Source organism: Leucoraja erinacea, chromosome 3, assembly GCF_028641065.1.
Source record: "Leucoraja erinacea ecotype New England chromosome 3, Leri_hhj_1, whole genome shotgun sequence".
NCBI classification, from domain to species: Eukaryota; Metazoa; Chordata; class Chondrichthyes; order Rajiformes; family Rajidae; genus Leucoraja; species Leucoraja erinaceus.
Genome location: NC_073379.1, coordinates 105,915,685 through 106,059,863, shown reverse-complemented (window position 1 = coordinate 106,059,863; position 144,179 = coordinate 105,915,685). Strand labels below are relative to the sequence as shown.

The following is a 144,179-nucleotide window of genomic DNA, read 5'->3' as shown; positions in this document are numbered from 1 at the left end:
TCTCTGGAGGTTTCCAGTGTCACTTTCAATTATGTTTTTTTTTTCCTTCCTGAGTATCTTTGCAAAGTTAGCAGACTTATTTTATGTGTGACATAGTAGCTAGTTTTCATTTGGATTTTAATAACTTGCTACAGATTCCGGCATCCACAGTCTCATGTGCCTCCTTCACAAGGGGGAATTGTGGCTCCCGGAAACTTGAGGAATCAATAGAGACACAGATACTGCCTGGCCTGCTGAGTTCCTCCAGCTGCTTTCCTGCTTTGGGAGAAATCAAAAGATGGAGAACAAAAAGCTTTGAGGACCCCACAGGGCTAAGACATAGAACACACAACAGTACAACAAAGGAACATGTATTTTGCCCCACAATATTTGTGTGGAACATGATGTCAGGTTAAACTGATCTCATCTGCCTGTACATAATCCACATCTTGGTTCTTCTTGGTTCTTGATTTCTTGGTCCTCCAAAATATTCCAAATGGAATTTAGACTGGAGGTGGTGGAGGGAAGACTTAAGCCAGAAAGGGTATTTTGGGAAGAAAGAGCTAACTTAACACCTCCGCTCAGTCCGCAAGAACCTGCCTGACCTCCCGGTGGCTCAGCACTTCAACTCCCCCTCCCATTCCCCGTCCGACCTCTCTGTCCTGGGTCTCCTCCATGGCCAGAGTGAGCAACACTGGAAATTGGAGGAACAGCACCTCATATTCCGCTTGGGGAGTCTGCATCCTGCGGGTATGAACATTGAATTCTCCCAATTTTGTTAGCCCTTGCTGTCTCCTCCCCTTCCTCAGCCCTCGGGTTGTCTCCTCCCATCCCTCAGCCCTCCGACTCCTCCTCCTCCTTTCTCCTTTCTTCTCCCCACCACCCCCTATCAGTCTGAGGAAGGGTTTTGGCCCGAAACGTTGCCTATTTCCTTCGCTCCATAAATGCTGCTGCACCCGCTGAGTTTCTCCAGCATTTTTGTGTACCTACCTTAAATTTAGTTGCATCTGGTTGGGTAACTATGGTAGGGTGGAGATTATCCCATGCTTTAATTGTGCGGGGGAAGGACGAATTGCTGTACACGTCTGTCTTGGTAGCTGGAATCACAAATTGGATCGAATGCCCTCGTCTGTTCCTAATTGGTTTGGGTTTGGCGTAAGTCTTGTAATCTATGTTGAGCTAACCATTTAACATTTTGTAAACACAGGTCCCTCTATTCCTTGCACTTTCCTATCTAAAAGCCTCTTAAACATCACTATCATAGTTGCCTCCACCACCAAACTTGGAAATGCGTTCCAGGCTATCACCACTTTCAGTGTAACATTACTTGCCCCACATATCTCCATTAAACTTTCACCTTCACACCTTATACCAATGCCCTCTGGTGTTGGACATTTCCACCCTGGGAAAAAGGTTCTGACTGTCATCCGTAAACTGTGCCTCTCATAACTTTATATACTTCCGTGAAGTCTCCCCTCATCCTCTGGTGTTCCAGAGAAAACAATCCAAGTTTGTCCAACCTCTCCTTGTAGCTGAAAGTCTCTAATCCTGGCAGCATTCTGATAAGAACTGAGGCATCAGGACTAATAGTGGCCTAGAGCTTGGATTGAACAGGATTTTGTGGTTTGCATTAGCTGTGTGTTTAGGCTGGGGCCATTTTGGGTGTCAGAGCCTGGTGTGGTGGGAAGGATGCGGTGACTGGGGGGAAGAGGGGTGTTGGGATTTTGGCCTGGCCTGATCCAAACTTTGGGATTTAGAATGATTCAAGAAGTGGGTCTAAAATGAATGGAGAGATTGTCCTGGGCAAATCAAGAATCAGAGCTGGGATAGTTGTTGGGCTAAGTCGTTGGGATAGTTTTGAAGTGAGCTGAATGATATAATACATCAGTAGGACTGAGTTCAAAGAGTTCCCTTTCTGGTGTTTCTCATTGAGAACAAAGAGAGACCAACAATAGACAATAATAGACAACAGACAATAGACAATAGGTACAGGAGTAGGCCATTCGGCCCTTCAAGTTAGCACCGGCATTTAATGTGATCATGGCTGATCATCCCCAATCAGTACCCCGTTCCTGCCTTCTTCCCATATCCCCTAACTCCGCTATTTTTAAGAGCCCTATCTAGCTCTCTCTTGAAAGCATCCAGATAACCTGCCTCCACCACTCTCTGAGGCAGAGAATTCCACAGACTCACAACTCTGTGAGAAAAAATGTTTCCTCGTCTCCGTTCTAAATGGCTTACTCCTTATTCATAAACTGTGGCCCCTGGTCTGGACTCCCCGAACATCGGGAACATGTTTCCTGCCTCTAGCGTGTCCAAGCCCTTAACAATCTTATATGTTTCAATGAGATCCTCTCTCATCCTTCTAAACTCCAGAGTGTACAAGCCCAGCTGCTCCATTCCCTCAGCATATGACAGTCCCGCCATCCCGGGAATTAACCTTGTAAACCAATGCTGCACTCCCTCAGCAAGAATGTCCTTCCTCAAATTAGGGGACCAAAACTGCACACAATACTCCAGGTGTGGTCTCACTAGGGCTCTGTACAACTGCAGAAGGACCTCTTACAATGGACAATGGAGTAAACTAGATTTCCTTGATGCACAGGTAACAATGTATTTTTAATTTTTTTAGTTTATTGATACAGCGCGGAAACAGTCCATTCGGCCAACCGAGTCCGCACCGACAAGCCATCCCCGTACATTAACACTATCCTACACACACTAGGGACAATTTTACATTTACACCAAGCCAGTTAACCTACAATCCTGTACATCTTTGGAGTGTGAGAGGAAACCGGAGATCTCAGAGAAAACCCACGCAGGTCGCAGGGGGAACATCATTCAGCCAGCACCGGTAGTCAGGATTGAACCTGGGTCTCTGGTGCTGTAAGGCAGTATCTCTACTGCTACGCCATCTTGTTCCTTTGCATAGCACTGAACTACATGATAACACATAATCACATTTCTAAGCCTGTATTTTTCCTACCAAAATGTATACCTTCATGTTTTTCTATATTGAAACTCAAAGTTAAATGCTCTGCTCCAGGTCACCTTTGAATCATATGCTGAACTGCATGGCAGGAATGGTCATATGCTGAAGTGCACGGCAGGAACACTCAAGATCTGTCCCAGAACTATCCTTAAGGGCCTGTCCCACCAGCATGCGATTGCATGCGTCTAGCGCGACCAAACGTGGTGGCTTGAGACATACGGCCTCGCGGGGCTGGTCTCACTTCCAACCGCGGAGGCGTGTGGAGTTGTGCGGGGCTGGTCCCGGCATCACGCTCCCCAATCAGCTGGGCAGGAAGCGGGCCGACTGAATTTGGACGTCGCACGGCTTCGGGCGGTGACGTCATCACGCAATGGCACGCCGGGCGGTGACATCATCGTGCTACGCCATCAAGACGCTGCATATGGCATCAAGACGCTGCGTACGACGTCGAGATGCTGCGTACGCCCGTCGAGGCGCTGCAAACGGCCTCAATGCGGCTGCGGGCCGACAGGCCGTTGTCGCGCGGGATTTTCGGACAGTGCAAGATTTTTGGAGCCCCACGTGATGTCGGGACCAGCCCCGCACAACTCCATTCGCCTCCGCCGATCAAAGTGGGACCGGCCCCGCGCGGCCATACGCCTCAAGCGACCACATTTGGTTGCGCTAGACGGATGCTATCGCATGCTGGTGGGACAGGCCCTTTATGGACCACAGCTATCATTCTTTGTTAGCCTATGTTTCTATTATTAATCCCCAGTTTCTTATGCTGTTCGTAGTCACATTGTTACCTGTCCTGCTGCTTCCCACCTTACTTCACATGCTCTGACCTTGAACAGAGACACAACTTACCTAATCAAATGCCCGTTAAAATTCCAAATAGATTATTTTATCCAAAAATACATGATGGTTAAAACATATTTTAAATTCTCTCCCCATGTAGAGGTGATTTGAAGAATGGTGACGGTAATTCTGCTCGGAAAATGTACACAATTTCTACTTCGACTTACGAGGGACAATATATAATTTGAATAGAAGTAGATTTACAGGGAGCAAATAAAAAAACAATTACCTGCGAATCAGCTTCTGCTTGCCTGGGGAAAAAATTCAAGCCCCAGTTGCATCAGAATACTTAACAATACTATTAGGAGCAAGAGGTGTCTCGAGGGACAGCAGCAAGTAGACTACTGGAAAAGAACCTGATGGCAGTCTTGTTTATGAGAGGCAGAATTTCCAGAGGGAGTATCACTCAGGAGGCTTGCTAATGAAGTGGCATGCTCGTTTTTGGTTTCCTATATGCAGTTTAACAGTGTTTGTAACATTGCACAGAATTTTGGCTCATAAATAAGGCAGACTTTTATTACGAGCTGCAACTCAACTGAGTTAAATTGCGCTGCTACAAAGAGCAAACCCAGTCACATTGATGCTATTCCATCCAGAATATGAAGCAGAAATCTCAACAAAAAAAAATTCTGTGACTGAAAGATGTGTTACTGCAAGTGGATCTGCCACAGGACAGCTGTACATCATTGAAAAGACACGCTGAAAGTTTTCTTTTTAATTTACTGAAAGATTTTTTGTAAATATGAATAGTTTTCTTTTAAATGAAGATTGGAAATTGCAAAAGCAATGTATATTAATGGGACTAAAGGCGAATAACATCATAATATGCTAAAACCCGTTCTAATTGACAGTTTTTAACAGCTTTTAACAGTTCCACGAACCAAATAAAAATATTTTTACAATTGCATTCAAGCATATAGCTTAATCATGCTGCAGACAGAAAATTGATATTATTTCATGCTCTTTTTAACCCCAGTGTTCTTATTTTTGCTGAAAGCCAAGAGCAATGGACAAGATGTGATCAATGGCTTCTAACATAACTATCTCTATTTATTGCTCATATTCTATGTCACTCTTCTAGGGAGATGCTAACTGCATTTCGTTGTCTCTGTACATAGAAACATAGAAACATAGAAATTAGGTGCAGGAGTAGGCCATTCGGCCCTTTGAGCCTGCACCGCCATTCAATATGATCATGGCTGATCATCCAACTCAGTATCCCGTACCTGCCTTCTCTCCATACCCTCTGATCCTCTTAGCCACAAGGGCCACATCTAACTCCCTCTTAAATATAGCCAACGAACTGGCCTCGACTACCGTCTGTGGCAGAGAGTTCCAGAGATTCACCACTCTCTGTGTGAAAAAAGTTCTTCTCATCTCGGTTTTAAAGGATTTCCCCCTTATCCTTAAGCTGTGACCCCTTGTCCTGTACACTGACAATGACAATAAAGTTGAATCTGAATCTGAATCTGAATCTGAATCTGAACCTGAACCTGAATCTGAATCTGATGTGTGATAACTATCTCTTGAATATTTGGAAATAAGGAACTGCAGATGCTGGTTTACAAAAAAAACACAGAAAGTTCTGTCTCGGTGGGTCAGGCAGCATTTGTGATGAGCAAGGATAGATGACATTTTGGGTAGGGACCCTACTTCAGAATGATGAAGGGTCTCAACTTGAAACGTCCATATCCATAACATAACCTATCCATGTTCTACAGAATTCTACCTGCCCAACCGAGTTACTCCAGCACTTTGTGTGGTTTTTTTCCTCAACTATGTCGGATAATTTTGCTATTTCATATCCAGATATTGGCTCAAATGGCAGCAATTGTTTTTTTATCTTGTCCCTAGCTTCTTTTCCAGCATCAATGGGCTTATCAATGAGAGTCCTCCAAACTGAGCTCTTTGGGACGATGGGCAAATCTTCCCTGGGAAACCCAGCTCCTACTGAAAGTTTAGAGATACAGCAGCGGAAACAGGCTCTTCCGCTCACTAAGTCCGCGCCGACCAAAAATAACACGTGCACTCATTCTATCCGATACACTAGGGACAATTTACAGAAGCAAATTAATCTACAAACCTGCATGGCTGTGGAGTTTGTGAGCAATCCGTAGCACCCAGAGAAAACAAACACGGTCAGAGAGAGAATGTACAAACCGACAGCACCAGTAGTGAGAATTCGATACCGGGTCTCTGGCACTGCAAGGCAGCAACTGTGCCACTGTACCATTGTGCTGCCCAATACATTTTTCTCCCTGCATTTAACTTTGAATCTCTGATGGCAATGACACTATATCAACATCCAGAGACTCAAGTTCAAATTATAACAAGACAACTGAGGAAGTCTCACAAATTAGGCAAGCACAAATGAAATACAAAAACATTGATCTCAGGCTGTATTTCCAGCATGAAATTAGTTTTATTATTTAATTGGCAAGAGCATGCCAGGTCTCATGTACTATACTGCTACAGTAGTGTTTGATTTGTACACAGGGATGTCACTATCATGAGTGTACATACATTTACCGTGTGTTCATCTGTATGAGATAAACCATGAGCATTTTTAGTCTCTAATAAACTACAATGCCTTGTTCTGAAACTCCTGTGTTTGTTTTTAATTTAATGTTGAGAATCTGAGTAATCTCTGGAAAGATGGAGACCGAATGCTGGAGTAACTCAACGGGTCATGCAGCATCTATGAAGAAAAGGAATAGGTGATGCAGAGAAGGTTCACCAGACTGATTCCTGGGATGTCAGGACTGTTTTATGAAGAAAGACTGGATAGACTTGGTTTATACTCTCTAGAAATTAGGAGATTGAGAGGGGATCTTATAGAAACTTACAAAATTCTTAAGGGGTTGGACAGGCTAGATGCAGGAAGATTGTTCCCGATGTTGGGGGAAGTCCAGGACAAGGGGTCACAGCTTAAGGATAAGGGGGAAATCCTTTAAAACCGAGATGAGAAGAACTTTTTTCACACAGAGAGTGGTGAATCTCTGGAACTCTCTGCCACAGAGGGTAGTTGAGGCCAGTTCATTGGCTATATTTAAGAGGGAGTTAGATGTGGCCCTTGTGGCTAAAGGGATCAGGGGGTATGGAGAGAAGGCAGGTACAGGATACTGAGTTGGATGATCAGCCATGATCATATTGAATGGCGGTGCAGGCTCGAAGGGCCGAATGGCCTACTCCTGCACCTAATTTCTATGTTTCTATGTTTCTATGTGATGTTTCAGGGCGGAAGAAAGCTTCCTACACAAAACATTACCTATTACTTTTCTCCAGAGTTGCTGCCTGACCCGTTGAGTTACTCCGACATTTTGTGTCTATCTTCGGTACAACCCAGCGTCTGCAGTTACTTCCTACACAGCATCTTTGGAAAGGCCAGGATTTATTACCCATCCTGAATTGCCCTTGAATTAGGTGGCTCAGTCGGACATTTCCGGTCAGATTTCCAAGGATGGCAGATTATCTGGGATTAAACAATAGACAATAGGTGCAGGAGTAGGCCATAAGGCCCTTCGAGCTAGCACCGCCATTCAATGTGATCATGGCTGATCATCCCCAATCAGTACCCCGTTCCTGCCTTCTCCCCATATCGCCTGACTCTGCTATCTTTAAGAGCCCTATCTAACTCTCTCTTGAAAGTATCCAGAGAATCGGCCTCCACCGCACACTGAGGCAGAGAATTCCACAGACTTACAACTCTCTGTGTGAAAAAGTGTTTCCTCATCTCTGTTCTAAATGGCTTACCCCTTATTATTAAACTTGTCCCCTGGTTCCTGGACTCTCCTAACATTGGGAACATGTTTCCTACATCTAGCATGTCCAAACTCTGAATAATCTTATATGTTTCAATAACATTTCCTCTCATCCTTCTAAATTCCAGAGTATACAAGACCAGCTGCCCATTCTCTCAGCCTATGACAGTCCCGCCATCCCGGGAATTTACCTTGTAAACCTACGCTGCACTCCCTCAATAGCAAGAATCAATCCAGTAGTTTTGGAGTCAATATTACTCATCTCAGATTGTTTCTAGTGCCAAATTATTAACTGAGTTTAAATTCCAAAGCTCCCATTGTGGGATTTGAAAACCAAGTTTGTTGGATTATTAGTCCAGATGAACATAGAGCATAGAATAGGTCACCACAGGATACACACAACCAGTCTGTGTGCTCTCTATCGTACACCTGTAGAAGTTCAACAGAATATTTGTCGACATATCGAATCATAAAATCATATCTTTTTGTTTTTTTGTTTATTTAGTTATGTAAAAGTGTGTTTTTTTGTGGTTTTTTGGTGATTTTATGTGGGGGAAGAGGGCACGGTGCGGGGGATACCGTCCTTCAGCCGCTTCCTGGTGAGGACGCGACTATTATTCGAGTCGCGTCCTCGCCCCCCCCCCCCTCCCCCCACAGCGGCCTACCTACCTGGATTGGCGCGGCCTTTCCTGCCGGGATCGACCGGAGCTCCAGCAGCGGCGGGACAGCGCTGGAACATCGCGGGGCTGGCGATGCCTTACTGGGGGTCGCCGTCTGGAGCCCGGAGTGCTGGACCTGCTGCACCAACATCATGGAGCTGCGGTTTGCTGAGCTCCCAACGCGGGCAGCGCTGATGGACAGCGCGGGGTCCTGTGACTCTGACCGGCTCGACCTGTGGACTCAGGAGCTGCAGACTCCGGCTGTGGGAGGCGGCTGATCAGGAGGTCCGGGCCGCTGAGGAGGAGGATGCTCACCGTCGGGGATCGGCGTTGGCGTTCCACCAGCCCGGCGTGAGGGCCTGAACATCGGGCCACCCGGAGCAGCGACTGCGGGTGCTTGGAAGGCCCCGACCACGGATGAACACGGAGGGGAGGCTGGCTGGACTATGGTGCCATCCTCACCTGGGTGCCATTTATGTTATGTTGTGTCGTGGACTTTCTGTGTGTGTTTTTTTTTTTTTTTTAATTCAATTTCAATTTTATTTTTAATATGTTTTATTATTTATTTATTCTTTTTTTTTATGATACTGCCTGTAAGGGAAATTCATTTTGTTGCCTCAAATTGAGACAATGACAATAAATTTGAATACAATACAATACAATACAATACAATACAATACAATCATAAGATCATAAGTGATAGGAGCAGATTTAGGCCATTCGGCCCATCAAGTCTACTCTGCCATTCAATAATGGCTGATCTACCTCCCTCCTGACCCCATTCTTCTGCCTTCTCCCCATAACCTCCAACACCAGAACTAATCAAGAATCTATCCATCTCTGCATTAGAAATATCCACTGGGACTTGGCCTTCACAGCCGTCTCTGGCAAAGAATTCCACAAATTCACCACCCTCTGACTGAAGAAATTCCTCCTCATCACCTTCCTAAAACAACGTCTAATTCTGAGGCTATGACCTCTAGTCCTAGACTCTCCCACTGGTGGAAACATCAATCTTCTGAGGACGAAGAGGCATTAATGAGCTTTCTTTGGGATTGCATTGATTTTCTGGGCCCAGAACAGATCTTCAGAGATATGCATGCCCAGGAACATGAAGTTGTTGACTTTCTCCAACACCTTCCCGCCAAATGAAATCAGGTTTGTTGACAGCCTTGAAGGTTTCCCTTCTGAAATGCAGTATAGTGATATACAGGCGTGGGAGTCCTTCAGTCCTTAACATTGATTCCAGACCACATTAAGTCCTACAGCATCAGGACAAACATAGCAAGGAATCCTCCTCTTAATGATCACCCACATTCCTCCCTCAGCTGATAAATCAGTGCTCGTCCATGGAGAACAACACATAGAGGAAACACTGAATGTGGGAAGGGCACAGAATATATTCTGAGTGCATATATATAGAACATAAAAAGGTACAGCCCAGGAACACAGGCCCTTCAGCCCACAATGCCTGTGCTGAATGTGATGCCAAGAGAAACTAATCTCATCGGCCTGTACCTCAGAGAGTCATAGTCGTAGAATCATGGCATGGAAACTGGTCCTTTGGCCCAACTTGTCCATGTTGACCAAGATGCCCCATTCATGCCCTTTGCTGACCAAGATTCATAGAAAATAGGTGCAGGAGTAGGCCATTCGGCCCTTCGAGCCTGCACCTAACAGAAGTTGGTTTCTTGCAATTGTAACTATGAAACAACTAGATTGTTATAAAAAAAAACATCTGGCTCACCAATGTTCTTCAGAGAAGGCAATCTGCCATCCTCATCCAGAGCAGGAGCTAACATTTAATTAAATTAAAGCACAAATTGCTGGAGGAACTTAGCGGGTTAGGCACTGTGGAGACACATTTCACATCAAGACCCTTCTTCACACTGAAGAAAGGTCACAACCCAAAATGTCATCTTTCCATTCATAGAAACATAGAAACATAGAAAATAGGTGCAGGAGTAGGCCATTCGGCCCTTCGAACCTGCACCGCCATTCAATATGATCATGGCTGATCATCCAACGCAGTATCCCGTACCTGCCTTCTCTCCTTACCCCCTGATCCCTTTTGCCACAAGGGCCACATCTAACTCCCTCTTAAATATAGCCAATGAACTGTGGCCTCAACTACCTTCTGTGGCAGAGAGTTCCAGAGATTCACCACTCTTAGAGAACCTGTGAAAACTCTGGAGTATCACTTGTTACACCATGCCAACCAGAAAATACTTCTATATTTTTACAATGTGTCCTGTTCACCAGCCAATCTTCTAACCACACCAAAATGTTACCTTCACCACTGTGAGCTTTTCTTTTCTGCAGTTCCTCACCATTTTGGCAAGAGTCAAGTCAAGAGTGTTTAATTGTCATCTATAACAAAGTGGAAACATGAAATTCTTACTTGCAGCAGCAGAAGTGGTCTGTAAATGCAGTACACAATAGATAACATAATACAAAAAAAAACAAAAAAATAAAATAGGAATTCAATAAATAAAGAGAACCACAAAATGAGTGCAAAACAAAACAAAAGCTCAAAGTCCCCAGTCCAACCAAGGCAGTTCATAGGTATACAAAAGTGCTGGATAAACTCAGCGGGTGCAGCAGCGTCTATGGAGCAAAGGAAATAGGCAACGATTCGGGCCGAAACCCTTCTTCAGACAATGCAGTTCATAATTCATTGTTTAATAGGTGTTGGGCTGAAGGGCTTGTTTCCACACTGTATCACTCTATGGGTCTATGAATCTTACCAACCACCCTATCCCTTTTATACTGGCTTTGTACTCTCAGTCCCAATTTAGGGTTTTGACTTAAAACACCAACAATCCCCCCTCCCCTATCGGCTCTGACCTTCCTTCCATTGAGGGGATTTATCGCAGTCGCTGCCTCAAAAAAGCTGGCAGTATCATCAAAGACCCACACCATCCTGGCCACACACTCATCTCCCTGCTACCTTCAGGTAGAAGGTACAGGAGCCTGAAGACTGCAACAACCAGGTTCAGGAATAGCTACTTCCCCACAGCCATCAGGCTATTAGACCTGGCTCAGACAAAACTCTGATTATTAATAACCCATTTTCTGTCATTTGCACTTTATCAGTTTATTTATTCATGTGTGTATATATTTATATCATGGTATATGGACACACTGATCTGTTTTGCCATAAATGCCTACTATGTTCTGTGTGTGCTGAAGCAAAGCAAGAATTTCATTGCCCTATACAGGGACACATGACAATAAACTCACGATAACAGATCCTCCCCCATCCCACATGCAGCTCTACCCTCTGTATTCCTACAACTATTTGTTTTTTGACTCAGGAAGGAAGGTGGCACATAGTCGTTCACAGAAACAACACTAAAGACCTTTCATTTGGAAAGAACTAGACTTGTCTTAATTGACAAACAAGAATTATTTGCTAGAATATGGTCTCCATTTATTGATTTTTTGAAAGGGTAAATTGATCCGGCACGGAAGTCAGACTGAAGCTTGAACCCAGGATTAGATGAATAGTAATGTTCTATAATTTACGGACCTATCTCCAATGTTGTATTATTGTATCCAATGTCCGGTGGGGGTGCTGTCCTGTACGGCTGCCTCTCCTGCAGCTGTCCGTCTTCTTCACTTCTTTTTTATTATTTTTAGTACGTTAAAGTGTGTAGTCGGGGGGTCTAATCATTTTATGTGTGGGGGGTGGTGGGGGAGGGAAGGGGGACTTTTCAAGTCCCTACCTGGTCGGTGAGGCTGCCTTCCTCCGAGCAGCACCTTCGACCTGTCCTCGCGGCCTACCAGCGGGTCCTGGAGCGACGTTTTCCGAGAGGACCTGGCCAGAACCTCGGCTTTGGCGGCGGCGCAGCGCTGGGGCGCTGTCGAGGAGCGGGCGGAGCGGGCGATGCCTTTCCTGGGTCGCCGCGCTGGAACTCCAGTATGCTGGGACCGCCGATAATAACATCGTGGAGCCGTGGTTCTGTGGAGCGGTCAGCTGCGGCGCTGAACTTTACACTCCAGAGCCTGGGATCTCTCACCGAGATCGCCAGTGTGTGAAGCTTCGTCCAGCGCGGTCTGTTAGCCTGGAGGCCGCGGTCTCCGGTAAGAGGGCGGCCGTTCCTGGCACCCCAAGCCGCTGAGGGTTCTACCGACGCCGGAGTAACGGCGACTGTGGAGGCCTCAATTGGCCCGACTCTGGGTGGACAAGAGGATGGGGACTGGACTTTGTGCCTTCCCCCACAGTGGGAATCTCTGTGGGGGGATGTTTTATGTTTTAATGTTAAACTTCTTGAATGCTATGTTGTATTTGTATTAGTGTGCTGCAAGGACATCTGAATTTCCCCTGAATAAGAGGATTAATAAAGTAATAATCTAATCTATTGGTAATTTAATCTATTCTTTTTTATCATTTGTTTTCTCCTTTCTTCCTATCTATAAAAATAAATAAACAAATAGAAGCAGTGATAATATACAATTGATAAATGCCAACCCCTACTACTTTGATAACTGGAATCCCATCTACTAACAATATGTAATTGATAAACAAAATGTGTTTTGATTATGATACGTATATGTTTCTAATAAAAATATTATTTTAAAAAACATTAATAATGGTCCATGGCGCATCTACTATTGTCCATTGTTAGTTTTTAGTGTTGGCTGGTTCCTGGGGACCATCAGATCCCAACAGAAGATGAGGGATTCTAAATTGTGCACTGGTCAAGAACAAAAATCATGGCGGTAAAAAGTGGAAAATAAATCCCAACAAGAAGATTTCAGCAGAGTTATTTAGATGGCAAGGATCTTTAAAATTAGTTTTTATTTCTTGATATGGAATCTAAATAATGTTGTTTGTCTATTCTGTTTTTGCCAGTGTCGGGATACCGTGTGGAATATAAGTAATTCATTAACTCGCTTTATTTATCTCACAGTCAAGACGCCGGCAGTGTACATCCAACCTTTTCTCCCCTGTGGAAGGACTGATCATTTCGCCACACAGATTGGCAGTTACAATGATAGCTTCCCATCACACATTACATATGTCCCCATCAGAAAAATGCTTGAAAAGAGGCAAGGAATTAATTCAGATATCTAGGTAAGATGGGTTTTCTGCAGGAGTACAGACTGGGAATTTGAGTGCAGAGGTTAGTACGCCCTATGCAATTTTCTGTTCATTAAAACAAATCAATGGAATCTCACTCTGCCCCCTGCAAGCACATTTGTGAATTATGCTTCAACTCGGCCTTTCATAAATTACATATATTTGCAATATCTATTTTTGTCATATTTGTGTGTAACTATTTTAGTTTTGCTGAATTATATGAATGAAATATCTAATGTCATGGTGTGTATTTAATTTTAATTGTTTCCATCCTTCTTATTTTTATATGAGGACAGCACAGACAATGCCTCATCCTTGCAAACTGACTGAGGGCATGAGTAAAATGAAGCTCCATCTGTTAAAGCCCTGTCCCACGTTACGAGTTCATTCCAAGAGCTCTCCCGAGTTTGCCCTGATTCAAACTCAGAGATTTACGGTAATGGCCACTCGTCGGTACTCGGGGCTCTCGTGGACATTTTCCAACATGTTGAAAAATCTTCACGAGTCTTCCCGTACTTACCTGCCATTAGCGAGTCTTCCCGAGTACCTGCCGTTAGCGTTACGAGCCGCTAAGAGACGTCCCCGAGCTCCAACGTACCCGCTACGTTCATTCTCCGTGCTTACCACGAGTTTGATTTTTTTTTTTAACTCGGGAGAGCTCTTGGAATGAACTCGTACTGTGGGATAGGGCTTTAAGAACCTTTTATAGTAACCCGTCAGGCACCAGAAAGCAAACCTGTTCTTTAACTTCACGTGTGATTATGCCTCTCCCTGGTTTGAGCTTCAGTGACCTTTAAATGTTATCCTGAAGCTACTCCACAGCTGTTTGAGTGTCCCCTGTAATCCCCACTACACCTGTTCTGTGCCACAATTCACCATGAGCTAGGTGCTGTACAGACCTCAATATTTTTCCCAGTTTAACTGTTTGTTTTGCGTTAGTGGCACCAAACATCAATCCAGTTTAGACTTTAGAGTGCAGATAGAAACATAAAAACATAGAAAATAGGTGCAGGAGTAGGCCATTCGGCCCTTCGAGCCTGCACCGCCATTCAATATGATCATGGCTGATCATCCAACTCAGTATCCCAGCCCTGCCTTCTCTCCATACCCCCTGATCCCTTTAGCCACAAGGGCCACATCTAACTCCCTCTCATATATAGCCAATGGCCTCAACTACCTTCTGTGGCAGAGAATTCCACAGATTCACCACTCTCTGTGTAAAAAATGATTTTCTCATCTCGGTCCTAAAAGACTTCCCTCTTATCCTTAAACTGTGACCCCTAGTTCTGGACTTCCCCAACATTGGGAACAATCTTCCTGCATCCAGCCTGTCCAACTCCTTCGGCCCACTAAGTCCGTGCCGACCAGCGATCACCCCTGTACACCTGCACTATCCTACACACTTGGGACAATTTACAATTTTTACCAAAGCCAATTAAGCTACAAACGTGTGTGTCTTTGCAGTGCGGGAAGAAACCAGAGAATCCATTGGAAACCCATGTGGTCATGGGGAGAATGTACAAACTCCCTACAGACAGCATCTGTAGTCAGGATTGAACCCGGGTCTCTGGCACTATAAGGCAGCAACTCTACCGCTGCACCACTGTGCCACCTCTGGTTCCTAAAATCTTTCTCATTAAGGCAATAGGATCAAAATCTCACTAAATTTGAACCCTTCCAATCCTTACCTTCCCTCCTCTACTGCTCAGCTTTTTATTTGACGTAACTTCCATGTTTGCTCCAATTAGACTCAACAGCAGCAATACACTTGCATCAGAAAAACTGGGAAACAAAACAAGAGGATGCAGGAAATGCTCAGCAGGTCAGGCAGCAACTTCAGGGACAAAGGTAGAGTTAACGTTTACCGGTGCAACATCATTGATTGCAGAAGGTTCGACCAGCCCCAACGAAGGGTCCGATCACTCACCGCAGAGGAGCTGAGATCCCCCCCCCAATGTGGGAGCTTGATCGCGCGGATGCTGAGGGTTCAACCGCCAGCTACAGGAGACAAGATCGTCTCGTCAATGGAAGTCTCGAGGCCTCTGACCATGGGAGGACAAAGAAGGGAAGAGATTGAACTTTCCTTTGCCTTCCATCACAGTGAGGAATGTGGGAGGGGTCGCTGTGGTGGATGTTCGTTCATGTTAAAAAAATATTTGGGTATCTTGTTCTTTATTGGTATGACTGGATGGCAAATCAAATTCCTCGTATGTTGCAAAACATACTTGGCTAATAAAGTAGAATAGTTTCTTTATTGTCATTGTAACATGGGCCATGTACAACGAAATTTAAAATGTCAGCCAGTCAGTGCAGCATTCAAACATTTCTAAAGTTAACGAAACATCCACGGTAAAATAATAAAGATAAGCAAATAAATAAATATCACAGACAAAGCACGCATACACACCCAACCCTCCATCCTTCTGTCGATTTCACCGTTACCACAGTCCCTTAGTCTGTATCGCCCCTGCGTTCCTTGGCGGCTACATTTAGTGCTTTTATAGCAGTGGGGTAAAAACTGTTTTTTAGTCTATTTGTCCTTGTCCTTGTAGATCTGTACCGTCTGCCTGACGGCAACAGTTCAAACAGGGAGTGTCCGGGGTGGGAGATGTCCTTTATTATATTCTGGGTTTTTTTGGTGCAGCGGGAACTGTGTAGGTCCTCCAAGGTAAGGAGAGGGCAGCCGACAATCCTCTGGGCGTTGTCAATGGCCCTCTGGAGCGCTTTCCTCTGAGCCACTACTATTATGATTATGATTATGATGAGCTGAAACAATAATTCTTTGTCTTTCTCCCCAGTTGCTGTTTCACCTTCTGAGTATTTCCATCATTCTCAGTTTTAATTTCAGATTTCCACCACGTGCTGTTTTAAAAAAAAAAAATGTTCTTGCCAAATCCCTTTCTCTTTTACCATCATTACCTCCTTCCTCCCCAAAGGCTTCGGTGGCTCGAAGCACTTTTGCACTTGTGTTTCACACTTTGCTTAAATTTATGCCTATTGCTATCAATGACCCCCGCACCTTTCCTTCAATGCAGCTTGTGGAACACAGTGCTATCGCTTTATTTCTCTCCTTGCCTGTAGCACTAAAGCAATATGAAGCGTTGTTCCTATGTAAACTGCACTTGAATTGATGTGAAAACTACCAGAGGGGAAACCCATAGGGTGTAGTAATTTACTTTTTTTTTAAATTAATTTAGCAATGTATGTAATTTAATGTATATACTTGATAGTTGTTGTCCTCCAAGGCAACAGAGGTTATGGAGCTTCTGGAGAATTATCTTGTATCATTTATTTATTCCAAGATAGATGACATTTTTATTGATCCCTGCAAGGGCCATGTATACTGACGGGTGCAGTCTGCAGACTTGAAGAAATAAAATAAACTTCCCAAAGTATAACACTTTATACGACTGTATGAACATTGCCCCTGAAGTCAGATAGGATCTACGATAAACTTTTTGTGAAGAAAAAGTGAGGGGCAGGTACATGGATCGGAAACGTTTAGAAGGATATGGGCCAAGGACAAGTTGGACTAGTGTAGATCTTGGTTCATGTGGATAGGTTGAGCCGAAAAGCCTGTTTCCATGTTGTATGACTCTTTGACTCGATTACCAAGAGAAAGTCCAACAGCCTTCTTCTTTAAAGAAAATGCATGGAAATTGGCCATAATTATAGGGTCAATTGCATTACTTGATTCTCAAACCCAGGTATGGGAGAAAAATAAAAAGTACATTTGCCATTCCAAATGACAATGGCGATGAAGATAAATAGAAGTCAGTCTAAGCTAGTGTGTAGGGAGTCACTGCATGGAGTTTAATGAAAAACCTGCTGGGTCTTGAGAAATATACCATTAAAAAAAAAGAAAAAATTGGTGGATTTGTTAAAGAATCCCATTAACTCAATGCCAGGTAGGATCATGCAAAAGTCGTTTGTATTTGTGGATGATAGTCTAGTTTTGGAAGCCTTGGGAGGCAAACATCCCAAGTACTATACTTCATTGCTATGATGGTACACTTGCTTTTAAACATAGGTCTATCTTTTCCAGTTTGCTGCTGTGAAATCTGGAAGAATTATTGAGCAGACTGAAAAAGGTAAGCCCTCATTTAATGACAAGTGTATCTTCTTGCCAAATGGATAACATCCATAAGTTATCTCGTAATACCTCATCCAATGAGTTCTTATGAGATAATGCATGGATGCTAAAGCAGTACATAGAACCCATGACTAATACTACTGTCCGAACTTATATGAATGAGCTGCTGGTGGAAGTAGAAACTAGATACTAGATACCATTACAACATCCAAAAAAACACTTGGACTGGTACACAGATAGGAAAGATTTGCAGAGATAATGGTCAGGCACAGGCAAATGAAACTATAGGGGGACAATCGAGAGCACATTAACCTACGGCATCACTTCCTGGTTCGGGAGCTGCAAGGCGTACGAACGGCACCAACTAGACAGGATTGTGAAGACCGCCAGCAGGATTATTGGTGCTCCACTCCCTTTCCTGCTGGACATATACAGGAAGAGATGTATCAGCAGAGCCATCTCCATCATCAAAGATCCCTACCACCCATCGCATCACATATTCTCCATCCTGCCATCTGGGAAGAGGTACAGGAGCATTAGCTGCAAAACCAGCAGGAAGCTCTTCAGCTTCTTCCCGCAGGCTATAAGACTGATAAACGGACTTTGCCCCATGCCAAAGTATCGCGCACCAACCACCAACCTGGACACACTGCAGCAGAGCCACTGTCGTGCCGCTGCCGATCGGAACGCCTGTTGATGTTTAGTAGAGTGTTAATTTGTTCATGATATATGTATTTTTATTTCTATTTATTTTTGATGCACACTGAATGGACACTGGTTGAGCAATGTTTTTTTGTTTCCTCTGGGTATGTGAATACTCAGGAAATGACAATAAAGATATACAATACAATACAAACTGTCTCAGTTAGGCAATCTGATCGGCATGGACAAGTTGGCCTGAAGGGCCTGGTCCTGTGCTGCATGTCTCGGTAACTCTAGCCAACTAAGCTGAAGGCATTACTGGCATTGTTGAATTAAAATATTAGCTTCTTGCAATACTATGAGCTCTATTGCACAAATCAATGCAAAAGATTGAAAATAGGAGTTGAAATTAAGTTAAAAAATAAAATTTGTTTCAATGTAATGAGTTGCTGCACATTGTTTATCATTGAACAGACCGGCCCCCTAGCAGAAGCGTCCATGTAGCAGGGCTGAAAACTGGAAGTATCCTGAGATACTTCTGCTACCTCCATCATCTATTGCAACAAGTGATGGCTCCCACTGATTGTCGCCGGAAGCTTGCGTCCATTTCTGGACAGATTTTTACAGCAATGTCAACATTTGAAACATGGCAGATGGACACGAAAGAAGAAGATTGAACAGACCAAGGGTTTGCCTTATTTTGTGACACTTGGCCATATAGTGTTTGTGTAGTGGCGACACAAGAAACTGCAGATGCTGGAATCTTTAGCAAACAACAAACAGCAAACAACACAGCATCTGTGGAGGGAACGGACAGATGTGCTTGTCCTGTTGCACAGAAAAGAGGTCCGACAAACCAATAGCAATGATGTCCAGATACTGATGGCAACAGGAATAGAAAATCTTAGACATAAGGAAATGCATTTTTCATGCAGCACTTGGGTTCATTTCATTTGTAATCAACAATTACACTGATCATTATCTCCTGATCTCACTATTCCATAAAATGAAGCCAGTGCCTCAAATGTTTTTTTCCCATAAGTTCAAAGAAGCTTTGGCATTGTTGCCACATCAATACATTATTATTTTCTAAAGTCAGAAAATAACATGGAAAGACAAATGTGTTGATCTTTATTGAGCATTATGTTGATAGATCACTCCAAGAGTATGTTTGAAGTCATGTTCTCTCAGCAGGCTTGAAATAAAATGAACTAACGAAAACACCAAAGACCACCTCTTAAACTTAAGTCCAGAATATCTACTCAGGTTTGGGGCATTTGGTAGAATTTCTGCCTCACAGCTCCAAAGATTTGGATTCGATCCTGACCTGGGAGTCTATTTGTGTGGAGTTTGCAGGTTCTCCATGTAACCGTATAGGTTTCTTTCAAGATCTCCAGTTTCCACCCACATCTCAGAGATGTGTGGGTTTCTACACTAAACAAAACTCTATAAATTGCCCCTTGTGTGTATGGAATGGATGCATTATTGGTAATCATAATGTCATAAGGGTATAAGTGACGGAAGCAGAATTAGGCCTTTCGGCCCATCAAGCCCACTTCACCATTTAATCATCGCTGATCTATCTCTCCCTCCAAACCCCATTCTCCTGCCTTCTCCCCATAACCCCTGACACCCGTACTCATCAAGAATCTATCTATCTCTGCCTTAACAATATCCATCGACTTAGCCTCCACAAGAATTTCACAGATTCACCAGCCTCTGACTAAAAATAATCCTCCTCATCTCCTTCCTAAAGGAACCTCCTTTAATTCTGAGGCTATGACCAAGCCTCTCCCACTAGTTGAAAAACATACTCTCCACATCCACTCTATCCAAGCCTTTCACTCTTCTGTAAGTTTCAATGGGGTACCCGCTCATCCTTCTAAACTCCAGTGAGTACAGGCCCAGTGCCATCATCATTTATTAACGCATTCCTGGGATCATTCTTGTAAACCTCCTCTGGACCCTCTCCAGAGCCAGTACATCCTTCCTCAGATATGATGCCCAAAAGTGTACTCATTGCTCCAAATGCGGCCTGACCAGTGCCTTTGTTGATCACTCAATACTTTTGGACAGATTGGAAAAATGTTTGGGGCTTTCAGGCACAGTCTTAAGTTGGTTCAGGTCATATCTACAAGATAGGAACTAGTTTGTTTCCATTGGCGACTTTGTATCGGAACCACCCAACGTGACGTGTGGATTCCCGCAAGGTTGGATCTTAGGGCCCTCTTTATTCAACATCTACATGCTCCCACTAGGGCAAATCATGCGGAATAATAATATTGACCACCACTGCTATGCCGTTGACACTCAAATATATGTAGTGCTATCACCAAATGACTATCGCCCCATAGATCTGCTGTGCCAGTGCAACAAATAGCTGGAATAAACTTTCTGAAGATTTAAGACTTGACTCAACTTTGACCACGTTTAAAACAAGACTGAAAACTTTTATGTTTACTTTAGTTTTCAGCTAAATCTTAACTACATTGCATTTTTAACTTTTGCACTTTTTATAATGCATTTTTAATTTTGCTTATCTTTTCTTTTAATTCTTCTATTTTATTTCATTTTATTATTTCATTTTATTGTATGACATGTTTTTCTGCCTCGTGTATGAAATGTGCTATATAAATAAAATTGCCTTGCCTTATCGAGCCTCAGCATTACATCTCTGTTTTTGTATTCTAGCCCTCTTGTAATTGCATGACATCAGTCTAGTTTAGGTTCTAGAGAAACTATGAGCCTAGATGTTTTGGTAATTGTTACAAAATAATCTGGTGTACTGAAATGCACTCTCTAGAATGACTAGCTGAAGTTCACTGCGTTCATTGTTTGCTGAAAAGACAAGATGGGACAAAAATATAAACTAGGACAAATCAGGCTACGAAGCAAGTCCTTTCCGATCACCCATCATCATCTCATGTCTTTTCCGATACTTCCATCCATTCAGGCAACTGTATTTAAATAGACAGCAATACATAAGAGAAAGCTGTGGATGATAATGCATGATGCAAAGTGACCTGAAGCCAAACTCATACATTGACACAAACTCCCAAGAAGAATAGAAGAGACAAAAACTGTTCACTCCTAAGTTCTCTAAATTATTTCAAGCTGTCATCGCGAGTATCATTCAGGTCTGTCAATGTTCAGAATATAGATATTAAAAGCAAGTGACAGGGAGCTTGTTTGCTGGAGAAAGCAATTTCATCTACTTCCCCATGGACAGCTAGCAGCAGAATGAGAAGGCTGTGAAATTTTACCAAACAGCAGAAATCCCAAAGGCTCAGGAGCTTAATATTGTGTTCTGTGAGCCTAATAGTCCAATACACTTTGCCACTGTCTACGTGAAATGCTTTATGAATGATCAACATGTCTGAGATATAAATCAGTTTCAATACAAACAGATTTTAACTGATTCATTGTCATGCATCGAAGTAACTTAAAGTTTGTGTCATAACTTCAGCGTATAACTGCAGCGGGTATCGAATATAGCAGTTCAATTTGATGAGTGTACGTAATTTATACCAATTTTCCAACCCCAAATTGATATTCCCTAAATTCCCACATGCTTTCCCTTTGACTTGATCCCGTTGGAGCAAAATGAATGCATTTACCTTGCACTAGAACCAGAGGTAACAGAGCTCTGTTTCCTGATTTTACACTTGGGAACCACATGCATTAAATTATATAGAGAAGGTGCAATGATTGTCAAGACCAATTGAAACTGGTAAAAATTGAGGAAAGTGTGCTCCTGAACAATGTGAACAGTTTCAATTCATAAATAGAAGCTCCCTTTTGCAGTAAGTTGATATTCAAACTATAAAACTGAATTTGCTTATATTTTTACAAGCTCCAGGTTACAAGAAATTTCACTCCAATTTAGTCAGCACCTCAAGCCCATTCAACAGGGAATTTCCCCCATCATTTATGGCAACACCAACAATGCATACCTTGTGTGCATTTATCCTGAACAGACAGGAGAAGGAAAAGGAGATATAGTACAAAGTGCACCCCAGAAAAAAAGGAGCATGTGCTCCGTCAGATATAATCTGTCACCAACCCGCCTTGTACCCAACAACCTTCCCTGTCCCTATAACATTTTCAGGCTTTGCAGAAAAATGAAGAGTGCATTTCGCCCCAGAAGAAACAAGGCTGCTTTGCCACCAATCGTATAATAATTCACAGCCAAGATTCACTCCCAATATAAATGCAAAGCAAAGTTGTAGCCACTTTCATCTTCAATGACAGACTTATTTCTATTATCATAGGTGCAGAAGGTCATGGTTTGTCAGCTTTCTGAAACATTACATCAGAAGGTGGATTAATTCATTACATTGAGCATCATGAGACAGTGGCAGTCAGACGGTGTCAACCAGAGAACATTAAATAACAGACTTTGGACACACAAGAACATGCAGAAGTTGTAATCTTGTGCAATAAACAAACTGCTGAAGGAACTTAGCGGGTCAGGCAACATTTGTAATGGGAAATGTCAGACGATGTTTCAGATGGGGATTCTGACTGATGGAGTAGAGGGAAGGCAGCTGGTGGAAAGAAATGAGATAAGGGGTAGAGCAAGTGCTGGCAAGTGTTAGGTTGATAGACACAAAATGTTGGAATAACTCAGCGGGTCAGGCAGCATCTCCAGAGAAAAGGAATATGCGACGTTTCAGGTTGAGACCATTGGACAATAGACAATAGACAATAAACAATAGGTGCAGGAGTAGACCATTTGGCCCTTTGAGCCAGCACCGCCATTCAATATGATCACGGCTGATCATCCACAATCAAGTACCCAGTTTCTGCCTTCTCCCCATATCCCCTGACTCTGCTATCTTTAAGAGCTCTATCTAACTCTTGAAAGCATCCAGAGAATTGGCCTCAGATTCACAACTCTCTGAGTGAAAAAGTTTGTCCTCAACTCCATTCTAAACCACTTATTCTTAAACTGTGGTCCCTGGATCTGGATTCCCATAACATTGGTAACATGTTTCCTGCCTCTAGCATGTCCAATCCCTCAATAATCTTATATGTTTCAATAAGAGACCCTCTCATCCTTCTGAAATCCAGAGTATACAAGCCCAGCCGCTCCATTCTATCTGTGACAGTCCCGCCATCCCAGGAATTAACCTTGTGAACCTACACTGCACTCCCTCAATAGCAGGAATGTCCTTCCTCAAAGTAGGAGACCAAAACTGCACATAATGCTCCAGGTGTGGTCTCACAAGTGCTCTGTACAACTGCAGAAGGACCTCTTTGCTCCTATACTCAACTCCTCTTGTTATGGCCAACATGCCATTTGCTTTTTTCACTGCCTGCTATACCTGCATGCTTACTTTCAGTGACTGATGCACAAGGACCCCCAGATCTCGTTGTACTTCTCCTTTTCCCAACTTGACACTATTCAGATAATAATCTGCCTTCCTGTTTTTGCCACCAAAGTGGATAACCTCACATTTATCCATATTAAACTGCATCTGCCATGCATCTGCCCACTCACCCAACCTGCCCAAGCTACCTTGCATCCTCATAGCATCCTCCTCAAAGTTTACACTGCCATCCAGCTTTGTGTCATCCGCAAATTTGTTAATGTTACTTTGAATCCCTTCATCTAAATCATTGTAAATATCTGCGGTCCCAGCATCGAGCCTTGCGATACCCCACTAGTCGCTGCCTGCCATTCTGAAAGGGACCCGTTAATCTCTACTCTTTGTTTCCTGTCTGCCAACACATTTTCTATCCATGTCAGCACTCTACCCCTATTACCATGTGCCCTAATTTTGCCCACTAATCTCCTATGTGGGACCTTATCAAATGCTCTCTGAAAGTCCAGGTACACTACATCCACTGGCTCTCCCTTTTCCTGGTAACATCCACAAAAAATTCCAGAAGATTAGTCAAGCATGAATTTTCCTTGGTAAATCCATGCTGACTCGGACCGATCCTGCTACTACTATCTAAATGTACCGCTGTTTCATCTATTATAATTGACTCCAGCATCTTACCCACCACCGATGTCAGGCTAACTGGTCTATAATTCCCTGTTTTCTCTCTCCCTCATTTCTTAAAAAGTGGGATAACATTAGCTATCCTCCAATCCACCGGAACTGATCCTGAATCTATAGAACATTGGAAAATGATCACCAATGCGTTCACGATTTTGAGCCACCACTGTAAGTACCCTGGGATGCAAATCATCAGGCCGAGAGGATTTATCATCCTTCAGTCCCACTAGTCTACCCTCTGGTGAAGGGTCTTCGTCAGACTCAGAGCCTGATGAAGGGTCTCAACCAAAACGTCACCTAAACGTGCATCAAAATGCACCATCCCTCCCCTCACCTCTTGCTACCAGCTAATTCCCCTCTACTCCATCAGTCTGAGAAGGGTCAAGACCTGCAACATCATCAGACCATTTCCCTTCACAAAGCTGAATGACCTGTTAAGTTGCACCAGAAGTCTGTGCTCAACAATATTTTATCTTCTTTTTGAAAGAAAACCTTCTTATTCTGCCTTGAGAATTCGAGATAAAATAATTCTGAGAAATAGTCCCATTAGGAGTGACAAGAAGAAGTCAAGATGAAGTACTGATGGGTAGTGTATGCAAAAATGTCCCCAAAGATTTCCCAGCCTCACAGTTAAGAAAAGATTGTCATTTCCAGTGTACTTTCAGGTTTCCATGTTTGCTATGAACTGTTTTGTATTTGTTTCTATTAACTGAGAAAACAAAATATTTATTTAATTCACCCACCATTTCCTCTTTCTCCTTTATAAGTTGCCCTATCCTTTGTCTGTATAGGACCCACATCTGCCCTTGCTATGTAACTACAGAAGTCCTTAGAGTCTGTTTTAATGCTTCTTGCTAATTTATCCTCTTATTCTCCTTTTATTTTCTCTATTCATTCCATGGCCCTCTGTTGTAACATTGTAATGCACTCTCATTGTTAGCCTCACTATGATCACACTTTCTAATGCAGTGCCCCAATCTGCCAACATGCCTCGCGTATCTTCATAGTTTCAATTCTTTAGACTGAAGATGTTAATTTCACTGAAGGTAGACAGAAAATGCTGGAGTAACTCAGTGGGTCAGGCAGCATCACTGGAGTAAAGGAATATGTGACGTTTTGGGTTGAAACCCTCCTTCAGACTGAGTCAGAGGTGTAGGGGTTCCGGTATCCCTTTACTCCACTTCGGGCCCCACTGCCCGAGTTATTCTCTCCCTTGTCGGAGGGTCAATCGACCACCACTCCACTCGAGCGGTTCACAAGAGAGAGAATACAACAAAAGGGATTCCCCTGGGTTCTAGACCTCGGAATTATGGTGGGATATGATAAAAGGTTGAATTGACCAGAGTGTGCTGATGAGGGAAAACAGAAACCAAGATGGACTCAAAGCAAGTCTAAAATTTACAGGCTTTATTAAACAATGAGAAATCGAATCTCACCAACACTACATAATACGTGGCTAAACTTATGCTTTAAACTAAGACTATGGAAGGAAAACTATCGGGCACGTCGTAAAACTTACTTTACACAATTTTACTTGCAAGTACACCCCCCTTTCCCCTTCTTCTCTCAACCTCTATCCTATTTCGGGAACTTCACCAGGTCACTGGGGTACTTACAGCTAGATTGATGCAGGGTCACGAGCCGTCCAGCAGAGCAGAAAGAGAGAGAGTTCTGGCTTGACTCCTGCTTTTTATACCTGAGTTTCTCCCTTGAAACCCCCCAGGTGGTCCTCTGGACAAAAGGGTCTTTTGATGATTCCCAGTTTCGATCTGGCATGAACAATAGGTTTCCGATGATAAGGGGTTTGCTGATGTCATGATCCCTCAGCCTGATCATTATCCCATCGCCTGGATGGGCTCCCATTGTCCCGATGGATGGGTCATCCAAGATAGTGATTGTTTTGCTGTTGGGCAATTTAACCCCCGTCTGCTGAGGCTTGGTTCCTTCCTTTGTGTTTCCAAGATAATCTCGTTATCTCCGTCTCAGCCTTTCCTGTCCACACCATTCGCACAGTGGTGTAATGCCCAGGCCCACAGACAGGTTTGAAACTGGTTCATCCTTTGTGGATTGGGGTTTCTTTCCCGTTAACGCCAGCAAATCTGTTTTTAAAAATATCAATGTCCTTATCCGAGTTCTTCCATAATTTTGGAGGATTTGCCCCAATAACTTACAGAGGGGGAATGAAACTAAAGGTACGAAAAGGTTCAGAGCCAGTACTGATGACCAATGAAAGGTAAGGCCCTCAATGGTCCATTGTAGTCTGTGGAAGATGCGAGAACAAAGGGACCCTTCTGTGATCCTCCATCCACATATTGATTTCACTCTAATGGAAAATTGTATCATATTATGGCCATTCTTTCCTAGGTGATCGCTAACAATAAGATGATGAATTATCCATTTTCACTGCATGATACCAGACATGAACTAACATATTCTCTCAACCGTTTTGTCAAAATTCTGATCTCGAAATTTAATCGCATATGTAATGCAGGATTTCATTCTCCAGGTAGTTAGCATAATTTGAACTGCCCAGTCCATATGTAGTTTGAAATCCTCCATGATTAGTGTATCGCCCTGTTGTAGCCACCATTCATTTCTTAATTTATATCACCAGGTTACTTATAAGTCCTTGATCTCCAAAATTGTCATGATTGAATTTTGGCCAAAAAGCATTTCGAGGACAATCTTTTGACATGCAAAATACAGGCATAAAGTTCACTTAAAAGAAAATTCAAATGGGCACAGAGAGCCCAGAAGAGGATTTCATTGGGTGTTTTAAGTACAGCATGTTCTACAACCAAGTAGAGAACACACGATACTATAGCTGGAACTGTGTAATGTGGTATGATTAACTAATTACCTTAAATGAAGGTTCCTCCATGTAACAGTGGTCATAATATGGTTGAAGGTTGCATCCAGTTTAATGGAGAGACTAGTATTTTAAACACAAATAAGGACAAGCATTAGAACTGATAGAGTGCTAGCCAAAGCAATCCAGCAAATTAGGATCAGAACATGCAGAAATAGATTAATTCCTTGGAAATAAAAAATCCAAGGACAAGTCTCACCATCTGAGTTTAACTAACAAAATTAAAAATAGCATCAAACTTCTTAAACAGTATATAATGGCACAAAGACAGGATATGCTGATTGGACAGGGTACTTTGTTAAAGAAAGCATTGAATCCCTAAAACAGTAACAAGGGAAGAAAACTTAGAGTATGATATACAGCCTGCTGGGAATGTATAAGTAGACAGGTGAGGTTTCCATGCAAACAGAGATAATAAGTCAAATGAGTCGGTAAAGATCTAACAAATGGAGTACAATGTGTGAACATGTAAAGTTGTCTATTTTGGCAGGAAAAATGAAATAAGAAGCATATTGGCAAAATATTGCCGAGCTGCAATGCTGTACAATACAGAGGGATCTGGCTATCCTTGCCCTTGATTCAGATTCAGATTCAGATTCAGATTCAATTTTAATTGTCATTGTCAGTGTACAGTACAGAGACAACGAAATGCATTTACGAGATGTATGAGAAGGCTAATAGGCTAATAGGCATGTACTTGTACATCTAGTCATTAGGAAAGCAAATAGAATGTTGTTTATTTCAAGGGGAATTGAATACAGAAGTGGGGGAAGATTGGTTGCCAGTTAAAAAATCATTGGTGAGACCAGTTCTGGACTACTTTGTAATGCCCCTGTCCCACTTAGGAAACCTGAACGGAAACCTCTGGAGACTTTGCGCTCCACCCAAGGTTTCCGTGCGGTTCCCTGCAGGTTTTCGTCAGTGTCCCTACCTGCTTCCACTACCTGCAACCTGCGGCAACCACCTGCAACCTCCGGGAACCGCACGGAAACCTTGGGTGGGGCGCAAAGTCTCGAGAGGTTTCCGTTCAGGTTTCCTAAGTGGGACAGAGGCATAAGGAAGAATGCTCATATGCTGGAAGCAACTCAGAAAGGGTAACTAAAGTGTTAGCAAGATTGGGTGATTTATCTTATGAAGAAAGGTATCCACTGGTATTTAGAAAAATGGGAAGTGATTTGACTGATACAAAATTCAGAGGTTTCTTGAGATGGTTAATTTAGGGAGGATTCTTTCTCAGACTAAAATTATGAGCAAAACATAAAATACTGAAGGAATTGGGGAGCACGGTGGCATAACGGTAGAGCTACTGCCTCATAGCGCCAGAGACCTGGGTTTGATCCTGACTATGGGTGCTTGACTGTATGGAGTTTCTACGTTCTCTCCATAACTTTCACTGGTTTTCTCGGAGATCTCCGGTTTCCTCCCACACTCCAAAGACGCACAGATTTGTAGGTTTATTGGCTTGGTATGAATGTAAAATTGGCCCTAGTGTGTGTAGGATAGCGGTGATGGGAAGGAATTGCTGGTCGGTGTGGACTCAGTGGGGTGAAGGTCTTGCTTCCACGCCAGTATCTCCAAACTAAACTAAACTAAACTGGGGGAACTCAGTAAGTCAGGTAGCATCTGGGGAGGTAGGTCTGTTCACTCCCTCCCCAGGTGCTTCCCGGGCCACTGAGTCAGTCCCTCCAGCACTTTATGCTTTGTTCAAGTTTCCAGCATCTGCAATCTCTTATGTCTCTAAAATTACAGGTCCCAACTCAAAAACATAGATGCAAGACAGGGATGAGCTACTGTTATGTGTCTTTGGAGCTTCGAGGATAGTGGTAACATAGAAACATAGAAACATAGAAATTAGGTGCAGGAGTAGGCCATTCGGCCCTTCGAGCCTGCACCGCCATTCAATATGATCATGGCTGATCATCATCCAACGCAGTATCCCATACCTGTCTTCTCTCCATATCCCTTTAGCCACAAGGGCCACATCTAACTCCCTCTTAAATATAGCCAATGAACTGGCCTCGACTACCCTCTGTGGCAGAGAGTTCCAGAGATTCACCACTCTCTGTGTGAAAAAAGTTCTTCTCATCTCGGTTTTAAAGGATTTTTCCCTTATCCTTAAGCTGTGACCCCTTGCCTGGACTTCCCCAACATCGGGAGCAATCTTCCTGCATCTAGCCTGTCCAACCCGTTAAGAATTTTGTAAGTTTCTATAAGATCCCCTCTCAATCTCTTAAATTCTAGAGAGTATAAACCAAGTCTATCCAGTCTTTCTTCATAAGACAGTCCTGACATCCCAGGAATCAGTCTGGTGAACCTTCTCTGCACTCCCTCTATGGCAATAATGTCCTTCCTCAGATTTGGCGACCAAAACTGTACGCAATACTCCAGGTGTGGTCTCACCAATATGTGTGTTATGATTGTGTTTATAATTTGTTTGGTTGTTTTGTTGTTTGTCTTTTGCACAAAAGTCTGCGAGCATTGCCACTTTCATTTCACTGCACATCTCGTATGTGTATGTGACAAATAAACTTGACTTGACCAAGACCCTGTACAACTGCAGTGCAGTAGAACCTCCCTGCTCCTATACTCAAATCCTTTTGCTATGAAAGCTAACATACCATTCGCTTTCTTCACTGCCTGCTGCACCTGCATGCCTACATTCAATGACTGGTGTACCATGACACCCAGGTCTCGCTGCATCTCCCATTTTCCTAGTCGGCCACCATTGAGATAATAGTCTGCTTTCCTGTTTTTGCCACCAAAATGGATAACTGTGCAGGACAATATATTCACAGCACAGCAGATTAACAAGGGAGATGAAAGGTTTAATACGAAACAGAAAATGCTGGAATTAGCAGGTCAGACCACATCTTTGGGAAGAGAAACAGTCAGCGTTTCAGGTTGGAGACCCTGTCTCAGAATTGAAAATCAGACAACAGAAGCTTGTAAACCTGTAGGGTGGGAGAGGGGAATGTCTCTGAGAAGGCAAAACAAGGAGGATAAAATGTAATCAAGGTTTGCTTTAAGAAATCTATTGGTCTCTCGTAGCATATGGGGTAGAACTTCAGGTCATTTTTAATTGATCAATATGTTCCAGTGTAACATATATTGTAGGCAGGAGTGATGGATGGAAAACTGGTGGTAGTTAGCTCACAATTAATAATCCAGAAATATGTGTTCAAAATCCACACTAGTGCACAATGTGGATACACATTAAATGCCATTAAAAAAATGGCAATAATCCAATACTTACAATAATTATTTCAAACGTTGCATCCTTCCCATAAAACTATCAGCTGTGTAATTGCAAAGCTGGATGATGTCCAGGTCAAGAATAGATGTTGGAGATAAAAGATCTGATATGAACTACTCAAAACATCATCTTTTCAGTTACTTCATTAAATATATACTTTCACAATCAAATTCGTGGCAGGATAGGATTAGTATTTGCCTGCAGTTTCCCTTCCAAGTTATATTTCAATTTAACCTTGAAATACATCACTGTTGTTCTTTCAGTTTTAAGTCCTGAAACTCCTCACCTATCAGCCACTAATGAGCTGTTAGATCTCCCGGTTGCTCACCATTGTGTAACGTTCCTTCCCATTCCAATACTGACCTTTCTGTCTTGGGCTTCCTCCACTACCAGAGTGAGGCTACACAGAAACTGGAGGAACAGCACCTAAAATTTTGCATGGATAGGTTACAACCCAATAGTATGAACATTGAATTCTCCAATTTTAGGAAATCTCTAACAATCCCCCTCAGTCGTTCCCCCCCCACCTCCCCCCACTGTTCCCCCAATTTATTAGCTGCCACGCTTTACCCTGCCTCTTCTCTCTTGCCGTTTCTCCCCCACCCCTCCCCCCCAACCAAGGGTCCCAATCCAAAAGTGTCACCTATCCATGTTCTCAAAGATGCATCGAGTTACTGCAGCCCTCCTTTTGTGTAAACAAGCATCTGCAGTTCCATGTTTCAACCTATCAGCTTAGTGAAAATGCATTTTCCAGAAGGACCATACTAGTTCAAGAAAGTCACTCATTACCATCCCATTTAGTGGCAAGAATTAAATGCGGCCCTTGGCAGCAATTTCCACATCTTAAAAAGATAATTTTAAAGTTTAATTTTGCTTCATAATGGTAATTTCCTTTTAGGCACAGATCTTGCACTGCTATGAGTCATGCTATTATATGACAATGCTATTTTTCACAGGTTATTGCACAAACACATTCTTGAAAATTGTTATAATTATGCATTTGATTGATGGAGATAAAAGTTGTCATGATTATGCACTTAACATATTTAAGCTTTTTGGCTTCATTCTATCTCCAATTTTTTTTTTTAAGATCAATAACAAATCAAAGGAAAATATTGAATGCTGATTGGATTAATTCCAGATGAAAATGCAAAATTATATAATAACATGGAATCTTGAATGGGGAGATCTAATAGAAGTATATCGGGATCGCGTCATAGCATGGTTTGGAAATAACTCCATCTAAGACCACAAAAAATGTCAGAGAATTGTGGACACAATCCAGACCATCACACAAAACAAACCATTGACTCCATTTACACCTATTTTCTGCCTCGGCAAGGCCAGCACCATAAGGAAGGCTCAGTCACATCCTGGCTACTCCCTCGTCTCCCGTCTCCCATCAGGCAAAAGGTATAGATGTGTGAAAGTGCACACACCCAGATTCAGGGACAGTCAAGTCAAGTCAAGTCAAGTCAAGTCAAGTTTATTTGTCACATACACATACGAGATGTGCAGTGAAATGAAAGTGGCAATGCTCGCGGACTTTTGTGCAAAAAGACAAACAACAAAACAACCAAACAAATTATAAACACAATCATAACACACATATTCTTTTACATAATAAATAATGGAAGGAAAAACGTTCAGTAGAGTTAGTCCCTGGTGAGATAGGCGTTTACAGTCCGAATTGCCTCTGGGAAGAAACTCCTTCTCAACCTCTCCGTTCTCACCGCATGGCAATGGAGGCGTTTGCCTGGCCGTAGCAGTTGAAACAGTCCGTTGCAGGGGTGGAAGGGGTCTCCCATGATTTTATTTGCTCTGGAGTTGCACCTCCTGTTGTATAGTTCCTGCAGGGGGGCGAGTGAAGTTCCCATAGTGCGTTCGGCCGAACGCACTACTCTCTGCAGTTTCTTCCCAGCTGTTATCAGGCAACTGGACTATCCGACGAACAACAAAAGAGCAGTCCTAAACTACCATCTACCTCATTGGAGACCCTGAGACTAAGAACAAAGGAGGACCTGGCATGGGGGAGGGGGGATGTGGGTGGGGGGGGGGAGAACAAGGGTGTACCTGACACAGGATACTTTGTAACAGTGGTGACTATTTGCATGCCTTGGGGTATACAAACAAAGAATATACCTGTCACATGTGACAATCAAGTATTCAATCAATCAATCTTTGATCGGACTTTACTGGCTTTTTCTTGCACTAAATGCTGGTGAATCGTATGTAAACTCACTGAAGGTTCTGAGTTTCATGCAATTATGCTGGAAGAAGTGTTCAGAGAGGGACCTGTGTTAGGAAGTGCAGACTCAAGGGGACAGGAAAGATGTTGAGACCATGGGGAGAAGAGAAGATTTGTCCTGCAGTTGGAAGATAGTGGTTCAACAAAGCAATTACGGAGTAAACAGCACAGAATGTGTGTGCGTGTTGGTGTAATACATAAACCCAAGGAAATCTCTCAGGGTAACAGAGTAAAAGCTGCAAGGTAAGGCTAAAGATAAAACAGGAAGAGAAGAATGTTGGGTCTGTGGGAAGAAACCTGAGTTCCAAATGAATCTGGATGTTGGTAAAGTATGTAACAGATGTGGGAATGAAAACATTTTGCAATGGACTGCCGTGGAAAAGAATTGTGTGTGTATATAGACTTCTTTTTCTTTTTGCGTGTGGCGTGCACAGCTTAAAGTTGTAGGACAACTTGTTCTAATTGATGTTATTTGATTGTGCACGCCGGGTTGATTGCATTGGTTAAAACAGGGCGGACCATGCAAAGGTTGCAATCTCCCACCCCAGTGTATATAGACAATGAGATAAAATGACATGTCATTGACAATGGATTCGATTATCAATGAGGTGAATACTTTTGGTTTGGATGATTAGTGTGATGCACTTAAATTAGAGTTAAGCAACATAATTTTAATTTAAATAAACATTGGAGCGCAGTCTTTAGTTTAGTTTAGTTTAATTTAGAGATACAGCGCTGAAACAGGTCCTTCAGCCCACCGAGTTCGCGACGACCAGTGATACCCGCACACTAACACTATCCTACACACACTAGAGACAATTTACAATTTTACCAAAGCCAATTAACCTACAAACCTCTAGGTCTTTGGAGTGTGGGAGGAAACCAGAGGTCACAGGACAACGTACAAACTCCATACGAATGGAGTTATTATCTGAATGGTGGCCGATTAGGAAAAGGGGAGATGCAACAAGACCTGGGTGTCATGGTACACCAGTCATTGAAAGTAGGCATGCAGGTGCAGCGGGCAGTGAAGAAAGCGAATGGTATGTTAGCATTCATAGCAAAAGGATTTGAGTCTAGGAGCAGGGAAGTTCTACTCCCTTGTCAATTCTTCCCTTCCCTCCTGTACCACCCCCTCCCCGGGCACTTTCCGTTGCAACCGCAAGAAATGTAACACCTGTCCCTTCACCTCCCCCCTCGACTCCATTCAAGGACCCAAGCAGTCGTTCCAGGTGCAACAAAGGTTCACCTGTATCTCCTCCAACCTCATCTACTGCATCCGCTGCTCTAGATGTCAGCTGATTTACATCGAGGAGATTAAGCGGAGGTTGTGCGATCGTTTCGCCGAACATCTCCGCTCAGTCCGCAATAACCTACCTGAGCTCAGCACTTCAACTCCCCCTCCCATTCCCAATCCGACCTCTCTGTCCTGGGTCTCCTCCATTGCCAGATTGAGCAACAGCGGAAATTGGAATAACAGCACCTCATATTCCACATGGGTTGCTTGCGTCCGGATGGCATGAACGTTGAATTCTCCCAATTTTGCTGGCCCTTGCTGTCTCCTCCCCTTCCATAACCCTCGAGCTGTCTCCTCCCATCCCCCCGCCCTCAAGCTCCTCCTCCTCCCTTTTTCCTTCCTTCCCCCCCCCCCCCCCCCACCCCCCATCAGTCTGAAGAAGGGTTTTGGCCCGAAACGTCGCCTAGTTCCTTCGCTCCATAGATGCTACTGCACCCGCTGAGTTTCTCCAGCATTTTTGTGTACCTAAGTTCTACTGCAGTTGTACAGGGTCTTGGTGAGACCACATCTGGAGTATTGCGTACAGTTTTGATCTCCAAATCTGAGGAAAGACATTCTTGCCATAGAGGGAGTACAGAGAAGGTTCACCAGACTGATTCCTGGGATGTCAGGGCTTTCATATGAAGAAAGACTGGATAGACTCGGCTTGTACTCGCTAGAATTTAGAAGATTGAGGGGAGATCTTATAGAAACTTACAAAATCTTAAGGGGTTGGACAGGCTAGATGCAGGAAGATTGTTCCCGGTGTTGGGGAAGTCCAGAACAAGGGGTCACAGTTTAAGGATAAGGGGCAAATCTTTTAGGACCGAGATGAGAAAAACATTTTTCACACAGAGAGTGGTGAATCTCTGCAATTCTCTGCCACAGAAGGTAGTTGAGGCCAATTCATTGGCTATATTTAAGAGGGAGTTAGATGTGGCCCTTGTGGCTAAAGGGATCAGGGGGTATGGACAGAAGGCAGGTACAGGATACTGAGTTGGATGATCAGCCATGATCATATTGAATGGCGGTGCAGGCTCGAAGGGCCGATTGGCTACTCCTGCACCTAATTTCTATGTTTCTATGTTTCTATGAACAGCACCCATAGTCTGGATCAAAGCCAGTTTGCTGACGCTGTAAGGCAGCAATTCTACTGCTAGATCACTGTACCACCCATATGTATTAAACAAAACAAGCAAAGATTTTAAACTAGCTGAGGTAGTTGTAGTTAATGGTGCACTCTGCCTTTTTATTAGAAGACAGGTACTATGTTAGGTTCCAATGTATAAATATAAATATCACTGTTCATAGGTGCATATCATGAATACAAGACATCTGCTGGGCAGAATGCATGTTTAAGCAGGAATATTATTATATATAATGACATGATGCAAAGAATAGAAAACCATCTGTTGGAGTCATGATTTCTTTGTTGAATGATTAAACCACCCTCCAAAGACTTTAATCTAGAAATATATTCAGGTGTTTAACGATGGAACTGAACAAATTAGAGGAGGGTACCACACAAGGCTTGATAACACAGTGGATCTGGTGCAACTTCTAACATAAAGTGCCCTTTCTTTTAAGGGATACACTTAAAGAAACATTAGACAGTCTGGTCAGACTAACACACTCATTATTCAAACCATAAGCACTGACCCTATTGATAATAAACCAGTTCTGGTAAGAGCACTTACAGTGGGAACCAGTTCAATGATGGTAATGTCCAAAAGGAGAGAACAGTGCATTAGTATTTGGACTTCAAAGTCTGGGATAAAGCTATTTAAAAGGGAGCATTATCCATCCCAATGTTAGAAGATTTACTTTTATATTCCATGGTGCCAAAGTTGTTACAGATCTAGTCATTCAATACGTGGTTTTGCATGCAAGTTTAAATAAACATTTTGGTGTGTTTATTACTTTCCAATACACTCTTTGGGATGTACTGCTGGAAACAAGTGCCATTTTGATCAGCTCTGTGTAGGAAAATGTCCAAAATAAAACAGACAAAATGATGGAAACATTTCAGGGCAAAGAAGTTATTGCTGTTGACTTTCGAGTATAGGTTTTGAAGAAATAATGAAAATCCATAAGGGCCTGTCCCACTGACAAGACTTTTCAGCAACTGTCTTCGACCTTCAAGCTCGAGGGCACTCGCCTGAAAAACCTCGAGCAGGATCGACCGTCAGCACACACACACACACACACACACACACACACACACACACACACCCACACGAAGCACATTGCAAAGGCGGGGGCCAGGGAAAGCGGGGGAGCGCTGTCTGAAATTCACACCCGCGATGAACAGGATGGTAAAAGACGGCTGGCACAGTTGCGGTAAGTCCTTTAGGCAAGGCAAGGCAACAATGTAATTCAAAGTGCTTTACATAAAACATTATAAGCATTGGAAAGAAACACATATGAAATGACATTTAGATGTAAAACGATTATTAGATTATTCAGATAAAATAATTACAAAATTAAAAGCAATCAAATAAAATATTTAAAATAGAATAAAACCAGGAATAGAAGTTAGGTAATTAATAAATTAATAAATTGTATTGTTTACTGAAAGGCAGCGGCAAACAGAAAGAGAGCGCGGAGATGGTGGGGGGGAGAGAAGGGGAGAGAAGGGGAGAGAAGGGGAGAGAAGAGGGGAGGAGGGTGGGGGGGGGGGGGGGGAAGGAGTGGAGACACTTTTAAGAAGCCAGACAATTTTAATAATATTTAGCAGCATTTAACAATACCAGGTCGGTTTACTTACCTTTTTTTCTCAACGAGCTTTACCTTTGACTACCTTCGATTATCTTCGATTGCCTTTGATTACCTAAGATAGCATTACGACCTACTACGACCTTCCTCAACTAAACCTACGAGTAAAAAAATATTGATTTTTTCCATGGCAACCTTTTTTTACTCGCGGGCATTTCTCAGCATGTTGAAAAAAACGCCGCGACCTAACTGAGGCCTCGAGTACGCGGGGACTACTCTCAAGCATGAAGGAGAGTTACAAGGACCTCCTAGGGCCTCGTGTCGACCATGCTGCGAGTCTGAGTCGAGGGCAAACTCTTCTAAACTTGCGAATTAGGTCGCCGCAGTGGGACAGGCCCTATAATAAACATTTATTTGCAATTCCTCAAATGGCAATGAGTGTGAAAGGTGCTAAATAAAAGGAAACCAGAATGAAGCCATTACTTTTTCAGGACATGTTAAAATATGCAAGTGGCTTTGTATGGATTCAGCCAAAGTATTTTTTGACATGCCAACATGTTACTGGCATCTAATGTTTGCTGAAACTAAATATCTCAGTGAATTTGTCCGTCATCTATCAGATATGATAAGGCCGTGTACAAAGATTTAACAAAGTAAGATTTTGGGGACAATCTTGTGAAGTGGCATTGAAAAAAGCAAAGGTAGCAGTCACCTACCCATAAACCATTTTAGTTTAGTTTAGTTTGGTTTAGTTTAGAGATGCAGCATGGAAGTAGGCCCATCAGCCCACCGAGTCCACACTGACCAACAGCCCCGCACATTAACATTATCCTAAAGACACTAAGGACAGTTTACAATTTACACCAAGCCAATTAATCTACAAACCTGTACGTCTTTGGAGTGTGGGAGGAAACCGAAGATCTCGGAGAAAACCCACGTGGTCACAGGGATAGCGTGCAAACTCCATACTGACAGCACCCGTAGTTAGGATTGAACCTGGGTTCCTGGAGCTGTAGGGCAACAACTCTACCACTGCACCACTGTGCCGCCCTGACATCAAGGAAGATATCAAGGAAGTAATAATTTTGCATCAAGTGCATTAACAGAAGAGAAGAGATTTGACTAAATCAAGACAAGATTGAGCTGTATATGGGCTATGGAAATGTTTGTTTAATTTGTTTATTCATAGGATGTGCATGTTATGGGCAACTCTGGCATTTAGTGTCCGTGCTGCATTGTAAGAGTTAAACATAGAAACATAGAAACATAGAAAATAGGAGTAGAAGTAGGCCATTCGGCCCTTCGAGTCATGATTGTGAGGGAAATGGAGTTGTCAGCTAACAGTATCAAGACTGAGGAAGCTTGTTTAGGAGAAAAAACAAGTAAATAATGAGCCCTTGAGGCTTGTGGCTGTCGAACATGTAGTAAGGTAGTGGGATGAGACAAAATTGTTTATGAAAGAAGGTGATTTGGACTAGCTTGTACATAGTGCAGTAAATAGCTTCGTATGGTAAACAAAGTAAATAACTTTGGTTCTGCGTGAGGGAACCTAGCTGATTTTTTAAAATGTAGCAGGCATCTGTGCTTTGTGGAATCAAGGAACTGCTGATGCTGGTTTATATAAATAGACACAAAGTGCTGGAATAACTCAGTGGGTCAGGCAGCATCGTTGTAGAACATGGATAGGTGATGTTTTGAGTCATGACCCTTTTTCAGAACAGCAAAGCTTGGGCTTATTCACAATATAAATCCATGCCGCGAGTGAGCTCAGTAGACTTATTTTTATATAGATGGAAGATGCTCGAGTAACTCAGCAGGACAGGCAGCATCTCTGCAGAGAAGGAATGGGTGACGTTTCGCGTCGAGACCCTTCTTCAGACTGAGAGTCAGGGGAGAGGAAAACAAGAGATATGGAAGGGTACAGAAAGCATGTAAGGTGTGGAAAGGACAGATCAAAGCAGGTGATGTTCAAGGAAAGGTACAATGGTTCATTGTTGGCTGGGAGGAAGGTGATAACAAACAGTGCTGTAACAGCAAGTCTAGGTTAAACGTGGTCGTAGACCTGGAGAGTAGGAGTAATCACCGCAGGGGAGCAGCAAGCGAGGGTGTTACAGAACTCCCATTGGGGAGAGGAGGAGAACTTCTCTAAAGAAGCTTGGACCTGGATCCAGAAAGGAACCAGGTCTTTTGAATTCTCTAGTTCAGGGCGCTATTAAGCAGTTCCCAGTGTTGAGAGGAAAGGCGTGAGACTCTCTGTTTTATTGGCGATTTACAACTGTTTTATTGGTGATTTAATAACTATTGATTTTGTTGACGTTTTGTGATGTTACAGAGGCGCAGTGGTGGAGTTGACACCTTACAGCGCCAGAAACCCGGGTTCAACCTGACTATGGGTGTTGGCTGTACGTTTATTTTAGGTACTCCCTGTGGCCGAGTGTGTATTCTCTGTGTGCATGGGTTTCTTTCCAAACTCCAATGACGTACAGGTTTGCAGGTTAATTGGCTTTGGTAAAATAGTAAAATTGTCCCTAGTGTGTGGGATAGTGCTAGTTTATGGGTGATCACTGGTCAGCGTGGACTCGATGGGCCAAAGGACCTGTTTCCGTGTGTACCTCTAAAGTCAAAAGTCAATGATTTAAAAAATATTTTATTGTCACATGTACCAAATAAAGTACAGCAAAAAGCGAATTACTATACAGCCATACAAAAAAAAAGCAACAAGACACACAAATTCATAACATTTAACATAAAATTACTCACAATATTCCAATATACAGTATTTCACCAGTGCCTTATAGAACCTCAACACATCTAGTGGTAAGTGGCAACATGAGAGAACAATGTTTTCTTCACCCTGGATTTTTCTGTAGGCCTGGATAGAGTGAATGTGGAGAGGATCTTTCCACTACTGGGAGAGTCTAGGACCAGAGGCCATAGCCTCAGAATGAAAGGAATATATAAAACAAAATAGAAAGGAGATGAGAAGGGATTTCTTTAATCAGAGGGTGGTGAATCTGTGGAATTCAATGCCATTGACGGCTGTGGAGGCCAAGTCAATAGATATTTTTACGGCAGAGGTTGACAGATTATTGATCAGTAAGGGTGTCAGGAGTTAGACACAAAATGCTGTAGTAACTCAACGCATCTCTGGAGAGAAGGAATGGGTGACATTTAGGGTCGAGACACTTCTTCTCCCCTGAAACGTCACCCATTCCTTCTCTCCAGAGATGTTGCCTGTTCCGCTGAGTTACTCCAGCATTTTGTGTCCATCTTTGTTTTAAACCAGCATCTGCAGTTTCTTCTTACACAAGGTATCAGGGGTTATGGGGCGTAGACAGGGGAATGGGGTGGAGAGGGAAAGATACATAGATCAGCCATGAAACATAGAAATTAGGTGCAGGAGTAGGCCATTCGGCCCTTCGAGCCTGCGCCGCCATTCAATATGATCATGGCTTATCATCCAACTCAGTATCCCGTACCTGCCTTCTCTCCATACCCCCTGATCCCCTTAGCCACAAGGGCCACATCTAACTCCCTCTTAAATATAGTGAACTGGCCTCAACTAAGAGAGTTCCAGAGATTCACCACTCTCTGCTGCTTCTCATCTCGGTTTTAAAGGATTTCCCCTTTATCCTTAAGCTGTGACCCCTGTCCTGGTTCCCTAACATCGGGAACAATCTTCCTGAAGATAGATCAGCCATGATTGACTGGCAGAGTAGACTTGATGCGCCGAATGGCTTTATTCTGTCCCTAGAATTTATTGGCTTTTGTACTGTGAAAAAGTCACAAGACAGCGAGAAAACAAAATAGTGCAGGTTCAGGAAACTAGAATTGAAGAGTGCTGGACGGTGGACAGAAGAGCCAGTTTCCATGGTGTATCTTTAAAATTAAAACAAGTGATTTTAATATGCAGAAAGCTAAAATGGCTGCAGATGCTGAAAATCTGAAATAAAAGTAGAAAATGTGGTGAGAAAAACAAAGTCAATGTTACAAGCTAGGACATTCTTGCCATAGAGGGAGTACAGAGAAGGTTAACCAGACTGATTCCTGGGATGTCAGGACTTTCATATGAAGAAAAACTGGATAGACTCGGCTTGTACTCGCTAGAATTTAGAAGATTGAGGGGGGATCTTATAGAAACTTACAAAATTCTTAAGGGGTTTGACAGGCTAGATGCAGGAAGATTGTTCCCGATGTTGGGGAAGTCCAGGACAAGGGGTCACAGTTTAAGGATAAGGGGGAAATCTTTTAGGACCGAGATGAGAAAAACATTTTTCACACAGAAAGTGGTGAATCTCTGGAATTCTCTGCCACAGAATGTAGTTGAGGCCAGTTCATTGGCTATATTTAAGAGGGAGTCAGATGTGGCCCTTGTGGCTAAAGGGATCAGGGGGTATGGAGAGAAGGCAGGTACAGGATACTAAGTTGGATGATCAGCCATGATCATATTGAATGGCGGTGCAGGCTCGAAGGTCCGAATGGCCTACTCCTGCACCTATTTTCTATGTTTCTATGTTTCTAAGCTGATGATTTTTCATCTGCACTGATATAGAAGCGGAAAATATTGAAAATGTTCCGCAGTCTGGCAGCATTTGTGGAAAGAGCAATAGAATTATGGTTTTATTTCAAATACCCTTTGTCAGGACTGGCCAGTTCTAATTCAAATTGGAAGACTGGTATTGTTAAATTGTTTTTCTTCTCTATAAAAGATGCCGCCTGGTCTATAGTGTATTTCCAGCATCCTCGTTTATTTCAGTTTCAGCTGTTGCAGTGTTCTGTACTCACAATTCCAGCATGTTTGCCTCACTCCTCTGTTCTGATTCATTTTCTAGTTACATCTGCTCCAGACAGATCAGCTATGATTCGCAAACCTGCACCATCCTCTGCGTGGGATGGAACTGCAAATGCTGCTTTAAACCAAAGATAGGCACACAATTCTAGAATAACTCAGCGAGACAGGCAGCACCTCTGTAAAGAAGGAATGGGTGACATTTCGGGTCGAGTTTGAAGTCAAGTCGTCAAGTCAAGTCACATTTATTGATATAGCACATTTAAAAAACAACTCTCGTTGGGCAAAGTGCTTTACATTGGTATAAGAATAGTATAACAAACAACAGTGGTTCATAGATTAAATACAAACATCACCACAAACATATAGCCCTCGCTCAGAGGACGTCAAGGAAGGCTTGGGAGTAGAGATGAGTTTTTAGTCTCGACTTAAAGGAGTCGATGGAGGGGGCAGTTCTGATGGGAAGTTCTCGACCTGAAACGTCACCCATTCCTTCTCTCCAGAGAGGCTGCCTGTCCCGCTGAGTTACTCCAGCATTTTCTGTCTATCTTCGGTGTAAACCAGCATCTGCAGTTCCTTCCTACACATTTAGAATTCCCCCCTATCTTTTCTGCTTCTCTGTTTTGGTGAAGAATTCAAGCACGTGTTATTTCAGTAATTCACTAGAGCTCACATCTCAAGTCCTTTTTAGGCTGCCTACATATTTTGACTTTTTTTCCTCAATTTGTTACTGAATTGATATTTAGAGGAGGAGGGTTTGTTAATCATTCCCTTACATTCATATTCTTGTTTGCAAAGTCTAGCAGTGAATCATTAAAACTGACAATAGCCCCCCCTATAGGTGGAATAATCCAAGTTTATGTGTTGCTTCTAATCAATCTAAAGAACATAATTATCTTCATTCCTGTAAATTCTAGATATTAGAAGGCACTGCTGGCAAACGTAATTGATAAGCAATTGCAATTAATGAATCCCTCCACCAAATTGGTGTCCAGAAGAATGTAATTTTCATCCCTATAATATAAAAGTAAATGTATATCTAACACACTGAGATGCAGTGTCTTTACCTTCAAGTCCTGTTTTGGTTATTAGCGAAATCTCAACATCTACGTGTAATTTATAGATATGGATATGCAGGGAATGGAGGGATATGGATCACACATATGCAGAGGAGATGGCATCATGTTCAACACAGACATTTTGAGCGAATGGCCTGGTCCTGTGCTGTACTGATCTATGTTCAATAGCAAACTATTAATTATGAACTATTAATTTAATTAATAAAGCTTTAAAGGTCTGTTACCTTCTGAATTGAAAGGCTGAATTATTGCCTTAATATCATTATAAACATGCACTTCAGTTCATAAATAAGCAACCTGTATCTGAGTATTTTCATGTAGATTTTTCAGGCTGTTAGTGTGAGATGCTTCCAACGATATTGGTCGCCCAATTATAGGAAGGATGTCAACAAAATAGAGAGAGTACAGAGGAGATTTACTAGAATGTTGCCTGGATTTCAACAACTAAGTTACAGAGATAGGTTGAATAAGTTAGGTCTTTATTCTCTGGAGCGCAGAAGGTTAAGGGGGGACTTGATAGAGGTCTTTAAAATGATGAGAGGGATAGACAGAGTTGATGTGGACAAGCTTTTCCCTTTGAGAATAGGGAAGATTCAAACAAGAGGACATGACTTCAGAATTAAGGGACAGAAGTTTAGGGGTAACATGAGGGGAACTTCTTTACTCAGAGTGTGGTTGCGGTGTGGAATGAGCTTCCAGTGGAAGTGGTGGAGGCAGGTTCGTTGGTATTATTTAAAAATAAATTGGATAGGCATATGGATGAGAAGGGAATGGAGGGTTATGGTATGAGTGCAGGCAGGTGGGACTAAGGGAAAAAAGTTGTTCGGCACGGACTTGTAGGGCCGAGATGGCCTGTTTCCATGCTGTAATTGTTATATGGTTATTATATGGTTATATTGATAAGTGTGGCAATATTTTAAAAGGTGTCTTTTAAAGGTACATGGAATTTATAACATAGAATCTAAAATTGGTTTTGATGACAAACAGTTACAGGATGTCATTATTTTTGTTATTTTCATGCTGTAGATCCTACCTCCCTAGGTAGAGGCAACCAGACTTTAAGACTTTTGCCTTCCATCACAGTGAGGAGGTGCCTGGTGAACTCACTGTGGTGGATGTTAAATTTGTGTTTTTGCTATTTTTATCATATGTGCACGCACAAAATTTCGTTCAGGCCGAAAGGTCTGAATGACAATAAAGGATACGTTGACTTTGACTTGACTGTGGCCACTTCAGAAAATGGGTTAGGGGCCAGTGCATACCACCTGTTCAGGCTATAGAGTGGGTGGGAGATTGCAACCTCCACGTGGTCCGCCCTGCTTCGATGAATGCAATCAACCTAGTGTGCACAATCAAATAAGATCAAATAGAACAAGTTATCCTACAACTTTAGGCTGTGCACGCCATATGCAAGAAGAAGAAGGCTAATAAAGTCTGTTCAGTTCAGTTACGTTCATGTCACATGTATTGAGGTACAGTGCAAAGCTTTTTGTTGCGTGCTAACCAGTCAGCAGAAACACAATACATGATTACAATCAATCATTTGACAGTGTATATATAGAGTGTAAGGGATAAGGCAATAACATTTCGATGGTGTGTCACGAGGCAGTCTGCCTTTGGAGTTTAAAGAAAAAACCTAATGCTATGTGACCTAGAGGAAGAGAAATAAAAGAAAACTTTGAATATGCCACAGGTTTTAACATTTTGCATTGGAGCTAAATCCCTCAATGCCATGTCAATGATCAAATCACTCTGGAACGCCATTTTTCAGTACAAGGCTGATTTCAATGAAATATGAATATTTCAATAAACTGGCTGTGATTTCTGGTGCTTACTTATTTGCTCAGCTTAATGTTCAGTCTCAAGGGAGGAATTTGACTGGATTCAATGTGATTAATTCACAAAGTAAGAAACATACATTATTTTGTAATAAGTACATGATTAGGTAATGTATTAAAAAAACATATTTCTAAGCCAGACTGTGAAATAGATTCACAGAGGAATTCAGAGCAACATCATTACCATACAAAATATTTAGATGTTCCAGTAATTAACCCTTTGCCCTCATTAGGAGATTTTCGCCAAAAAGCCATTCAGTAATAAGTTCAAAGAATTAAAAGAAAGTTAGCAGAACAGCTGGTAAAAATTTTGTCTTTGCTCAGTTTCCTATGAGAAAAAAAAACAGCTGGTTTCAAGTGCAGTCTAACAGCAGTGACAGGAGATGGGGGGAGGAGGAGGGGATGGTGAACAGAGTCCAGTTAAATTATTTCTAATTCTCCTCTCTCCCAATTTTGTTGTTGAGTTGTACTGATAACAGGAAAGAGTGATCATTAGTGAGACATGTAAAGCTATTAGGATCCAGTGCCAAACGCAGCAATCCTTGCTTTGGCAGTCTAAGAATTGCCAATAAAGGAAATAGAAGCATGAGGCTGGGTCCAGCAGGGCTTTGCTTATCTGCAGGGCTTTGGTTATCTTCAGTGTTGTCAATCTGCACAATACCTGAACTAGGAGTGCCGCATGTCAAGCATTTAAAAATGAATACTTTTAATATAGTTTTCATGAGTATCAGAGAGAATAACATCCCAATGAGGTTTACATCAAATGAGCAGCATAGAGTATCTATAAAATATAGCAAACCTACTTGGCTTATTATATTATTTATAAAATAAATGGTGTATTGTGTAAGTTAGCATGATCCAGGAGGCTTCCCAAATCCCAGGCATTGACCCATGAAAAAGAGACCAAGGCTACTCTGTATCGCTTGGTGTTTTATTTTGGAATAGATTGGAAAGAATATTACATCATGGGAGTTTGTTGATTCTTACACATTTCTTAAGTAGAGCTGCAATCTACTTCAGGGTCTGACGAAGAGTTCCGACCCAATACGCCATCTATTCCATTTCTCCATAGATGCTGCCTGACCCACTGACTTACTCCAGCATTTTGTGTCACCCTTCTTCATGTCTTATTTTCCTTGCAACTCCATTAACTTGTGCGACAAATGGTGCTCAAAGATAAAGTATAGAAACATAGAAACATAGAAATTCGAGCCTGCACCGCCATTCAATATGATCATGGCTGGTCATCCAACTCAGTATAATAATAATCTTATTTATATAATAATCTTATTTATACAGCACATTTTTAGTCAACTTGCATTGACCCCAAAGTGCTTCACATAATTACATTACATTTACACACAGGCAAAGGTGGGTGAAGTGTCTTGCCCCAAGGACACAACAACAGTATGCACTCCAAGCGGGATTCGAACCGCCTACCTTCCGGTCGCCAGCCGAACACTTAGCCCATCTGTCGTCCCATACGTACCCCGTACCTGCCTTCTCTCCATACCCTCTGATCCCCTTGGCCACAAGGGCCATATCTAACTTCCTCTTAAATATAGCCAATGAACTGGCCTCAACTACCCTCTGTGGCAGAGAGTTCCAGAGATTCACCACTCTCTGTGTGAAAAAAGTTCTCCTCATCTCGGTTTTAAAGAATTTCCCCCTTATCCTTAAGCTGTGGCCCCTTGTCCTGGACTTCCCCAACATCGGGAACAATCTTCCTGCATCTAGCCTGTCCAACCCCTAAAGAATTTTGTAAGTATGTTGTAATTTATCAAAAATATGGCTAAGTTCTCCAGCAAGAATCCTCAGAGCTTCAATCCTGCCAGGGTCATGCCACCGCACACAGTGTCAAACCTACAGAGAAATGCTGAGGTAAACTTACGTAGCAGATTTCAACTTGGTTATTTTACTGTCAAAAGACTCAAAGAAAATAGTTCTCACAAGATAGGAGTAGAAGGTAAGTTGGTCTTGACTGACCAAGTGATACACTTTTTTTAAATGTTTCAGTTCAATCCTGCAAGGATATCTAAAATGTATCATTCAATATCATATATCTTTGGCCACCATAAATATCTTACACTATCAATACTTCCAGGTCTGAACTTTCCAATATTTTCTTGTCTCCACCAATACAATTTCCGTTAATCCAGACAGAAGTCCCATACACTGAATGATGAATACTCCACTGTGAATACTCCACAATGAATACTCCACAATAAATACTCCACAATGAATACTCCACAATGAATACTCCACAATGAATACTCCACAATGAATACTCCATGATGAATACTCCACAATGAATACTCCACAATGAATACTCCACAATGAATACTCCACAATGAATACTCCACAATGAATACTCCATGATGAATACTCCACAATGAATACTCCACAATGAATACTCCACAATGAATACTCCACAATGAATACTCCACAATGAATACTCCACAATGAATACTCCACTGTGAATACTCCACAATGAATACTCCACAATGAATACTCCACAATGAATACTCCACAATGAATACTCCACAATGAATACTCCACAATGAATACTCCACTCCACGATGAATACTCCACAATGAATACTCCACAATGAATACTCCACGATGAATACTCCACTGTGAATACTCCACTGTAAATACTCCACACTGAATACTCCACGATGAATACTCCACAATGAATACTCCACAATGAATACTCCACAATGAATACTCCACTGTGAATACTCCACAATGAATACTCCACACTGAATACTCCACAATGAATACTCCACAATGAATACTCCACTGTGAATACTCCACAATGAATACTCCACTGTGAATACTCCACAATGAATACTCCACGATGAATACTCCACGATGAATACTCCACGATGAATACTCCACTGTGAATACTCCACGATGAATACTCCACAATGAATACGCCAATAATACTCCACAATGAATACTCCACTGTGAATACTCCACAATGAATACTCCACTGTGAATACTCCACGATGAATACTCCACAATGAATACTCCACTGTGAATACTCCACGATGAATACTCCACAATGAATACTCCACAATGAATACTCCACAATGAATACTCCACTGTGAATACTCCACAATGAATACTCCACGATGAATACTCCACAATGAATACTCCACGATGAATACTCCACAATGAATACTCCACTGTGAATACTCCACAATGAATACTCCACAATGAATACTCCACAATGAATACTCCACAATGAATACTCCACGATGAATACTCCACAATGAATACTCCACTGTGAATACTCCACAATGAATACTCCACTGTGAATACTCCACAATGAATACTCCACAATGAATACTCCACTGTGAATACTCCACAATGAATACTCCACAATGAATACTCCACGATGAATACTCCACGATGAATACTCCACAATGAATACTCCACTGTGAATACTCCACAATGAATACTCCACGATGAATACTCCACAATGAATGAATACTCCACAATGAATACTCCACGATGAATACTCCACAATGAATACTCCACAATGAATACTCCACAATGAATACTCCACTGTGAATACTCCACAATGAATACTCCACTGTGAATACTCCACAATGAATACTCCACAATGAATACTCCACAATGAATACTCCACAATGAATACTCCACAATGAATACTCCACTGTGAATACTCCACTGTGAATACTCCACGATGAATACTCCACAATGAATCCTACATGATGGATACTCAATAATGAATACTCCATACATAGAAACATAGAAATATAGAAAATAAGCGCAGGAGTAGGCAATTCAGCCCTTCGAGCCTGCACTGCCATTCAATATGATCATGGCTGATCATCCAACTCAGTATCCTGTACCTGCCTTCTCTCCATACCCCCTGATCCCTTTAGCCACAAGGGCCACATCTAACTCCCTCTTAAATATAGCCAATGAACTGGACCCAACTACCTTCTGTGGCAGAGAATTCCAGAGACCAAGCTCATTCATTTTAAAATCCTTGTCTATATGTTTTGTTCCTTGACTTTACCCTACATTCTGTATCCCTAATCACACTCTTTGCCTTTCTAAATCTGACCTTTGATGCATCTTCCCCTGAGCCTTCTATCATTCCCCCAATATACCTAGATCTCACTTCTTAAAGTTCTCTGTCCCCATTATAGCTGCCACGTCTTCCCAAAGCCTTGTGGAAAAATGAATGTACAGTCAACACCTTTGATCTCTCTCCCTCGCCATCCTCGGAGTTCTGCTGAAGCAGGTAACTTTCCCTTCCTTAAGGGTGAAATTTTTCTTCTGAGATTGGGGGAAATGTAAGTAAATTAAAACATGCTTTAAAAGTGCTGATACATATGCAAGGGTCAGAGAATGATAAATATTGGCATAAATATGTGTGGGGGTATTCAGCAATTATGGGGTAAATATGGATGTGATCAGCACTGAAAATAGTAAGATTAAACGAGAACTTACCAGTTTGAAGTTTGATCTGTATTTTATGAGGAGGAACGTTGAGGGAATACGTGAAGAACCCCGCTTACGACGCATGCGTGTCATTCTTCAAAGCAGCGGTGTGAGGTCACAGATATCCTATATTGACCTAACATAGTAAGATTATGAAAGAGATACCAGTTTTTGATATGATCATAAGAGGGTGGGAGCGGAGGGCACGTATTCCCTCAACGTTCCTCCTCATAAAATACAGATCAAACTTCAAACTGGTAAGTTCTCGTTTAATCTTACTATTTTACTTCGGAGTCACGTGAGTGACTACGTGAAGATTTCAAAGCTCTGTGACCTCATGCCGTGGAACGAGTCCATGCTTCACAACTGCCTTGGTTGTGGGGAGAAATGATGTTAACACATGATATTGAAACCCAACTGTAAAATATTAAATCCAATTATTGCTATTTATGCGGTGAATTATATGCAGAACTTAAAATTGTTTCTGCAATTCTTCCAGGTTCAATAACTGGTTTGTTATACGCTAGGGGAACATCGTTCCCCCCTGTATGACTCGTTGCAATGCGTGTAGCGATATGACACGCATGCGTCGTAAGCGGGGTTCTTCACGTAGTCACTCACGTGACTCCGAAGTAAAATATGTCATTTGTCATTAATGTAGACTCAATTATGGTGGAAAGTTATAGATTCTGGGGACAGATGATCAATAGTAGGCTGCGTCTCAGCTTGTCGCCATATACTCTCCACCCACTTGGGTTTACTGGTATTCTTAATTTACTGCCCACACTGTAAGTGAAAATTCCCTCTGAAAGACAACTAAGGTGGGGCTGTGTCATATGTAACCACCAGTTTCCAGTCTGTCCCAAAGTCAAAATTACCCTCGCAACTTCACATTACAAGAAAAAACTATAGCAGATGCAGACTAAGAAGATACAATTGTCTTTGGAAAGCAACAGTATTCTTAATACAGAGACAGAAGAGACCACAGATGCTGGATCCTTAAGTGAAAAACAAAGTGTTGGAGGAACTCAGTGAGTCAGGCACCATCTGTGAAGAAGAAGAAATGTGTGGGAAAGAACTGCAGATGCTGGTTTACACCGAAGATGGAGACAAAATGCTGGTGTGACTCAGCGGACGGACAGAAAGGATGGGTGACGTTTTGGGTCCTTCAAACCCATGTCGTGGAGGGAGATAGCTAGGTAAAGAGAGGTAGAGGTGGGACAACAGCGGGCAAGTGATGGATACAGTTGAGAAGGGGTGATTGGTAGATTGGTGGAGATAGTAACAAAGGCTACGGGTGAAATGGGGGCAAAAAGATTGCAAATAAGGAAGGAAGTTGAGGAGGGACACACGGAGCTGGGGGAGGGATATGGATGGAAGGAGACAGAGGACAAGGGGAAAGAAAGAGGGGGAAATAATGGGAATTGGAGGACATGGAGAAATGGTGGGAGATGGACAGTAGGAGAAGGGAAAAGGAACAAGGTGATGAGGGTATTGGGAGAAAGATGTGCACATAGAGGGGGATAAGAAGAGGTAGGGTTTACTTCAGATAGGAGAATGCATTGGTCATGTCATTGGGCTATGGTCTACTCAAGCAAAATATGAGGTGTTGTTCTTCATAATCTTAATGTGTTGAGGAAACTTTAGAACTTACACTATCAAGGCAGAGCTGCCCACAGGCCTGTCCATGCATTAATGAGTGAACAGTTCTGCAGGGTTGGTTAACACATGTACCCATGTTTTCAAAAAGCACTTTTACAGCGATCAGGGTCTCCGATCGACGTACAAATTTATACCCCAGATCTAACCTAACGTTCATCTTTGAACATTCTCGCTAGAACTCGCTAGAATTTAGAAGATTGAGGGGGGGTCTTATAAAAATCTTATAGACAATGCATTTCGTTGTCTCTGTACTGTACATTGACAATGCCAATTAAAGTTGAATCTGAATCTGAATCTGAAGGTTACAAAATTCTTAAGGGGTTGGACAGGCTAGATGCAGGAAGATTGTTCCCGATGTTGGGGAAGTCCAGGACAAGGGGTCACAGTTTAAGGATAAGGGGGAAATCCTTTAGGACCGAGATGAGGAAAACATTTTTCACACAGAGAGTGGTGAATCTCTGGAATTCTCTGCCGCAGAAGGAAGTTGAGGCCACAGTTCATTGGCTATATTTAAGAGGGAGTTAGATGTGGCTCTTGTGGCTAAAGGGATCAGGGGGTACGGAGAGAAGGCAGGTACAGGATACTGAGTTGGATGATCAGCCATGATCATATTGAATGGCAGTGCAGGCTCGAAGGGCCGAATGGCCTACTCCTGCACCTAATTTATATGTTTCTATGTTTGAACTGAATCCGCCTATTCAAGGCAGCACAATGGCACAGTTGGTGGAGCTGCTGCTTCGACAGCTCTGGGACCAGAGTTCACTTCTGACCTCTTATGGAGTTTGGAAATTTTCCCTGTGATTGAGCAGGTTTCTTCTGGATGCTCCGGTTTCCTCCCACATCCCTAACACCTGGGAATTGGTGGGTCAATTGGCCATTGTAAATTGCTCCGAATCTATAGGTGAGTGGTAGAATCTAAGGGGAGTTAATGGAAAAAGAAGATAGACACAAAAAGCTGGAGTAACTCAGTGGGTTAGACACCATCTCTCGAGACAAGGAATAGGTGATGTTTCGGGTTGTGTACCATCTTAGAAACATAGAAACGCAGAAAATAGGTGCAGGAGGAGGCCATTCGGCCCTTCAAGCCAGCACCGCCATTCATTGTGATCATGGCTGATCGTCCCTAATCAATAACCCGTGCCTGCCTTCTCCCCATATCCCTTGACTCCACTAGCCCCTAGAGCTCTATCTAACTCTCTCTTAAATCCATCCAGTGATTTGGCCTCCACTGCCCTCTGTGTCAGGGAATTCCATAAATTCACAACTCTCAGACTGAGAGTCAGGGCAATACAAAGTTGGGGGAATAAAATGCAATTAGTATGCAGGAAGATGAGGGATGAGCTTATAGAGGTGAATAAAATCATAAGAGGAATAGACCAGGTAGATGCACAGGGTCTCATGCCTGGAGTAGTGAAATCAAGAACCAGACGACATTGGTTCAAGGTGATTTTAAAGGAATCTGAAGGGTAACTTTTTCACGCAAAGGGTGATAGGTGTATGGAACGAGCTGCCAGAGGAGGCAGTTGAGGCAGGTAATATTGCAATATTTAAGAAACATTTAGACAAGTAAACATAGAAATATAGAACATAGAAAATAGGTGCAGGAGTAGGCCATTCGGCCCTTCGGCCCTTCGAACCAGCACCACCATTCAATATAATCATGGCTGATCATCCAAAATCAGTACCCCGTTCCAGCTTTCTCCCCATATCCCTTGATTACGTTAGTCCTAAGAGTTATATCTAACTCTCTCTTGAAAACATCCAGTGAATTGGCCTTCACTGCCTTCTGTGGCAGATAATTCTGCAGATACACAACTCTCTGGGTGAAGACGTTTTTCCTCACCTCAGTCCAAAATGGCCTATCCCTTATTATTACACTGTGACTCCTGGTTCTGGACTCCCCCAATATGGGGGAAATGTTTCCTGCATCTAGCCTGTCCAATCACTAATTAATGTCATATGTTTCTATAAGATCCCATCTCATCCTTCTAAACTCCAATGAATATAAGCCCATGGTACATGGATAGGCAGGTTTAGAGGGATGTAGTCCAAATGCAGGTAGGTATGACTAGTGTAAATTGGGCATGTTGGCCGGTGTGGGCAAGTTGGGCCAAAGGGCCTGTTTCCATGCTGTAGGGCTCTCTGACTCTAATGTAGGATTAGTATAAATGTGTGTTTGCTGGTGTGTGTGGACTCGATGAGTTGAAGGACTATTCTTGTGCTGAATAATTGCATAGATTTTTATTCCTCAGTTTCATTACGAACCAAAGTGAAAAGCCAAAGCAAACAATGCAAGATATCATCAGAGCACAAAAGATAAAGAGATAACTACCAAGAACCCCATCCTAAATGCACAACATCGATATGTTAAGAACTGTACCTATGAACTTTGCATCATTGGCTTCAAATAAATGTTCTTTCAAGAATAGCGCTCTTACTCAACTTGGTATTTTTAGCAGTAAATTGAGAAGCAGATGCTGTATCTCACGACGTGTAATTTCGTAAGGTTTCAACATTTGTGAAAAGGGTCAAAGGAAGTCTTCAACATTATTAAAGTCCTGAGAACGAATGCATTACAGCGGGAAATAGGAAGATAATTAATTTGGAAATAATTGAAAGTCTTTTTGGCCTTTGTTATGCAAGCTGTTTTAGGGGCAGCCACTGTTAAATATAGGTTTGTGTTTGGTTCTTGCTTTGACACTTTACACCTTCGACATAGATTTTCCAACCACTAAACATAGGCCTTCGTGCATAACTAGGTGACCACTCAGAAGTTGCTAATCTATCCAGCGCTGCACCTTGCAAAGCAATGAACGGAATCCAACCCTTGTAATTCCTTTAATAAAATGCATTGGTCAAAATATTAAGAAAGCAAATATATCTATTATTAAATATCCCAATATTAAGTCTAAAATACATTTTGAAATGATTATATTTCAACATCCACATTTTGCTTATTATTATGATTGGTTTCAATGTTCTCATTTTTTTCTGTTCAATAAAGAAGTAATTAATCACATTTAAAACATTGTGTGCTCATTGACTTTGGAATAAAAACAAGTACAAATTTGCATTATTTTGGTAGTGGCCAGGCTTTTATTTATGTTTGGATGATTAGATATGCAGGATAGATATAGATAGATATAGATATGCCATTTATTGTCACTATACATGTACAGTGAAACTGAAAGCTGCTCGTACTCAGTGCATACATACAATTTTAAATTGAATCAAGAATCAGAAAAACAAAAAAGAAAGATCTGGGGGGGTTTCAAAAATTCTACGGCGCTACATACATTATATTTTCTGTTCAATAAAGTAGTCAGTGCATGTGTGGATTTGAATTTACGGTAGATATAATTCTCGGGAAGCAGCTATTCCTGAGTCTGTTTGTCCTGGATTTGATGCACCTATAGCGCCTTCCAGAGGGCAGCAGGTCGAACAGTCCAAACGCAGGATGGGAGCTGTCGTTGGTGATCTGTTTGGATGATTATGTTGACTTGGTTCCCTAAAATGACTTGGTTGCATGAATGTCCAGTGTTTATCTCTCCCTAAAATGAAAAACATGTTACCAAAATCTGATTTTGTTTTGATGAAGCTACTACCCCATAAAATAAAACAGTATCTGAACCTTAGCCCACCTAGTGTCTCTCCTCTATTTGTCTGTTGCATACGATGGAATCTTCCACAAAAAATATGATTATCTCTTTTGTAGGTCCCCCTCCGTCATGACTGACCATGGGTGACGCATCCTAGTTGTTGGCTGCTTGCTCAAAACCTCGGCAAGAGCAGCAGGTGATGTGTGGTCGGATGCAAGCCTGGGCGATGTCATATGGAGGACAGGCTGTTGCCCGTGCAACACGTCCCCCCTCTCCACGTCACTGATCGACCCAAAGGAACAGCAGGGCTGTTACAGTTTGGCACCAGCGCCATCGCAGGAGCTGCCAGAGCGCGGTTGTAGACAACGACGAACTGCCTTAGGGGCTCTGACTCCGGATTTTCTTGAGGTTTACTCCTGGAGTTTTTTCCATGACTGGATATGGCCACAAGGCAGTGGAGGTTTTAAATCAGAGTTTTCCCTCTCCTAGATGGACTGCCTTCCCAGGCTGACGAGCCCCATCTCTAGTTTGACAATTTCCTCATTTCGTAGTGAATATCATCGTAAATAAGGGAAATACCTGAAATTTATTTCTATAGACAAATGGCACAACCGAAATGTGACACACAGCATTACTTTAACCATTGTCCCCATGTCAATGCACCAAAATCTAATCCACTGATGGTGGGCAACTCTTCCAATGCCCAATCCAAAAGCAAATGTTAGGACTCTACAATTGTCCATTCAAAATACTGGCATCAGGATTTGACCGTGGAGTAAACCAGAGGCTGCCAGGAGAGCTTGAACATTGTCTGACCCTTAGCCTGATACCAGGTTCCTACAGGCATCCAACTCGCACAAGAATTGGACTCTTCCTTTGCCGATTGGAGAGACTGACAACAGTACAAGAACAGAGAACATTAAAAACTACAGCGCAAGAGCAGACCCTCAGCACACAATGTCTGTGCCCAATATGATGCCAAGACCAACTCATCTACCTGCACATAATCCACATCCCTCCATTCCCTACATATCCATACGTCTATCCAAAAGCCACTTAAGTGCCTCTATGATATACACCTCAGGCGTGTTCCAGGCGCTCACCACCCTCTGTGTATAAACGTTACCCCACACCTCTCCATTCATCTTTGCCCCTCTCAACTTAAAGCCATGCCCTCTAACATTACCCAATCCAGAGACTGATATCAAGACTAGCAACGGCCAGTCAAGAAATTGGAACTGGGATCCTGTCAATGAATAATCACGAGTTTAATCCATATAACCATAGGTTCTGCAACAGCTTCATCCCCCAGGCCATAAGATTACTGAACAATCAAAAAAACCGAGGCTAGAACTTTTTAAATATCGTCACTTTTTTAAAACTTTTTAATATATTTATTTTACAGAACCATGCGCATGAGGCATTTTTATGGACGCACCTGGAACTTTTAACTATTAACTGATTTTGGAGAGTAAAATGCAACGAAATTTCGTTCAAGGTGCACTGTGTCTAGGTGTATATCTGAATGACAATAAAGTTTTCATTCATTCATTCATATAACCATATAACAATTACAGCACGGAAACAGGCCATCTCGGCCCTACAAGTCCGTGCCGAACAATTTGTTTTCCCTTAGTCCCACCTGCCTGCACTCATACCATAACCCTCAATTCCCTTCTCATCCATATGCCTATCCAATTTATTTTTAAATGATACCAACGAACCTGCCTCCACCACTTCCACTGGAAGCTCATTCCACACCGCTACCACTCTCTGCGTTTGTCAACAGGATTCTGGCATTGCTCAATTCAGAGCCCGCCACGACTCGCTCCCACAAGAGAATTACAGCAGTATTTTACTTCACTTTTGTAAAATCTTCAATTCATTGTCCATGAACTGACCAGCAAAACTATAAACTTATGTGTGATCATATTTTTAGCATCTGAACCCAAAGCTTCTGCAGGCCATTTTACAAATAGGGTCATATTGGAAAACTAAGGTGAATGATTTTTGTTATACGTTGAACTACGATAAGAAAAAGTGAACTACATGCACATTTATTGTTTTATATATAAATAAATTGAATGGGGAGTATTCTCAGGCATGTTTCAAAATAAAATGTCACGGCCATGTCAGACACGTAAGCCTAAAGCCACACACCATATCCAGGGCTACAAAGAAAACCCCAATCACATAATGTAGCTGCGTGTGAATATAGTGTTAAACACAGCTGCTAAATTTAGTGTGTGGTTAAACTGTGTTGTTATTGTACGAGCCGCATATACAAATGCAAAGAAGTAAAATCTGTAATAGGGATGCCACGGCATTTCTGGTGATAAGATAATTGCTACATGTAATTGCTATGTGTTTATAATTGCTGATAATTGCTCCTGGTTATAATTATTGGTTACTAGATGCCTGTCCCTCCACATGTCTCTGACAACAGACTTTTCACTCTAATGAACAAGCACTTGAACGCTAACACTTTTAATAGTTCAGATATTCATATGTAATCGATGTCTATGTGGCAAGTGCAATCTGCTGCAACACGTTCTCTCTCCAAGCCAGGCCAGAACAGTTCGCTGAAGATAGACACAAAAAGCTGGAGTAACTCAGTGGCTCAGGCAGCATCTCTGGAGAAAAGGAACAGGTGACATTTTGGGTCGATATCACTCTTCAGATCGGAACAGTCTGGACTGGAACAGAATCTGAAGAAGAATTTAGACCCGACGTCACCTAATCCTTTTCTCCAGAGATGCTGTCTGACCCGCTGAGTTACTCCAGCATTTTGTGTCTGTCTTCGATTTAAATCAACATCTGCAGTTCCTTCCTACACGGAACAGTTGGCTGTTTGGAAGGTGAATTCTCAAGTATAATTGTAGATATTTCAAACTGTTCCAATTTGTTTAATTTGATAAACATGCTTGACTTTCATTCTGATTTTCTGTTTTTCCTTTATTCACAGTAAGGGGAAGATAGAAACCTTCTCTGGGACATGTTTTTGTCAGTGAATTTTTATTCTTGAGCATGTGAACATACTTGCTGCTGTCACTGTCCGGCAGTGACCACAGTCATTATATGCAAGGAGATAAACATTGCCATTCAAGTATCTCTGTCCTTCAGCTCTGGGCTTTCCAACCAATCTCTGACATTGATAGTCCTAGTCCCTTAAGGGCCTGTCCCACTTGCATGCGTTTGCATGCGTTTGGCGCGACCAAGTGGAAGCGGAGTTCACGTGAAGTTCGCGCTAAGTACGCGCTAAATACGCGCTAAGTTCGCGCGTGACGTCACTCGCGTCATACTCACCAATCAGCTGGGCAGGAGGCGGGCTGACTGAATTTGGGCGTTGCATGGCGTCGGGCGATGACGTCATCACGCAACGCCATGCCGGGCGGTGACGTCATCGCGCGATGCCATGCGCTAGGCATACGCCATCAAGACACTGCGAACACCGTCAAGACGCTGCGTACGACCGCAATGCGCCTGCGTGCCGACAGGCCATTGGGGCGCGAAGGTTTCGGCCATTGCCAGTTTTTCAGAGCCATCTCGGGACCAGCCCCGCACAACTCCACGCTTGTAAGTGGGACTGGCCCTGTGCCTCAAGCGACCACGAGGTTGTGTAATTTGCGAACCAAGGTTGCCTAAGTAGGACAGCGCCTTTATGGTTTAGTTTAGTTTCATTTAGTTTAGAGATACAGTGCAGAAACAGGTCCTTCAGCTCACTGAGACAGTGCCGACCAGCAATCCCCGTACACTACCACTACCCTACACACTAGGGGCAATTTACAATCTTTACTAAAACCAATTAATCTATAAACCTGCACTTCTTTGGAGTGTGGGAGGAAACCGGAGCACCCAGGGAAAGCCCACACCATCAAGGGGAGAAACTATGTACAAACTCTGTACAGACAGCATCCATAGTCATGAACAAACCCGGGTATCTGGCGCTGAATGTGAGCAACTCTACCGCTGCACCACTGTGGATCATTCACCTATTTATTTTCCCAGTGTAGCCATCCATTTTATTCGATCATTTGATGTTAGCTGTTTTTCTCAATTTATCCCACATATGTTTGGAAACTCTACTATTATCTGTATAATGAAAAAAAGCAGTAAGAACATAAAGTTCTGGGGTAACTCAGCGGACCAGGCAGCATCTCTAGCAAACATGGAGTAGGCAACATTTCAGGTGGGCACCCTTCAAACTGGACCCTTCTTGAGTCTGAAGTTGGGGACCGACCTGAAACGTCACCCAACTATGTCCTCTAGAAATGCTGCCTGACACACCGAGTTACTCCAGCACTTTGTGGTACACAATCTACACAATATTCCAGCATCTGCAGTTCTTTGTGTCGAAGAGCCTTGTTGCTGTTGAGACCTTGTCACATACGTGATGTGGTAATGTTGCATGAAGCAACTTCCATGGTTGCATTTTGTGTTTGGACATCTGCAGAAATAATTCTACCTAGTACATTTTCATGATTGTGGCGCAAATTTAAATTGGCAATCCCGATCAAGTGATTCGCTGAAATCCTGCACAATCTGACATGTTACTGCACTTGGAGATAGTGTTTTGATGATGGCGACATTTATGGTACACATATCCAAAATGTAATCATGACCATAGTTGAGGCCAGATCATTGGCTATATTTAAGAGGGAGTTAGATGTGCCCTTGTGGCTAAAGGGATCAGGGGGTATGGAGAGAAGGCAGGTACAGGATACTGAATTGGATGATCAGCCATGATGATATTGAATGGCGGTGCAGGCTCGAAGGGTCGAATGGCCTACTCCTGCACCTAGTTTCTATGTTTCTATGTTTCATTCTTATCTGAAAACATATTTGGAAGAGGCAATGTTTTGCATGACCAAATGGCATATTTAACCAGAGGGTGCATGCTACAAACATTTGAGAAGTCATTTTGCATACAAATTATTAGGGCAATTATTGAATGAAAAATCCTTCAGTGCCTGCTGACTGTAAAGACTTGTCAAACACACGATGTCTTCACTACAAGTTTATTTCAAACATTGTTATACAAGTTCAAATCCTACACAGATGCATAATGGGCAACCCATTGTGCCAAGAGAATAAATTCAGGAAGATTACATGCTGTCTGAACAATTTTATAATATGATATACAACACATGGATGGCAGCTGGTAGAATCTCTGCCTCACAGGCCCAGAGAACCAGGTCCAATCCTGACCCCGGGTGCTGTCAGTACAGAATTTGCACATTCTCCCTGTGACCCCTTGAGTTTCCTCCAGGTGCTCCGGTTTCTTTCCACACCCCCAAAGACATGAGGGTTTATAGGATAATTGGCCTCTGTAAATTGCCCCTAGTGTGCAGGGAGCGGATGAGAAAGTAGGATAACATCGAATATAGAAGTTGGGATGTAATGTTAAAATTGTACAAGGCATTGGTGAGGCCAATTCTGGAGTATGGTGTACAATTTTGGTCGCCTAATTATAGGAAAGATGTCAACAAAATAGAGAGTACAGAGGAGATTTTACTAGAATGTTGCCTGGATTTCAGCAACTAAGTTACAGAGAAAGGTTGAACAAGTTAGGTCTTTATTCTTTGGAGCGCAGAAGGTTAAGGGGAGACTTGATAGAGGGCTTTAAAATGATGAGAGGGATAGACAGAGTTGACGTGGATAAGCTTTTTCCATTGAGAGTAGGGAAGATTCAAACAAGATTTGAGAATTAAGGGACAGAAGTTTAGGGGTAACATGAGGGAGAACCTTTACTCAGAGAGTGGTAGCTGTGTGGAATGAGCTTCCAGTGGAAGTGGTGGAGGCAGGTTCAATTTTATCATTTAAAAATCGATTGGATAGAATAGAATAGAATAGTTTATTTATTGTCATTGTAACATGGGCCATGTACAACGAAATTTAAAATGTCAGCCAGTCAGTGCAGCATTCAAACATTTCTAAAGCTAACGAAACATCCACGGTAAAATAATAAAGATAAGCAAATAAATAAAAATCACAGACAAAGCACGCATACACACCCAACCCTCCATCCTTCTGTCGATTTCACCGTTACCACAGTCCCTTAGTCTGTATCGCCCCTGCGTTCCTTGGCGGCCACATTTAGTGCTTTTATAGCAGTGGGGTAAAAACTGTTTTTTAGTCTATTAGTAGATAAGTATATGGACGGGAAAGGAATAGAAGGTCTGAGTGCAGGTAGATGGGAGTAGGTGAGAATAAGTGTTCGGCAGGGACTAGAAGGGCCGAGATGGGCTGTTTCCGTGCTGTAATTGGTATATGTTTATATGGTTAACCAGTGTGAAAGAGCAATTGATGCTTAGTGTGGCGGACCATAGTCCCTGTTTCCATGCTGTAACTCTAAAACTAAAACATGGGCTAGTAGTATGAACATGAGATGCTGACCATTGATTAATAATGGGGCCGAGAATTGCATTCATAAAACATTTTGATGTGACTGTAAGCCATGGCAGCCCTGTGTGTGACTTAATATTAACTGCAAAAAGTAATATTGGCAAACAGTTGTACTGTTTATTCCAGGAAGTTCTGACCTTTCAAATTGCAAGATTAAAACACATTGCTTTTGAAACTTCTAAAATGCTTTTTATGATCTAATCACTGATTCGTGCTTAGGAATGGGGTTTGGGCCAGTACAAGGCTTCTGCTACCGTAGAGCCACGCAACCTCCAGCTGGGCTTTTTCGTGCTGATAAACTGACACCCATTTGTACATATTGTAATTAAAAATGTGTGAAGTGCAAATATCATACAGTGGAGCTCTCTCATTATCATACGCTGTTTGCCAGCCAAGCTTATGACATTGAGCAGGCTGCTGAAACATAATTGAATAAGGACAGAAACAAGATTCGAACGAGGAAAGAAAAATCAGGGAACAATGAGAACAGATGTGATGATAGGAGTTGAGATTAAGGGTAAATTGGAGAAATGCTGTGAAATTGGTTTGATGGGATTAAAGGATTAGCTCCTTCATAATCACATTTCATTGCGTTCGCAGATCTAATGACGGAATATTTAGGTGTGAAAATCTTTTGGTGTAGTTAAAATCAGATTGGATGTGGTTTGCAGGAAGACTTTAGCATTTGGGAAGGTTCTGACGTTAACTAGGTACAACCATATCAAATATAGGAAAAATAAGGTAGAAGCAATTAGAAGGATTCAATATCAGTGAGACCAAACGTAGACTGGGCGATCTATTCACTGGACACCTTCGTTCAGTCCGCCTAGACATACCTGATCTCCCGGTTGCTAAACACTTTAATTCTCCTTCCCAATCCCACACTGACCTTTCTGTCCTGGGCCTCCTCCATTGTCAGTATCAGGCCAAATGCAAATTGGAGGAACAGAACCTCCTATTTTGCTTGGGCAGCTTACAACCTCAGGGTATGAATATTGATTTTTCTAATTTTAAGTAACCCGTGCATCCCCTCTCTCTCCATCCTTCCCACCCAAGTCACACCATCATTTTGTTCTCACCTAGAAAACAGCTAATGTTGGCCTGTTTCCTTTATCATTGATACTTTTTTGCAATATCTTTCATACCTTTGTTCTATATCTCTCTACATCATGGACAATATCTTTTGAAGAAGGGTCTTAACCTGAAATGTCACCCATTCCTTCTGCTTGTCCCGCTGAGTTACTCCAGCATGTTGTGTCTAGAGAAGGGTTCAACATTTGGAATTCTGCAATAATACTTTGATTATTCTTTTAAAAGATAAAGTTAAACAGACCATTTATAAGCACCGACTGATATGAGTGCAATATAACTGGTGAGACCACATCTGGAGTATTGTGTACAGTTTTGGTCTCCTAATTTGAGGAAGGACATCCTTGTGATTGAGGCAGTGCAGTGTAGGTTCACGAGATTGATCCCTGGGATGGCGGGACTGTCATATGAGGAAAGATTGAAAAGACTAGGCTTGTATTCACTGGAGTTTAGAAGGATGAGAGGATATCTTATAGAAACATATAAAATTATAAAAGGACTGGACAAGCTAGATGCAGGAAAAATGTTCCCAATGTGGGGCATGTCCAGAACCAGGGGCCACAGTCTTAGAATAAAGGGGAGGTCATTTAAGACTGAGGTGAGAAAAAACGTTTTCACCCAGAGTGTTGTGCATTAATGGAATTCCCTGCCACAGAGGGTAGTGGAGGCCAAGTCACTGGATGGATTTAAGAGAGAGTTAGATAGAGCTCTAGGGGCTAGTGGAGTCAAGGGGTATGGGGAGAAGGCAGGCACGGGTTATTGATATGGGACGATCAGCCATGATCAAAATGAATGGCGGTGCTGGCTCGAAGGGCCGAATGGCTTCCTCCTGCACCTATTTTCTATGTTTCTATAACATAATCAGTTCTGGCAATATCTGTTGAAAGGGAATGTAAATGCCAAGATTAGAGGGTGTTACGTCTGGATTGTTTGAAACATTGGAGGTTGAGGAGAGACCTGATAGAAAGTATATACATTTATGAGAGGCGGAGATAGAGTAGACAGTCAGAATCTTCTTCCTAGAGAGGAAATAAGACTAGGGGGCAGAGCTTTTATGCGGGAGGGCAAAGTTTAAAGGAGATGTGTGGGACAAGTTTATTTTTATTCAAGAAGTGGGCGGCACTGTGGCCTAGCAGCAGAATGGCTGCCCTACAGCCCCAGGGACCCGGATTCGATCCTGACTGTGGGTGCTTGGCTGCGTGGAGTTTGTACATTCTCCCCGTGACCTGCGTGGGTTTTCTCCGGGAGCTCCGGTTTCCTCCCTCACTCCAAAGACGTACAGGTTTGTAGGTTAATTGGCTTGGTATAAATGTAGTTTGTGTAGGATAGTGTTAACGTGAGGGGGTCACTGGTTGGCACAGACTCAATGGGCTGAAGGGCCTGTTTCCACACTGTATCTCTAACCCAAGCTATTAAGTGATGGATGCCCAAAATATGCTGTCAGTGGTAATGGTGGAAGCAGATAAGATAGTGGAATTTACAAGGCGTTTAGATATGCACATGGATGTGCAAGGAACAGAGAAATATGGATTAGGTGAAGGCAGCGGAGAAGTTTAACTTGGCTTCATAATCGGGCATTGTGGGTGGAGGGGCATGGTAACAGTACATGATTTTCCATTTGGAATTTGAAGCTATTTTTGCATGTAAAGTGAACCATTAACATGTTTCTGTTGTGCTTTGCATTAAAATTTATTCCACTCTAGTAAGATTTGTTTTTACTAAGTTTCTGAAATTGATATTATTAATGGATTCCTGGAAATGTCTAAATGAGTTTAACAAACGTATTTTCCATTCAGGTACTGGGGCCTCGAATCATAATAGTCACTGGATGTAGAGTACGTTTACCTGACCATATTCAGCTTTACTTTAGAAAATATGGACTTGGCTAAAATATAAACAGTGATCAGAGGATAGGTTTCTGTTTCCAAGTTATGTACCCTTTAAATTTAATGATCTCATCATGTTAGGGTGCAATATATCAATATTCACATGTTTTATTGTGAAGATAAATGCATGGGCCATTTTTTTAAAGATCTTTTCATTCATTTGTTCTATATCTCTCTCTCAGTTTCTTTAGATTGCTATCTATCTATCCATGAATGCAATGTAAATTATTGACAAATAATGCTGGCATGGACGGCATGGTGGCACAGCGGTAGAGTTGCTGCCCCACAGCGCCAGAGACCTGAGTTCAATAATAACAACGGGTGCTGTCTGTACAGAGTTTGTATGTTCTCCCCGTGACCGCGTGGGTTTCCTCTGGGTGCTCCAGTTTCCTCCCACATTCCAAAGACGTGCATGTTTGTTGGTTAATTGACTTCTGTAAATTGGCTCTAGTTTAAAACCGAGTTTGACAGTATGGCTGGTCGGCACAGACTCAATGGGACGAAGAGCCTGTTTCCACGCTGTATCACTTAGCTAAAACAAACTAAACGTAATGGGGCTGTCCCACTTGGGCGACCTAATTGGCGAGTTTAGAAGAGTTTGAAAAAATGACATGTTGAAGACCTCCTTCGACTATGTAGAAACCTCCTTCGACCTCCTTCGACTATGTTGAAGACCAGCTTCGACTAGCTACGACTAACTTCGGGAATATTGGACACCGAACAGTGGAGAGTGAAGACGACCTCCTTCGATCTCCTTCGACCTCCCTTCGACTATGATGAAGACTATCTACGACTACCTTCGACTACCTTCGACTACCCTCGATTACCTACGACTAACATGCCGACCTACTACGACTAAACCTACGAGCACAAAAAGTATCGACTTTTTCCATGGCGACCTTTTTTTACTCGCGGGCATTTTTTAACAATTTGAAAAAAACGCAGCGATCTAGCTGAGGCCTCGAGTACACGGAGACTACTCTCGAGCATGAAGGAGAGTTACTAAGACCTCCTAAGACGTTGAACAGAGGGATCTGGGACTAACCGTGCATAGTTCCTTGAAGGTGGAATCTCATATAGTTAGGGTGGTAAAGAAAGCTTTTGGTATGCTAGCCTTTATAAATCAGAGCATTGAGTATAGAAGCTGGGATGTAATGTTAAAATTGTACAAGGCATTGGTGAGACCAAATCTGGAGTATGGTGTACAATTTTGGTCGCCTAATGATAGGAAGGATGTCAACAAAATAGAGAGAGTACAGAGATTTACTAGAATGTTGCCTGGGTTTCAACAACTAAGTTACAGAGATAAGTTGAATAAGTTAGGTCTTTATTCTCTGGAGCGCAGAAGGTTAAGCGGGGACTTGATTGAGGATTTGAAAAATGATGAGAGGGATAGACAGAGTTGATGTGGACAAGCTTTTCCCTTTGAGAATAGGGAAGATTCAAACAAGAGGACATGACTTCAGAATTAAGGGACAGAAGTTTAGGGGTAACATGAGGGGGAACTTCTTTACTCAGAGAGTGGTAGCGGTGTGGAATGAGCTTCCAGTGGAAGTGGTGGAGGCAGGTTCGTTGGTATCATTTAAAAATAAATTGGATAGGCATATGGATGAGAAGGGAATGGAGGGTTATGGTATGAGTGCAGGCAGGTGGGACTAAGGGAAAAAAAGTTGAGTCGGCACGGACTTGTAGGGCCAAGATGGCCTGTTTCCGTGCTGTAATTGTTATATGGTTATATGGTTATATGCTGCGAGTATGTCGAGGGCAAACTCGCCAGAACTCGCGGATTAGGTCGCCCAAGTGGGACAGGCCCTTTATGGCTGACAGCCATCACAGACACAACATGCACATATTTATTTTGTCATTGGAACATTTGAATCTCAAAAAGACTTTGAGCTTATTGGAATAGTTGAAAATTAATGGTACGATTGGTATCTTCATGTTTACCGTAAAGACGGACATAAGCCTTCGATAGAACAGGAATCAAGCATGAACTGAAATGGCTAGTAAGAGCAAGGGAAGTTGGCCCTGTCATCCAAGGCACCAAGTGATGCTCTGAACTGAAGTCTAGGAATAGTATGACCCCTAAAATACCTTTGTGACCTTTGTCCAAGCAGGGAACTTATTAGCAAGTAGGAAATGGATGATAATTGTGGCCATCTGTTACTAACAACCAAGAGATCGCAAGGTCATTCTTTTCCTAAGAGTGTAATTGATGAAGCCTGTAATGGAGGATCAAACTTCTGTTAACAATGTGGGGAGTTTATGCTAACGTTGCACGTTTCCTGCTGCAACAAAAAAAAAAAAAAATGATCTGAGCTGCTTCACAACTCTAAAGATATCTCTGGCCAGCAGACAATATCCGGCCCTCTAAGCCCTGCCTGAAGGAAAGCACATTGTTTGGGATCTGATGAAAACACAAACACGGGGCTGTGGAATGAGAACTTGACAGGCAAAAAGAAAAGGAGGAGGTAATTGTCTTTCACCGGCACCTCGGGTGGTTGACAGAACCCTGCATCCATCCTTTGTGTGTGTTGGGTAAGGGAATGGTTCACTAGCACTTCTAACTAAATACTTCCCCACAGAAGGCCAGGATCCTGATGATGGGGTTATATTGAAATATTAATCTATTGTCTGCTGTATGTATCAATGGCTCACTCGGTAGCACTTCTGCCTTTGTGTCAGAAGGAATCCATCCTCAGTAAGACTAATGCCCCTGTCCCACTTAGGAAACCTGAAGGGAAACCTCTGAGACTTTGCGCCCCACCCAAGGTTTCCGTGCAGTTCCCGGAGGTTTTTGTCAGTCTCCCTACCTGCTTCCACTACCTGCAACCTCCGGCAACCACCTGCAACCTCTGGGAACAGCACGGAAACCTTGGGTGGGGCACAAAGTCTCCAGAGGTTTCCGTTCAGGTTTCCTAAGTGGGACAGGGGCATTAAGGACAGGGATTGATAATTACAGTGGACTACTGAGGTCAGGGTGGAGTGATAGTTGTACAGTCGTACAGAGTGGAAACTTGCACACACCGACCAACATGTCCCATACACATTGGTAATATGCCTGTGATTGGCCCACATCCCTCTAAAGCTGCCTTATCCATGTACCTGTCTAAAGGCTGGCAAAGCATCAAGTTAACATAGGGCAGTTAAGAAGGGTTTCGGCCCGAAACGTCGCCTATTTCCTTCGCTGCATAGATGCTGCTGCACCCTAAACGTAAAACAGGATAATCACGTTTTTTTTAAGTTTCTGCAGCAATTTTGTGTACCATCAAGTTAACATAGCCTGCTTAACCTCTCCCTATAGCTCAGATCCTGGCAACATCCTCGTAAATCCTCTCTCGTGGAGACCGTTGGAGCATTTTGTTGTCAGACACATTTTAAGCAATAATATAAAGTATACGAGAGGAAAGCATCATTTTACATGTTCCATGAATGAGGTTTAATGTGATGTCTGCCAATTCGGGATGGCCAAAGGTGCCAAAATACTTCAAAAAACAGAAGTGTACTTCAAAAAAAACAAAAACACCAATCGATTATTTGGTATTCCATTACACGCTGTGCGAGGGATCTCACTATGTACAGATTGCTTGCCATGTGCCTCCACTTAACAACGGTTCCAAAATAATTGAATGATCAAAGAGCACTTTGAAAATCCTGAGGCTGCCGTTATGCATACAGTTGTTCTTTCCTGAGTGCACTCTTTTAATCTTGCATGATTTACTATATTTAACCGTTTATTTAAGCAGCCCTTCGCCTAGAACGACATGTGTCAGTAGAGGCTGGGAATTATTGCATTATCATGTTCAGAAACCTTCTTCAACATCAGCAGCTGAAAATAGGTTGATGCGCAAGGAATGGCATGGCTCCTTTCAGGGAACTTACTTCATCAGATCCCATCGACTCAGGGCAGCATCCAAGCCTCACCAGCGTGTCTGATGCCTTCTAAAGGTGGACAAGCACACAACAGCTGTGTCATATAATCTCCGAAGATAGACACAAAATGCTGGAGTAACTCAGCGAGACGGGCAGCATCTCTGGAGAGAAGGAATGGGCAACGTTTCAGGTCGAGACCCTTCTTCAGACTGTCGGCATCATTGGCGTAATGGATGATGTGCTTCCACTGAGGAGTGGATGGTACGTGTGTGATTTCCTTTAATGTGGAAAAGCTATCTCCACACCAGCTACTACCTGGTCTTGTCAGAGTGAGGTCTTGGTCCAAAGGTAAGGAGATCCAAGGCAACTGGAGCCTAGGCTCTGTGACCCAGATAAAGCATACACACATCAACGGTCCCCAGAATCTTGCACATCCTCTGTTCCTCAGCTCCCTCCCTCACCCTGTCTCCCCTGATTCTTCTGCAGATTCCTATCTCTGACTTATTCTCCCCAACTGCTACATTCAGTCTTCCCCCACACTTGGTCACTATCTTCTCAGCTGCCTCCCCCTTCAGTCCACTCCTTCCAGATTAGTCCAATGCCTCACGCTGCCCCTCTTAACATCTACACATCCATACTTCTGCTGTCCAATCTATTTAGACTTTATCTCTAAAGTCTTTAGGGATACAGTGCGGAAACAGGGGGGGAGAGAAGGGGGGAGAATGAGTGGAGACACCTTTTAAGAAGCCAGCCAACTTTTAAAAAGCCAGCGATGCACAGCTGTGAAGTTCAGTGGAGATTAAACATTACCGGTCGGCTATCCTTAGTTCTGAAATCTCCTGCTTACGTTTTTTTTCCACAGTGAGCCAATGAAAATGACCGGTCGGCAAAGGCGATTAACTAAAACTACCTACCTTGGATATAGCAAATAGTTCAAATTGTCATCTGTTTGGTCATGTGAATGGGCTGAAAAATAATGGGTCATTGTTAAAAATCGTGATTAGCCTGTTTTACGTTTAGTGCTATAGTTAAGCATATTTAAGGTAGTAATTGGAATATTGGTAAACAATAAAAGGCAAAGTGCTGGAATAACTCAATGGGTCAGACAGCATCTCTGGAGGACGTGAGTAGATGATGTTTTGGGTCTGGGCCCTCCTTCAAACTCTGCCTGACCTGCTGAGTTACTCTAGCACTTGGCGTCTTTTTTAATATATAGTCGCTCTTCCCCACGTCTTTAAGTGTGCACCAAATTGCATTTTGCATATCTATTTCCATCCCTTAGTTCACCCGAAGCTACCAAGTGGATGGCATTAAGGCAATGCTATCCCGTTCATTTACTCTCTTGTATATGGGCGATGGGTATAATCAGTACGCCATTAGTTACTTACTTTAGATCGTGTGCAATATGTGACAATTAGAAACATAGAAACATAGAAAATAGGTGCAGGGGGAGACCATTCGGCCCTTCGAGCCAGCACCACCATTCATTGTGATCATGGCTGATCGTCCCCTATCAATAACCCGTGCCTGCCTTCTCCCTATATCCCTTGACTCCACTAGCCCCTAGAGCTCTATCTAACTCTCTCTTAATCCATCCAGTGACTTGGCCTCCACTGCCCTCTGTGGCAGGGAATTCCACAAATTCACAACCCTCTGGGTGAAAAAGTTTTTTCTCACCTCAGTCTTAAATGACCTCCCCTTTATTCTAAGACTGTGGCCCTTGGTTCTGGACTCGCCCAACATTGGGAACATTTATCCTGCATCCAGCTTGTCCAGTCCTTTTATAATTTTGTATGTCTCTATTAGATCTCCCCCTCATCCTTCTAAACTCCAGTGAATACAAGCCTAGTCTTTTCAATCTTTCCTCATATGACAGTCCCGCCATCCCAGGTATCAATCTCGTGAACCTACGCTGCACTGCTTCAATCACAAGGATGTCCTTCCTCAAATTAGGAGACCAAAACTGTACACAATACTCCAGACGTGGTCTCGCCCATTATTACACCCAGCCAGCTCAATTGTGTGATGGCTCCCACCACAATTCTGGAAAAGCCCCTTCCTATTGCACCCACATGGTCTGGAGCCTTCCTGCCCTTTGTCCTCCCATGGTTTCCCACTAAACCCACTGAATCTTGCCTGTGGAGAAAAAGACCATGGCACTCTTATTTACTGTTTTAATGGCCTTGACTCTGATTGCACCACAGAACCACGCTCTGAGCAAACTGTTTTATGATTTTCATCACGTTCTTTACTAGTAGCTTTTGTACCAGTAACTTCAAATGTGTGTTCCAGTTTTGCTTGAATGTTCCCATTTGCAAGCCAACAGAAAATCAATCCCGCAATTAAAAGCAATCCGTAAGTTGCAGCTTTTAACACGAGCCTTGCGCGTAATCACACACTCAAGGACCATTTATTTTATGTGTTGGAAGGAATTGCAGATGCTGGTTCAATCCGAAGATAGACACAAAGTGCTGGAGCGACTCAGCGGGTCAGGCAACACTTCTGGAGAAAAGGGATGAGTGGTGTTTCAGGGCAAAACCCTTCTTCAGATTGAAAGTAGTGAGGGAGGATGGAGAATTAGAGGTAGGAAAAGGCCAGAACAAATCAAGTCCGGCAACAGATAGCCAAGGAAAGGGGGAGCCTATAATGGTCCATTGTTGGCTGTGGAAGAGTGGAAGAGATGATAACAAAGGGATACAAGGATGTGAAGAGTGGAACAAGTAGGAGGACAAGGGTGGGGGTGGGGATGGGGGGGGGGGGGGGGAGGGGGGGAGAGGGGAGAGATGGAATGTAGGGGTTTCTTGAAATTAGATAAATCAATATTCATGCCACTGGGTTGTCAGCTGTCCAAGCAAAATATGAGGCGTTGTTCTTCCAATTTGTGTGTGGCCCTCACTACTTAATTTCTGTAATCATTCACCCATTCAAACCCGCAAACACTCAGCATAGGAGCACCGCAAGGCTGCATACTCTCTCCTCTGCTCTCCCTATGATCACATGACGCAGACAATCGTTGAAGATATTACATTTGCATATGTATATATTCACTGTTTTAAGAGAATGCAAGCTTAATTTACAAAGTGGAAATGTAATGGGTATTATTCATTTGAGTGTAGCCAGGCAGGGCTGATGACAACTGAATACTGCATGAAATGCTTGAGTAACTCAGCGGGTCAGGCAGCATCTCTGGGGAAAAGGAATAGGTGTCTTTTCGGGTCGAGACCTTTCTTCAGACCAACAAGCATCTCGTCCAAAAGAGTTATCTATTTCTTTTTGTTGAATGAATCAAACATACTCACGGATCTGGTACAACAGTATTTATTGAAAACACATACAACACACTACAGCATGTTAATCTACTGTATGGCTACACTGACTGGCAGCACATGTTGGGTTGTGATAATATGAATAGTGTGGTAGTAGGCGGAGTTTAGAATAATAAAGCATTGCATTGATTAGTAAGTAAAGTAACCAATCTACATCTTTCCTTGTAAGAATAAAAGTGAGACATCTAAAATAAAGTGAGATATATCAATAGGCACATTACTAGGTGCTGACTGATTAATACAGCAGCTGAAACGCTAATAGCGCATACAGGGAAGTACAGATAGTTCAAACAAAATCCCCGTATTTAAGGGGCAGCCTACAAACCTGTTCTGCGCGCGTATGGTACAGATTTGCATCTCCTCTATTCACCGGCGAGATTTCCGGGGTCCCGGGCGATGGTAGCCATGGGGACTTGGGGGACAAACATGCGAGGCGAGGCAGGTGAGCGGGGCACCGGGCGTGGTGGTGAGGGAGCTGGAGACCTCCGGTAGGCGGCGCGGCTCTGGCCATCAGCGGCCTCTGCAGCCTGTCCGCTGATGGCCAGATTATTTTTTGTCTGTGTTTTTGCGGGACTGTAGTTTTTGTTATTTTATGTTGGTGTGTGTGTGTGTGTGTGGGGGGATGGGGGTGGTGGTTTGGGGGGGGGGGGGAACGCGTTTTGAATCTCTCCCTGCACTGGAGACCCGACCTTTTCTCGTCGGGTCTCAGTTGTCGTTGAGGCCGCAACGAGGAGCGGCCTCCAACGGGAAGAAGCCGGGGACTCTGGTGCCGACTCACCGTTGCCGTCGCGGAGCTGGCCGAGACCGGAGCGGGTGGAACGGTGGAGGAGCGCTGCTGCTGCTGCCGATGCCGCCGCTGCTGCTGATGCGCAGGCTGCTACTGCGGGTCTGCGGACGGTGGCACCGGGAGCCCGCGGATCCCTGGAGGGAGACCGCTTTCGGGGGCTCCTGCAACGGCGAATTCTCCCGCCCGTGTTGCGGGGTTGAAGAGCTCCTGGAGCGGGGCCTACACCACCGCCCCGCGCGGCTTGGAATGGCCGCGGGACTCTGCGAGCGCACACCGGGGGCTCCAACACCAAGACCCGGTGTGCGACCTCGCACCACCCGGCGTGGCTTCAATGGCCGCGGGACAATCGCCATCGCCAGCCGGGGGCTGTGACTTTGACTCTGACATCGGGGGGGGGGGGGGGAGAGTGCAGTGGAGAGATAAGTTTTTTTGGCCTTCCATCACAGCTATGTGATCGATGTTTATGTAAAATGTAATTATGTTGTGTCTGGGGTCTATTTGTGTGTAATGTATGGCTGCAGAAACGGCATTTCGTTTGGACCTCCAGGGGTCCAAATGACAATTAAATTGACTCTTGACTCTCTTGACTCTTGACTCTTGACTCTTGGAGACACAACAAGGGGTGGGTCTGCAGCTGCAGGGCGTAAGGGAAGAGAAAGATGGGTAGATCGGATGCGTTGCATCAGGAATATACGAGACAGTAGGACATGGTTCCTTCACAGGATGGAGATGTTGACGGTTGCATCTGTAGATCCCTCCGTCTACACTCTCCAGGTACGAGCACGGCTCTTTTGCGGGACTGTGGATGAAACCCAAACGGCCGTAGCCCTTGTTGGTTTGAAGGCGAATGACTTGTCCACTGAAGAGAGGTTTAAGTGGTTTGCTGGACATCGAAAAATCGCTTTTGGGAATCGCGTTTCAGCTGGAGTTGTTCTTGTACAGCAAGTGGTGAACGAACCTGTGGCTGTAGTAGTTGTTGAGGTACAGGCAGTGCAGCACGGGTCTGCTGGAACATCAGGCATTGAGCAGGAGGCCCCAGTATTGGGTCACGGGCGATGTTTCATAAGTCAGAGTAGGTCCAGGTAGACATGGGATTTGGCAAGGTGTGAGCACTCCATTAGTTGCTTGGTGCTCCGGACAGCTCGTTCTGCAGGTCCGTTTGACTGTGGGAATTCTGGACTGCTGGTGACACGGATGAAAAATGCCTAACGTATTGTACACACTTTGGCCACTTTGTGAGCCTACAGGGGAGGGGAGGGGAGGTGCACCCAATTGGAGAAGCTGTGTTGGACTGCCACCTCGCGTCACAAGCTCACAAGCTGATCTTTTTCATTGTCCGTGGGAAAGTTGCAACTCTGCTTGGTATTAGCGCGTGCCAGGACATAGGACTGGTAACATTCGGGCCAGCTGACCATCAAATATCTCCTGCCGAGGGCTCCACCCAGCAGATACTTTCCCAGTACAAGGATCTATTTGACGAAAAGCTTGGGAAGCTACCCATCAAATACAACATCGTCGTCGATGCAAATGTCCTACCTGTGGTACGACATGCTATGCGTGACAATGAGCTGCAGCGGATGGTGTCCCTGGGTGTCATTGCCACGGTTACTGACCCATCCGACTGGGTTTCCACCATGGTGGTTGCAACAAAGAAAAATAAAGAAGAAACCAAATTTTGTATCAACCCAAGAGATCTGAACACAGCGACCGAATGCCCGCACTACCCGATGCACACAGTGGAGGAAGTTGCTGCTCAGCTAGGCAGTGCCTCTGTGTTTTCCGTTCTAGATGCCAAAAGTTTGTTCTGGCAGATCTCACTTCTGACACCATGTTGTGTGAATCAAACATACTCACTGATCTGGTACAACATTATTTATTGAAAACGATAATATGAGTAGACGGTAGGAGGCGGAGCTTACATTGTTGGTTTGACCAATGTAATGCTTACAAAGCATTACATTGGTTAGTAAGTAAAGTAACCAATCTAACTTTTCTACATAGACGCTGCCTGACCCGCTGAGTTACTCCAGCATTTTGTGTCTATCTCCAGTGTACACCAGCATCTGCAGTTCCTTCCTACACTGAAAGCTGCGTACGGGCCACCTGCTTCTCATTAGGTGGAGATGCAGTTCTTTCGGCATCACTTCTGATATGGGGATGTAATTGTGTGCAGAAACTTACTGTTGCAACACTTCCTATGGTTAGGTGTCTCTGGCACAAGAAAATGGGCTGCAAGAAATAATTCTTTCCCACAATTACACCAGTGTGTCAGCTGGAGGCGCCAATAGGGTGTTGCCCTAGCCTTTGAAGAAAATGACTAGTCTGTATGTATGCTGTACACCAGCAGCATTGTAGCAAATACTGACAACGTGGCATGTATTCCGATACTCATGATTATAATCAGGGCTGGGTTGCCTTCAAAAGCTGTAATATATTTCAACATGAGACTACAAGTTGAAAGGCAAAGTTAAAAGGCTAAATCATAGATTCCGGCTTTTTGAAAAGCACCAAGCCACTAAGCCATAGATGGAGATGAAGGGGCGCATGCCTGCGATTTTCCACTTTTGGACTTCTCATCAATCGTGGCCGCAGTAGCAGAGCCAGGCATTTTCCACAGGGAGTAGCGGAAAAGCAAAGAGTCAGTACATCATCAAAGAGCTGGAAGTAAGGCAGAAAGGAGGACCATGCATGACCCCAGGAGACACATGGGAGGAGATCAATCTTCAAAAAAAAGAGAATCTTTTTTAGGTTTTTAAGCATCTTCTGTTGCTCTTTAATAAAAACGATCAAATATTGTCTATTCACACACCCAAGTTATTTTATCAGTCAAGGAAGCGCATTGCATCATGTACTGTATGTGTAGCCAATTTAGAGTTGTTAGCTTTTACTAAACTTTCAGTCAATTTCCGCTATTTTTCTGCATAATACATATGAGATGATGTTATATCATTGAACAAATGGATACCAATCGCAACATATCATTATAGGGACAAATAGATTATTTGGGCTGATTCTACACATCACTCACTCATCTATTCTTTTTATAAATGGTTCTTCAATAGCACATGGTTGTAGTCTTAAGATAAAATTGATGAGAGCCAACGATTTGAGTTTCTAACGGACAACAGGACATTAAAGAAGGCAGCATTTTGTACTTACCAACTCACAAAGGAGAATTAAACCAAGGCTTAAGAAACATAGAAACATAGAAACATAAAAATTAGGTGCAGGAGTAGGCCATTCGGCCCTTCGAGCCTGCACCGCCATTCAATATGATCATGGCTGATCATCCAACTCAGTATCCTGTGCCTGCCTTCTCTCCATACCCTCTGATCCCTTTAGCCACAAGGGCCACATCTAACTCCCTCTTAAATATAGCCAATGAACTGGCCTCGACCACCCTCTGCGGCAGAGAGTTCCAGAGATTCACCACTCTCTGTGTGAAAAAAATTATTCTCATCTCGGTTTTAAAGGATTACCCCCTCATCCTTAAACTGTGACCCCTTGTCCTGGGCTTCCCCAACATCGGGAGCAATCTTCCTGCATCTAGCCTGTCCAACCCCTTAAGAATTTTGTAAGTTTCTATAAGATCCCCTCTCAATCTCCTAAATTCTAGAGAGTATAAACCAAGTCTATCCAGTCTTTCTTCATAAGACAGTCCTGACATCCCAGGAATCAGTCTGGTGAACCTTCTCTGCACTCCCTCTATGGCAAGAATGTAAAAGAAATTGACTCGAAAATTCACAGCTGGTTTCCAGTAGTCACATCGGTTTTCAACTCAACTGTGACTAAATGAGACAGTATTTTACACCAACCCAGTGGTTTTATGATCATCATTACACAAACAGTTTTGTCTATAAAAATTCAGTCTATTGCTATGGTCGGATTTGAATTGGAGTCTGTGGGTTGATGGCCTGGTCCTTTGGGTTCCTGGATCTAAGTCCGGCCATTTAACCAGTACATTACCATCAGTAGAGTGAAGCCACAAGATGGAAGAGAATAGGGAAGTTAGAAGAATATCAGTGAAGGTCGGGGGAGGTCATGCAGAAAATCATGTGAAAGACAAAAGATGGGAGAAGGGTGGGAATTGGTGAGGTTTGGAGGGGATAAAGGGAAATTGGTAGATGATTGTTGGGATATGAAGATGGACAGTGTTGCTTTTTAGTTATCCCTGCACAATGTTGCGCTTGTGCAGGGATAACTAATGTCCTCAGATGTTAGGGGCATAGAACTGAGAGGTGGAATAGGTAATCTTGGAAGAAAATCCAATGGGCAAGAGATGAGATGGAGGTGTGCCCAGACAAAGGAAAATAAACGAGGTTCATGGAATGAGTAGTGAGAAACCTGGAGGGCAAAATGAAATGATTTGTGTACTGTGGATACGTGACAGAGAGGGAACATGAAGGATTTACTGGGTGGGGGCAGGTGTAAGCTTGTGAGAAGACGGGTTTGTTTGGATGGAGGTGCAAAAACCTTATAGGACTTCAGAAGAGCAACAAAAGGGAATAAAATATAATCTCATTTGGGTGGGGGAATGGGCTGTTTGATGGGGGCAACCACTGCAGTTATTAAAGAAAAATAGGAACTTATTCTTGTGTTACCCACTCTCTCAGCCAGACTCCCTGCCACAGCCAGTTATGGTACAGTGTGGCTTTGGTCCTGCCTTTCAGGCTTGCATCTGCGGTGGAGGCCCACAACTATTTGTTAACCACATAAATTCTGCAAAAAGAATTATGCATGTGAATCTATCATGAATTAATTGCTGATTGCTTTCCCTATCTTGCAGTCTCTGCGCGTATAATCTGAAGACTGGAATATAATTTTTGGAAGGCTACCAACCTAAACTTTCTGAGGCGCAACTTTCATCATTGTTCAACTTCTGCCAAGGAGAAGCTATACTTCACCCTTGTTAGACCTCATTTGGACTACGCAGTTGCAGCATTGGACCCATACACAAATGAAAACATTTCTTCCATCGATCGTGTCCAAAGATTTGTTACTAACACCTATGAGAGAGAAGAGAGTGTTACCAAACTTCTAAATTCTCCAAGACAGACGTGAAACTCACCGTTTGACCTGTTTTTACAAAATGTTAAATGGTCAGCTCGACATAGATTACAAAACCTACACCAAACCCAAACCAATTTGGAGTAGACAAGGGCATTCGATCCAATTTGTGATTCCAGCTACAAAGACAGATGTGTACAGCAATTCGTTCTTCCTCCGCACAATTAAAGCATGGAATAATCTTCACCCTACCATAGTTGTCCAACCAGATGCAACTAAATTTAAGGTAGCTCTTTAATCCCAAAATATCCCAGAAGCAATAAATTATGCAATTTCTAAATGGGACAGCCTTTTAAAAAAAAGTATTTGAAGATAAATCCCAAATCCCTTCTGGTTTAAGTCCTCCCTCTACCACCTCCAGTTTAAATTCCATTTGGAATATTTTGGAGGACCAAGAAACCAAGAAAACATCCAAACTAGAACATGTGATTGGGATCTAGATAATACATAAAAATCAATGCACTGCATTGTAGAAAGTTGAGGTATAACAGTCTCCCTCTTGCAGAGCTGGTTGGCAATTCTCTCCTGGCAGACTTTTCTCTCATTGGAAAGTCGAGTTAAAAATCCAGGGTCTGATGGCATTCTTAGCTACATATCAGAACAGTTAAAGAAAGATTCCAAATAACCAATTATCTTTAAAAAACAATCATATAAAGGCAAAACATCGATGCCTGTAAAAAGCCGGTACAATGCAATGCATCCCCAGTGAATTCTATATTCAATTAAATGGAGTATATAATTTGAGACATTATGTTACTGTCATATCGGTTGCTATAGGAAAGATGACTCTAAACTGGAAAGAGTGCAGAGAAGATTTACAATGAAGTTGCTGGGCTCGAGGGCCTAAGCTGCAGAGAGAGATGGGGCAAGCTAGGACTTTATTATGTGGAGTGCAGGAGACAGTGACAGGTGATCTTTCAGAGGTGTATAAAATCATGAGAGAATAAAATAGGATGAATACACATAATCATTTTTAAAAGCGAGGAATCAAGAACTAGAGAGGCATGGATTTAAGGTGAGAGGAGAATGCTTTAACAGGAATCCGAAGCACAACTTTTTCACATGGAGGTGGTGGGTATTTGGAACTAGCTGCCAAAGGAAGTAGTTGAGGCAGGTACAATAGCAATATTTAAAATACATTTGGATGGAGTACATGGTTAGGAAAAGGTTAGAGGGATATGGACCAAACCCGGACAATGGGACGAGGATAGATGGGGTACTTTGAGTGGTATGGATGAGTTTGGCCGTAGGGCGTGTTTCCTTGCTTATAACTCTATCCACTGTTCATAAAGGAGCAAAGAATACTTGCAGGTGCTGCAAAGAAAGGGTGTCTGAACTAAGTGCTGAAATATTTTGGAAATTAATTCACTTCACTCACCCTGTGTGTTGATATAAAACATATCTGTAGCACATCCCAAAGTGAGCAAATTGATTATTTCTTGAAGTACGGTATTTAATTCACCAGTCAATCAAGGTCTCACAAACATAAATTCAATGAATGAAAAAACGATGTTGCCTTTAGCAGTGTTTCCTGAGGATGGGAATTTAACTGGGAGACTGTGACTACTCCCCACTGCTCATCTAACAGTGACTTCAGCTTTACAAAGTATTACAAAATATTCACAGCAGTGAACCAGCCCATTTAGTCTAACACATTTATGCTCCATGTGGGCCTCATGTCACTCCTCTTTGTCCAGCCCCATTAATATTTCTTCCTGTTCCTTTCTCCCTCATATGCTCATCTAGTTTACTATTTAATATTTCATAGCAAAAGGATTTGAGTATAGGAGCAGGGAGGTTCTACTGCAGTTGTACAGGGTCTTGGTGAGACCACACCTGGAGTATTGCGTACAGTTTTGGTCTCCAAATCTGAGGAAGGACATTCTTGCCATAGAGGGAGTACAGAGAAGGTTCACCAGACTGATTCCTGGGATGTCAGGACTGTCTTATGAAGAAAGACTGGATAGACTTGGTTTATACTCTCTAGAATTTAGGAGATTGAGAGGGGATCTTATAGAAACTTACAAAATTCTTAAGGGGTTGGACAGGCTAGATGCAGGAAGATTGCTCCCGATGTTGGGGAAGTCCAGGACAAGGGGTCACCGTTTAAGGATAAGGGGGAAATCCTTTAAAACCGAGATGAGGAGAACTTTTTTCACACAGAGAGTGGTGAATCTCTGGAACTCTCTGCCGCAGAGGGTAGTCGATGCCAGTTCATTGGCTATATTTAAGAGGGAGTTAGATGTGTCCCTTGTGGCTAAGGGGATCAGAGGGTATGGAGAGAAGGCAGGTACGGGATACTGAGTTGGATGATCAGCCATGATCATATTGAATGGCGGTGCAGGCTCGAAGGGCCGAATGGCCTACTCCTGCACCTAATTTCTATGTTTCTATGTATGTTAAGTGATCCGTACTTTTCTAAAATACTCCCAGTCGTACCGTTTTGCTTCTTTTCTGAAGATTTCCCAAATGCCAATTTGTAATTATTAATATATTTACGCCCTTAGTTTTGATCTTAAGCACCAGTGGACATACCTTCTCTATCTTTATTAAAATCCCTTCATAACCTTAAATCCTTCCACTAGGTTACTCACACCCTTCCCCAAATCGCTTTACATACAAGTCTTCTCCATCCCCAAAAATACAGAAACCATTTGGCCTTTCCTGATTGATTCATATAACCATATAACCATATAACAATTACAGCATGGAAACAGGCCATCTCGGCCCATCTAGTCCGTGCCGAACACGTATTCTCCCCTAGTCCCATCTACCTGCACTCAGACCATTACTTTCCCGTCCATATAACTATCCAATTTATTTTTAAATGATAAAATCAAACCTGCCTCCACCCTCCACTGGAAGCTCATTCCACACAGCTACCACTCTCTTTGAGTAAAGAAATTTATTTCATTATATTTCATTTCATCCTAATTAATGTTTCCTTGTACCTTGTACCTCGTCCTTGTAATATTGGTCCACCCGTAACGGCGACTGCGGAGGGCTCAGGAGGCCCCAACCTTGGTGCCTTCCCTCACAGTGGGAAACTTTGATTCTGCCGTGTGGGGATGTTTTGTGTGGACTCTCTGGTGTGTTGTGTACTTTATTTTATTTGTATGGCTGTATGGTGAACACACATGTCACTGTGCCAACCGGCACATGTGACAAATAAATGTATCTAGTATCTTGTATCTTCTTTAATGCCTCTGTACTTTTTTTAATATATAAATGAAGAAGGAACCAGGTCAGGGTTCATTAAGAATTCTCTAACTTCTCTAAAAATAAATTTCCTTCATTTTAAAGTCACAGTGTATGTTTGGAAGTCAGCAAGGAAATGAAATTATTATCTTTACCTCTTAAAATATGGGTGACATGGGATGGAGGGAGGAATTGTTGGAATAAGTTGTCCATTTGTGTCGATCCATACACTATTTTATATTGTCGATGGGTCTTTCTGGCCAAAGACTACAATCAGTAAGGATAGATCGATCGCCTGACCCATTGATTTCACCAGTATTTTGTTCTCAGGTCAAGATTCCAGCATCTGTAGTCTATTGTGTCTCCATTTTTCACTATGTTAGTCCATGTGTTCTGTTCGAAATAATTCTGTTCGAAATAAATAATAAAATTTTTTTTAAAATAATAAATAAATAAATAAATGTGGCAATGACTACAAACTAAACCAAAACCAAACAACAAATGGCGAGTGTTCAAGAAGGAACTGCAGATGCTGGAAGATCGAAGGTACACAACAATGCTGGAGAAACTCAGCGGGGGGGTGCAGCAGCATCTATGGAGCGAAGGAAATAGGCGACGTTTCGGGCCGAAACCCTTCTTCAGACTGATGGGGGGGGTGGGGGGGGGGGAAGGAAGGAAAAGGGAAGGAGGAGGAGCCCGAGGGCTGGCAGATAGGAGGGTGGGAGGGTGGGAGGAGACAGCTGGAGGGTTAAGGAAGGGGAGGAGACAGCAAGGGCTAGCAAAATTGGGAGCATTCAATGTTAATGCCATCCGGACGCAAGGTCCCCAGGCGGAATATGAGGTGCTGTTCCTCCAATTTCCGGTGTTGCTCACTCTGGCAATGGAGGAGGCCCAGGACAGAGAGCTCGGATTGGGAATGGGAGGGGGAGTTGAAGTGCTGAGCCACCGGGAGGTCAGGTTGGTTATTGCGGACTGAGCGGAGGTGTTCGGCGAAACAATCGCCCAACCTACGCTTAGTCTCCCCGATGTAAATCAGCTGCGGATGCAGTAGATGAGGTTGGAGGAGATGCAGGTGAACCTTTGTCGCACCTGGAACGACTGCTTGGGTCCTTGAATGGAGTCGAGGGGGGAGGTGAAGGGACAGGTGTTGCATTTCTTGCGGTTGCAAGGGAAAGTGCCCGGGGAGGGAGTGGTACGGGAGGGAAGGGAAGAATTGACAAGGGAGTTGCGGAGGGAGCGGTCTTTGCAGAAGGCAGACATGGGGGGAGATGGGAAGATGTGGCGAATGGTGGGGTCACGTTGGAGGTGGCGGAAATGGCGGAGGATTATGTGTTGTATTTGCTGGCTGGTGGGGTGAAAGGTGAGGATCAGAGGGACTCTGCCCTTGTTGCGAGTGCGGGGATGGGAAGAGAGAGTAGTGTTACGGGGTATGGATGAGACCCTGGTGCGAGCCTCATCTATGGTGGGTGATTGAAAGGTGTTGGTGTCAGAGGTTCACTGCGCCATGATAGCCTTCTCTGTGCAACAAACCATCGACAGTTAAAATGCAAGTACAGCAAGTAATTAGGAAGACAACATAATGTTGGTCTTTGATGTAAGAGGAACGGAGCACAAGATCTTATTGCATTAATTTGTGCTCCTGATGCAGCTAGTGGGGAACTGCAGGGAACGGTACAGAGACCTTTGTTGCTGATATCTGTTAATGACTTAGATAAGCAAGTAGATGTTCTGATTAGTTAACTTGCAGACAACATAAAAAGTGGTGGTGCCAAGAAGGTTGAATCGACTAAAGAATGGATTGACTGGGATTATATTCACTGGAATTTAGAAGAATGAGAGAGGATCTTATAGAAACATTTCATATTATTAAGGGATTGGACTGGCTAAATATTCCAGATGTTGGGGGAGTCCAGAACCAGGGCTCACAGTTTAAGAATAAGTGATAGCCATTTAGGACTGAGATGAGGAAAAACCTTTTCACCCAGAGAGTTGCGAATCTATGGAATTATCTGCTACAGTAGGCAGTGGAAGGCAATTCACTGGATGTATTCAAGAGAGAGTTGGATATAGCTCTTTGGCCTTACAGAATCAAGGGATATGGGGAGAAAGCAAGAACAGGGTACTGATTCTGGATGATCAGCCATGATCATATTAAATGGTGGTGCTGGCTCGAAGGGCCGAATCACCTACTCCAGCACATATTTTCAATGTTTCAATGTTTCTATGTAGTCTAAGGATATAGTGGGACGTATAGTAGATCAGCTGGGCGATTGGGCATGCAATGTCAGATTGAAGGCTCTTTGGAAAGTTAAATTCTGTTTAAGAATAAAAGTGAAAGAGTAAATGGCATTAATCCCCATAGGACCTTATGGTGGAAGTTCCTAACTCCCTGAAAGTGGTGACACATCGTGGAAAGAGTTTTGAAGATGGCATTCAGTAAGCTTGCATTTATAGCCGAGGCATTAGGTTAAGAGTTATTACTTCATGTTGTAGGTCTACAAAACTTAGGTTAGACAACATTTGGAGTATTGCGTACGATTCCGGTTGTCACATTTCCAGATGGAGGTGGTAGCAACAGAGAGAGAATGCATGTTGCCTGGGATGGAGGGCTGTAGTTGTTAGGAGAGATCGGTTAGACTGACTTTATTCTCGCTGAATGTGAAATTTAAAGAAAAATATACTAAGGTGCGTATTTTTTATATGGTGGGTGGTGAATATCTGGAATGAGTTTCCATAAGTGGTGGAATTAGATACAATTACAATGTTTAAAGGGCATTTGGGCAGGTACTGAAATAAGACAGGCATTGGGGAACACAGACTTATTTAGGCCATCGGAATTAGCATTAATAACTATAAATGAGATAGGCTGAAAGAGCCCACTTCTGTGCTACATGGTTGTATAATTCTCTATAAATCTCTAGGATGACATATTTGTATTTCACTATTATATGAAATGATTGAGTAACACTGCTTACAATGGAGCCTTGCCAAAACATCTATAAATATTACTAAAACTCTCATATTGTTTGTTTGTGAGTTTGCCTGTGTGCGTCCATGTCTGTGTGTTTGCATGCGTAGTCATGCCCTGAATTATGCCAAAATGGTACACGATAGTGCTACAAATTTTGACCTACCTTATTGTCTATCAGATTCAGATTCAGATTCAGATTCAAACGTTATTGTCATTGTGCAGTGTACAGTACAGAGAAAACGAAATGCAGTTAGCATCTCCCTAGAAGAGCGACATAGAATATGAGCAATAAATAAATATATTGACGTGCATACAGTCATAGTAGTGCAATTATTTTTTTCCTGGTGGAAGGAGTGTCCGGGGGGTGGGGGGTTGATTGGCAATCACTGAGGTACAGTGTTGAGTAATGTAACAGCTGCAGGGAAGAAGTTTTTCCTGGACCTGCTGGTCCGGCAATGGAGAGACCTGTAGCGCCTCCTGGATGGTAGTCCTTGACGATGCTGAGCGCTCTTCGCAGACATCGCTTGCTTTGGACAGACGCAATGGAGGGGAGTGAGGAACCGGTGATGCGTTGGGCAATTTTCACCACCCTCTGCAGTGCTTTCCGGTCGGAGACAGAACAGTTGCCATACCATACTGTGATACAGTTGGTAAGAATGCTCTCGATGGTGCAGCGGTAGAAGTTCACCAGAATCTGAGGAGACAGATGGACCTTCTTTAGTCTCCTCAGGAAGAAGAGACGCTGTGTGTGTGGTGTATCAAATTTCGTTCAGATTGATGTTACATTTTATGTTATTCACATTTTTAACTTTACAAAATCCCACTTTGAGAAAAATGGCTTCCATCTGCACTGGCAGTTAGCAGCTATGACATCACAATGGGATCTCATTTACATAAACTGCCCATCAGCAGTGTTCCACAGGCAGTTAGCAGCGTATGACGTCAAAATGGGATCTCATTTACATAAACTGCCCATCAGCAGTGCTCTACCCAGTACAATGAGAGATTTGTTACATTGCTGCAAGGAGAGGGGGGGAGTGGGGGAGGGGAGGAGGAGAAATGTTATTTAATCATAGTGTTTAGTGGCGGAGCGGGATTGGGGAGAGGTGAGGAGTGGGGGAGCAGGGAGTGAGAGAGAGGAGGGGGTAGGGAGGGGAGAAGGTTTATGGAGGGAGGGGGGGAGGGGAGGAGGAGGAGGGGAGGGGAGGAGGAGGAGGAGGAGGAGGAGGAGGAGGAGGGAGGAGGAGGAGGAGGAGGAGGAGGAGGAGGGGAAGGAGGAGAGGGAGGGAGAGGTGAGGAGGAAAGGAGGAGGAGGAGGAGGAGGAGGAGGAGGAGGAGGAGGAGGAGGAGGAGGAGGAGGAGGAGGAGGAGGAGGGTAGGGGAGGAGGAGGGAGGAGAGGGAGGGAGGGAGGAGGAGGAGGAGGAGGAGAGAGAAGATGAGGATGAAGGAGGGGGAGGAAGTGTTGGGGGTTGAGGGGAAATGAGCTGCACCTGCACAGTTTGGGGGCTATGGGTGAGTGGTGGAATATTGCATTGGGGGAACGGGTTGTATTTGGGAATGGATAAGAAGTGGAAACGGGTTGCATTGGGGGAACGAGTGAGTGGTGGAATATTGCGTTGGGGGAATGGGGCCCAACAGGTCAGTGGGGTAGGAAGGGAAGAGGGGTTATGAAGGGACGGAGGGAGTGACTGACGGTAGGGAGTGGCTGGGGGTAGGGTAAAGGAGAGGGAGGGAGAGATAATGGAGGGTGTGGAGGAAGGGAGGAGGAGAGGGGAGAGAAGAGGAGGGAGAGGGTGTGTTGGGGATGAGGGGAAATGAGCCATGCCTGAGCAGTTGGGGGCTATGGGTGAGTGGTGGAATTTTGCGTTGGGGGAACAGGGCCCAATGGGTCCCACTCGGTCTCATCACCAATAAAGTTTGCATTAGTGTGGGAGAAAACATGAACTGAGGACAAAAGATTAAAACTTTGTAGTTTATGAATTCTTACACACTATTGACGACATTGTGTTGATAAGGTTTGCAATATCGGATATGAAACTGACTGACTGGCAACTCTGCAGCACTGACAACAAAACAGCAACATCATTCACCTACTATATAAAATTAGGAGTGACATAGAGACGGGAGAGGAGGGAGATACGATATTGGCATTTTAGAGGTTTTATATAGGGACATGGAACTTCAAGGAATAGAGGGATATGGATCAAGTACAGGCAGATGACATCATTTTAACTTGGCATTATGTTCAGCACCAACTTTGTGGGCTGAAGAATCCATTCCTATGCTGTACTGTGCCATGTTCTGTGCACTAGGGCAGAGTAACTCAACAACAAATGGATATCGATATGCTGGGTAGTCAGAAAATGTAATTCAAACCAAATGATTATTCACTGGAGTAAGGCAAGTATCCTATCTGCAACCTACATTAGAAAGCATCTTTTCTGTGACAGGATACAATGTAGACGGGATGCAATGAAATCAAGAAGTAACAAATGTTTTCATAAATGTGCAATTGCAACAATACTGAAGCAAATGATAAGACCAGCCACTGTCTCTAACAATTGAAAGCACACAGGTTGCTAAAGGAAACGGCACTGATGCTGCTGATTTCCATCTTTTTACACACAGTATGACCATTGCCATATTCTATATGGCCATACTGGTGGGGACTGATATTATTAAATGAATAAATATTGTTCCTTTCGTACATTGCAAAGAATAAAATGGTTCTTTGCAAATCATTGGAAGAACTCTCTTCTTGTTTACATGGAAACATAGAAACATAGAAACATAGAAACATAGAAAATAGGTGCAGGAGTAGGCCATTCGGCCCTTCGAGCCTGCACCGCCATTCAATATGATCATGGCTGATCATCCAACTCAGTATCCCATACCTGCCTTCTCTTCATATCCCCTGATCTCTTTAGCCACAAGGGCCACATCTAACTCCCTCTTAAATATAGCCAATGAACTGGCCTCAACTACCTTCTGTGACAGAGAATTCCACAGATTCACCACTCTCTTTGTGAAAAAGATTTTTCTCATCTCGGTCCTAAAAGATTTCCTTCTTATCCTTAAACTGTGACCCCTTGTTCTGGGCTTGCCAAACATCGGGAGCAATCTTCCTGCATCTAGCCTGTCCAATCCCTTAAGAATTTTGTAAGTTTCTATAAGATCCCCCCTCAATCTTCTAAATTGTTTATATTTGAGAAACACAGGCAAGGTCCATCGTGAATGAAGGAAAAGATGGATACACAGGACACAAAAGGGTTGTAATTCAAGTCAAGTCAAGTCAAGTTTATTCGTCACATACACATACGGGATGTGCAGTGAAATTCATATTCTGTCTTGGATTGAATCATGATATGGCAACACAAGTGCATTAAACTATGCTCCTGGGATTTGATGTCATTAACTTCAATGAAACCGAATATCAGAAGCAGATTTGCTACATCATGCTTGTGGCACGTATGAATCAAAGATAAATTTCTACTGATGAGCCGTCTTGATTTGTACTTTCACTGCACAATTATCAGAAATGTACCCAGCATGTGACTGCTTACTGCTAAAATGACACAGGCATGAAAGTCTAATGCAAATGAGGCAGGAGGCACCTGTTTCCTGCAGGTACTGTACATCCCAATCTACAGGCAAAAAGCAAAAGGTTTGAGAACATGATTCCTGGGAGCAAAGGATCGGGGAAGCTAAACAGTAAGGTCATGGTGATCTTTCACTTAATCGTAGATCTTCTTCCGGCATTTCATCAAAAGACCTGCTGGCTATTGGTTTTAGCCAGCAACTTTAATGGCTAATAAACACATCCATTATTGCGCTGTAGATATTGAAGCATTGCTCAGTGATTTTATAGACATTTGGACAGATACATGGATAGGAGAGGTTTACAGGGATATGGGCCAAGAGCGGCAGGTGGGACTAGCGTAGATAGAGCATCTTAGTGGGGTGGGAGATTGTAACATTCGCGTGGTCCGCCCTGTTTCAACAAATGCAATCAACCTAGCGTGCACAATCAAATAGAACAAGTTGTCCTACAACTTTAGGCTGTGCACGCCATACACAAGAAGAAGAAGCATGTTAGACAGCATGGACAGGTTAGGCCGAATGGCTTGTTTCAGTGCTATATGACCATGACTCTATTAGACTGTCGTTTCTGCTTATTGTCCCATAGTGGGCATGCACTGGCAAATATTGAGCGATTGGCAATGACTTCTGGAAGCACAAACAGGTCCAGGTTATGTCATAAGAAGCACATACTGCTGCACACCAGCACAATGGAAATGAGGGAAAGAAAAGCCAGTTGGATGCAAAGTGCTGGAGTAACTCAGCGGGTCAGGCAGCATCTTTGGAGAAAACGACCTTTGGGTCTTGAACCGAAACATCACCTATTCCTGTCACAGTCTGCCCTCTCCACATTCTCATCCACTTCACCTCCCAGTACTTATCCACCGGTCCCTCCTTCTCCTCACCTGCCTGCCACTCCCCTCTCATCAGCCCAACTCTCCTCACCTGTTGAACTCAGTTGCCTCTGATCACCAATTAACCCGGTATATAGACTCTCCTCACCGTTCACACAGTGCCAGATTGTTCTCAGCATTCATGCAAGACTCTCCAGTGATTTCCCGACTGCCTACACGGATTCAAACCTGCCTGCCCCTGACCATTCCGTCCTGTCGTCTTCCCGGATATCACCTCAGCCTTCTGTCCCCGACCACGGCCTTCGTCCCGTACCTCCTGGTTTCTGTCTGCCTCTCTCCTGGGCTGTTTGGTGTATCCCTGCAACGGCTCCTCGACTTCCTGCCTGGCTTCGACTCTCCTTTCGTCTGTCCCTCGCTGGTTTGTTTGCATCGTGTGTTGGATCTCCTGGTTACCGGACCTTCCGCTACCCCGACTACGTCTCCTGCCTGCCCCTCTTCGGAACCCTCGCTCAATCCTGAGCCTCTGTGTGAGTACGGTGTACCCATTCCTGTGTTACTACTCTGTGTTACAGTATCGTAATAAAGTTCATGACCAATTATACCTGCCTGATTCTGTGCTGCTATTGGGTCCAAGCTATACCCGTTACAATTCCTTTTCTCCAGAGATGCCGCCTGACCCGTTGAGTTAAACCAGTATTGTGTATCTACCCTTGGTGCAAACCAACATCTGCAGTTCCTTCCTACACAAAGATATTGTGGCTCATTTTCTAACAACTTCATGCATTTGTCCACTTCTATTCCATTAAACCTGCCTGAGAAACGTGTACCAAAGCATAAAGTTATAATTTGCCAAACATCTTTATACAGCACTCAGACTCAACATACTCACTGTTCAGTTTAATTTAATATGCTTTAGTTAAAAGTCTTTCACTAATAGGAATGTTTCTGTTTCTGATTAGATTAGATTAGATTAGATTACTTTATTGTCATTCAGACCTTTCGGTCTGAATGAAATTTTGTTTCCATGCAGTCATACATATAATAAAAAATGACAAAAACACACAATCAACACAAATTTAACATCCACCACAGTGAGTTCACCAAACACCTCCTCACTGTGGTGGAAGGCAAAATCTTAAAGTCTTTGTCTCTTCCCTCTTTGTTCTCCCTCTGCACCGAGGCGATCCAGGCTCCAGATGTTGTGACCCCACCGGGTGATGGCTGCATGAGGAAATTAATTAGATCATAAGGTGATAGGAGCAGAATAGGACGATTCGGCCCATCAAGTCTACTCCTCCTTCCATCATGGCTGATTTATCTCTCCATACTAACCCTATTCTCCTGCGTTCTCCCCATAACCCCTGACTCTTGTACTAATCAATTCATCTGGATTTCACCATCTGCACCATAGATGCTGCTGCACCCGCTGAGTTTCTCCAGCTTTTTTGTGTATCTCCCAGTATTCAGTTTTCTTTGGCAAACCCTGACCCAGATTCATACTGCCAGCCCTGCGTGACTTCGGTAACGAGTTCAGTTTTTCAGCAGTCTTTGCAGGTCGGTCAAACTGAAGCTGGCTACAGAGTCGTCTAAAGGCCTGCTCTCTGCTCTGCTTGTCAACAGCACAGGCAAGGATCAAACAAGTTAGATGACATGGGAAATGGGATGAGTGGCCCTCGGGTACGTTCATTGCCTTGTTCAATAGAGCACCATTTGCTGAGCAACAGGAATTGGAGCCTGACACTGCATCTGCACAAAACATGCTGATAATAATGCAAATTAATTTAAATACCTGGAAGGCACGGTATCCTGGCTTCCTCAACAGCAGCTTGCTGTCTGTCTGCGTTCTGAACCTGGATAAGAAGGGCAATGCTGCAAGGGCAAATTCAAACCTTCACAGAACTTGCCATCTTAAAGCTGTGTTAAGTTATTTGTGCTGTAACTTACCTTGTTGGATTTTAATTCCCAGATTTACTATTTCTGAAGTATTTCCAATTCTTTCCTCCTTGATTTCTAGCTCAGTTTTTCTCAGCAAGCTGTATTATTTATTTTATTCTGTCAATATGAGGGATGTCAGTGTTGAGGAATGAAACACAGTTCAGGCCTCCAGCATCAACATGAAGCACCCTCACGTCAAATAAAGACACCAATGCATTCCTTATTTCAATGTTCAATGCTACTTTAGGTACACAGGTACAAATATATATATTTTTTTGCATACAGTTTGGTAGAAGTGTTATTATAAAAAAGCACAATCTTAGTTAGATTAGATTATATTAGATTAGATTCAACTTTATTGTCATTGCACAAATACGAGTACATGTACAACGAAATGCAGTTTAGCATCTAATCAGAGTGCAAAGTAGTAAAAATACTGGTTAAAACAATATGTTCAATTCATCCACATTGTACTAGTACATAGGCAAATAAATATAGACAGATAAAAGGTTATAAAAGATAGCTAGCGTCGGGCCTGTGAGTTCAGCAGGGTAATGGTATTTTGGAAGTTAAGTGCAAGTGTATAGGAACTGTATAGTACTGAGACAGTATACACAAATAGCCATGTTTTTGCGCCATTTTTCATGATTCAGGTACATGGATAGGACATATTTGGAGGGATATGGACCAAACGTGGGTAGGTGGGACTGGTGTAGCTGGGACATGTTGGCCGGTGTGGGCAAGTTAGGCCGAAGGGCCGGTTACCACATTGTATCACTCTATGACTATGACTCTCAGTCCAAGTTGTTATAAAAGCAAATTTCTTAACTTGGCCATTTGCCATTGCACAGTTACTGGGTCGGCATTGTCGGTATCCTCCACCACTGCAGGCCGCATGCTATGTCAAGTCAAGTCAAGTTTATTTGTCACATACACATACGAGATGTGCAGTGAAATGAAAGTGGCAATGCTCGCGGACATTTGTGCCTCTGGGAAGAAACTCCTTCTCAACCTCTCCGTTCTCACCGCATGGCAACGGAGGCGTTTGCCTGAATCTCGCACGGCCTCTTGGAGCAGCGCCCGATCTAGTTGAGTCTCAGGCCTTTGCAGGGCCTCCAGCTGTCAACTCCATCGATGCCTTAATCTGTGGAACTAAAACACCCAGAGCACTTTTTTTTTTAATTTTTTAAATATTTTTATTAGAAGCAATGTACAGTTGTGTAAACTGTGGCATATGACAAAATACATTCAATGTACATCTTCCATTCTAAATTTAGCAAGAAAGAAATAGAACAAGAGAGAAAGAGCGAGGTAGAGAGCGAGTGAAAGAAATAATGATGTGTAAACTCCTAGACTAGCAGAGAGTGCAGTCCAGGGGTGAACGAGTAAAAGCCTATAGAAGAATAAGAAGACAAAAACCAAAAACAATGAAGAAAAAAGGGACCTTTATGTGTTGATAGACTGATTCCTGGGATGTCAGGACTTTCATATGAAGAAAGACTGGATAGACTCGGCTTGTACTCGCTAGAATTTAGAAGGTTGAGGGGGGATCTTATAGAAACTTACAACATTCTTAAGGGGTTGGACAGGCTAGATGCAGGAAGATTATTCCCGATGTTGGGGAAGTCCAGAACTAGGGGTCACAGTTTAAGGATAAGAGGTAAGTCTTTTAGGACCGAGATGAGAAAATCATTTTTTACACAGTGAGTGGTGACTCTGTGGAATTCTCTGCCACAGAAAGTAGTTGAGGCCAGTTCATTGGCTATATTTAAGAGGGAGTTAGATGTGGCCCTTATGGCTAAAGGGATCAGGGGGTATGGAGAGAAGGCAGGTACGGGATACTGAGTTGGATGATCAGCCATGATCGTATCGAATGGTGGTGCAGGCTCGAAGGGCCGAATGGCCTACTCATGCACCTATTTTCTATGTTTCTATGATATACCTGCTTCATTTCTCACCACACCCATCACCCTGTCCGTGAATTGGTTTAATTCCAGAGTTGTGTTGCACCATACTATACTTGTAATGAATCAATGATTGGAGACCATATCTTTAAAAATTGTTCTGATTTTCCTGCACAGACTCGCCCAGAGCATTTTTGAGGGACCTCCGATCCACTTACCTGCAACATTGTATCCCTGCATCTGCCTCCACCCAATGCAAGAATTCAATTGCAAGAATGAAAGCATTCACCCAGATCAGAAGTCTTCTCCCCTATCACAAAACAACACATGTCCCGTTCCACCTCATCCCCTCCTTTCCCCGGTAGGACATGTAGATTTTTTTGTTCTGTTTCCGAAAGAGTTCTGGGGCAGGAAACTGAACGAAAAAATCAGAACATAAAACTGAGCAAAAAAACTGAACAGGCTTATCTAAGTGATGGTGCGTCATGCAAGCGTTTGCAGAAATAAACCTGCAAAGACAACACCATCCACTGCCAAGCTCCTTTCAGTCTAGTGCACCTGGCAAGCCTCTCAGTGGTACAAGACTGGATGCTGTCCTTTGACATCTAGGCTATCTAATCTATGTGATAGATACGGCTACATCTACAACTCTGAAACTTCTTGCAGTTTTGAGTTGCTGCTAAACCAGCTGTAATGCATCCCAATCGAATCAATGGTATCATCTGCAAAATTCCAAATGGAGTTAGTGCAGAGTTCGGCTGCATGGTCATGAGGATATCAGGATTATTGTAAAGGCTGCCCAGTCCATCATCGGCTCTGACCTTCCTTCCATCGAGGGGATTTATCGCAGTCGCTGCCTCAAAAAGGCTGGCAGTATCATCTAAGACCCACACCATCCTGGCCATACACTCATCTCCCTGCTACCTTCAGGTAGAAGGTACAGGAGCCTGAAGACTGCAACAACCAGGTTCAGGAATAGCTACTTCCCCACAGCCATCAGGCTATTAAACCTGGCTCGGACAAAACTCTGATTATTAATAACCACTTTCTGTTATTTGCACTTTATCAGTTTATTTATTCATGTGTGTTTATATTTATATCATGGTATATGGACACACTGATCCGTTTTGTAGTAAATGCCTACTATGTTCTGTGTGCTGAAGCAAAGCAGGAATTCCATTGTCCTATACAGGGACACATGACAATAAGTTTGTGTTCAAGAAGGAACTGCAGATGCTGGAAGATCGAAGGTACACAAAAACTCACTGGAACTTGAACTTGAGGCCTGAGAATGCATCATCGAAACATAGAAACATAGAAAATAGGTGCAGGAGGGGGCCATTTTGGCCCTTCGAGCCAGCACCGCCATTCATTGCGATCATGGCTGATCGTCCCCAATCAATAACCCGTGCCTGCCTTCTCCCCATATCCCTTGATTCCACTAGCCCCTAAAGCATCCTTGAGGGGCACTGGTTCTAAAATGACCACGGAGGATGTTTTGTCGCCTATTCTCACTGATTGTGATATTTAGGTCAGTCATCCAGTTGCAGAGGATGGTGTTGACTCCTAGGGTGGAGTTTGGAGACGAGTTTAGTTAGGATTACCATGATGAAGGCAGAGCCATGATAAATTGGAGCCTGATTCTTTTTGATTCCTCTTACTAAAGCGCAAAACCTCACACTTTCCAATATTGAACGCCATTAATCAACCATTACCTTCAATTAAAATATCCGACCCTCATTGACTGTGGTCCAAAAAAAGACATACTAGAATCAGCACCATGTGTAGATAAAAATGAGGTGCCATCCTTGCGATGCAGCAACACAGCACTATACCCACGGTAAATTTAATGAGAATAAATCATGCAATAGACAGAGCTGTGATCCAACAACCAACAGATCAGATACGATCTTATTCAGTACCTGCGCAACTCTATAATTTAACTTGACTTGGATGTCCCCTCATCTGGTGATGAATAATGGAAATTCATCAGATGAAAAGGGAAATAAATAGTTGAAAGGAAGAAAAGGCTCCTCAAAAACTGATGGCAAACACAAAGCTAAAGCATTTGAAACTAGTCGTAGATGCCAAGTGGATGGTTCTACTCAGAATCAGTATGAAGGTACAGATATCACAGAAGCCAACCTCTCCTAACATCATTCACTCCAGATGGAATTGAGGAATGACTGTGAGCACTGCATGCAACACATGTTTTGAGAACCAGACATTATCTTAACTGTACTGTTGGACTTGAGGTCTAGACCTGGCTTGTTGTGTGGCCTGAGCATCTCCTGTACTTTCAAAGCACTGGCTTCCAGCTGAAAATGTGGACAATTCCCCAGATAAACTTAAAAAAAAAAAAAGAGATAAATCCAATCCAGCAAATTACCATTGACTCTCAATCATCAACAAAGTGAAGAAATGTATTGTTGAGAAGCTGCATGTACTCATCAATATCCTCCTGACTAGTGGCCAGTTGGGTTTCACCAGGACGATTTGCTCAATGACTGAATGTCCACAGTTTTCAAGCATAGAGATTACCAAAGGTTCACTACATTTCCTCATTTCAGTCCAAAATGGCCTATCCCTCATTGAGAGACTGTGATCCTTGGTTCAAAACTTTTTAGAATAAATACCCTACTTTTATCAGGTTCATTAAAAATATGTGTTGAAGTATTCCAAAGAATTACATCCAATAATCCAGAAAAACTGCTAGTCTAGCACCATCAAATTCCTGATGCTGACTCAACAGTTTACTGTAAAGAGTAAAGGGCCTGTCCCACGAGCATGCGACTCCATGCGGCAAGCGCAACTTAATGTGGTCGTTTGAGCCGTACGGCCTCGCGGGGCCAGTCCCACTTCGATTGCCGGAGCCGTATGGAGTTGTGCGGAGCTGGTCACGACATCGCGCGGGGCACCGAAAAACTGACCGTGTTCAAAAATTCCGCCGTACCCACCGCCTCGACGGGCTGGACCCCTCTTCCAGTTTGGACCCCGCTTCCGGTTTGGTCGCGCTTGCCACATGCAGGCCCTTAAAGGGCCTGTCCCACGAGCATGCGACGTGCATGCGGCGAGCACGACCAAACCGGAAGCGGGGGCCGCGCGGGGTCCGCGCGGAGGTCAAGTGATCCCTGTACAGGGCCTGTCCCACCAGTATGAGCCTGCATGCGGCGAGCACGACCAAACCGGAAGTGGGGGCCGCGCGGAGGTCGAGTGAGTGACGTGAAGTTCAAGCGAAGTCCGCAAGAAGTTAGCGAGTGACGTACGGCGTCAATACGCTGCGTACGACGTCAAGACGCTGGAGGTCGAGTGATCCCCGTACAGGGACCTGCCCCGCTAGGCCATACGGCTCAAGCGACCACGTTAGGTCGCGCTTGCCGCATGGAGTCACATGCTCGTGGGACAGGCCCTTAATACAACAAAATGCCAACAGATATATATCCAAAATGTAAAGAAAACATTCTTTGTTTGGAGTTATTATTTATGATAATGACAGACAATTAATAATCGTACTCTATGAATAAGAGTTCAAAGAATTAGCACAAACAAAGCGACTAATTTGATAATACATGCCAACCATCAATAAAATAAGTGAATTCTAAAAGAATGTAAGCTAACATTTATTTCAGCTGCACAGAAGTAGTTTAAATTTAAATTTGAATATTTAATGGTAGTTATTTATCAGTTTGATAATTAGTTTAGAAATTTAAAGCGATCAGAAAGCAGTTAGCATTCATGCATGCATTGTTTTCAAATGCTAATATTTCTACAAGCACCCACGTCAATTCATAGCTTTGGTTGCAAAATTATCAGCAACATTTAATCGATGTAAGTTTTGACTGACATTCAGTGATGCAAACAGCCTCTGTGCTGACTCCAGTTTCGCTCATAAATGTGTGTGATATCTACCAGAAAATTCACTGATAGTTCTGCACTTATTCAAAATCATCTTGAACATAAAATAAATTACCAAGCAAGTTTCCTCTTTCAAAATTCTCTAAAAAAATAAAAGGGCAACATCGCGTTTTAATAACGCAGAATTAGCTCTCAACAAAACAATTCCTGATTATTTAGTTAGAAATGTGACAGTAACTTTTCAGTTGATATTAACAACTTTTCATCTTTGCAAGTATATTGATTTCGGTGTTTAGGTCACTAGATTGAACACAGATGTTTCAGACGAAAGTCTTACCATTGTTCTGTTCACCTCTTTGTTCACTTTTTCTGGATGGCTGGATGCAGGAGGACTGAATCCCTGGTGTCAATAGTATGTATTTAAATTATAGAATTGATATAATTTAAATTGTGTGTATCTATGTGAGCGAGTGTGAGTGTGTGTGAGAGTATGAGGGTGTGATAGTGTGAGAGGGAGTGTGAGAGTGTGAATGAGAGTGTGTGCGATTGTGAGTGCGAGTGTGTGAGGGAATGTGAGTGTGCAAGTGTGAGTGTGTGATAGTGTGAGATGATAGTGTGAGATGGAGTGTGAGTGAGTGTAAGTGTGAGATGGAGAGTGAGTGAATGAGTGTGACTGTGAATGTGAGAGGGAGTGTGTGTGAGTGTGAGAGGGCATGTGAGAGTGTGTGTGTGTGTGTGCGTGTGATTGTGAGTATGTGAGAATCTGTGTGTGTGAGTGGGAGTGTGTGCATGTGTGTGTGGATGTGTGGGTGTGTGATTGTATGTGAGAGTCTGTGTGAGTGTGTGTGCAACTGTGAGTGTGTGTGGGCGTGCACGTGTGTGCTGAGATGCATGTCTGTATATGGAAGCACACATGTCTGTATACTCTGTTCAGCCGAGCCTAATCTCTAATCCTCTGTGAGTGAGAATACAAGAGTATGTTAATTATGATGTTGCTCTCTTTCAATGTACAAAACGAAATAGGCCATAACATTCTGACCGATATTTTATTTACTGCAGCCAGGAAATGAATTAAATATCATTATAGCTCAGTGAATGAAGAAGTCAATTCAGAGACTATCGCTGACAGTTGCACAGAGCTTACATTTATTAAATCCAGTTGTCCACACAAAACACATCACGTTGCTAATGCAGCATTTGATAACTCAATTATGTTAGCTCTGTGCTCAGACCTTATTCATGTTTGTCTGGCTGTCCTACCTTTACCACACTGGTTCTTATTAACTCGAATGCACTGGGATGAATTGCGCAGGCTGTGACTGATTTCAAAACTACCTCAGTGTCAGTGAATGGCTGTAGTTTTCGCCAAAGGAGTGTTGTCATATATCCTGCGATTATTGGATGACTGAAAATGTATTAATTATGAGAAGTAGAATTTCATTCTGCAGTTTGCCATCGATGCCATTGTCATCAAAACCAAAATCCACAATCAATCAGCATTGGTGTAGAAAGGAACTGCAGATGCTTGTATATACCGAAGATAGACACAAAGTGCTGGAGTAACTCAATGGGTCACGCAGCATCCCTGGAGAAAAGGTTGGGTGGCGTTTCAGGTTGGGAGCCTTCTTCAGTCTCAAGAACTCCCGACCCGAAGCATTGCCCATCCATTTTCTGCAGAGATGCTGTCTGACCCTCTGAGTTGAGGGCCTGTCCCACGAGCATGCGACCTGCATGCGGCAAACACGACCAAACCGTAAGCGGGGGGCCGCGTGGAGGTCGAGTGATCCCCGTACAGGGCCGGTCCCACCAGCATGCGCCTGCATGCGGCGAGGGTGACCAAACCGGAAGCGGGGGCCACGCGGAGGTCGATTGAGTGACGTGAAGTTCGAGCACAGTCCGCGGGAAATTCGCACGTGATGCACGGCATGAAGACGCTGCATACGGTGTCGAGACGCTGCGCACATCAGTCGAGGCGGTGCATACGGCGTCGAGGCGGCTGCGGGCTGGCTGGCCGTTGCCGCGCAGAATTTTTGAACATGGTCAGTTTTTCGGAGCCCCGCGGGATGTCTGGACCAGCTCCGCACAACCCCATACGGCACCGGCGATTGAAGTGGGACCGGCCCCGCGAGGCCGTACGGCTCAAGCGAGCACGTTAGGTCGCGCTTGCTGCATGGAGTCGCATGCTGGTGGGACAGGCCCTTAAGTCCAGCACTTTGTGCCTAGCATTGGATGATTGAATTTTCACTTTGAGCACCACTGAAATGCTTTAATTTCTTGTGCTTCCCTTCAATGAAAAAATAAAATGTGGGTGAATTGGGAACATTGATATTACAAAATGATTACTACCTCCTATATTTGGTACCTATTGTGTGCCTGCTAAGGACATAGAAACATAGAAAGAAACATAGAAATTAGGTGCAGGAGTAGGCCATTCGGCCCTTCGAGCCTGCACCGCCATTCAATATGATCATGGCTGATCATCCAACTCAGTATCCTGTACCTGCCTTCTCTCCATACCCCCTGATCCCCTTAGCCACAAGGGCCACATCTAACTCCCTCTTAAATATAGCCAATGAACTGGCCTCAACTACCCTCTGTGGCAGAGAGTTCCAGAGATTCACCACTCTCTGTAGCATGACATGTAGGCATTCTAACAGAATGAAACGCTTGGCAGGAATATCACAAAATAAAGTGTATGGCAAGAACCTTTCAAAACAGTGATCTCATTCAGCAAATAAGCTGACAGTGGAGCTCATGGGAGCCCTGGTACCATTGATTTAACCCTCCAAGCTCATCCTCACTCCCACCACATCCACTCCATCAACATGTTCATTCACCATCACATCTACTCACACCTCCCAACAGAGTAAATTGGTGGATTCCTCACCTAGCAGAGATTGGAAAGAATCGAGATTTCTGAGGTAGATGAAATAGATGAAAAACAGTACCGGCTCAGGTAAGCTATAATTACAGACTGTATTTGGTTATTGTTCAGATAATGCAAATAGGACAATTGGAAATTGAAATCTAGAAGGCGTGGTGCATTTAAAAAATATTGGAGTATTAGTTTTCACTGAACGATAGACAATAGGTGCAGGAGTAGGCCATTCGACCCTCGAGCCAGCACCTCCATTCATCCCCAGTTCCTGCCTCCACCGCCCTCTGAGGCCGAGAATTCCACAGACTCACCACTCTCTGTGAGAAAAAGTGTTTCCTCGTCTCTGTTCCAAATGGCTTACTCCTTATTCTTAAACTGTGGCCCCTGGTTCTGGAGTCCCCCAACATCGGGAACATGTTTCCTGCCTCTAGCGTGGCCAGGCCCTTAGCAATCTTAACAATTTCCACAATGATAATTTAGGAAGTTGTGAGGAGCAATGGCAGAGGGAATTTAATCCTGATCAATGTGAACTGATACACTTTGGGAGAACAAGGAAGGCTAAGACGTGCACAATAGGGATTATTGAGGAACAGAGGAACTAAGGTATTGAAGAAGGCATGCAGGATACTGTCCTTCATTAGCCAAGGTTTAGAATATAAGAATGAGGATGTTACTTCACAGTTGGTTAAAATCAGAGGGCATGGGTTTATTGTAATGGACAGGAGGTTCAGTGGGAATCTAAGGAGCCTGGGTTGTTGTCATTGGAACCAGACTGCCTGTGCCACGTATTCTCTCAACCTAATGCATCTGAAAGAGCATCTGAATTCTCAAGGCACAGAACAGCATAGTGCAAGTGCTGACAATGGGAGAAGGTGAGAGAAAAACGCAGGTGCCAATCTGGAAACCATTGGGACTCTGATGGTGCCTGACCAGTATATTTGCCAGACTATTGGATGTTATTGAACTCACCTGAATTCACTTTTGTTGTGTAGGAAGGAAGTGCAGATGCTGGTTTATACCAAAGTTAGGCACAAAGTGCTGGAGTAACTCAGCAGGTCAGGCAGCATCTCTGGAGAAAAGGGATGGGTGACATTTTGGGTCTGGAACCCTTCTTGAATCTGAAAGTAGATTAGGGGGTGCCTCTTTTGTTTTCACTTTTGTTGGTCAGTCTACCCCACGACAGAAGGGAAGCGGTTGTACAGTTTACAGAGGTACAAAGAAGCAAAAGCTTTTGTTGCCTGCTAACCAGTCAGTGGAAGAACAATACACAGTTACAATCGAGCCATCCAAAGCGTAGAAATGCATGAAATGCTGCTGTTGGAGAAGAGATTTAAAAGAGTAGGGCAATTGTAATGCGTGATTGCAGATCCACTTCTGTGACCAGCATACAAAGACTGATGTAGGAAGGAACTGCAGATGCTGGTTTACACCGAAGATAGAAACAAAATGTTGGAGTAACTCAGAGGGACAGGCAGCAGCATCTCTGGAAAGAAGGAATGGGTGACGTTTCAGATCAAGACCCTTCTTCAGATTGCAAAGAGTCGCCTGGGTTGGGCGCCATCTTGGATCAGATCAGAATGCACAAGGGGGAGGGGGGGGAGGGGAGGGGGAAAGGTAGCGGTGGGGAGGGAAACATTGTTTTCCTGGGGGGGGGGGGGGGGTCTAAAAATATTGCGGAGAAAAGGGGGCCTATTGTTTTATAGAGGCTGTTACACTCCATGGAGGCCATAGCGATCATCAGGGGCCCTATGCACAACTTGATAGCGGCCCACTGGGGCTAAAAATATTGGTTGCCAGGAGACAAAGGGGGCCTACTTCATCAGGGCCCACTTGGGCCCACTTTATCAGGGGCCCACTTGATATAGGGGACCCACTTCATCAGAGGCCCACTTGATATAGGGGCCCACTTCATCAGGGGCCCACTTGATATAGGGGCCCACTTCATCAGGGGCCCACTTGATATAGGGGGGCCACTTCATCAGGGGCCCACTTGATATAGAGGGCCCACTTGATATAGGGGCCCACTTGATATAGGGGGCCCACTTGATATAGGGGGCCCACTTCATCAGGGGCCCACTTCATCAGGGGCCCACTTGATATAGGGGGCCCACTTCATCAGGGGCCCACTTGCCATCGGGCAAGCTGACACCCTGGCCAGTCCGCCACTGCCTATGCTCACAATCCACTAGGCCCTGGTTTTCAGATCCTTTGTCTATTTCCAACTCAGAAATGCATATTTCATATTTCACAGTATCTTCAATCCCCATTTAATTAGTATATAAAATATATGCCATTGTTAATCTTGCTGTTGAGAATCTAATGTTGGGATATCTACGTCTCTGTTATGTAAAAGGCATGCTTACTCCATGGATGTGGAGATACGTGTGATGCAGGTGAGAATAAAGGCTCTCTTTGGATAAGCAAATTTAACTGTTGAGTCTGGTGCAGCGGGTCTGGGAGTGAGCTGTTGAAAGGCGCTCCCTGAGCATTGGATAAGTCGGGAAGAAATACATCAACATATTCACTGAAACAAAGATAAGGCATAAACATAAGGAAAGGTCTCGAGTCGAAGCATCACCTATTTCCATCGCTCCATAGATGCTGCCTCACCCGCTGAGTTTCTCCAGCATTTTTGTCTACCTTCGATTTTTGCAGCATCTGCAGTTCTTTCTTAAACACAAGGAAAGAGCTCATTGAGAAATATGGACTTTGCATCCACTTATGGCAAGCTGCTTTGATACCTAAATGTACAATTACTGTCACAGCATGAAACAAAGGCGGTGTGACAGCTGAAGTGAATGCATTACGCGTAATACATGCTGCCATCAATTACTGGGGAAAAACTTAATATACATCCTGTTGAAAATCATGTATGTAATGAAATGGTGAAGTGGTCATTAAAGGTAGGTACTCTGCAAGGAGATTGTGGAGATTAAGATTTTTACACTCACTGTCACTCGGGTTCGATGTACAAGATAAGATGATTAAATTGTTTTGGGCACCTGCTTGATTTGGTCCAGGAAGCATAAGTAGCATATTCACCCCCTCCCCCCCCCCCCCCCCCCCCCCCCCCCCCGCCCCCTCCCACCAAGATTCATAGCAACTACCTTGATTCATCCTTTGACACGAACAAGTCAGAAATTAAGTAGCAGCTGATCTGACCACATCCTTTCAAATATTGTCAGATATGGGAGTTACGCTGGAGATTTGCCAGGTAACATCTTGTTCAAGAGGGAGACATCAGATAAACTGAATAACCATAAATCATTTTGATTAATATTGGAGAGACTCCTAAAGAACATAACTATCAGACAAAATTAATGTATCATTAGGAAAATAGCAGGGACTTCAAGTTTCCCCCAATCTGTTATTTTGTGTATGTTAAGATACGTTTCTGATAACACAGAGAGCAGCATTACAAGATGAAACTGGTCCTGGAATAAGGTCTAGACATCTTCAAAATTCTCCGCAAGCTTTCTGCTTATCATATTATTATTTGTGATCGAGAACAAAGATAGAACGCCAGAAGAATTCAACAAGTCAAGCAGCATCCGTAGAGTCAAAAGGTGTTGGTCAACATTTCAGTTCAAGGCCCAGGACCTCATCAGACCCATTTGGTTCTTCCAGTGTTCCATTTCTGATCCTGATCCCAGCAATTGCAGTCTCTTTTGTCTACATATCATCTGTCACATTCTAAACATTAAGCTCTGTCAAGCATCAGAGCATCCAGCCATTAAATAATAACATTCACTTCAAGTTCAAGTTCAAGTGTTCAAGTGAGTTTATTGTCATGTGTCCCTGTATAGGACAATTAAATTCTTGCTTTGCTTCAGCACACAGAACATAGTAGGCGTTTACTACAAAACAGATAAATGTGTCCATATACCATGATATAAATATATACACACATGAATAAATAGACTGATAAAGTGCAAATAACAGAAAGTGGTTATTAATAATCAGAGTTTTGTCCGAGCCAGGTTTAATAGCCTGATGGCTGTGGGGAAGTAGCTATTCCTGAACCTGGTTGTTGCAGTCTTCAGGCTCCTGTACCTTCTACCTGATGGTAGCAGGGAGATGGGTGTGTGGCCAGGATGGTGTGGGTCTTTGATGATACTGCCAGCCTTTTTGACGCAGCGACTGCGATAAATCCCCTTGATGGAAGGAAGGTCAGAGCCGATGATGGACTGGGCAGTGTTTACTACTTTTTGTAGTCTTTTCCTCTCCAGGGCGTTCGTTGCCGAACCAAGCCACGATGCAACCGGTCAGCATGCTCTCTACTGTGCACCTGTAGAAGTTAGAGAGAGTCCTCCTTGACAATCCGACTCTCCGTAAACTTCTCAGGAAGTAGCGGCGCTGATGAGCTTTTTTGATAATTGCGTTAGTGTTCTCGGACCAGGAAAGATCTTCAGAGATGTGCATGCCCAGGAATTTGAAGTTCTTGACCCTTTCAACCATCGACCCGTTGATATAAATGGGGCTTCAATTTACTGGTAAACACTTCAATTTACTGGTGTGTGTTCAATACTGTTAGACTGATTTTGGATTCCCATTACATACTACAATACATTGACGCAAGATCAGGAAGCCAATTTCTGGGCTACCAGCCATCATTTCATTAGTTCAGACCCTGAACAGTGGATCCAATCGGTAAGAAATAATAGTGGTGAACAGTGTCAGCAGAGAAATAGTCATAAAAAAATCAGAATTACTGAACATTAACTTCCAATTCAAACCTTTTCCAAGTATGACTGAAGATACAAAAAGAGAAAATATTGGGGTTACTCAGCAAGTCAGTCAGCATCAGGGAAGGGAATAACAAAGTTAGTATTTCAAATTAATGACCTATTTTTCTGAACTTAGAACTAAGGAATTCTATGTCTCTGTAGGGATCCTGGTTGAGAGAATGCTGAACAATTTGCATGTGGCATTTGCATGCATTGACTCTGCACGGAATTAGCAAAATAGAAAATAGGCACAGGAGTAGGCCATCAGGTCCTTCGAGCCAGCACCACCATTCAATAGAAACATGGCGGATCGTTCAATATTAGTACCCCGTTCCTGCTTTTTCCCCATATCCCTTGATTCCATTTCCATACAATTCCATTCAACAGAATGACAAAAAGTGTAAGTTGTGCCATAAATTGGGTTTTTTGCTGTCAATAGTGAACCAGTAGTACTCAGTAGTGACCTGGAAGAAGCTGTCCACAAATCTAAATGATCGCTGTGAGATGGACTTTCTCCGATCTGTTGAGGTTGATTTCCGGGACAGCTCAAAGGATCCTTATGCCCCTGTCCAACTTAGGAAACCTGAACGGAAACCTCTGGAGACTTTGTGCCCCACCCAAGGTTTCCGTGCGGTTCCTGGAGGTTTTTGTCAGTCTCCCTGCCTGCTTCCACTATCTGCAACCTCCGGCAACCACCTGCAACCTCCGGTAACCTCTTGGGGTTCAAGTCCATAACTGCCAAAAATGTGGCAACATTACTAGATAGAGTGAGAAAGAAAGCATATGGTATGCTTGACTTTATTGGCCAAGGCAGAGAACACAAGAGTAAGGAAGTGATGCCTCTTTATAGGACTTTGGTTTGGCCACATTTGGAGTATTGCTTATAGTTCTGGTTGCCTCATTAGAGGGAGAATGTGGAAGGTTCAGAATGGTTGGAGAGGATGTTTACTGGAATGATGTATTGATTATTGTCTGCTTATTTTGTAGTTTTTATTTTCACTTCTACTATCTTGCACTATGACTATGACCAGATGCTAAGCTGCATTTCGTTGTACCTATACTCGTATTTGTGCAATGATAATAAAGTTGAATTGAATTGAATTGAATTAGGGGTTCTTAGCTACAGGGAGATGTTGGACAAACCTGGATTGATTTTTCTCCAGAAAGCTGGAGGTTGCGGGGAAACCTGATAGAAGTGTATAAAATGATGAGAGGCGTAGATAGGGTAGATGGTCAGAACCATTTCCCCAGGATTGAAATACCAAATACTGGAGGACATAGCTTTAAGGTGAGAGGGGTAAATTTTAAAGGAGATGTGCGGGGCAAGTTTATGTTTACACAGAAGGTGGTGAGTACCTGGAATGTGCTGTGGGGTGTGAGCGATATGATAACGCGGAGGTAGATATGATAGTGGTATTGAAGAGATTTTTGAATGGGCAAATAGATATGCAGGGAATGAATGAATATGGATCATGTGCAGGCAGAGGAGATTAGGTTGTCTTAGCAGCATGTTGAGCACAGACATTGTATGTGGTAGGGTGTGTTCCTATGCTGTACTGTTCTATGTTCTTGCCTGACTAATATGTCTGTCCAAACTGGACACATTTGCCTGCATTTGGTCCCAGAAGTCTGCAACCGGTGCCTAGCATCTTCCAGGAGGCTGCAGCGAAGCCGAGCGCTGGAGCCTCACGGGTCGGTGGAGCCCCACGGTCGGTGGTGCAGTGGTTCACGAGGCAACAGTCGGGGTCGGTAGTCGTTGAGGGCGCCAGCAATCGAGGACGTGCTACCACATGGTAGCCGGGGGACACGCCACCAGGTACAAAGGGGGAGGGGGAGGAGAGAAGAAAGGAAATGAGATACCGGCATGAGATACTTTGTAACTTTGTTACTGCCCTACATGTGATGACTCTTTGCATACTTTGGGTTTGCAAGCAAAGATGTTCACTGTGACTTGTCATATGTTAGGATAAAGCAATTATTCTTTCAAAGATAGACACACAATGCTGGAGTAACTCAGCGGGACAGGCAGCAGCATCTCTGGAGAGAAGGAATGGGTGACGTTTCAGGTTGTGACCCTTCTTCAGACTGACCGGTATCAGTAGTTCATTCCTAACTATTCTTTCATATTCCTCTTAAGGGCCTGTCCCACGAGCATGCGACTCCAAGCGGCAAGCGCGACCTAACGTAGTCGCTTGAGCCGTAAGGCCTCGCGGGGCCGGTCCCACTTCGATCGCTGGAGCCGTATGGAGTTGTGCGGAGCTGGTCCCGACATCGCGCGGGACTCCGAAAAACTGACAGTGTTCAAAAATTCCACGCGGCAACGGCCTGCCGGCCCGCAGCCGCATTGAGGCCGTACACAGCGCCTCGATGGGCATACGCAGCGTCTCGATGCCGTACGCAGCGTCTTGATGCTGTATATCACGCGCAAACTTCCCGCGGACTTCGCTCGAACCTCACTCGGCCTCCGCGCCCCCCGCTTCTGGTTTGGTCATGCTCGCTGCATGCAGTCGCATGCTCATGGGACCGGCCCTGTACGGGGATCACTCGACCTCCACGTGACCCCCGCACGACCCCCACGCAGCCCCCGCTTCTGGTTTGGTCGCGTTTGCCGCATGCAGTCACATGCTCTTGCGACAGGCCCTTAAATGTTTCCTATCCATGTACCTGTCCAATTGACAGTTAAACATTGTATTTTATCCACTTTTCCAGCTTCCTGTAGGACTTGTTCTACATCCTGGGATAAAGACTGACTGCACATGATACAGTTTATAAAGTCACCCTTTAATCTCCTTCATCCAGGAAAATCTCCCAGCCTATCCACACTCACCTTTTATAACTTGAGCCATCCAGTCCAGCAACAACTTCGTGAATCTTGTCTACACTCTTTCCAGCTTATTGGCATCCTTCCTGTAGCTGTGTAATCAGAAATGTGCAAAACACTCCAAGTGTGGTCTCTCCAATAGACTTGACCAGTTGCAACATGGCCTCCCAACTCAATAATTGAAGGAAAGCCTGCAGAGTGTCTTCTTCACCATCATCTACTGCATAGCAACTTTTAGGGAATTATGTGCCTGTACCTCTAGTTCTCTCTGTTCTACGACCGCATGAAACTGCAGCAAATTGTTGGTGGAGCCCAGTCCATCACACAAACCAACCTCCCTTCCATTAACCTCATCTACATCTCACGCTGCCTCGGCAGGTCCAGCAGCATAATCAAGGACGAGACGCACCCAGGCCACTCCCTCTTCAACCCTCTCCCGTTGGGCAAAAGTACACAAGTGTGGCAACACACACCACCAGATTCAGAAATGGTTTCTTCCCAGCTGTTATAAGGCAACTGAATCATCCTGCCACAACTACAGAGCAGTCCTGAACTACTATCTACCTCATTGGTGACCCTCGGACTATCTTTGATCCGACTTTACTGGCTTTACCTTGCATTAAATGTTATTCCTTTATTGTGTATCCATACACTGTAGCGGCATGATTATAACCATGTATTGTCTTTCTGCTGACTGGCTAGAATACCACAAATGCTTTTCAATGTACCTCGGTACATGTGAGAATAAATTAAACATAGAAACATAGAAAATAGGTGCAGGAGTAGGCCGTTCGGCCCTTCGAGCCTGCACCACCATTCAGTATGATCATGGCTGATCATCCAACTCAGTATCCCATCCCTGCCTTCTCTCCATACATCCTGATCCCTTTAGCCACAAGGGGCACATCTAACTCCCTCTTAAATATAGCCAATGAACTGGCCTCCAAACTAAACTAAACTCCAGGGTCATACCATTTCCTGCGTAAATCTTGCCCTGGTTTTCCTTACTAAAATGCACCACCTCGCCCTTATCAAATTAAATCCTATGTTCCATCCCTTGGCCCATTTTCACCTTGGCCTATCCAATTGTTGTTGTAATTCATCAGCTGCCATTCACAACTCAACATTACCCTCTCTTGGCTAACACACTCGCCACTTGGGTCCTTCAGTCTCTCTTGGTCTCCACAAAAGTGCGGCACGGTGGCGTAGCGGTAGAGTTGCTGCCTTACAACGCTTGCAGCCCTGCGGGTTCAATCCTGACTGCGGGTGCCGTCTGTATGGAGTTTGTACATTCTCCCTGTGACCACATAGGTTTTCTCTGAGATCTTCAGTTTCCTCCCACCTTCCAAAGATGAACAGGTTTGTAGGTTAATTAGCTTTGTATAAGTGTGAATTGTCCCTAGTGTGTGTAGGATAGTGTTAATGTGCCGGGATCGCTGGTCGGTGTGGACTTGGTGGGCCGAAGGGCCTGTTTCCACTCTGCAATAAACTAAATTAAACCCCATCACATCATTCTCTTTGTTCTACCCAGCCCTCCTTCTCTCACAACGAAAAGTGTGCTTAATTTTCTATTTTTTCCAATTAAAAGGTCATGAACCTGAAATAGTAACCCTGTTTTTCTTTCCCAACAAATGCTGCCAGAAGTTCTGATTATTTCCAGCATTTTCTTGTCTTATTTTGCATAGTGGATGCTGTGGAATCAGGCTCCACCATCAGTAGAAGATTCAGTGTCCTATTAAGAAGAAGCTTCTCTTTATATAATGACCTTTCATAACCCAAAAAATATCCCAAAGCACTTCACAACCAACTTTTAAAATGCAGTTACTGTTATCCATTCAAACACAGCAGCCAATTTAGAATCAGCAATGATAGACACAAAATGTTGGAGTAACTCAGCAGGACAGGTAGCATCGCTGGAGAGAAGGAATGGGTGACGTTTCGGGTCGAGACCCTTCTTCAGACTCAATCAGCAATACCTTACAAATAACATGGAGTTATCTATTAGCTGGGGTTTAAATGGTAGTTGGAACAGGGAATATATTACCTTGATCTTTCTCAAATCGTACAATCAGTAAACACACAACCAAACAATAAAATGGAAGATCTATTTTAATTCCACTGACTTATTTTCAACAATGACATATTTTCAACAATGACATATTTTCAACAATGCAAGAATCTCTCAATACCACACAGAAATGTATCCTGTCTCTAGGTTATGCATTCATGGTTGCAACAGGATCTTGAATCCACACAACTTTTTAAGTGAGAGTTGAGATGCCACTTCTCAGCCAAGCTGACACACTTGCTCAGAGGATACAATTAGTGGTATAGGTTGGCTCTTTTATAATTCTGTTGCATTCGCCGAGATGCCACTAAGCAAACTTCCTGACAGCTTACATCCCTGCAACGTACATTCAGAACTTGTCTTTGCAGAGTGAACATAGATCAGAGAGCAGTACAGCACAGGAACAGGATCTTCAGTCAACAATGTGCATGCAAAACATGATGCCAAATCAAATTAATCTACTCTGCCTGCATGTGATCCATATCCACCCATTCACCGCAAAACCATGTGCCTGTCTATAAACCTTTTATCTGCCCCCACCACATGGTCCAGGCACCTGACACTCACTGGACATCTCCTTTCAAATTAGCCTCCACAGTCATCTTCAAACTATGCCCTTTAGTCTTTGACATTTCCTTCCTTGTTTAAAGGGTTCTGACTGTCCGCCCTATCTATGCCTCTCGTAAATTGATATACTTTTATTATGTCTCCCTGTGTGTAGTAATAGTTCATCCTAATATTCCATATCAGCTAAAGTTCACAGTCTTTTCAAAGTTTAATCAACAGTGGAGACAAGCAATCCTTTTTACTGCTGGAAATACAATTTCATTTCAAGAAATATTGAACACAGGACAATATTTCATCCAAAATGTAAACGGAAAAAGCTGAAATTGTTCAGCAGATCAGGAAGCTATCTCTGGAAAGAAATATAGATTTAACATTTCAGGTGAATCATGTTACAATAGAAACTTTGTACATTATCTTGAATTTGAGTTTGAGCTATGACCACAAACAACCTCTGATGCAAGAACATTAATTTTGCCCCTCTCTCCACAAATGCAACCTGACTTGCTGTATTTATCAGTATTTTTTGTTTTTATATCATATTTCCAACACCACAGCATGTTTTTAGTGTATTCTATTTGTTTTTCATCATTGTGGTGGTGTGGTGGCGGGCCCAGTGGACGACATCATTGGGAGCTCGCAGGTCCCAGGTTGGTGACCTGGTTTTCCGGAGCTCCCACAACAACAGCTTCGTCCGCTGGACTGGAGGGCGGCAGCTTCGGCAGATTCGACCGCCCCGGGCCGCGGAGTTTGAACCGGCCCGTTCGCGGAGCTCGGATTCAGCCCCGGGACTTACGATCATCACCCGGCGGGGTCACAACATCGGAAGCCCAACAGAGGGAGAACAAGGAGGGATGAGACAAAGACTTTAAGACTTTTGCCTTCCATCACAGTGAGGAGGTGCCTGGTGAACTCACTGTGGTGGATGTTAAATTAGTGTTTATTGCGTGTTTTTGTTATTTTATTCTATGTTATGAATGCAAGGCACTAAATTTCTTTCAGACCAGAAGGTCTGAATGACAATAAAGGATACTTATTTATTAATGTCAGATTTTGGAATAAAAACAGAAAATGCTGGAAATGTTCAATAGATCAGGCCAGGATATATCCAGTCGCCATGAGATATTGGATAGGATGGGTTTATTCTTACTGGAAGGTAGCTGCCTGAGGGACAGTCCTGTAGATGTTTATAAAGATTGAGAGATAGGATAGATAGAGTCCTTTTTTTCCCAGGGTAGGGAGTCCAGAACTAGAGGGTACACATTTAAGGAGAGGAAAGAAATTGAATGGAGATCTGAGCAGTAATTCTATCGACACAGAGGGCCGTGGTTCTGTGGAGAAAGATGCCAGAGGAAGAAGTGAAGACAGATACACTTACAATAGTCAAAAGGAATGTGCACAGTAACTTGGATAGAAAAGGCATAACGGGATGCAGGAAGTAGTACAAATGCATCGGGGTCAATATTGAAAAGAAGCAGTGAAAGAGCCTGTCTCTGTGCTGTACAATCGTCTAATTGTATATCTCCAAGCTGTATATCAAATATGTGGAAGGAAACACAATGCATTTATCACTTCAAAATTGGGGGCAAATTCTTGCACATTATCCTCATGGCAAGTTAATTATGAATGATTTGGGGAGGCATAGATGGTGGTGTAATTAGCACGACAGGACAATTTCCCGATCTATATTGCTGCACCTTCTCATTTTTATTTTTCTAGATGCATAACCCAGAGCCACAGTGATAGGGAAGAGTGCAAGACCAAAATATGACCTTTTTGCCCAACTCCTGCCGTGCATGAGGCTGCAGCCACTTTTTGAATATCTAAAGGGGCTGCTCCTTGCCTTCTGGCTGCATTTTTCACCCACCAACCTCATCTTTGGACACCCTGTGTGTGCGTAGGGGAGAGGGTAGGGCTGAAGATTTTCCTGGTTGGGTTGCTCCTGGGCCTGGCCAAGCTGGCCATCCACGAGTCACGGCGCCAGGCGGCGGAGGGCTCTACCCGAGCCAGCTGCCTGCCCCTTTTCCGGGGTTACGTCCGTGCCCGGGTGGGGTTAGAAAGGGAATACGCCCTGTCTACGGGCACCCTGGGGGAGTTCCGGGACCGCTGGGCTCCGCAGGGTGTTGAATGTATCCTCAATAAGGATTGTAACATAGTTGTACAGTAGTTTATTATGGATACATGTTTGTATTGTATTATGGTGGTGGGTTCTGGCTTGTTTTATTGTAGTGTAAAGATTATTTTTAATAATTGAATACATTTTTTGATTTATAAAAAAAAAAAAAAAAAAAAATTCTCATTGCCTCTCATTGCCTCCAACTAATTTGATTCAGTTAAGCTCTCCACATAACAACATGCCACGTATCCTAAAGGTTGTTGCGTGAAAATGATGACTGAGGACAGAGTTTCAGCCCGTGATTACCCGACCATACAGGGCAGAATCCTGTTATATTATTATTATTATTATTAATTTTTTTTGAATTTATTTTTATTTTTTTTTAGTTTTATTACAACAAAATTTATTCAACTATTAAAAATAATATTTACACTACAATAAAACAAGCCAGAACCCACCACCATAATACAATAGAAACATATATCCATAATAAACTACTATACAACTATGATACAATCCTTATTGAGGATACCTGTTATATTATTGGCAAGGTTGATTTTGAGGATATTGATTCCAACTTCCAGTAGACACATTTTACATTAATTGATCTAAAAGTTTGTAAGCCCATCCGAAAAAATTTCGCTACTGGAAAGAAATTTAGTAGACAAAGGTAAAAATGTTAATCTTTGTCTGTGCTAAAGCCTTTGAGGCATAATTTTCCTTCATCCATTAGAAATATTATAATGTCTACTAAATGGTTTTAATAGAGACCCTTACCTAGTTATTGTGCACCACATATTCAGTCACAGTATTAGACGACTTACTGCTTGTTATATATGCATTCATACTGTATCTGCTAAACAAAGAAAGTAAACCAGTATAATTATTCTTGAAAATATACTTAAATGACATTTGCAGGAGTTGTTGGATATTTTATGATTTCCTATTGGAGTATTTTATACAATATTTTTGACAATGTTAATAAAAAGATTCTCATTTCATAAGGAAAGATGGGCCACAAACATATTTCGAAGTTCAGATTGTTAATCCTTTAATCTGCTGTTATTTAGAAAATCGACAGACCTGCACCCATGAGACACTAATTTATCACCGACTGCAAATTAATCCTAGATGTTCCATTTAAATGACAAAGGAAATCTAAATGCATAACTTTAACAGAACTGGGAAGCATAGAAACTATAAAAACATTCTGTATGGGTAATTCTCAGATGCTCCTCACTTCAATTATGTTTTTCGCTGATCCATTTCTATTTATTTTCTAAATTCAATTTTTCCCTATATTAGTTTAGTTTACTTTAATTGAGTTTAGCAATACAGCGCGGAAACAGGCCCTTCGGCCCACAGAGTCCGCGCCGGCCAGCGATCCTCACACAGTAACATCATGCTACACACACACTAGTGACAATTTATAATTTTACCAAGCCAATTAACTTACAAACTTGCTCGACTTTGAAGTATAGGAGAAACGATGCTGACTCGAAGGGCCAAATGGCCTACTCCTGCACCTATTGTCTATTGAATCCAGAGAAAGCCCACACAGGTCACGGGGAGAATGTGCAAACCTCATACAGACAGTACCCATAGTCAGGATCGAACCCGGGTCTCTGGTGCTGTGGCGCCAACTCTACCGCTGTGCCACCCTCTAGTATCTCTATATTTGCTGAACATGCTTCATTTTGTGCATGTTTGTTTGATTAACGTCAAGCCTCTATCCTGTCCACATCATATTCCATCCATATTGGTTCATGGTTTAGTCAGCTGCCTGCCCTGACAATTTTTATTTGAAACATCATTCATATTCATAATTCCTTGTTTACATGACAACTCTGAAATCTGTAATATTGATTTTTTGTAATGTTCATTCATTGATTTTTTTAAATCATTGGTAGTGAGCAAGTAGAGATATGAGGATGTAGCTATATCTGTTAATCATGTGTGTTTGTGTAAAGTTCCCTTCACAATAGTTTCTGCATTAAAAGGACTTGTATGTGGACATGTCTTTAGTAATAAGCGACTTGTTAGTTAGGGGGACAGACAGGAGTATTTGACGGCAAATGGGTTTCCAGGATGATGTGTTGCCTCCCTGAATGCAGAATATTCTCAAGGGTGAGGGGGAGCAAACAGACGTCATTGCACACAAAATGAAATTCGTAGGAAAAGGAATGAAGCAGAGTGTATAAAGGGAGTTCAGAAAAACAAGGTTGAATTGCAGGACCAAAGGGTAGTAGTCACTAAATTACTGTGAGTAAGGGTAAGGATAGGAGGATTGGACAGTTGAACGAGTGGTTGAGCAGGGAGCAGGGAGCAGGGGGGCAGGGATTCTGATTTTTGGACCATTGGGATCTGATCTGATGTAAAGGTGACCTGTACAAGATGGACAGTTTGCACCTGAACGGGAGGGTTACCAATATCCCAGCATGTAGGTTTGCTAGTGTTGCTCAGGTAGATTTAAACTAGATTGCCAGGGCGAGGGGATCTAGTGTAACAGTGAGGCAGGTGGAAAGTTGGAAGTCAGTACAGAGGCAATGACAGCAAGTTCAGTGGTCAGGATAGGCAGGAGAATGGCAGCGAGCGAGGAAAAGTCATGTCATCAGGTCATAAGTGATAGGGGTAGAATTAGGCCATTTGGCCAATCAAATCTACTCCGCCATTCAATCCTGGCTGATCTATCTCACCCTCCTAACCCCATTCTCCTGCCTTCCCCCCATGACTTCCATAATGGATGGATTATATTGCAATTACTCCACTGTTAGAGGGCAAATTGTTCATCTGTGTGTGGAGCAGCAAGTGATGGGCAAAGTCTATTTTTCCTTTGTTTTTACAGCAAAGATATGAAGATGAGGACACTTGAGAATGGAGATGGAGAGGTCATGATGACAGTCTAGGAGGTGCTGGACATCCTAGGGAACATACAGGTAGAAAAATCTGGGCCTGATTCGATACTTCCAAGGCCACGGTGAGAAGCTAAAGGGAAAATTACAGGAGTCCCGGCTGAGATGCAAAAAGTACCAAGAACGTTGATGAATACAGACCTGTGGAACTTGAGTATATGGACTCCAGCAAGGCTTTTCATAGGTTCTGCTTGATAGGCTGCTCTGGAAGGTTAGATCACATAGGATCGAGGGAGAGCTAGCTAACTGGATGCAGAATTGGCTTCATAGAAGAAGCAGAGGGGGGTGATGGAAGGATGTTTTTTTGAACTGGATGCATGTAACTAGTGGTGTGCATCAGGGATCGGTACTGGGCCGATGTTGTTTTTTATCTACATCACTGATTAGGATGAGAATGTACAAAGCATGATTAGTGTAGTAGCCATTTGGCCTGTTCTGCATGCCATTGATGATGGCTTGTGCCTTTAAATTTTAGACTGCCCGTTATATTGTGGGTGGGATTTATGACGTGTGTTTGGGTGTGTTTGGAGCTTAGATGCTTGCGCAGAAGTTTAGTTTAGATTAGTTTGGAGAGACGATGGGGAAGGTTAACCCTTCGACCATGCGGGATCATGCGGGCCATATCTGAGAAGAAGCTCTGTTGGTCTCTGTGAGTGAGCTCGCATGTGTTTAGAAGATACCCCCTTCAACCATTCTCATCCAAATAAATGATATGAAAACCTGCCACTACAATTAGTAAGTTTGCAGGTGACAATGAAATAGGTCATATTGTAGACAATGAAGATGTTTATCAAGAATTGCAAGAATTATCAAGAAGGGCAGCACAGTAGTGCAGCAATAGAGTTGCTGCCATTCAACGCCAGAGACCCTAGTTTGATTCTGTCTGTACGGGTGTTTGTACGTTCTCCCCGTGACCGCGTGGGTTTTCTCCAAGATCTTCTGTTTCCTCCCGCATTCCAAAGACGTACAGGTTTGTAGATTAATTGGCTTAGTATAAATGTAAATTGTCCCTAGTGTGTGTACGATGGTGTTAATGTGTGGGGATGGCTGGTCAGCGCGGACTCGGTGGGCTGAAGACCCTGTTTCCGCGCTGTATCTCTAAACTAAACTAAATTGCACAGGGATCATGGTCAACTGGGTAACTGGTCCAAGGAATGGTAGACGGATTTTTTTTATTTTTTTTTTGAATTTATTTTATCAGAAGCAATTGTACCGGAATAAGGCAATCGACATGAGTTATACAACTTTTGTACAGCTTTATTTTTAACGTTGAAACCTGAATCAAAAAGAAGTAAAATAAAAGAAAGGAAGGAAAAGACCCCAAAACTACCAAAGAGGTGCAAGAGGAAAGAAGGGAAATGAGAAAAAGGAAGATGGAGGTATATCTTCCCCCCACCCCCCCCCCCCTCCTCACCCACCCCTAGCATTGGTTTTAAATTTGTGTTCAACCATTCTATTGTTGCAGAAATTCAATGAAAGGAGGGTGAATGGATTTAATTCAGGTAAAAGCGAGCTGTTGTATTTTAGGAAGTCAACACTTGTGTGGAAGTCAAACCAGAGCAGGACTATTACAGTGAGCGGTAGAATCCCGGGGAGTATTGTGGTGCAGAGGGATATAGGAATACAAGTATATATGTTCCTTAAAGTAGCATTGCAGGTAGACATGGTGGCGTAGAGGCTTTTGGCACTCTAGAAACATAGAAACATAGGAAATGGGTGCAGGAGTAGGCCATTCGGCCCTTCGAGCCTGCACCACCATTCAATATGATCATGGCTGATCATCCAACTCAGTATCCTGTACCTGCCTTCTCTCCATACCCACTAATCCTTTTAGCCACAAGGGCCACATCTAACTTCCTCTTAAATATAGCCAATGAACTGGCCTCTGACTGAACTGACAGATTCACCACTCTCTGTGAGAAAAAAAATGTTCTCATCTCGGTCCTAAAAGACTTCCCCTTATCCTCAAACTGTGACCCCTTGTTCTGGACTTCCCCAGCATCGGGAATAATCTTCCTGCATCTAGCCTGTCCAACCCCTTAAGAATTGTGTATGTTTCTATAAGATCCCCCCTCAATCTTCTAAATTCTAGCGAGTACAAACCGAGACTATCCAGTCTTTCTTCATATGAAACTCTGGGCTTCAACGGCCAGGGAATTGAGTTTAGGTCAGTTCATCTCACTGTGCCTTATTGTGTATGTGATGAATAGATCTGACTATTCACTATTGACTATATGGTATAAACTACCAAAGGAAGTAGCTGAAGCAAGTACAATAATAAGTATAAAAGGCGTTTGGACAGGTGGGAAAGATTTAGAGGGATATGAGCCAAACACAGGCAAATGATGGGGCATCTTGGACATCATGGACAAGTTGACCAGAAGGTCCTGTTTCCATACTGTATGACTTCACTAACCACTTTGCCACTCGACAGAATTAAAATTTGATTTAAAACAATATTCATTAAGTGTAATGATGATGTATTTCTAAATAGTCTAACTAATATTTGCTTACGAATGGATAGGATGTTCTTGAGATTGCTGTAGTACGTAACCTTTTCCATATAAGCTTAAGGCTGTGTCACTAACATGGATATTTGTGGGTATCTGCTTTTCTCTTATCTTGATATTGCTCAACATCCTCTCCCACAGCTAGATTATTTTCTGTTGGAAACAAAGTTATAATCGGGAAGGGACCTAAAAATCAATTTGGAAACAACATAAATATAACCCCTAACAGCATCTACACTAACCAAATTATATTCCCCAAATATCTGTGCTTTGAGTCTGTGTTTTGAATCAATGGCACAGTAATGGGTATCCATTTGACTCACCATTCTGACCTACTTTTTCGTATAGAAGTACATTTGCACAGAGAGGGATAGTGTTCCCTCTGTGACTGCAACAGAAAGCTTTGAAGTAAAAGGGGCCATGATCTCTAGAATAAAGAGGTGAATGATTATTCATTTACTGCTAATCAGAGAAAGCCTGTTGCCAAACAATAAATAATATGTACGCCATTCTATTCAGATGCGAGTCAAACCTTGTTTTCGTGGGTAAGGGGAGGAGGGGTGGGGGAGGTCTCTCTGAGGCCATGAGGCCATGGCTGAGAAAAGGCTACTGGCATTAGTACTCCAGAAAAGCAATAAAGATAAAAGTAATAAATGGCAATAAAGGTGAAATCAATAAATGGCACAGAAACATCATGAATGGCTGGGGTTTAAAAAAAACCCAGCCATTTAAAAAAACTGCTACAATTCACACAGCACTTTCGGACGTTAAATTTTATTAACTGATCATAAACTTACCCCAAATAAAAAGTTTCATTCTGTCAAAGTGCAAAAAATGAAGCTTCTTATTCCTTCATAAAAATGTGTTGCATATTGGCCCTGACTTCCATGGAAGAAAGCGTTTCCCAAATTACCATTTTCCATATGTTTAGAGCATATGAGTTTCACTGAAGTAGAATGCTCCACCACTGAGAATATCCTTCAACATTCATTTCATATGCAACATGGCATAACAGGGAAGATTTCCCCTGGGTAGTATATGTATCAAATTATAAATCTATTTATAAAGAGAAGATTCACAATTTTGTTGAACTGAATTCAATCTTCTCCCAAAATATGTAATGACAACAGTGCATTTAAAGGCACGTCTTCAACTCATAGAATATTTGACTATGATATGATTAGCTTTATTGGTTGGAGTCATTAATTTAAACTGTCTCTGGATGTTGTGAAGTGCTTTAAAGTTCTGTTTTGTAATGTATTTTAAGCCCAGCAGTCAGACTGGTAAACTCCATTCACTGGTCAAATCTGTATCTGACATTCATTGCAAATATTTTCAAATCATGAATATCATAGTTATATTCTGCCTCACCCTCTTACTTTTTGTTACTTTAGAGACACGGCAGAAACCTGCCCTTTGGCCCACCGAGTCCTCACTGATCAGCAATCACCCTGTACATTAACACTATCCTCCTACTCACTAGGGACAATAGTTTTGACAATTTTTGCAACTTACCGAAGCCAATTAACCTCCAAATCTGCACATCTTTGGAATGTGGGAGGGAACAGGAGCACTTGGAGAAGATCCAGGCAGTCGCAGGGAGAAAGCACAAACTCAGTACAGACAGCATCCGTAGTCAGGATCGAACCCGGGTCTCTGGCGCTGTAAGACAGCAAACCTACCGCTGCGCCACTGTGCTGCCATGCCTCTCCTCTACTTTTATACAACAATGACACGTATCATTCACATCACAGCGCACCCCATATGACATCAGCATTCTACTTACAACCCCAGCGACGACCATCTATTAATTCTGTGACTGAGGAAGACAATACTTCCTGGCTGACAATAGCTCAATAATGTAGAGGGGACGGAACAATGGTAGCCTGGACTCGTGTGAATCAAAGATATGACTTGTAGGCAGATCATATCAACGCACAAATAACCCAATCCATTATATTTTGCTTTACTTCCCATGATGTGTAAATTCTTTTCAATTTTAATTTGTCAGTTTCTTCATTTTTCAACCTCAGAAGGAAAAGGTTGCATACTTCAGCAATGTTAAGTCTACCCTATCCAGGCACAAGTAAATATCAGTGAGACTATCTAGAAATACAACATCAATACATTTAAAAACACATTGTTTTAAATCGAAATTTTTCAAACATTTACCATCCGCCTTTGCACATTTCATTAATGGAACCGATGATCAAATGAATTTCCACTTGAATTGGGTGAAATTGAAAATAATACCATCAGATTAAATGAACTGCCAGCAGCTGAAAACAAAGGGGGAAAAGGTGCTATCCAATGAAACTCCAGTCATTTCCCAACAGAGCTCTTTCTCCTTAGAAAAAATATATATATACTGTGTGTGCTTTCATCACCAACCTCATGATTTTAGTGCTGGGAGATGCCAACAAAGAGTACTCTGTTCCTCTCTGCTATTCCTAGCAGAGACCGTCCATTAGCGATGGTGTACAGACTGTTTTAAAAATTCATTATACAGTACGTGTAGCTGAACAATCTTGGCAAAGCACTGCTACTCTGTTGCCTCGTTCTTGCCGTCAGTTACTTAATTTTGTGATTTAACTCTGTCAGTCTCTTACCCCTCTGCTGCTGAGCACAATGGCACTCACCTGCTTTATTGAAAGTTCAAATTATGGCCCTACTTCATACATTCGACCCCAAATAAATTTCGAGAGAAATACATAAAGTATGCTCAGCTCACAAGCAGAGTATAAGTAAACATAGACATAGAAACATGGAAAATAGGTGCAGGAGTAGGCCATTCGGCCCTTCGAGCCTGCACCGCCATTCAATATGATCATGGCTGATCATCCAACTCAGTATCCTGTACCTGCCTTCTCTCCAGACCCCCTGATCCCTTTAGCCACAAGGGCCACATCTAACTCCCTCTTAAACATAGCCAATGAACTGGCCTCAACTACCTTCTGTGGCAGAGAATTCCACAGATTCACCACTCTCTGTGTGAAAAGTGTTTTTCCTCATCTCGGTCCTAAAAGACTTCCCCCTTATCCTTAAACTGTGACAAGTAATGGGACATCTCACCATAACGTGACCACTGGAGGCCATCAACAAAAACACCTAATCATTTTTAGAGTTTAATTAGCAAAAAACAGCCTCCAATTTTTATTTTTGTGCATTGTGGAAAAACAGGAACGCAAAATGATTCAGTCACATTACCAGTTCATTCATGGTGATATCGTCACTTCTTCTCCTTACGCCCCTGTCCCACTTAGGAAACCTGAACGGAAACCTCTGGAGACTTTGTGCCCCACCCAAGGTTTCCATGCAGTTCCCGGAGGTTGCAGGTGGTTGCCGGAGGTTGCAGGTAGTGGAAGCAGGTAGGGAGACTGACAAAAACCTCCGGGAACCGCACGGAAAGTTTGGATGGGGCACAAAGTCTCCAGAGGTTTCTGTTCAGGTTTCCTAAGTGGGACAGGGGCTATACTATATGCACAGATCATCAGCTAATTCTATGGAAGAAGCATCCAATTGCCCTGACGTTCAACTGGTAGCATCTGTTAAAGGACTAATGGAGAAAGCACAATTCATTACATTCATGCAAGACAAATCTGAGTCTCAGAACACTGGGTCTTACAACAGCAACAAGTGCCATCCTCATCAACTCAGCTGCTCCATGTAGAGTATTAGAATGATACAGTGTGGAAATAGGCCCTTTGGCCCAACTTGTCCACACCAGCCAACATGCCCCAGCTACACTAGTCCCACTTGCCTGCGATTGGTCCATATGCCTCCAAACTTGTCCTATCCATGTACCTGTCTAACTGCTTCTTAAACGTTGGGATGGTCCCAGCCTCAACTACCTCCTCTGGCAGCTCGTTCCATACACCCACCACCCTTTGTGTGAAAAAATCACCCCTCAGATTCCTATTAAATCTTTTCCCCTTCACCTTGAACCTATGTCCTCTGGTCCTCGATTCCCCTGCTTTGGGCAAGAGATTCTGTGCACCTAGCCGATCTATTCCTCTCATCAATTTATACATATAGTCAAAGAATACCCAGAAACAGCAAAGTAACTGGCCCTTCAGCCCAGCTCGTCCACGATGGCCAAGTTGCCCAACCGGAGATGCACAGAACCGCTGATGCTGTAATCTTGAGCAAAAACAAAGTGCTGGATTAACCAGCAGCTCAGGAGAGAACGGATAGGTGATATTTTGGGTTTGGATCCTTCTGCAGTCTGAAGAGTTATTGTATTGTATTGTATTGTATATCTTTATTGTCATTTCCTGAGTATTCACATACACAGAGGAAACAAAAAAACGTTGCTCAACCAGTGTCCATTCAGTGTGCATTAAAAATAAATAGAAATAAAAATACATATATCATGAACAAATTTAACACTCTACTAAACATCAACAGGCGTTCCGATCGGCAGCGGCACGACAGTGGCTCTGCTGCAGTGTGTCCAGGTTGGTGGTTGGTGCTCGACACTTTGGCAGGGGGCAAAGTCCGTTTATCAGTCTTATAGCCTGTGGGAAGAAGCTGAGGAGCATCCTGCTGGTTTTGCAGCTAATGCTCCTGTACCTCTTCCCAGATGGCAGGATGGAGAAAATGTGATGCGATGGGTGGTAGGGGTCTTTGATGATGGAGATGGCTCTGCTGATACATCTCTTCCTGTATATGTCCAGTTACTCCAGCACTTTGTTTTTTTGATCAGTGGGTTAGACCCATTTGTCTGTGCCTGGCTCATATCCTTCCAGACCTTTCCTGTCCATGTACCTGTCCAAGTGTCTATTAAATGGCATAATTGCACCTGCCTGTACTATTTCCTCTGACATTGGTCCATACTATTATCCTGTGTGAAATCAGGTCTCTTTTAAACCTTTCTCCTCTCACCTTAAACCAATACCCTGTAGTTCAGTCTGAAGAAGGGTTTCGGCCCGAAACGTCGCCCATTTCCTTCGCTCCATGGATGCTGCTGCACCCGCTGAGTTTCTCCAACATTTTTGTGTACCCTGTAGTTTTAGGTTTGGTTTAGTTTCATCACTGTCACGTATACCAAAGTACAGTGAAAAGCTTTGTCATGCAATGGAGGACCCAGCGTGGGGGAGGTGGGGAGGGGGGAGAACAAAGTAGGAGCTGGCGGGGGTACTTTGTGGCAACTATTTGCATACCTTGTGTGTGCAAGCTGATAATTGCACTGTGCCTTGTCACATGTGCCAATGAAATATTCCATTCCAATCCTACCCTATCTACACAGATCATATTATACAGAAATACAATTACGTATAGGGACTGCAGAATATAGTTCTCAGCATTGTAGAGCCTCAGTCCCATAGACAATCCACAATGGGGTATAGATGACTCAGACAGTACCATAGCTGATCCTAAAATCTAGATTCCCCTACCCTGGGGCAAAAACTGTGACTATTTCCATTTTCTATGCCCCTTGTGATTTTAATATACATCTATAATGTATGAGGTATAAGGTATAAGCCTCCTACACTTGAACGAAATAAATACCAACCTATCCATCCACTCCTGATTAGTCAAGTTTTCTAGACCCAGTAACATGCTCATGGATTATTTTTTCCATCCGTCCAGTTTAATTACACCTTCCTATAGCAGGGTGATCAGAACTGTATGCAAAGTTCCAAATGTGGCCTCACCAAAGTCTTGTATAACTGTAACATGATGCTGTCCTGTACGGGTAAGGCTGCCCAGCCTGAAGCTGTCCTTTTTTTTCTCACTTTTTTTTCTATTTTTAGTTAGTTGAGTTTTTTGTTTTTCGGAGTTATAGCCTTTTTTATGTGTGGGGGGGTGGAGGGGGAAACTGCTTTTCAGGGTCCCTACCTGGTCGGATGAGAAAGTCGGATAACATAGAACTAGTGTGTCTGAAGAAGGATCTGGACCTGAAACATCACTCATCCTTTTTCTCCAAAGATGCTGCCTGACCTGCTGAGTTACTCCAGCACGTTGTGTCTATCTTTAGTGTGAGTGAGTGTTTGACACTGGGCATGGATTTTCTGGGCCAAAGGGCCTGTTTCCATGTCGTTTCCCTGAACTGACCTAAAACTAAACTTAAACCAGTATTTTCTGCAGATTGACTTCTGCAATCTACTATTAGACTCCAAAGATGTGCAACAGAAGAGTTTGAATGGATTTCTAATTTTATTAAAACAGTTGGTGAGCCCCCCTAAGAAAGGAGGCAAAGTACTAGCAATTTAACTGTACATAATACATACTAATAATAGAATTTCCATAACCAACTGCAAATTATATTTGATAAATTTGGACTAATTACAATCATTAATCATTCAGCATGAACACCATCACGCACCTGGCATGAACCATACCAGCAGCTGGCATCTGCACCAGCAGCCATTGTTGACACATGAGAGTGAACTCAAAGCAGAACAAAACTCTTGGCACATGAGCAGTCAGTGATTAAATAAATCACAACCGATACTTCAGAGAAGCTTTTGGGCAGCAAACTGACATCCGAGTTATGGCAATATAACTACTAAATTTACATGTTATATCCGTTATCCACACTGTTTAATGAAACTACAACTACAAGTATGGCCTATATAAATCAGAGCATTGAGTATAGAAGTTGGGATGTAATGTTAAAATTGTACAAGGCATTGGTGAGGCCAATTCTGGAGTATGGTGTACAATTTTGGTCGCCTAATTATAGGAAGGATGTCAACAAAATAGAGAGAGTACAGAGGAGATTTACTAGAATGTTGCCTGGGTTCAGCAACTAAGTTACAGAGAAAGGTTGAACAAGTTAGGGCTTTATTCTTTGGAGCGCAGAAGGTTAAGGGGGGACTTGATAGAGGTCTTTAAAATGATGAGAGAGATAGACAGAGTTGATGTGGACAAGCTTTTCCCTTTGAGAATAGGGAAGATTCAAACAAGGGGACATGACATGAGAATTAAGGGACAGAAGTTTAGGGGTAACATGAGGGGGAACTTCTTTACTCAGGGAGTGGTGGCTGTGTGGAATGAGCTTCCAGTGAAGGTGGTGGAGGCAGGTTTGTCTTTATCATTTAAAAATAAATTGGATAGTTATATGGACGGGAAAGGAATGGAGGGTTATGGTCTGAACGCAGGTGTATGGGACTAGGGGAGAATACGTGTTCGGCACGGACTAGAAGGGTCGTGATGGCCTGTTTCCGTGCTGTAATTGTTATATGGTTTATATGGTATGGCATTCATATGGGGCTCGACAAAGTATGCCCCTTCCCCTGGCTGGGTATTGTAGAGCCAATAGTCACAATCTCAGAATAAGGCAAGAAAGACAGAAGTCAGAAATGTCTTCATTCAGAGGGTTAGGAATCTTTGGGATCCTTCATCCAAGTTAGATGGGGAGACTCGATCAAAGAATATATTCAATACATAAATCTATAGATTTTTGGCTGAGTTGCGGAACAGAGTAAAGGAAAACAGAGCTGAGCCATGATTTTGTTGAACAGTCGAGCAGGCATGAGTGGTCGAGTGGCCTTCTCCTGCTTCTATTCCTCATATTCTATCTATACCCCAAGATCTATATGCACATACGGTACTTGGGATGGCATCGGTGGTGCAGCGATAGAGTTGTTGCCTTATAGTGCTTGCAGCGACGGAGTCCAGGGTTTGATCCCGACTACGGGTGCTGTCTGTACGGAGTTTGTACTTTCTCCCCGTGACCGCGTGGGTTTTCTCAGAACTCTTTGGTTTTTCCTCCCACACTCCAAAGACGTACAGGTTTGTAGGTTAATTGGCTTGGTGTATGTGTAAATTGTCCCTAGTGTGTGTAGGATAGTGTTAGTGTGCGGGGATTGCTGGTCGGTGCGGACTCGGTGATCTTTAGCTTAGAGATAGAAGTTGTATCTCTAAACTAAACTAAACTTTGATTGATCAAGATAATAGCACAAAATATCGTAATGAAAGAGGAACAAATTAAAACTGCATCCTAGACATTTGACTCACAATTCTAACTTGTCAGGAAGTTTCAATACCAATCTTGTCCTCCTCTGTGGTGGTGGCCCGTCCTAGATGATGATAGCAAGGTTGCGCTCATTTGTACAAAAACCTGTGCGTGGGAGAGATTAAGGTGGAGAGGCTGTTGCACACGAGCAACTCCACACTCTCAGCTGCAAGATTTGGATTCCAGTGGCACAGTTAGGCGTTATGGCTGGAAACTCCCTTGGCTGCGCTGGATGCCCATGTCTTCTTTTGTGCTTTGACATGGCCTCTGCATTCCACTGTGTGCAGAACCTTCCAGTGGATTCCCTCCTTCCAATCTGCCAGAACAGACTTCACATGCTGGGCTGAGCAAGTTCCTAAACTCACCAAGGGGTTGAGACCCGTCTGCTACCCTCACCTGGTTTAACACGCCTGCAGAAGAGGTTTTCCAGGGTGTCACATTGCTAACAGCTTCAGGGGGCCACAGGTGAGAGCTGGCTGCCAGGTGAGGATCAAACTACCCTCAGAGGGAGCACGAGATGTCCACCACCAGAGGTGCTCCCTCTCCCTGAGCACTCCCATACACCCTCCTCTGTACTTTTATCAGATATGGACTGAATGGAGTAGGCAACATGAATGGTTTAAGAGGGAATTGCAGTAAAGCCTCTGAGAAGAGGCGGCCTAGGGGAAGTGTGAGAAAAGCATTTAAGAATGCTATGCAATTACAACACTTGCAAGATCTACAGAAACCAAGAATGCTGATCATGTAAGAAAAACTAAAATCAATGAGAAATTCAGAAAGAATTGCCACAGCAGAATTGTGATCAATAGTGAAACTAATGTCCATGGCAAAGTATGTAACTCCTACCAATTTTGACAATGGAAATCAAAAAATGGGAAATATCTAAAATGTTGAGAATTTATTTTCACCTGTTGTACACAGTGGCGGCACCTGTGGCAGCACAGTGGTGCAGCGGTAGAGCTGCTGTCCCGCAGCGCCAAAGACCCAGGTTCAATCCCGGCTATGGATGCTAGCTGTGCAGAATTTGTACCTTACTCCCTGCGACTGTGTGGGTTTTCTCTGGGTGCTCCGGTTTCATCCCGCATTCCAGACACACATGCAGGTTTGTAGGTTAAATTGCCCCCAAGTGAGTCAGATGCAAAAGTGGAATCACATAGAATTAGGATGAACGATGGGCGGCATGGACTCGGTGGGCCGATGGGTCTGTTTCCATGCTGTGTCTCTAAACAAAACTATCACACTTGATTCAATTTTCATTCAAATCAACGCGTGCAAGTTCTCCAAAAATTGTTATGACATTTTTAACAGAAGCTGAACAAGAAGCAGGGGTTTTGATGGAATCTACTAATATTGCTAAAATGTAGAAAGCAATGAGAGGTCAATTACAGACATAACAAGTCAATGCTTTCAGCTCCCTGAAGAGCATTACAACATTCTCCAGCATCTGTTGATGTTGCTATATTATTGGACATTTATCCTACAGGAACCAAAATGCTAATTCCATTTCATTGACATTTACTAAAGGACAGATGTTAATACCATATCTAGTATTGTGTCTAGGATTTGAGTAGAGGAGCAGGGAGATTCTACTGCAGTTGTACAGGGTCTTGGTGAGACCACACCTGGAGTATTGCGTACAGTTTTGGTCTCCAAATCTGAGGAAAGACATTCTTGCCATAGAGGGAGTACAGAGAAGCTTCACCAGACTGATTCCTGGGATGTCAGGACTTTCATATGAAGAAAGACTGGATAGACTCGGCTTGTACCCGCTAGAATTTAGAAGATTGAGGGGGATCTTATAGAAACTTACAAAATTCTTAAGGGGTTGGACAGGCTAGATGCAGGAAGATTGTTTCCGATGTTGGGGAACTCCAGAACAAGGGGTCACAGTTTAAGGATAAGAGGGAAATATTTTAGAACCGAGATGAGAAAAACATTTTTCACACAGAGAGTGGTGAATCTCTGGAATTCTCTGCCACAGAAGGTAGTTGAGGCCTGTTCATTGGCTATGTTTAAGAGGGAATTAGATGTGGCCCTTGTGGCTAAAGGGATCAGGGGGTATGGAGAGAAGGCAGGAACAGGATACTGAGTTGGATGATCACAGCTACCACTCTCTGAGTAACGAAGTTGCCCCTAAACTTCTGTTCCTTAATTCTCAAGTCATGTCCTCTTGTTTGAATCTTCCCTACTCTCAAAGGGAAAAGCTTACCCACATCAACTCTGCCTATCCTTCTCATCATTCTAAAGACCTCTATCAAGTCCCCCCTTAACCTTCTGCGCTCCAAAGAATAAAGACCTAACTTGTTCAACCTTTCTCCGTAACTTAGTTGCTGAAACCCAGGCAACATTCTAGTAAATCTCCTCTGTACTCGCTCTATTTTGTTGACATCCTTCCTATAATTAGGCAACCAAAATTGTACACCATACTCCAGAATTGGCCTCCCCAATGCCTTGTACAATTTTAACATTACATCCCAACTTTTATACTCAACATATAACACAAGTTCAAATCTCACAATAGCAGATGGAGGAATTCTAATTCAAATAATTAAAGAAATAAATCTTGAATTGGAAATAAAAATGATAAGATAATAAAAATACATTGCATGTTGTTAACCATGAAACCACACCTGGTTTCTCACTATCCTTCAAAAAAGTAAATCTGTCATCCTTATCCATTTTTATTTCTCTGTCAAAGCCCTGTCCCACCGTACGAGTTCATTCAAGAGCTCTCCCGAGTTTAAAAAAAAATCAAACTCGTGGTAAGCATTTAGCGGGTACGTCGGAGCTCGGGGACGTCTCTTAGCGGCTCGTAACACTAACGGCAGGTACCCGGGAAACGCGGTAAGCTCAGGAAGACTCGTGAAGATTTTTCAACATGTTGAAAAATGTCCACGAGAGCCCCGAGTACCTAAGAGCGGCCATTACCGTAAATCTCCGAGTTCGAACCAGGGCAAACTAGGGAGAACTCTTGGATAAACTCGTACAGTGGGACAGGGCTTTAACTCGATACCCGCAATGTTGTTGAATGTTAACTGCCTCCTCAGTTTGGGGGTAATTTTGGATGGACAATGTGTGTCACCAATAACAGCAATCATCACATACAATGAATGAACAGGAAAAAAATAAAATACAAAAATCCTAGGTAATACACAAAATGATCTACCAATTTTCATTTAGTATCTACAGTCAGCATTGAAAAAGAATTCACATCCTTCTGCTGGCTGTAAGGTTCCTGTATGAAATAACCTGTGCAGTTTTCATACCCAGAGCACAAGCTAAATTGGAACAAATGGGCATTGAGTTGGCAGTCTTTCTCATAAGGTTACGGAACGACTGCTGTGTGAAATGGAAAAAGAAACAAATTGTGATTGCCCTACTGGGGTTAGGGTTATGGTGTGTGGTTGAGGGAGAGCAGGGAGGGCTTCACTCTACATCTGGTCTGTATTATACCTGACCTGGAAATGCTTTAATCTGACATTGGGTCGTCAAAGTGGAAATATGCTGACATTCCCCACCTCGACAAGCTGAAAAAAAAAAATCTCCAAAAAATAGAAACTGCAGGAGAAAAACAATAAAAGAATATCCAGTGGGACACTGCAATGACAAAACATTTCCTGCAATTACCAAGATCGCTACAGATACTGCTTGATCTAATATCGAAGAACAACCTCCAAGACCATGCTCTCTGAGGAGTCATTCCTTTATTGCTTCACCTATACCAAAGATTAATGACAACCGCCTCTCAAAGACTAATATTGTTGTTCCTACAATGAAGTACAAAGCTGTCCTATTCTTCTTCTGCCCCATTTCTGATGAGGTCAAACAGCTTTGATTCGAAGCACTTCAACTCCCCCTCCCATTCCCAATCCGACCTCTCTGTCCTGGGTCTCCTCCATTGCCAGAGTGAGCAACACCGGAAATTGGAGGAACAGCACCTCATGTACCGCTTGGGGAGTCTGCACCCTGCGGGCATGAACATTGAATTCTCCCAATTTTGTTAGCCCTTGCTGTCTCCTCCCAGCCCTCATTCCCCAGCCCTCAGGCTCCTCCTCCTCCTTTTTCCTTCCTACTCCCCGCCACCCCCTATCAGTGTGAAGAAGGGTTTCGGCCCGAAACGTTACCTATTTCCTTCGCTCCATTGATGCTGCTGCACCCGCTGAGTTTCTCCAGCATTTTTGTGTACCTACAATTCTAAGTCTGGTGATCAGATTTGGAAAAAGGTTCACACTAAATGCTGGAGTAACTCAGAGGGTGAGGCAATATCTCTGGAGAAAAGGAATGGGTGACGTTTCGGATCGAGACCCTTCTTAGAATAGCCTTTTATTTGTCATTCAGACCGAAGTCTGAACGAAATTTAAGCAGTCATACATACAATAAAAAACACCAATAAACACATATTAACATCCACCACAGTGAGACCACCCAGCATCTCCTCACTGTGATGGAGGCAAAAGTCTTAGGTCTGCAGTCTCTTCCCTCCTCTTCTCCCTCTGCGCTGAGGCGATACCCCCCCCCCCCCCCCCCCCCCCCCCCCCCCCCCCCCCCCCCCCCCCCACCCCCCCCCCCCCCCTCCCGGGCGATGTTATAACAGTCCCGCGGCTCAACACCGCAGCCCGGGGTGGTCGTAGCTGCGCCCACCCAGACCTGCAGACGCAGCCGCTGGCCCGCGGCCGAACCCCGGACTCAGGCCACCGCCGCCAGAACACCATCCCAGTCACCCTCACGTGAGTACCGCACCGTCTTCAGCCTCGGGCTGGGCCGCCCCGACATGGGCGTTGCTCCTCCCTTCGGCCGGGCCGCCCCGACATGGGCGTTGCTCCTCCCTTCGGCCGGGCCACCCCGACATGGGCGCCGAACCTCCCTCGGGCTGCGAGCGCCGCACCTCCCCGAGCTCGGCCGCTCCAACGGGAGCCTCGTTCCATCTCGGGCTGGCCGCTCCTCTCCTGTGCCGGACCGCCCTCACGGGAGCGAACTCAGGGCGAGTCTTGACGGTCTCTGCCTCCGGAGCCTCGAGGTCGCCAGCTCCATTTAGGCCTCCGCGGCGGCGGAGGGAGAGAAGGGGAAAACGACAGAAAAGTCGCATTCCCCCGCAGGGAGAGACCCCCCCCCCCCACAAACACCACTAAAAAACAAAAACTAGACTAACCAAACAAAATAAACAACACAAAAAACACAAAACAAACAGGACTGCCGATGAGCCGCTGCAGCCAGAGCCGCGCCGCCACTTCAGACTGATGTTAGGGGAGGGGGCGGGACAAAGATGGAATGTAGGCGGACACAGTAATGCCCCTGTCCCATTTAGGAAACCTGAACAGAAACCTCTGGAGACTTTGTGCCCCACCCAAGGTTTCCGTGCAGTTCCCGGAGGTTGCAGGTGGTTGCCGGAGGCTGCAGGTAGTGGAAGCAGGTAGGGAGACTGACAAAAACCTCGGGGAACCTCCGGGAAGCGCACGGAAACCTTGGGTGGGGCGCAAAGCCTCCAGAGGTTTCCGTTCAGATTTCCTAAGTGGGACAGGGGCATAAGGCTGGTGGGAGAACGGGGAAGGGGAAGGGGAGGGAGATGGAGAGAGAAAGCAAGCGCTATCTGAAGGTAGAGAAGTCAATGTTCATACCGCTGGGGTGTAAACTACCCAAGCGAAATATGGGGTGATGCTCTTCCAATTTGCGCTGGGCCTCACTCTGACAATGGATGAGGCCCTGGACAGAAAGGTCAGGTTGGGAATGGGAGGGGGAGTTGAAGTGCTGAGCCACTGGGAGACCAAAAGGGTCATAGACTTCCAGATTAAATATCAAAGATGAGGAGCTTATTGATATGCACCAAGTTCCTTTATGGGTTATAATTTTTTTCATGCTGAAAATCACTTCACAAGTACAATGATAATGGTTGAAAGATTGATGGAACATCCCTTTATTCCAAACATTCACGTGATATTTTTATCAGTCCTTCCTGATTCTGTCTTTGGGTAATCTAATTAATTTTGTTATATAATCAATGAACAAAATGCATTGAATTAAATCAGTTGTCAGGTGCCCTGGCAATTGAGAAGCAATATTCCAATTTATTGATAGTACTGGGACCATGTAGATCAAATATTACCATCATTTCTACTTGGCGTAATGAAGCTAGAACATCATTTTCAACAAACAAACTCAAGGAGTTTATGATAAATGTGCGGGAAGGAACTGCAGATGCTGGTTTAAACCAAAGATAGATACAAAATGCTGGAGTAACTCAGCGGGACAGGCAGCATCTCTGGAGAAAAGGATGCTGTCTGACCCGCTGAGCTACTCCAGATTTTTATCTATCTTGAGTTTATGATATCCCCGTTGGATTGCAACCTTGTTGTGGTCGTGGAGCTTGTGTGTCTCAGTGACCCCTAGAGCTATGCCAGCGGGTGATTTGTCTCCTGTTAGGGTCTCCCATGCTGGACAGGTCGAAGGGTAGAGGCAAGACGAAGAGTGATCCACTGGTCCTCCTGGTTAGAGGTTGAGAACAGGGCAAACAACCCTGTCTCGTAACACACATATGTCACAGAAACAGCAACTGAAGGAATCAGCACTACTGATTGGAGGACCTTTGTTGCTGCCCTACATGTCAGGAGGCATCATAGGCAGTAAGTAAGTAAATAAGTGAGTACATGATAAACATAAAAATCTGTACCCTCTCTTTCATCTGGTATTTTGTTGGTTCACATGCTTGATCAATGGTGTTTTATCATTAATGTTTTATTATTATTAATGTTTAGTGTTTTCTGAGTGTTCGTAACTGTCACTGTACGTCATGTTGTTATTTGTGGGCGGAGCACCAAGGCAAATTCCTTGTATGTGAATACTTGGCCAATAAACTTACTTACTTACTTACTTATATTGGAGAAGGATCGTACTGTCAACAGAGGACTTGGACAAATGTGAAGAAATGTTTGTAACATTATTTCCTTTGAGTGAAGTTGATTAAGAAGATTTCAAATATAGAAACATGCTGGAAGGTCTGTTAATATGTCTGTTTCATAACCGATCATCATGATCTGTGTGTGGCATCTTACAGGGTGAAGTAAGAAGAATAACAAATAGATTTCAAAAGGGAATTAGAAAAATTGTTGAAGGGGAAAAGGAAAAAATCCCAAACTGTGAAGAAGCAAGGAAGTGAGACTGATTAAATAGCTCTTTCAAAGCGCTGTTACACAGATGCAATGGGCAATATCCTGTTATATATCATTTTATGATAGGATCATTCAGAAAATAGACCCTTGCAAAGTCCATGGTGTAAAATGTCCCCCACTGTCAGAGTGAAGACAAACACAAATTGGAGGAGCAGCACCTCATATTTCGCTTGGCAGCTCTCTCCATTCCTCCCCCACCCTAGTCATCATACTAGTTTCACTGTACGGTGGGGCACAGTGGCACGGTGACGCCACAGTACGATTGCTGCCTTACAGTGCTTGCAGCGCCAGAGAACAAGGTTTGATCGCTGTCTGTATGGAGTTTGTACATTCTTCCCGTGACCACCTGGATTTTCTCCGAGATCTTCGGTTTGCTCCCACACTCCAAAGACGTACAGGTTTGTTGGTTAATTGGTTTGGTATAAGTGCAAATTGTCCCGAGTGTGTTGGATAGTGTTAATGTGTGGAGATTGCTGGTCAATGTGGACTCTGTGGGCCAAAGGATCTCTTTCTGCACTGTATCTCTAAACTAAACTAAACTAAACTAAACTAAACTAAACTAAACTAAACTAAACTAAACTAAACTAAACTAAACTAAACTAAACTAAACTAAACTAAACTAACTAACCTAAACTAAACTAAACTAAACTGTCGTCCTGCTGAGTTTCACTGTCTGTATCACTCCTTATTATCTTCCTCACTGCCAACAATGGACCATTGTGGGCTCCACCATTCTTTGATCATCATTGCTGGTTTTTGATTTGCATAGCTTACATTCATTTGTTCTATGCACCTTTTCATATCTCTCGTTTCCCTCTCCCCTGACTCTCAGTCTGAAGAAGGGGCTTGGACCAAAATATCACCTATTCTTTTTCTTTAGAGATGCTGCCTGACTCACTGGGTTATTCCAGCATTCGGTGTCTATCTTCGATCAAGTCAATCTTATTTATTTCTGTGAGTTCACATTATTACTATTGCCTGCTGGTGGCGGACAACTGGCACTAAGTACAGAAACCTAAAGTCCCACTCTATTAGGTTCAGGAACAGCTACCAAATAGTTTCTTGAACCAACCTGCACAACCCTAATCCCAGACGAGGAGCCATTTCCTTACACAAAGGGTGGTGTACCAGTGGAAATTTTCTACCACAGAGGTCTGCCATGGCCAAGTCGCACAACACCTTTCAGAAGGAAGACACAAAAAGATGGAGTAACTCAGCGGGACAGGCAGCATCTCTGGAAAGAAGGAATGGGTGACATTTCGGGTCAGGACATCTCTTCAGATTGAAGAAGGGTCTCGACCCGAAATGTCACCCATTCCTTCTCTCCAGAGATGCTGCCTGTCCCGCTGAGTTACTCCAGCTTTGGTTTAAACCAGCATCTGCAGTTTCTTCCAGCACCTTTCAGAAGGAGGCTGGTACATTTCTAAATGCAGAGGGTATCTGGGTATTTGAGGAGAGAGCAGGAATATGGTATTAGGATTAGGAGTAGATTATTGGCAATGCTCACATCCAGTGTAGGGTGGGTGATTGAGAACACAGGGGGGAACCGGTGTGGAGGGGACTAACGGGATCAATGAGAGACTGTAGTGAATACTTTGTAGCTTTGTCAGCATCCTATATGTGTCGACTCTTTGCATACCTTGTGCGTGGTTTGCAATGCAAAGAATTTCACTATGACATGTCACATGTGATTATAAAGTGTCAATCAATAACTCAATCAATCAATTGATTTACAGAGCAGGCTTGAAGATGACAGTCAGCAATGCACAGCAATGCACAGCAATGCACAACATCAAAAAAGGATATGACATGGGCATCACACGCCTCAGCACTCGTGAGTAAGGCAAGGCAGCGCCTTTACCACCTCAGGCAATTGAGGAAATTCAGAGTGTCTCCGAGGATCCTCCAGTGCTTCTACGCAGCGGTGGTGGAAAGCATCTTGTCCGGAAATATTACCATCTGGTTTGGGAATTGCTCTGCCAAGGACAAGAAGGCTCTGCAGAGAGTAGTGCGTTCGGCTGAACGCACTATGGGAACTTCACTCGCCCCCCTGCAGGAACTATACAACAGGAGGTGCAACTCCAGAGCAAATAAAATCATGGGAGACCCCTTCCACCCCTGCAACGGACTGTTCCAGCTGCTACGGTCAGGCAAACGCCTCCGTTGCCATGCGGTGAGAACGGAGAGGTTGAGAAGGAGTTTCTTCCCAGCGGCCATTCGGACTGTAAACGCCTATCTCACCAGGGACTAACTCTACTGAACGTTTTTCCTTCCATTATTTATTATGTAAAAGAATATGTGTGTTATGATTGTGTTTATAGTTTGTTTGGTTGTTTGTCTTTTGCACAAAAGTCCACGAGCATTGCCACTTTCATTTCACTGCGAGTCAACTGCCAGCCGTGAGTGAGTCACCTGCCAGCCCACCAGCCATGAGTGAGTCAACTGCCAGCCCACCAGCTATGAGTGAGTCAACTGCCAGCCCACCAGCCAGGAGTTAGTCAACCACACACGCGCGCACACACGCACACGCACACGCACACATGCGAGCGCACACACACACACACACACACACACACACACACACACACACACACACACACACACACACACACACACACACACACACACACACACACACACACACACACAACATACACACACACACACACACTGTCACTGAGTGACTGGCCTTCCTGCCCACCAGGCCTGAGTGAATGAGCTGCCAGCCCACCAGTCACTCAGGCCACGCTCAGCCACGTGAGTAGATACAAGAGAGTTTTACTGTCATATGTGAGTGTGTGAATGTGTGAGTGAGTGTGTGAGTGTGTGAGTGAGTGTGTGAGTGAGTGTGTGAGTGAGTGAGTGAGTGTGTGCATGTGAGTGATAGAGGGTGTGAGTGATGGACGGTGTGAGTGATGGAGGGTGTGAGTGAAGGAAGGTGTGTGTGTGTGTGTGAGAGGTGGAGAGTGTGTGTGAGTGTGTGCGTGGGTGTGTGTGAGATGGAGGGTGGCTTTGTATGTAGCTGTGAGTGCGTGTGTGTGATGGATTGTGTGTGTGAGTTGGAGGATGGCTGGTGTGTGCGTGTGGCTGTGAGTGTGTGTGTGTGTGTGTGTGTGTGTGTGTGTGTGTGTGTGTGTGTGTGTGTGTGTGTGTGTGTGTGTGTGTGTGTGTGTGTGTGTGTGTGCTGCTTGCGTGTGTGCATGCATGCGTGTGTGTGGCTCACGGCTGGTGGGCTGGCAGTTGACTCACTCACAGCTGGCGGGCTGGCAATTCACTCACTCATGTGTGTGATGGAGGGTGTGTGTGTATGAGCCCACCAGCCGTGAATGAGTGAACTGCCAGCCCACCAGCCGTGAATGAGTGAACTGCCAGCCCACCAGCCGTGAATGAGTCAACTCCCAGCCCACCAGCCGTGAATGAGTCCACCAGGCCTGAGTGACTGAGCTGCCAGCCCACCAGACGTGCGCGACTGAGCTGCCATCCCACCAGGCCTGAGTGACTGAGCTGCCAGCCCAAGAATCCATTCGGCCCACAATGTGCATACTAGCCCTCTGGAAACCAGTCCCTTTGCCCCACAACACCCACACTCGCGCTCCAGAAAGCCCCCCCACCACTGGCTACCAATATTGGAATTGGTGGAGAGGTGGAATATGCATTGGGGGACCAGCCCAACAGGTCCCACTTAGTCTAGTTCCCTCTAAAATTTGTAAAATCTATGCTGTTTTGATTACACATAAAGAAAGGATAGGGAGAGAAACAAGAGGCTTACATTTAGAGAATGCCTTTAGAAAACTCACAATAATCCAAAATCTATCACTTTACGAAACTTTCCCTCAGCAAACATGAGAGGAATCATGGATGAACACAAGGTAAATCAGCCCTTCAATTCACTTTATCGCTCAAATTATATATAACTTTCTTTGGTGCAGTTGCGCCCCAGTTTATAAAATCTGCAGAGGGAGGGAAATAACATGTGTAGTCACTAATGCAATAGAATCCAGTGAAATTGTTGCCTTTCTCCTGAACCGAATCTTACAACATTCTCCAAGACATTAATCTCACATTACAATCAAAGTTAATTAAACTGAATAAATTGAATTCTGTAGATGGCTTCGCATGCACCCAAAAGCCTAGGAGATCTCATAGTTCGTGGGGTACTTGATCATCTGCCCCTTCTTCAATCCACTCCTCAAACAATACTTATTCTTTTTTTTAAAGGAGTTTAAGCATTTTCATGAAGCCTGCTCCGCGTACTTCCTACACTCCAGGAAATTTATTGTACTTTATCTACTTCTTATAATAAAGTTTACTTTTGCCTGCATCTTATAGTTCTTTAACCACAGGGATGATCGGTAACCTGCTTACAACTATCTTATTCGTGCCTTTCAGCAATTTTCAGAACTGGATCATATCCCCACACAGTTTTTTCTTTTCCTTTTCTGCTGTGAATTCTGAAGATTAATTCCGCAAATCTCTCCCCATAAATTAGAGCTCCGTGGCCCGGGACTATCGCTGGTCTTTTCTGAACTTTATTCAATGCATCAAAGTCTACTTAAGTCCATAGGATTCCTTTAATTCTGCACAATATTCCAACTGCGGCCTCACCGATAAGTCATGCAGAATGTGGGGTTTTGACGTGCAGGAGTAAATGCACCGATTCTATGTTCCCAATAGAGATCTGCACTCGAAGGGAGTCCGACTTGCAGATGGGTCTCTAACAATATATCACTAATTTCCTCTGAGTTTGGCATCTTGCTGGGAGTGTGAATTTACTGCATAATCTGAAACTCGTGAGGCACACCAACTACTTGATTACAAAGGTAGACACAGAATGCTGGACAGGTTAGCTAGTTACTCCAGCATTTTGTTAGCTAACGTAACAACAAAGCAGACAGAGATAACATTTAATCTACCCAGCAAACAATGATCTATTCTACATTCTCCTTGATCTTCACCCCCTTTGATGTCTCGTTCTCACACCTTACACTTCCTTATCCCTATATCTCCCCCTCCCATGACTCTCAGTCTGAAGAAGGGTCCTGACCCGAAGTGACACCAATTCCTACTCTCCAGTGATGCTGCCTGACCTGCTGAGTTAGCCCAGCATTTTGTGTCTAACTTCAGTTTAAACCAGCATCTGCAATTCTGTCCTACACAACTACTTAATTAGCCTTGTTATAACAACTCCTGCTTTGGTAAAATGACGGACTTCTATTGCTCAACTTTCCATTTCATTTCAGAATGGGAATTCAAGGAGTCTGAATTAATTTCAGAGCATTCAAGGACTCACAGATGTAGGATATCTTAAACCCAGTACACAATGGCAGCAGCAGGCACTTTGCTACTCAATCTTAGATACAAACAGGGGTGGAAAACCCGGGGGGGCCACTGAGAGGTGGGGGACATTCCCCTCCAAGTTTTTGTCATCCAGATTTTTAAATTTCCACTTTCCGCGGGACAGTGGAGGTGGGACTGCTGATCGAGGGCGCCGATTGGACGAGAGAGACGTCAGTCAGCAGGCAATGGGGGCGGGACATGATGATTCAGCGCGATGATTGGAGGAGGGAGGAATGGGGGGGGGAGGGTGGGACTGAGGATAGAGTGCGGTGATTGGAGGAGGGAGACGCGGTACAGACCTGCGCCTCATCCGCAGCCAGGATCGATCAGGCCGGGTCTCTGGCGCTGTCTTGTTCCCACCCGAGTGCCCTCATCACTGCCCCTCCCCCCCCCCCCCCCCCCCCCCCCCCACGGGTGGCCAGAGAGGTCGGGAGTCAGACGCGAGCTGCACCCCCAGTCCCACAGTCAGCGCAGAGAAGCAGCGCTAAACCCAGCTCAACTCTGCCTGTCCCGCCAGGTTAACCTGCCTGGGCTTGCAGGGAATATGGCCAGCATCAGTCCAGTCAGGGCTGTAGGTTAACCCGGTGAGACAGGCAGAGTTGAGCTGCATTTAGCGCTGGATTGAGCCTCCGAAGCCTTGCACACGTGTGTGTGAGTGTGCGCATGTGCACAATATGATCATCCAAAATCAGTACCCCGTTCCTGCTTTCTCCCCATATCCCTTGATTCCGTTAGCCTTAAGAGCTAAACCTAACTCTCTCTTGAAAACGTCCAGTGAATTAGCCTCCGCGGCCTTCTGTGCCAGAGAATTCCACAGGTTCACAACTCTCTGGGTGAAACTCTCATATTAATTGTCGGTAGAGATGGATTCTATTTTTCCTGCAAACAGCTTGTCTGAAAACATAACCGGAAACATCATCAGAAACATTTTTAACTGAGTTTATGTACGTGGGAATAGAATGTACAGGGAGTGCAAGAGGAAGTGTTTCAAGAGAAAAAATGTTCATGAATTTTCTCATGTGAAAAGTGTGACATAGTCCAGACTCACAGTCCACTATCAATTTTCACACAGTAACTTTTTAAGTAAAGAACCAATATACAGGCAGACTTTCTGTCTCTGCCATTATTAACTCCTTAAAAAATAGGTTGAAAACAATTTTACCTAAACAGATATTTTTTAAATTCTCGCTTTAAACCTTATTATGCAAGAGCAACTTTCAATATTAAGTCCACCAAACTAGCTAAGAAATTTAACTTAGAATACTCTTTTATTTAATTAGTTAGCAAACTATCATCTTGAAACAGTGAATTTTAACAGCCAGCTTCTCCTTTCAACAAATATGACAAATACTTTATGTTTAAATTTAATCTTCAATTTTTATTCCCATATTTTAGGGGCTGGAGGGGGGGGGGGGGGAGAGGGGTAGAGAGGGGGGAGGGGGGAGAGGGGGAGGGAGAGGGGGAGGGGGGAGAGGGGGAGGGGGGGGGGGGGAGGGGGAGAGGGGGAGGAGGGGAGGGGGGAGGGGGGAGAGGGGGAGGGAGTGAGGAAGAGAGAGGGGGGAGGGGTAGGGGGGGAGAGGGGGAGGGGGAGGGGGAGAGGGGGGGGAGGGGGAGAGAGGGGGAGAGGGGGAGAGAGAGTGAGGAGGGGAGCAGGGGAGAAAGAGAAGGGGAGAGGAGGGCGGAGAGATAGAGGGTGTGAGGAATAGATAAAGGTGGAGGGGGGGGGGGGGGGAGGGCCAATTAGATGCAGGAAGAGAGAGGAGGAGAGGGGGGGGGGGAGAAGGGGAGGGAGGGGGGAGATGGAGAAGGGGAGAGAGAGGGGAGATGGGGAGTGGGAGAAGGGGAGAGGGGAGATGGAGAAGGGGAGAGAGAGGCGGAGATGGGGAGTGGGAGAAGGGGAGAGGGAGGAGGGGAGAGGGGGAGAGGGAGAAGGGGGAGGGGGGAGGGAGAAGGGGAGAGGGGGAGAGTGAGGGGGGAGAGAGGGGGTGAAGGGGAGGGGAGAAGGGGAGGAGAGGGAGGAGGGGAGGGGAGAGGAGGGGGAGAGGGGGGAGAGAGAGGGGGGGGGGGGTGACTAGACATAGGGGGGGGGGGAGAGGGGGAAAGAGCGGGGGAGTGGGGGAGGGAAGGGAGTGGGGGGAGAGAGGGAGAAATTAAAAATAAAAGCAATGATTCTGTACAACACTAATAGATTTTGTTTTGGTGGTAAAGTGTTATTTGGCAGGAATAAACAGTTAAAGCATTAGTAAAAGGGTACTTACGATTTCAAGGCCTAATGATCTGTGGCAAACTCATTGATAAATCCATGGCAATGCACCAAACTCCTCAAAATAAAACAAGATGGTTCAAGCCTCCACTGTGAATTTGGTTGTGAGTGGCGTAACTCAGACAGCAAATTTTAGGTATTAAAATTTGGCCTCGAAAAACTATATTCATACTTAAATAATGGCAAGCAAAATTAAACTTTACATTTTTTCGGCCTATTCTGACATCTTCCGTTCTCAATGTTCTCCCCTTTTCTTTTCTTCTCCTAAAGTACTGACGTGAATTATTTCCCCAGGAGTTGGATTTATATAAGCTCCATCTTGTAATTGACACACTTCTTCTTCTTGCGTATGGCATGCACAGCCTAAAGTTGTACGATAACTTGTTCTATTTGATCTTATTTGATTGTGCACGCCAGGTTGATTGCATTCGTTGAAACAGGGCGGACCACATGAAGGTTGCAATCTCCCACCCCATTGACACACTTGAAATTCCCCAAAACAGCAGTCTAATAACGAGCGAAGAATATGTTTCCCCAATGTAGGTTGAGAAATAAATATTGGTTCAGCCCAGGATACCCAGGTTAGCTTTGGACAGCACGATGGCACAGTGGTAGAGTTGCCACCTTACAGCGCCAGAGACCCAGGTTCAATCCCGACCATGGACGCTGTCTGTACGGAGTTTGTCCTCCCCGTGACCTGTGTGGGTTTTGTCCGTGAGCTCCAGCTCTCACCCGCACTCCAAAGGAGTACAGGTTTGTGGGTTAATTGTCTTGGTAAAATTATAAATTGTCCCTCGTGTGTGTATAGAATAGTGTTAGTTGTGCGGGGATCGCTGGGTTGGTGCGGACTTGCTGGGCCAAAGGGCCAGTTTCTGCACTGTATCTCTAAACTAAACTAAACTTCACTAAATAACAATGTGCAATCCTTTACATCAGAGAGTTTGAATTGGACCATTGTTTCAAGTATCATCTAGAAGCTGCCTCTTCTGACTATGTATCATTCCCACAATACTCTACTGGAGAGTCAGTCCATCTCTTTGGTATTGGGTCTGAACTTGCCTTGACTAAGACTTGACACCAAACGTTGTTAAGATATTTCACCATACTACAAGCAAGTTTATTTTCCTCACCATATACACGGTCACTTCAGCAACAGACAGGAGATAAACAACTTAGTACATTGCCAAAGCAGTTGGTAACACACCTTGCCCAGTCATCAATGCCATCTGAACTATCTAGAATTGGACTAATCTGCAAAACGGAATGAATCATCACAAAACATAGAAACATAGAAAATAGGTGCAGGAGTAGGCCATTTGGCCCTTCGAGCCTGCACCGCCATTCAATATGATCATGGCTGATCATCCAACTCATTATCCTGTACCTGCCTTCTCTCCATACCCCCTGGTCCCTTTAGCCACAAGGGCCACATCTAACTCCCTCTTAAATATAGCCAATGAACTGGCCTCAACTACCTTCTGTGGCAGTGAATTCCAGAGATTCACCACTCTGTGTAAAAAATGATTTTCTCATCTCAGTCCTAAAAGATTTCCCCTTTATCCTTAAACAGTGACCCCTTGTTCTGGACTTCCCCAACATCTGGAACTATCTTCCTGCATCTAGCCTGTCCAACTCCTTAAGAATTTTGTAAGTGCCTATAAGATCCCCCCTCAATCTTCAAAATTCTAGCGAGTACAAGCTGAGTCTATTCAGTCTTTCTGCATATGAAAGTCCTGACATCCCAGGAATCAGTCTGGTGTTACCATATAACCATATAACCATATAACAATTACAGCACGGAAAACAGGCCATCTCGACCCTTCTAGTCCGTGCCGAACACATAATCTCCCCTAGTCCCATATACCTGCGCTCAGACCATAACCCTCCATTCCCTTCCCATCCATATAACTATCCAATTTATTTTTAATGATAAAAATGAACCTGCCTCCACCACCTTCACTGGAAGCTCATTCCACACAGCTACCACTCTCTGAGTAAAGAAGTTCCCCCTCATGTTACCCCTAACCTTAATTCTCATGTAATGTCCCCTTGTTTGAATCTTCCCTACTCTCAGTGGGAAAAGCTTTTCCACGTCAACTCTGTCTATCCCTCTCATCATTTTAAAAACCTCTATCAAGTCCCCCCTTAACCTTCTGCGCTCCAAAGAATAAAGCCCTAACTTGTTCAACCTTTCATTGTAACTTAGTTGCTGAAACCCAGGCAACATTCTAGTAAATCTCCTCTGTACTCTCTCTATTTTGTTACCTTTTACAAATTGCAGGAGCTCAAGATCAGATTACCCGTTTTGCAAATGATCCTGCAAATTTATCTTGTGCGTTGTTTCATTTGAACAAGAATCATTGCAAATATTTCTCTCGTCTACTGACACAAATGTCTGTTTAATGGAAAAATGACTTTCTTCATATGGAAGTCCTGCCATCCCAGGAATCAGTCTGGTGAACCTTCTCTGTACTCCCTCTATGGCAAGAATGTCTTTCTTGCCAAAAGAATTGAAATTAAACAACATTAATCATTGGTGGAAGATCTGCTTCACCAGGTTACCTCAAAGGAGAAGAAGAAAATCTATCTCATATAAAATATTAAGAGAATTTAGCCTCCCATTTCAAGTTGTATTTTAGCTGCAGCCTCTTTCATTGTACATGTTGACAAGTAAATCAATAAAAGTGGGTTTAATTGTATGTCGGATCTGAAATCACTTGTAAATTATAAAGGAGTCGTCTGTAACATCTATACACTCAACTGAATTTATTACCCGAATGTGATGATCCTCAAAGATGTAATGTATAAAGGGACCAAGATGGACAGAAAGTCCATTAGCAATTTTGTACATGGGATTTCTGGTTATACAACCAGGTAATACAACACCAGCTACACTTCCAGCTCATTGTGTTAGCTCTTACCTAAGCCATTAGTTAAAAGCCCAGAGCCATAACAGAGCAAATGCACCTCCTCTTGGTAAAGCAACAACATTATCAGTGGACAGTGAAGCTGTCAAGAATGAGACTAGATAGACACAAAATGCTGGAATAACTCAGCATCGCAGGTTAGAAGGAATGAGTGATGTTTCGGGGGATCATATAGAAACTTACAAAATTCTTAAGGGGTTGGACAGACTAGATGCAGGAAGTTTGTTCCCGATGTTGGGGAAGTCCAGGACAAGGGGTCACAGCTTAAGGATAAGGGGGAAATCTTTTAGGACCGAGATGGAAAAACATTTTTCACACAGAGAGTGGTGAATCTCTGGAATTCTCTGCCACAGAAGGTAGTTGAGGCCAGTTCATTGGCTATATTTAAGAGGGAGTTAGATGTGGCCCTTGTGGCTAAAGGGATCAGGGGGTATGGAGAGAAGGCAGGGGCAGGATACTAAGTTGGACGATCATATTGAATGGCGGTGCAGGCTCGAAGGGCCGAATCGCCTACTCCTGCACCTATTTTCTATGTTTCTATATTTCTATGAGACCCTTCTTCATCCATTGCTTCTCTCGAGAGATGCTGCCTGTCCCACTGAGTTACTCCAGCAGTGTCTATGTTCAGTGTATACCAGCATCTGCAATTCCTTCCTACACAAGAAAGAGAATAGGATGGGATCATTGGTGTGAAATCCTTGAATCAACAAGCACGACGGAATTCAAACATTGAAAACGTATTCAGCAAAATGTCAATTTCTCCTTGAAAATAAATTTAGTATGGAGACTGATGATTCTTAATATTGACTATGCAGCATTGGAACATTTCATTGATTTTCTAACCCCTGGTTATCCATTGAATTTACAGCACATATTATCATAAAAATAAGTTTGAAGCCGTAGTCTATTCGCAACATAGAAACATAGAAACATAGAAAATAGGTGCAGGAGTAGGCCATTCGACCCTTCGAGCCTGCACTGCCATTCAATATGATCATGGCTGATCATCCAACTCAGTATCCTGTACCTGCCTTCTCTCCATACCCCCTGACCCCTTTAGCCACAAGGGCCACTTTTAAATATAGCCAATGAACTGGCCTCAACTACCTTCTGTGGCAGAGAATTCCAGAGATCCACCATTCTCTGTGTGAAAAATGTTTTTCTCATCTCGGTCCTAAAAGATTTCCCCCTTATCCTTAAACTGTGACCCCTTGTTCTGGACTTCCCCAACATCGGGAACCATCTTCCTGCATCTAGCCTGTCCAACCCCTTAAGAATTTTGTAAGTTTCTATAAGATCCCCCCTGAATCTTCTAAATTCTAGCGAGTACAAGCCGAGTCTATCCAGTCTTTCTTCATATGAAAGTCCTGACATCCCAGGAATCAGTCTGGTGTTACCTTTTACAAATTGCAGGAGCTCAAGATCAGATTACCCGTTTTGCAAATGATCCTGCAAATTTATCTTGTGCGTTGTTTCATTTGAACAAGAATCATTGCAAATATTTCTCTCGTCTACTGACACAAATGTCTGTTTCATGGGAAAATGACCTGTCAGTGACAGCTTACACTGAACTACTCAGGCAGTGAGCTTTAACTCCTCATACTTTGGTTCCCTTGATAATCCAATTACATTTGTGAACCTCGTATGATAATTCCGTAAAGAAAATGACAACAATGACAATGCTGCTTCAATTGCGCACATTAGGCTGGCTTGTCAAGAATATCACCCCACATACAGCACAGCGCAATGCAGCCCACGTCCTGATTAGACAGTTTCCAGCCTTCCAAAGTTTTATCTAGCAACCATTTAGCATGACAGCAAAATGTGTAAGTGTCAATCTCCTCAAATGAACTTCTGCTGACCCTCGTGGTTGGGGGAAGTGTTACGATGTCACAAATGCAATTTTCTGAACACTGATCCATTACTTAGACTCGTTGTTTTGGGGTCAAAACACAGATATAACGTCAAAGATAATTACCAAACCTATCAATAAACACCGCTACAATTGGTACATAAATGACAAGCTATAGAGTCCAAGCAAAAGGGGGCAAGTGATACAAAGTGGTGGAAGATGCCTGTACATGTTGTGGTTTGAACAGCTGCTGAGGCCCAGCAACATCACCGGGGGAGCTCATTGTATTAACATAAATTCAAACGACAAATGCGTGGCACCGTTCACAGACTCATTAATTTGCAAAGGGTATCATGCTCAGATTAGTGTAAAATTTAAATGTCACCATTAGATTGTTGGCCTAATCATGGCTCGAGCCAGCACGACCTGAAAAAAAGAAATGAACATTGTAAATGAATCTCTTCAGCTTCCATCCAGCTGATTAAATGAAATGCAAAGATTTCCTTTGAGGCAGACAAGACCCAGAATCCCTCGCTATCTATTACCAGATCCATGTTGCTTCTCAGGCACGAAAGGCATATCATCCCGCACTTTCAAACAAACGGCGCCCTCTTGTGGATAAATAAGCTTTTTCAAGAAAAGAGCCAAGTTGAAGCCAAGGAGAAGCTGTACTTATAACCATATAAACCATATAACCATATAACAATTACAGCACGGAAACAGGCCATCTCGACCCTTCTAGTCCGTGCCGAACACATAATCTCCCCTAGTCCCATATACCTGCGCTCAGACCATAACCCTCCATTCCCTTCCCATCCATATAACTATCCAATTTATTTTTAAATGATAAAAACGAACCTGCCTCCACCACCTTCACTGGAAGCTCATTCCACACAGCTACCACTCTCTGAGTAAAGAAGTTCCCCCTCATGTTACCCCTAAACTTCAGTCCCTTAATTCTCATGTCATGTCCCCTTGTTTGAATCTTCCCTACTCTCAGTGGGAAAAGCTTTTCCACGTCAACTCTGTCTATCCCTCTCATCATTTTAAAAACCTCTATCAAGTCCCCCCTTAACCTTCTGCGCTCCAAAGAATAAAGCCCTAACTTGTTCAACCTTTCTCTGTAACTTAGTTGTTGAAACCCAGGCAACATTCTAGTAAATCTCCTCTGTACTCTCTCTATTTTGTTGACATCCTTCCTATAATTAGGCGACCAAAACTGTACCCCATACTCCAGAATTGGCCTCACCAATGCAACTTCACCCTCGTTAGACCTCATTTGGACAACGCAGTTGCAGCATGGGACCCATACACAAATAAAAACATTTCTTCCATCGAACGAGTCAAAAGACAGGCAGCTCAATTTGTTACTAACACCTATGAGAGAGAAGCGAGTGTCACCAAACTTCTGAATTCTCTGGGGTGGAACCCTCTCCAAGACAGACGTGAAGCTCACCGTTTGACCTGTTTTTACAAAAT

General features: G+C 43.5%; 1 long non-coding RNA gene across 1 annotated transcript; it reads right to left on the bottom strand.

The window, feature by feature from the left end:
* Positions 1–31,644: 31,644 nt before the first annotated feature.
* Positions 31,645–110,627, bottom strand: LOC129695913 (uncharacterized). The gene is made up of 3 exons (XR_008723253.1): positions 110,551–110,627; positions 89,853–89,992; positions 31,645–31,901 (listed from the first exon to the last, which is right to left on the bottom strand). It is a non-coding gene; the product is annotated as an uncharacterized LOC129695913 (long non-coding RNA).
* Positions 110,628–144,179: the final 33,552 nt, after the last annotated feature.